At 37.6% G+C, this 144,179-nt stretch overlaps 1 protein-coding gene and 2 long non-coding RNA genes across 7 annotated transcripts; 1 reads left to right on the top strand and 2 right to left on the bottom strand.

Annotated features, from left to right (window-relative positions):
• Window positions 1-6,192: 6,192 nt before the first annotated feature.
• LOC129736286 (uncharacterized) lies at window positions 6,193-14,621 on the bottom strand. Its single transcript, XR_008732654.1, has 3 exons — window positions 14,477-14,621; window positions 11,101-12,899; window positions 6,193-7,524 (listed from the first exon to the last, which is right to left on the bottom strand). It is a non-coding gene; the product is annotated as an uncharacterized LOC129736286 (long non-coding RNA).
• A 25,034-nt stretch (window positions 14,622-39,655) lies between these two features.
• MDFIC (MyoD family inhibitor domain containing) lies at window positions 39,656-91,047 on the bottom strand. 5 transcript variants are annotated; one of them, XM_014282033.3, is made up of 6 exons: window positions 90,908-91,037; window positions 89,147-89,186; window positions 79,284-79,415; window positions 78,422-78,499; window positions 55,898-56,173; window positions 39,656-43,250 (listed from the first exon to the last, which is right to left on the bottom strand). In XM_014282033.3, exons 2-6 carry the CDS (start codon window positions 89,166-89,168, stop codon window positions 43,003-43,005), a joined length of 756 nt encoding a protein of 251 aa, XP_014137508.1. In that variant the 5' UTR covers window positions 89,169-89,186; window positions 90,908-91,037; the 3' UTR covers window positions 39,656-43,002. The 5 variants fall into 5 exon arrangements, with proteins under 5 accessions (XP_014137508.1, XP_055568923.1, XP_014137505.1 ...); XM_055712948.1 differs by lacking the exon at window positions 89,147-89,186 and adding an exon at window positions 81,883-81,996 and having other exon boundaries at window positions 90,908-91,031; XM_014282030.3 differs by lacking the exon at window positions 89,147-89,186 and having other exon boundaries at window positions 90,908-91,047.
• Window positions 91,048-93,768: 2,721 nt separating this feature from the next.
• LOC106631340 (uncharacterized) lies at window positions 93,769-104,406 on the top strand. The gene is made up of 3 exons (XR_001334972.3): window positions 93,769-93,968; window positions 97,196-97,286; window positions 98,433-104,406. It is a non-coding gene; the product is annotated as an uncharacterized LOC106631340 (long non-coding RNA).
• Window positions 104,407-144,179: the final 39,773 nt, after the last annotated feature.

Here is a 144,179-nt window from a genome sequence, read left to right as displayed (position 1 = left end):
AATAAATTCTGGCACAGTTCTGTCAAATTCCCTATCAGTGTAGCCAGTTACAAAATATCTAGGTTTGACAAGAGAAGTGACAAATGAATATTATGTGAAAAGCAAGTATTTTGGTATTTTGGTAGTTTCTTGACACGGCTGCTATGCAACCAGTAAGATCTAGATTCATCCAGATGGCAGTGACTTAACGGTAAGACTGCACCACTTACTTGAAGTGCTACAAAAAGCAGACCTCTGACCCCAGCCAGCAGATCCAGAATGTGTGACCCTGGCACCAACATGCTCTGCAATCAAGACAGAGTGAAGCTACTTTGAAGAGAGATCAAAGAAGCCCAGGGTTGGCTAGAGCTGGCCAGGAACAGGGCTACCTGAACTTCAGCCCCTCGCCAAGGCTCAGGTGTGGCTCTGCCTTCATCCCCAGAGCTGTCTTCTAAGGCCTGATGCATAACTAGGCACAAACTTTTTGTAAAATTTCTCAGTGACCAGACGACTCAGAGAAGAGATACCTGCATGCCAGCTTCTCCTCAGCTTAGCTAGATTCGATCCCCAAAATGCCATACCAAACAAGAATGCCCTACCATCAAACTAGAGCTAACTGCAAGAGTGTAAGAGGCTGGTGAGAAGATGCTCTCTAACTTTTCTTTCCAGGCTAGGCCACTGTGCAGTCAAAAAGGCAATAATCTTGAAGCTAATAAACAATACAGAATAGAGAATTTAGCTTTGAGGTCTGTGGATAGATAGAGATAGCTGGAGTCCACCTGTGAATATATAGGTGGAGTCCACTCCCTAGCTATTTGTAGCATTTTTTAAGATATAGAAACACCTTGGAAGCTTCCTTTTACCCCATTAATGACCATTCTTGTAGCTTTAAATATTCTGTAAGGTGGAAGATGACAGAAGAAAATGTATATGAATAGAAAATTAGCCAAACTGACTTTCTTTTAATAATTTTGAGTAGAAAAGGATGATGAAAAACAACACCTGATATGTTAATGTCCAGAATTTTGCACAAATTCTTCTGAAAAATTAATTGGATTGCATTATAAATTCTGAGCAGTCGAACTAAAAGTATTCAAAGTATATATGATTACATAAAATTGCAGTATGCTATCGGTACAGTATTTTCTTGTTATTATTTTCAATGGATACACAATGGGAAGGCAACAAAAATACTTCGCTCTCAACTCCAGACAAGAATGCCGAGGTAATGAAGAAGAATGGACAGAATAGGAAAATGCTGTGACATCTGAGAGCTGGTTTTGACAGAAAAATTTTCAGCACCAATAGTGGCATTGTAAGTAAAATGTGGAAGACTTAGCACAGCTTCATAGTCAGTACAGCAGTAATAATCCTTGACACACATTATTTTTGAGCCACTACTGCCCCTATGCAATGCGTTAAGACAACGAATTTCCAAACCCGATCAGAAGATGTCACAAACATTACGGCTCCACCCCGCAGCACACGGTAGTGAGCCAGGGCAGGCCTCTGGGAGGCTTGAAACGAGTGCTGGATGCAGCACCAAGGCAAGAAAAGCCCTCGGAGGTTTAAACTCTCCCACTTCTGTCACGGCAACTTGGTCTGACTCAGAACCAGCAAACGCTGCAGCTGCTGCTCTTTCTCACACTACCTGTAGCCAAACATGCCTGGTGTATTGAGCAGGTTCTTGTTGAGAAAAAAACAAATCCAACAAAATCCTCATATTTATTCAGATTAGAAAAAACTATCGGTTTCTTCTGTTCTTTTAAACCACAGATTTTACTTACCAAGCTTGCTTTTTTTTCCCCACTGCCTTACAATATTGTACACCATCTCAGTTGAAAAGTGAAATTTAAATATACACGTGGCATATATGGACCACAAAACTTGTCTGCATGTGTTCTAGACTACTCAGTTTACATGGGCAATACAGATAATAGAATTTCTACAGCTTTTTCACCTTTCATACGCATTCCAGATTCTTTAAGGGTCTCCGAGGGACTGCTTTTAAGCATGCTATTTAACGGCCCATAGAAAATACAAACCCACTAATCTGATTTTTAAAATGCTCACTCCGGTGTGTAAAGTTATTTGAAAAGTATTTTTTTTACCAAAATATATATGATACTATTGGAAATGATCACAGACAATTTGAAAACACAATTTTAAAATGTCTATTGTATGCAGACCCTGCACAGATAGAGCCAGATGTTGCTGCCTGCTCCCTGTTTAAGATTGCCATTAACATAAACAAAAGGTAAATATTTTCAAATTACTCCATATGCCTTCTGTTTTTAGAGAGTCAGTCTCCACGCACCTGATGCAGTCCCAGAGGGATTCAGTCTCCACGGACACACAACTATAGCACCAACTACAAGCACTGTAATACGCTGAATGGTTGAGGGTGTCAAGGGGTGAGATTTGTCTGCAGTGAATCAGAATATGCAGACTGGGTTCATCTGTAACATACGCTTAGGTTCAAATATATATTTATTGTAAAAATGATTCCAGAGTACACATACTCTAGAAACATTTAGGATGCATTGATTTTGCTTTATTTGTCTTCTGAAAACTTTGATCGTGCTTTTCAGCAGACAGGAGCTTGGAGACCATCAGTCACCATTTTGGTTATAGTTGCAAGGCTAGGAAGTGCTGGACTGAGTAAAGTCCTGAATATATTTTACCACTGGGCGTTAGTGGGTATTTATTACACAATATTACTTATCTCTAGCACAGTATTGCCTGTATTTATAGGAAGAAACGCTACAAACATGATGGTTAACAAAATGCTATAAAAGCCTCACTGTACATGGACTTTTCTGTTTGCGTACACAAGGATGCCCTAACAAATTAAATGTTTTATGCTTCATTAAACTTAAGCAACAACAACTAAAACAAATCTTCCAACAAATGTTCTTTTGTGGGCTAAGTTCTGCAATAAAGTCCCATAGTCTTATCAATTACTGTTTCATTTGAGGCTAAAAAGATAATGACCAAATGCCTTGCTCTTCTGCCAGTCTCACCATAACTCAAAGGAACAATAAAGCAGTTCTAGATATTATATACAAAAAACAAACCCTGCTGTCACAGGTCCAAACCCTCCAAGCCAACTCTTCTGACCTGCTGCCTTTAATGACAGTTACAGAGCAGGGCCAAATTGTGGACTTAAATGCAGGCGTTTATAGTTCAGGGCGATGCTGTTCCTGGCTTCTCAGGGTGTGATTTAGTCAGAAATGTTTCTGTTGAAAACAAATCTGATAAAAGGGAGAATGACAGGAGTGAGACGTGGCTCCTCCTCTTTCCACAAAGGACGCTTCCTCACTAGCAGAATCCTCCTCTCCTTCTCCCTCCCTCGGTTTGACAATTGCAGAGTGCCAAGATGTGGAAATCATCCTTCCACTGGTGACATCTGTCTCCCCAAAGAGCTCCGGAGGCAGTTACTGTGATAGCTTTGGAGTCTGTCATATGATTAGGTGAATATCGAACAGTCTGGGAGCTCATTCTCCTAATGCTGGCTCACATCTGATTGGCTGATGTCCCCGTTTAGGCTGAGATAGAGTTAATTTTCCTTCTAGTAGCTGGTACAGTGCTGTGTTTTGAATTTCGGATGAGAATAATGTTGATAACACGTTGATGGTTTAGTTGTTGCTACGCAGTCTTTATACTAAGTCAAGGCCTTTTCAGCTCCTCATCCTGCCCCAGCAGCAAGGGGCTGGGGGGCACAAGGAGCTGGGAGGGGGCACAGCCAGGACAGCTGGACCCACTGGCCAAAGGGACATTCCACACCATATGACATCACGCTTGGAGGGGCTGGGGTGGGGGTGGGAAGAGGCTGTGTGGTGTTCAGCTACCTGCTGGAAAAGCCACAGCAGCTGGAATTCATGCAATGCACCTGTTTATTTTTATATTTTTGTTCAAAGAAAGAGGAAAAAAAAAAGGCTTAAGTAAATTTATGCATAGGGCTTGCAGTTTCAGAGTGCCTTCCCTTTCATTTATTGTATGGTGTATCCATAACGATCAGTCAGCGTCGCCCATTTGTGTATCTACAGGAAATATTGAGTTTTCATTGTGAAAAGGCTGATGCTTATGAATGTGTGAGAAAGCTTTATGTGCCACTTCTTTGCAAACAGAGACTTCAGAACACTCATTAATGAACCATAAAGGAAAAAAGATTTTTTAAAATAACAGCTCTCCTAAGAAATGACATTTAAAAGGAGTACTGATTAATATCAGAAACAAGCCAGAAGAGTTAAAGAAGTTTTAAGTATTATCCTTTCCAGCATGGCTATCAATAGGAAGCTGACAATAGTATTATTGCTATTTACATATTGGTAACACGCTGGTATGAATTTGCATAACGTATTGTGGTTCTATGCTCTAGGGACTTGCATTGTAACATATTGGTGCTTAATGAACTCTGAAAAAATTGATTTTCCACAGAGTAAATTAAGGAATGCATTATGGCTGTTAAAGCAATCTTAAGGGAAATCTGAGGCTTCCACTGCAGCACCGTGCTTAGTAAGTAATAAATTACATGTTATACTTATTTGCCTTAATTCATGCTAATTTTGTCCAATTAATGTATCACAGTAATTCAGAAGCCTGTCACAGGAGAGCTAATTATTTATTGGATTTTTGTGTTCAGCTCCCTAGGAGTCTACTAGCAAACAAACTTGCGACTGTCTTTCTGTTAGGTCCACAATGACATTCTTATGTCTTACTGTGGGAAGAAAAAGAATGTTATTATTTCCTGGTTTCAGTTATGAAAATGGATCATTATTCATGTAAGTTAGTTTTTTGTTTACAAACTACTGTCACGTCATGACAGACTGCCATACTGTTAGGATGAGATCCAATGTTTTTCCTCTTCCTGTAAATGCCTGAACACGACATAATTCTTATTAAAGACCACGGTGGCACTTTTCACAAGCTGAAAGCTTCTGCCGAGTGCGCATAAAGTTCAAGAAAAAAACCCCTTCTCATTCTTTTCACTGAAACCTATGTTTTTCAAAAACCATTGCCTTGAAAAACCAAGCACAATGTGCCCATAGCAATTGATACTCTTTCAGAAAAATAGATTTTTAACTGTGGCAGAATGTTAATTCACAGCAAAAAAATGAATTATTTATGAGATTAATTTGTGCAATTCATACCTATAAATAATATGGCAGTTGCTAAATAATTTGCACAGAGTGATAAGATGCAGACATCACAGTTAAACAATAAGAGAGTCACCAGCTGTGAAATACCCACTATCTGCTAGCATTCTGTCATGCACAAGCATTTACAGAAAATTATTTGTTAGGGGTGGAAAGTATTAGATCTGATACTTGGCTTCTTCTCATGGGTAGCGGGAGAATACTTGTCAGTTGATTACTGTCTTCTACTCTTCCTGAAAAGAAGTGATATTTCTTTAAATGTATAATGCAAAGTGACGTTACCAGCAGGCTACATAAAATCATGTGATGTAACCTGCCATAATATGATGCACATGACCGACTGTGTCACAAATTTAAAGAGACTTATTTTAGAAGAATTGGTAAGGAAAAAAAAAAAAAAAAAATACCCCTACTCATTTTCAGTCAGTTGCCATTGATCTGTGTTTGCCTATAGCCAAATGAGTACCTGGTAGTTCAGTAAACGTCTCTGCGCAATATACCATCTTACACTTACTGTAGCTATTATTATAATTTAAAAAGCATCTGTCAAGTACTTCATAGTTTTCTACCACTGTTTTTCAATCTCTTCATTCCTAGCAAGCACACAAAACCTCAACAAAGAATTAATTATCCAGTCCTTGTTTCTTGAAAAACAGTTGTTTAAAGTGTATGGCATTTAGAATTTGAAAATGTTTTCTTCATTTTCTTCCTTGACTTCCCCACTCTGGAAAATATAAAGCATACACTTAATATTAAGCATGTCTTAAATCCCATCAAAGTTAACAGTGACAATGACTGAATTTTCCACTTAAATAGGAACTTTATTTTCAGACTGCATTATCTGGACATTCTGGACAAGGGGACAGAATATGGGCACCCCTTCCAAGGGTGGGAGCACACGTGTCCAACCATACCATGCAAACATGATGGCTATTTTATGAATGGTTCCGAAGAAGGGATAAACTATGCAAAAGAGCAATAATCAACAAAGAAAACCCAAGAATCAGGAAGAAAGTATCTTATGACAGCGTCAAAAAAGTCTTGGCAGCAAACACATCAGTTTTGAAAGCCCACTTGCCTGGAAATATTACTAACTTTTTCCATCTCTCAGTCCTTTTTTCCTATGAGTAATCTGCATCATTGACTATATGGAGAAGTTTAAATAGCCTCTTCTTGTGAGCCAAAACCTGCACAACCTGACACTGAAAATCATCTCAAACACTAATCATATGGAACAGGTGACAGAGGGTTTGCATTGTAAAGATGTCACACTACAGATACACAGACTAGGAAAAAAACTAAAAAAAGTTTAAGCAAGATTTGGAATCCCTAGTTGGAATTAATGATTTAAAGTGCCCATGTTTACTTTCTTGTTGAGCTAATATGTTTGCTTCTGCTAGACGTAGCAGAAAGCTAACTTTTGTGTTACTTTAACCTGACACAGAAATTTTTAAGAAACGCACAACACCAAAACACCCGTGGAGAGGCAAGGCTGGTAATAAGGAACTAGATATTCATTAGGGACTCAGTTTGTGACAGAGCTTTGACTATGCTTGCTACTTCATTCTCCAAGCCACCCTCCTGTAGAGTCCAGCTGCACAAGGAAGGTAGGGAGGAAGGGTATTGTACTTTCCCTCTGCTCATTTCTGGTTGTGCCATCCAATAAATGCCTCACTTTAAAATCTTTTTCCTTCTATGCAGGCAGCTACTTTTCTGCTAGTTATTTCATTGGGTTCTCTTCTGGTCATTCAGATTATGACAAAAGAAATCAAGTTTCAAACACCTTCTTGTATCACAGAAATGTATGGAAATCTTGAGTCACACAGCAGCAAGTGGCAAGACTGCTACGAACTTCACCAACGCAAGCGTTCATCAGCAGTCTCTTGTTACACTAACCATCTGTAGATGGTAATTTCTGGATCTGTAACTTTCCCAACACCAATGTATTTCGTCATTCCTCCTGTAACCTGACATGTTCTGACACACACAAAGACAACTCCTTTCTCCACACCTGCAATGTCTTTGTCTCACTTCTTTCCCTTCCCATGCCCTCCTGCCACCTCCCTTGGCAAAGATCCATCAGCAAAGGGTTTCACATCTCCCTTTTCGGACTGATGAGATCTTAGTGGTCTTTCATCGCTCAACAAATGAAGGAAGGCTGTTTATGAAACCAGAAATATGTATTTAAGATCACATCCACAACACAGTTTATTTCTGTAATCGGTGCCTATACAGTGTTTCCTGCCATACAAAACCTGTCCTCTTATGTCAATAGGTGGTCTTTGTCAGATTATAAAAGATATTTAAAAAAAAAAAAAAAAGTAGCAGTAGAGCAGGGTGTCATGTTGGAGAAGCTCCCCACTGGAAGCAGCATCTTCCTTCTTCTCTGGAAGGAAACAGAGAAAGGTTTTACAAACTACAGAGATTCCCAGACCAATTCCAGTCTCAGTGGTTTCAGAAAACAGTGCTGCTCAAAATAGCTGCATCCTTCTTAGCCACTGATGGATGCAGAGCCAGCACAAATGTCTTCCTGGCAGTTCATATTATCATGGACAAAATCAGTGCAGGTATCAGTAGAGAGGCAGAAAGATGTGGATACACTCACAAAACTGCAGGTTTATACAAATAGCATTCATTTACTCACCGAGTTCAGAAACAGATTATTTAAAGAAATGGAGGGCAATGACAGCAAGACTTTTAAATGATAACTAAGCAGCACCTTGGCCTCAATCACAAGACTAAATTAAAGCGGAAATCATATAAAGAAAAAGGTGACCCAACTTAGCATTAATTATAGAACGACAAAACCATGTAGGTTGGAAGTGAGCTTCAGGAGTCATCTAGTTCAACCTTCTGCTCAAAGTAGGTCCCTTGGATTCGGCTGCCCTGGTGGTGAATGATTAGCTTGCTGGGGCACAAGGAAATTAGAGATAGCTAGACAAGGAAGGAGGTTAGTAGTTTGTTATAGACTGGATTGTAGCAATGGGGAAGAAAAGGGCAAGGAAACTCAAAAGTGGTTATATAAACGAGGTGGAGTATAGCCACAAATAGAAGCTGGAGGTGAGTCCGCACCCTGCATCTTGCTCCCGTGTTGCCGTACAACACAGGTGACTGAATGAATTGTGCTAGTTGACACCCACTGCAGATCTTTGCTTTCTTGCCTGCCAGTGGTTGATCAAGACTAATACCCACAGCCCTGCTTCCAGGACTCACCCATGACCAGATTCCTCATCCTGAGCACCATGTGCTGCTCATAAGTTCCTGTCATGTGTATGTGACTTACATTCTTGTTTTGTGTCTCCCAAATACTATCAAAATTAATTCTACTTTTCTGTAATTCGAAAGATGATTCTCCAATTTCATCCAGAGTTTGAAAACAAGTTTATTTGTTTCTTTTGATATTATCAAGCTGGTTAGCAGAAATAGCAAGATTCTGCTTGCTCATCAGTATCTCATACAATTGTGGATTTCCTTCTTTTCCATCTAGGGAGTACACATTTTACGTGTTTTTGCAAGACAGAAGAGAGAACACAGTCGTTGCTTCCATGCTCTGCTGCTACACTTGTAGTTGCTGAGATCCTACAAAACTCTGTTTCCTGCTAATGATGGTTGCATATGTAAATGCAGGACCTGCAGTAATCAATTGCAGAGCTGCAGTTCAATAAAATAATTTACAAGGAGACCTGTTACACCAGTGATGCCACCTGATGTGCAATTTACCCCCTAGCCTATTGGAGGGTGCACCTCTCCTGCTGTTCATACAAAACTTTTTTTTTTCCAGCATATTGCTGCAGTTCACAGTTCTATTTTGTAAGTGTTTTATATGGTTCTGCTGGAATGAACACAGGGACCCCTTTGAGATCTTCAGGTGAAATGTATTATAGAAATGCACATAAACTAGCTTCTTATTTGATGCAGAGGCTGCTGTGTAGCTTTGCCTAGCCATTACATTTACTTTCCATGCCTATCAGTATGCACTCAGAGATTGATAGATGATGGTTTTATAATTCTTAAATAGTTTTTTGATATCCTAAACCTATAGAGCCTTCAGACATTTTGTTCGGGAGATTTAGAATACTTTGCTGCTTGAAATAGAAAGAGCTTCAATTGGCAGGGTTTTAAATCCAAACATTTAAGGCATTGATTTTACTTAGTTTTTCTAAAGTAACTCCTTTAGGAAATTGAGTGCTACATTGCTAATTTTAACTTTATTCATTTTAAAGTGCTCCAGGATACTAGCACAAAGGGCACTGTAAAAATTGCACTGTGCTGTATTAGTTTTGAATAGGATGAGTTACAGAACTGTTTGAGACTTTGAATTTCCAGAATTTAGTTATTACAATGCTTATAATACTAAAGGTTTCTTATGTATGCATTTTATGTTTGGGGTTTTTTTCTTAATAATCATAATTTCTAAGAAATATGTACCATACACAGCCTGTCACTAAAGCTTTCTAATATTTTCTATTGCAATACAGCTGTACAAAAAAGATTTTATAGAACAGTTACTCAGCCCTACATAAATATAAATTAAAATGCAAATGTTCATTGCCTAAATTACAGTGGACATTCATTTTCATTCAGTGAATCTTTAAAATAGTTCCAGTGATGATTAACTGGAATTAAATAAATAATAAATAAAGCAATGGGATTTTTTTTTTGCAATATGATAAATATGCTCACTTTGTATAAATCTGAATACAGCACGCAAAAATATCTCTAAATATTACATAGCAAGAGTAAGGGGTTGTGTATTCATAATAACCAATGTAAAATGAAATTATTTGTATGTATTTTGAGTTTTAGAACATTTTACTGTAAGAGATTTGGAGTTTTATGGCCTACTAGAGGACTATTAAATATACAATAACACAACAAAGATTGCACTAATTTTCCTTTGACTATTCTAAAAAATTATTCAGGACTATATAACTGATTTCAGTAAAAATTGGTTCATAATACGTTAACTTTAAAAACGATAATATAGTTTCATAGCTGTATTTTTCCTGTAAGTATTCCTTCAAAAAATAGATGTTGTAGGTAAAAATGTGAAAGATATTGTAAAGATCCTGATTTTTCCTCTCTGTTTTCCAGTGATTTGTCTCAATCTCATGTATAATCTAGCACTCACAGCAAGTGGTAAATACCTAACACAAGCAGGCATTGAATTACTTTAAAAGCAAGAAGTAAAACTTGAAAAATACTATGAGTTAAGAGGGAAAAATAATCAAAAGTATTCAAAAAAGTAAACATTGGCTTTGGAAGAATAAATGGAACATTCCTTAATTGCTTTTTCAAGACCAGTGGAAAATATTCTTCACACACACAGTGATTTTTTCCCCCCCCCCGTGCCTCTCAACAAGGGATAATATGTGAAGGGATAACTCAGTGCAGGAGAAATAAGGTGGATGAACTTAAGCAAAATTTTAATAGCTATACCACCAAACTTCAGCAAGTCATTGGGGAGACAGATCGATGGAATGTATGTTATCACTAACATCAAAAAGAATAGATCTACCACAGAAAAAAAACCACCACCCAAACTATTTAAAAATTTAAAGCATTATCTATAGCATTTTTATTCAAAGGCTTTTTTGAACAATTGTGTTTGCTTGCACATTCTTTGACAATAGAAAGTTCCTACAAACCCTACCCTCATGGTCAAGGTACTACATGGGATTTTTAGATTTCATGTGTAACTAGATTTGATACGTACTTCAGTTCTGTTTAGAAATATATGCATTAGTGATCATGAGTCATCTTAGCTTTAAAGGAAGAGGGCAATACTGCAGTCACCCCAAAGCACAAAAAATTGATGGTAAAGTCAGGCAATGAGACACATTTTTGCTTTTATGTTGTCTATATTAAAACACGTTTATCACAGTAAAACATGTACTATGTAGTATTTATTTTATGTTATCTGCCTGACCCATATCCAAAAGAAACTGAAACCCATGGTTACCTTCTCATTGGTCTCCTTTTCTTGGTCAGTTGTCCACATTTGGTCAATTGTGGTCATTTTTTGAGCAAATGTGGTCAAAAAAAAAAAAAAAAAAAAAAAAAAAAGGTCAATATTTCTTGAAGTATGTCTTCTGAGTACGTCCAGTGTGTCGTTAATTCTTATGCCATAGATCTACCTTTTTCTTCCCTCACTGAGACCTACAAAATTTTTGGTTTTATCCTCACCCACTTGTTCAGTGCCCACATACTGTAGGCATTTTATTGATGACCAGAAAATGCAGTGTTTGTGCTAAAGAGACCCATTGGCTTGAAGAGCACAGGGCCTCAAACGACCTCCAGCCCACAACGCATTTACGCCAAAACACAGCCTGGTGTGGCAGGAGGAACATAGACAAGAGCAGCCAGTAGCAAGGAGGCAACACGAACCAGAAGCATGACCTGAAGTCGTGAGCGTGTGTGTAACATTCACATCCTGCTGCTCTTCCGAGGTGGTAAGATAGAGAGACCAGACTTTCTGAAAGAAATAATAACTGCAAATTTGTTACAAGTCTGTGATAACCAGTAATTAAGATCTGTGATGTTTTCAACAGCTTTAACTGTAAAATAGTCTGAATAATCTAAGTTAACTTAATCTAATAAACTGCTTACTTTTGCCATAGTGAAATCTGCAGTGGCTTAGAAAAGAAGAAAACTGTTTCACACTTCTTAGAAGCTGCACAACAGCTGCTCTTTTTATTTAGAAAATACAAATTTACATAAAAGTGGGAGATGTTTCTCATCCCTAGGGAGAACAATTTTCATTAAAATATTCTGGTTTTCCAATGAAAAGTCAAAACTTTGTCTAGCTAGCAAAAAATACAGTTATTTAAACAGTGCCTTGCTTTTCCATCAAAAGACTTTTGAGTAAGTATATTGGTTTACTTATGTGAGTTGCTTTTCTTGAACAAAACAACTCTACAGAACAATCGATGTTTACCATAAAACCATTTATGTTGGCTGAATTTAGCATTTTTTAAAGTATGAATTAGGCTTGAAATTTCATTCATCATGGTTACTTTGGACTGGATTACAACACAAACTATTTTTCCCCCTGGGACTGGGATACAAGGTAGACTTCTGTAATGTATTCGTTAAAATATATTTTCATGCAAATTTCAAATAAAAAGCAAAATGTAAGAAATGAAAGTATTTTCATTTGGAAATCCTGATATACTTTTTGCCAGGAGTTGTGCTCCAAGCCTCCTTCACTTGGAGGGGTTACCTGGTCAATACATTATGCGTACAATAGTAGCCTTTCTTAGCTAATCTGACAAGAAAAACCCCAGAAATTGTGATGTAGTTGGACAATCCAGCTAACCATTTATTAGTAAAAAGACAGGGAATATGACCTACTGTTCTTCTAATCTCCACACTAAAAGCACCAGAGTGGCAGCATTCCAGCTTTTGGGCACATGGCTCTAACGCTCTTTTTTAATTAAAGAAAACCCCAAACAACCAAATTGTTGTTCTACGAATAAAGAAATGGGCTTAGGTCACAAACCCAGTTGGGCATTGAAAACAAAACCTAATAGTGAAATACAATTTCTTGCACTCCTCTGACCCAAGACACCCTCTTCATAGTTAGTGAGAGCAGCAGTCACCTCTGAGTCACAACTCCTCTAAATCAGGTCAGATAAATTGCACCCAAACCCACCTGTTCCTCTCCATGGAGTCCCAAAAATGTTGGGGTAACTATCCAGAGATAGATCTCCAATACTAGGTGAGATCAGTCCCAAATCTGGTTTTCAGTCACACAGCGTTCTAGCAGAAGGAGAGAAACGAAAGAAAGCCTTCCCTTAGGTTAGGAAGTTACTTTTTCAACCTCTTCTGAGCTCTTTTTGTCCATGCCTTGAAGCTATTTTACAGAGTCATTGTTGGATCTCTGTCAGGAGACTTTCACAGCATTTTCTGAAGAGTAATGAAACCGAAATTTTCAGTCCCATTTCTTCTCTGTATTTTCATGTAGCTCCCACAAAATTTCATCAATCAAAGCCATGTTTATGTTTTGTAAAAGAAAACAACAGTCTTGTTCTGAAGAGAGGTTTTGGTTCAATTTCCATGTTCAGCTCAGTGAAGTAAATAATAAAATTATGTATGTGCTTTTTTAAAAAAATCCTGCAATTCTAATTAATTCAACCAAAATCTTATAAGAGTTTCAAGAAAAGTCAGCCTGCAGTCTGCATTCACATCTCATGTACAACATTCAAAAATTTATATTGACTCCTTTGAAGTCAATGGATTCACTCCAGTGTAAATGACAACAGTCAACTCTGTGACCCTAAAATACTCCTAGTAGGACTCCATCTGTAATGGTATTTTAGGGCACATTAGAGTGTAGGCACACAAATTTGCTACAGAAACCCCCTTTTGAACTTTGCATTCTTTTCTTTAAACTACTATCTTAATGAAAGAACTTAAGGGTATTTTGCCATCAAAATATGTAAAAAAGAGAATGAATCAAACTTCATAAGTCAGCAAGTATAATTTACATCCTTTCAACACCACTAATCAGCCACTTTTTTATCTATACAGTTAAATTTATATAAAATGGCTGCAAAGATCTGGAGAGATCATTCAGTTCATCCTTTACCCCAAAAGAGGTGTCATCACTTTTGAGATTAACTAGGATACACAATATAGCTTTCTTTTTGCATGCCACAATGTGAAGGTGTTCAGAAAGTCCCATTTTCAATGTTTTCATGAGTCCAGTCCAGAAGCCTAGATATATAAAGGCAAATGATATTTTAGTTACCTAAATGTTTGTATGTTCAAGTTCCAGTTGGCAACTACCTATATCTGCACGTGAGGCCTGACGTCACATCCCTGAAATCCATGTGGATTAAATGTGATGGACTTTGAAGTAAGCTCCTATTCAAGTCCCCATGTGGAATAATTGCATGCACAATTGTAAACATACAATGTTTCATTAAAAAATGCCTACAAAACCCCATTTATTTGAAGGTTGATCCGTAAATGAACACAAATCAGCAAAAACATTAGAGGAAAACTTCTCCAGCTAAATTAAAGCATCATTCTCAAGAGCAGAATGTATTAATTAATATCTTCACCAGTGAACATAAGGGCGTTTCCCCCTCTTATCACACACTTTTGCTGTATATAACTTCATACACCTGAATAACTAGCAGTTTCTTCATGCAGCTCTAATAACAGCTCTTACCAAGGCTATGAGGATAACGTGCATAAAAAATTTAGATATCTGCAGAGAACCTTTAGAAAACACTAAAGTTTTATTTTACTTGTTGTTTCTTGAACAACCTTTTACCATTCTGAGCATTTGCTGTACAACGGAGATTTTAATAGTTACCCTCAGCTTGTACCTTATCTTTTACTGTAAACGTCTTCGGCAGTGCATTCACATTTCATGTCCTTTCACAGTGCAGTTCACTTGGAGACAAAAGCCAGAGAAATTTGTTTCAGTTGAGCTATTCCTTTTTAACAGACACTTTCCAGCTCACTTGCAGAGGCTGCCAAAAGGGAAATCAAGGATTGAAATTAGCATTCCCCACCCCCCCCCCGCCCCCCCCCCCCCAAGATCTGAAAGACCAGTAAGGTCATGGGGAGTTTTAAAATTTATTTGTCACTGATTAAAGTGTTATTAAAGTATTTGCTAATTGATGGGCTGTCAATTATGGGACAGTCCTATACCTCTAATCTTCTAATTGTGGTCTTCCAAGATGTCATTAACATCTTAAATTTGTCTGTTGGAAACTGCTTCCAAGTTTCACACTTTTCCAACCACTGCTATTGAATTGGTTTTCCAACAGGAACAATAAAAGGCTAATTATGTTAGCTATACGTTAGTCTCCGGCTGGGCATTCTAGAGATGGTGCTGAACTTTAATTTGTTTACATGCTGCTCAAATCTAATGTTATTATAGATGGACATGACTAGGAAATGTTTTGTCCAAATATTTTTAAATTTAGTACTAAAAATAACAATGGCAAAAAAAAAAATCTAAGCTTTTGTACTTTCATATGTATGTTGCTTATACATCATATAGCATGAAGTCTCATCCAATCAGAATTTAACCAATTTAAAAGAGTACATGGAATTTTTACTATTTATTTTATGTTACACAGAACATGACTATATTATATATTACTGAAAGACCTTAAAAATTATTACCACCTTGCAATACAAAATATTGTTTTAAGCAGAGGTGGACTCAGTCACTGATTCAAAGACTCATAATGAGGAAACCTATTTCATCAGGAACTTGTAATGAGCCTTTTTACTACCTCCTTCCCCTGCAGAAATGCTGGAAAGCATAGAATAATTTTTCTGTGCATCTTTCTACTCTGCTTGCAGCACCTGCCCAAAACCTGTTTCACAGAGGGACTTCAAGTCTCCATGAAGCCCAAGATTCAACTGTCTTGTTTCTAAATGGAGAAGTGAAGGTTCTCTCCAACAGAGGTCTTAGCACTAGGTAAGCACAGAGTAGAAAAACCACTGTTATCAACTCCCATTGCGGTGTCACAGTTTTTTTCACATTATTTTCTCCAAAGCTCCAACAGTGACCTGCCCCCAGGCCCTCTTGGTAGCAAGGGCTGGTTCCCTGGCTAAAAACTGTACCAAGGTCATAACTTAGAAAAGCACCTGAATATTTCCTAGGTTAAAATATACCACGGAAATGTACAAGATTTTCAAATGTATTGAGGAACAACAGAAGCAGAGCTGGAAGATTACTTACAGGTGATAGACACAACCCTGTTGGGCCTCTGTCATGTTTTGTCGGGAGACAGTGTAGCAAACATTCATTCTGCCTGTTGTGTGGTTAGCAAACCTTTCTTCCAAGAGTGAACTATTATGAACTAGCTTTGGATACATTTGATCGTGAATATGTAGAATTTTTTGAAAAAATTGTACATAATATAATGGTGACTACTTGAAAACACAATGCATTCTTTTAAAAATATTGTAAGCAATTAATACAGTATGTTTCCATATTTCTTTTAAGGTTTGGGAACAGATCATACAAGATGAATTTCAGCAGTGGAAAAAAATAATATTTGGCATTTTTGCTATAGCTTCTGAACTGGGATGTTGTTTTTTTCTCTGGCAGAGATCTGCACTGAGCACTACTGTCAACATTCCCACCAAGAAAAATACTACAAAAACTGGTTTGGATCATCTAAGACCTCGACAAGGGACAAGGTTGCCTATGGCGATCTTTACCTTAATGCTGGTATTGGGCCTAAGCCTTGATTTAAGTTCCCAGGCAACAGATCTATTAAAGCTATATTACTAAGGTTCACACTGCCCCTGAAAGCTTTATTAAATGATTATTTCGCAGCATGGTGGGAAATCTGTTGGAAGTTAACATGCAGCATCAGCCAGTCACAGCTCAGAGTTGAGATGTGCTCTTTGTGTCAAGAAACTAGAATTTTCCAAATAAGAACGTGTAAGTGAAATTCCCCTCATTAACTTTACTTGTCTATTCTGATTTCTACGGCTATAGTCAATGGGGGGAAATGGCCATTTCTAGAGTTGATGTCATCTTTCTTCTGTCTTGGGAGACCGTAGGGTAGGATGCATTGCCCGACAGAACTGTCCCTGTGCTTCTGCAGACCTTAGAAGGGGCTCAGCTCCTCACCAGAGCGGCTGAAGTTCAACAACATGAGCCCCAGATGCTGTGAAAGGAGTAAGATTTGATGGAGCCATCCAGCCCGCGGGATTCCAACAGACTCAAAAAAGCATCTTGAAGATACACAGGATTCAGTGGATTAGGTTATCCTTTTGGCAGAAAACAGTCTGAGACAACTGATGCCAAGTAAAATCATGCCCACACATATTTCTTCAGGAGAATTGTTCAGGAACAGTTAATTAACAGCTAAACTTCTACAGTGTTGCCACAGTCAGGATATACATATTTTCTTCTATAAAAACACAATTACATGTTTTATTAAGGTGATTTTTTTAATGAACAGTGAAGACCTCTAAATAATTTAAAGGTATAATTTAATCTTCACAAAATCTGTCATTTTACATTATTACATTGCTAAGAAATGTAGTAATTCGGATTATACCATCCTGAAGTTATGAACAATTAAGTAAATGGGCAAGTTCACTTGCTGGCTTCAATTAATTTGGAAGGTGAGGGCTAGGAAGAGCTCAGGCAGGCAGGGCCTGTCACTGGGAGCACTAGGTAGCAGTCCAGCGCTGACTGACAGGTCTTCATTTTCACCTGCACTCCCCAGACCAAAAGCTCTGCTTGTTACAGTCTGACTACCTCTGTTCTGAAAGCCCTCTATGCTTTTCTATCTGCTAAATAACATACGTTCACCCTGGAGATTTAAGGGCAAAAATACTTCTTGTGGAGATTAAGATTCATGTTTTTCATAAACTCATCCATATCACTTTACTGATGCTGAAATGCCAGGGAATTTCCCTTGCCTGAAGCATATTTTCACAAATTAAGCTCTGAATTTTGCTGGTAGGCAAGACCACACTAACACACCCCAAAAGTTTAAATAACCTACAAAACCTTATTCAGGAAACATAAGGCATATGAATCTTTTATCTGCTAGGTTATCATGTTTTTCACAGCACATGTAACAAAGATCTAATCAAATAGCTCAAAATGAAGAGAGGGAAAAAAAAAAAAAAAAAAAAGAACAACCCCAAAACCTTCACAGCTCCAAATTAACACTGGCAAAAGTACTGGATAGGAGATCAGCGTACATCAGAAAGTTTGTGAGATGGGTTGAACTAGTGTAAAATCACTGTCTTAGAAAACTTGGTGGTCCAAAAGGTCATGTTTTGGCAACGTAAGGTATGTAGAACAGCTTCTAAACTGACAAGCTGAATTTATTTTATATTTTTTCTTGCTAACCTCTAGAAGAAAAAGAAATTTTGTTACATATAAAAGAAAAGAATTATAGTGAGATGTACACCAGATTCTCAAACATCCATGGAAACTATTCTGCTTTATTTGTTACTCATCGCTGTGTCTTTTTAACTAGTCTAGTGGTCCGTTTAATGATAAATTTTGTTAACAAAGGACGTAAACAACAACAAAAGATGTAAGCAAAAATCTTATAACCTACCATATAGTGATAAAATGTATTCTTTTAATAACAGAAAAACAAGTTTTATTAACAAATACAAATGTTTCACTGAAAATGCCTGCTAATTCCTATATATCTAAACATGCAAATCATTCATTGGAGCTTTTCTCCTAAGCCAAGCAGTCACTCTTTTCACCTTGAAAAATTGTGCTCACATATACAGATAGCTCAGGTTTCTAAAAAGGAATAATAATAAATAAAACAATAATAGTAGTAATAATAATGTGGGGTTTATGTGTCCATTTTGGTAAACTGTGATTTGCACTGCATGGTGTTCTCTGTCCTCAGTGTTTATGTAACCTCCAAGGGAATTTCTTCCATCTTTTCCAGAGGATACCTAAAGTATCTCTGAAGCTGTGAAGGCTGCATTTTTGTAAGGAAATTTGTTACTGAATATTGCTAAAAACATTAAAAAAATAAGACTTTAGAACCTGTGACAGTGTAACTAAAAGTAAAGCTAGTAAAAGTTGTGGGGTTTTTTCCTTAAGCAAAATTAACTGGTTTGGAGAGGTGTGACCATGTCTGAACTACTAATTCTGTTTGATTTGAAAAGGTTAAATTCAGTAAGCAACTATTATTTTAATAATTATTCACCAACAAACAGCTCAAGCACTGTTCAAATTACTTGCAATAAAGCAAGAAGCCTGTGTTCATCGTCTTGACTAGAGAACTGAAGCAGTTCACTAGTCTTCTATTGTACGTACACTGATATGATTGCAGTGGATATATCAAGAATTTTAGCCTATGTTCCTTGTACACTTTTCCTAAATTATTCTTTGTATAATACTAGCATTTGTGAAATCTCTTAATTCTTATGAGATTCCACCCACAGTGGGCATACAAAATAATTTATATAAATTACATATATTTAGCCTTACAAAGAAACAAATTGTTTCTTGCAGAGCACTCTCATGTGGCTATACTCTCTTCAGTGATGTTTAAAAATTATAGACCGAGGACAATTTTACTCACAATTAGCATGCTTTATTCTCTCTTTAAAATACACTTGTGGAATTTTCAATCTTCACAGACTATTCTCATCTCGTTATGCTCTTGTGACGGCACGGAAGAGCTTTATAGCCTTAGATAAGCCTACAAGGGAAAGCGCATGATGCAGACTGTGCAAGATGAACACTGCTGTGGCATACAAACGTCTATGGAGGACCCAAAGGTAGAGGCAGAGCGGCCTCTAATGAAGGGGCAGGAACAAAATCCAGAAGGGATTTCAGCGATACTAATTACTCAAAGGGAAGTAGGGACAGTCTTTAAAGGTTATACCTGCTCTGAAAACCACATACAAAAGAGTATGTGATCAAAAGTAATAGACTTAAGGCTAAGTGTTTTTCAGTTTTAGCTGGGGTGGGATGAAGATCATACACGTGGCCCATGACCGCTGCTTAGCTGAGCGGCAACACCCTGCCATGCTGCAGTAACTCCGATGCTTTCCGTTTCTGCGTCCGTACTCTTAAGAGCAGTAGAGCACAGTGTGGGTGTGAAGGTTTTTTCTCACACTGGTTTGAAAGCGGCACCTTAATAAAAGCACAGTACAAAATTTCCCCTTAGTTATCAGCAAATTGTTTAAAGCAGAAGTCTTCAACCAGGCCCTCATCCACAGTTTCTTTCACAACTTTTATAGTAAACAGTCCATTACACAGTATTTTAAAAACTAAAATAGACATACATAAACTACTGACACTTGCATTTTTAGGAGTGTTTGGGACAGTTAAACTCCTAGGGTGCTGCAATAACGTGACAAAGTTGTAGCTCTAGTATCACTAGCTGTGCCCTGTAAGGGCATAGGCTGCATAGGTTTTGCCTTCCCTGTTTTGAGAAAAATAAATATAAATAAAATAATTTAAAAACAAAACAGAACAAAACCAAACCAACCACAAAAATCTTTACCAGAGTTGTGAAATGGCTCTCTATACACATTTTAGTGTCATGTTCCACCTATCTATTTTCAAGTATTTAGAGCTTTTACTAGAGTGATTATAGTTTATCATCTTTAAAGTATAAATATCTGAGAAGGAGGTATCATGAAAAAGTCTGTTATTTGGTATCAACGTATTCAAACACTATTTTATAAAGTTCAAATAAATTTAAAAAAAAGGAAATATCTGCACAAAGAAAAGAAATTAAAGCCAAATATTCTAGAAAAGATCACGAGTGATGACCAAACAAATAGGAATTTGTCAGACTACACTAGCTAACACCAAGGAGCCACAGGTAAAATAAGAGTAGTCCTGCACTTCTCAAAAGTCTTTACCCTCCCCCACCCCCCACCCCCCCCACATTGTCTGACTAACAATAGCTCAGGTTTGTTCCAGAGCTGTCCTTTTGAGCATTCAGAGCAGTATCTGCTGACTTCAGTAAGGAGAGCTGGGGGTGGGGGTGGGGCGAGAGTTTTAAAGCTTTTTATTGTGGCTAGACCTGCAAAACCAGCACAGTTGAGAAAGATGGATTCTGTTCCTTCTTGCTCATCTTCAATAGAATTCTTTAAAATGCCAATGCAGAAAATGTCTAGTTGCCAAAGGTCATTAAATGTAGAACTTCCCAGGCATGAACTGTGCTACAGAAGCAGGGTTCTGTGCCTGCATATCGCCTTGCAGGACAGGTGCCTCATAAATGACTTAGAAGCAATACATATCTTCTCTGAGTCAAATGTAGAAGGGGGCACACATCATGCTCCAAAGAACAGCTCACTTTCTCAAAGTCACTGAAGCACAATCACTGGCCTTTTCCAGTGGCCAAGTTAAATTTGCAAAGGTTAAAAATTAAAAAAATTAAAAATAAATAAATAAATAAAAATCCAGAATCCTGGCGGCCCTGAAGCAGCTGAGGCAACCCCATAATTACATCTCCCATGCACAACTCTAGACCAGGCTTCGGTGTCCAGGCTGCCTTACACCATCGCCGTACCATCCCGTGGCCGTATCATCCCCACTGCTGAACAGACCCCTTAGTACCGAAGAGAAGGAACTGCTGGCAGAATGCTTTCTCCAAAGACATGTTGACACAAGTATTGTTTTTTCCTTTGTCTTTTTCTTTTCTGCCACAGCCTTGACTTCCTAGTCTTCACTATGGAACAAAGCCTGTTCTCCTCCTGGATCATCTTTAGCGCAACACTGAGCCTTTGAATTTTTATCCATAGTACAAATTGAGGTGATGACTGTTAATGTTAATATGGCTATGGAGCAAGCAGTGCATGGAATGGGCACCTATTGAGACTTTTTCAACAATCAAAAATAAGTATTTTTTTAAACCACATGTGCAACACGTCATGTGCTGTGTCTTTTATAATGTGAGCTACTTGCTTGTCATTTTAAAAAATATTTTTAATTGATTTTCAGATGTCAAGCATCATTACAATGACCTATTTTTATTTTATTGCACTGGCTTTTCCTTTATTATTTCATTATATGTTATTCTATTGAGATCTCTTTATATAAGGTATTTTCTTCTTAGCCATATTTTATTGAAATGTCAACTAGTACTAGGGATCTTTCCATGGTTTTTTGAAACTTAGGAATAGCTTGGCTCTTACATGATACTTTAATAATGTTGCCAATCCTCTGATAAGTTGTTCACATCAGATATTTAGCCCCAATACCTAATGCTTGAGAATCTACATTGATTCTCTTCACGTTCTGTTTCTGCATTCCAAGATTTATGAATATTAAGTTGTGCTTGCCCCAAAGCAAAAGTATACTCACCAAGATATTTGCTGAGATCAGGAGTCTCTCTGCCCCATTTTTAAAACAAAGGCATTAATAAGGAAGCACTATAAAATGAACGACACTGAAAAAATAAGGAAAATTCAGTATTTTTAATAAAGTGAGAAAAAAAATCTTCCAGTTCAAAGCACCCTATCTGATCTACCCTAAATAATGCGAAAGAGTAACAATTTATGATACTTGTACAGAATTATGTCTGCTGAGAAGTGTGAATAATCCCTGATTTCTAAAACTATGACCATTATTTATAAAAACAGTGGTCACCTAAGGTAAAAAGATATTTTTCTTTATAATTTTAACCCTTACAAATACATGGGCAGATACTATGTACAAAATCTAGGGAGGTCGGTTAGACCCAGCAGCAATGGTTGCATCGTTACGAAGCACACAGATATTTTGTGCACCAAGAACAAAAGTCATAGCCCTATGCAGAGGGCACACATGTACATCTTTCACTGCTGAAACAACTTTCATAAGGACTAACTGAGCTTTATAATTTGAAATGCATACACATTTACTTTTATAATTCCTGCATTGTTCTCTTTTTTTAAAAAAAATAATTACATTTCTTAAATCCTGTTCCAAATGTTCTCAGCTTCCTTTGTGATTTGACCCATTTTTATGTGTGCATGAAAATAAGAAACTTATTTAAACAAGTTAAAACTGGTACAAATGAGAAAGAAAAAAAAAAATCACAGAAGAAATGTGAATGAGGAGGTTTACTGGTTTACCAACAAGTGGAATAAACACACTACTGCAAAAACATCCCATTGAGATAAGGGCTGAAGCAAACTAATACTAATCATTTATGCAGGCATATATTAAGATACTCAAGGCTCAGTTTCTAAACTGTGACTACACAATATTACTTCTGCGCCTCTGTTTGTAATTACATTGCTTTCAGTTTTATATATTAAACAGTTCCCCAGCTGCTCTTTAGAAAATAATGTATTGGTTAATTTTAAGATCAACCACATATGGTTAAGCCAATTCAAGAGATACAACTGAGTAATGTAATTTATCTTTTTTTTTTTCTTACACAAATCTTTATATTAAACTAAAAATAGAGCTCTACTGTGTTTATTACAGTAAATATTCTTACTGAAATCAACAGTATGTGAGGTATTCTTGGCAGATTCTGTACAAGGCATTACTGAAACATCTCTTTGCAATTATTTTTCAGAAATTTCCTCCCACTGTTATTCTACATATTACAATATATTGAGCAGAAAATAACATGTTGGTATCTCTCAGTATAGCTTCTACTGGATTACAAATTAAGATGGATATAAATTGGATTGTAAATTAAGAAACACGAAAAGTCAAGGCACCCCTTGGATAGCTCACTCTGTGTGGCAGAGACCTCACCTCCCCACCAGCATCAGGGCTGCCACTCAAGACACTTCAGGATAACGCTCTTATTCGTCACACCAGCAGAAATAAGAAATTCCCTGGCTTCAAGAAGAAGTGCTGGAGAAATTTATTCTTCTCTTTACTAGCAATTGCTATGTAGGACATTATACGGATTCCCGGATAGCGTTAATGGTTCTGTTTTCTGCATGCCTAGGGCCACAGGGCTGTGATTACTTTTAATCAGTTTCAAGTCTCCCCAACCTCCACTGTGCTTTGGTTATCTTCAGACTGGATCAGTACATCATAGCCTACCTCCCGTAACACTCGGAAGTTTCCCTGAGGCTTTCAGGCTATGTAGAATGCAGCCAAAATGAAACTTTAGGTCCTTTTCCTTCCTCTTCCTCTCCCTACAGGAACTCTGCTGGCTGTTCCCTGTTCACCGTTGTCCTAAGTATTACACAGCGACAGAAATCCTGCCCTTGCTTTCGTAAGGCAATACCATAGAACAAAAAAAAGAAAGGGAAATAAAAATCGACTAGAATAGATACATAAAATAAAACAAACCCCAAACCATTTCCCTGGAAGCTTGCAGGGCTGTTTCTTTATTTATATTGCTCGTTACGTTGCCATGAAAATACACGTAAATTCACTTTACACATATTCTTCATAAAAAACAAAGTCTCGAAATCATCAGTCTGTGTGATCAGCAATAAACTTTACCAGTCTTCACCTCTCAAAATTCAGTTTAATGGGTGCAATGAGAAGACAACCTTCGGTATTTGCCCATAAACACAATGAAACAGATTCTGCCACTCACACTTGTTCCTCACTTGTTAGCCTTCTTCATCTCAGTGAAACTTATAACTTAAGTGTAATCGGCCTCTGCCAATATAACTATCACACTTTCTGTTTCAAAACTGTATCTACAAGATAACAGTCATTGCACAGGGATGCCAAAACTTAACCCAAGGGCTTAAAAAGAGTGAATATTGTTGACTAAAGTAATTTTCACTGCCATATGCTAACCCTTAGCAGCATAACGAACACCAATTTTTCTATCATTGAGGTAAAATCACACCAGTGTAGGGGGTGGGGAGTGACTGGGAAGATGTAATGACGGAACCCTGTGCACATGCAATTTTTATTGAGAAAAATAAAGAAGAGAAAGTTGGAGAAAATGTATTTATAAAACCCCCTGGTGAATAATATATTAATTATCAAAAAGGGCTCAGCCAAACACTCAGTCAATTTATATAGCACATCAGACAAAATACGCCAGCTAATCAAAAAAACGAGGCAGATGAGATTAGGCTTGTGCAGGTTGTCTCACTGACATGCAACATTCTAGACAACCAAGTGAACATGCTACCAGACAAGCAAGTGAACATATTACACAAGGAACTACGCAAACTACAAAATGATCAAAGACTGCTTCAATATCATAATGTAAAATTGTAATGGGAAGGAAGACAGGCTGATAAAAAGAACCAGATCTCTTTGAAATGTGAGTCAAGAGAAAAAAAAGTGACAGGCTCATAACATTTTCAGGTGAGGATTTAAGATGATGGCATCTTCTGCAAGAGCGACGTAGGAAGTGAACAACAAAACATGCAGCTGTTAAGACAACAAGATTAGCATAAGTTTTTACAAGCTGTATAACTACGCTATTAGAGAACTCGGCTAATTCCAGAAGGGAAGATATCCAGGGACAGAGGGATGGAAGGTCTAATTAAATGGAGAATAATGCTGTTAAATAAAGTCTAGAGTGGGTTTTTGCTTTCAGTACAGAAACTGCAGCCTCCTATAAAATAACAGGACTGGACTCCACTACTTGACCAGCAGCAGCAACTCCAGAAGCAAGAAGCTGCAAAAGCTCTTTGTCTTTTGGTAGTTTGCTGATGAGCAGCAATAAACTCAAGTTTAACTAAAAGGAGAGTTTTGCAATTGCAAATCCAAGAGCTGCAGTACCACCAGCTTTTAAAAGCTGCCCCTTGCTGCACTGGCTGTGGGAAGCCTAACTCCAGCTGCAGGAAACCAGGTGTTTTTATTTAGTGTTGACTACAAAACTTACCTTCACCCATTATTGAAATACAGGTTGCAGGAAGAAGAGTTTTGTCCATCAGCTGGAAAAGTACCCGAATTACAGTTAACTCCTGCACCAAGACTGACTGATAGCCATGCTGTGATGGAAAGAATAAGGGCAGAAGCTTTGTACAAATGGACAAAAAACCTGTCATGAACAGCCACGAAAAAGACAGGCCAAAACACTTAACAGTGTGGTAAATGGGAAAGAAAAATAGATAAATATAGACAAATAAGATTAAGAGACACAGCCAAGTTACACTGAAAAAAGCAAAACCAAAATCACTGTTAAACCATGTGGGCAAACATGCTTTTCATTTGATGGGGAAAGGTGTACATGGCTGCCCAGTTATTGCAATTTCTCTGTTTTCAAAACAGCACCAATATCCCTGTTAAAGTCATGTATGTCACATATAAAGTCATAAATAAAATCAAAGGAGAATTGGGACAATTTCCCAGGTTTTGACAGATCTTGAGTCTGGCTACCTCTTACAGTACTTCTGTAATGTAAATCACCATCTTGAGACATAACAAAAAAACAGGCTGCAGGTTAAAAATGCTTCTAGGAGTATCAGCCAATTTGGTCCTGCCAAGGTAAGACAGTCTAATATATAAATACAATGCTATAGAACATAAACAGCAAAACAAAGCAGCAGGTTCACTCTTAGGATCTACAGATTTCATGGTAACTAACAAACGGTATTAAACAGAAAACAAATTGAATGATCACTTTAAGATCAAGCTTATGGAGACAGACATAGTATAAGCTGCTTTGCATTCAGTCTTTCGTGTCCACAAGCACATTATTCAAATACTTCAGGATGAGCATTGGTTACTTTTCAAGATGAAATATTTTCTCTTTGATAATCTCTTTGACTATCTTTCTTGCCTTGCTGGTGAACACTGGCTCAAGCACAGAGTAGCTACAACAAAAAATCAACACAACATAAAAAAGTAAATATTTACAAGCACGTGTACCAAGGAAGCCAAAGTGGAAGAAGAAGATAAGCAGCAGGTTTTCTCTCAGTGCCAGCTGGTAGGATGCATGCTGTAACCCCCACGAGGAGGCAGGTAGCCTGGCCCACAGGAGCTCCAGCATCCACAGCTGTGATTTGAGGTAGGGAGCCACATGCCAAATTAGTTTAAACAAGACATTCAAATTTAGCGATTCATATAGTACCAGTAACTGAAAAACAGAGCAAAACCCCCAATCAATCAGGTGTTTATTGAAAAACAAAGTATCTTTTGTTCCAGGGAGAACTCCTGCCCTGTATTTGCTGGGTATGAAGGGTGGTGATTTGCTGGTGCATGCAGGGAGGGGGAGGAAGGGAAAGGTGTTCAAGGTTTTAAAATACATGTTTATCAACAAATGCCTGGCTTTGGTTCAATAGTCTTTTTGGTTACTCATTACGACCTTAATACAGTCCTAAGCAAAGCAGTTCCTGCAGAAGGATGTTGCATTTATAATGGGTAAAACTTTTGTGTTTATGTGTTGGTTTGGCAGGTCAAGGTGGAAGGCTTTATGGAGGCTCATGGGATCTTCGTTTTTCCTCTTTTTGAGCTTAGAAAAGACAAATGCTCATAATTTGTCATTTCTGTGGAATCCTTAGAAACGTTTTTTTCTGCAGTTTAGCTAGTATTGTGAATGATTCCCTTGCATAGCTCCACAAGCTACCCCTGTACAAGGAACAGAAGAACAAGTTAAGAAAATGATAAGAGAAGTGCCTAGGGAAGACAGCACTGCACTGTACGTTACAAAGATCAGAGGGAGCCCAGAAGCAGAAGTAGAAAAACCCCCTCTGTTCACAACATGCATTGTAGTGCAGAAATTCCCAGAAAACTCAAATATCATCGTTGTCATTTTTGAAATCAAGAAAGCCGGGCAAAAAAATGGCAGAAGAGACCTGATAAAAGTACAAGCTAATGAGTCACTTCTACAGAAAGATTTTATTGAGATATTTGAACTTAAACAACAGATATGGTAGATTTTTAAGTCCAATCAAAACCCAAATCACCTTCATATCTGGTGGAGAAAACTATTAAAAATGCATATTTTATTTCCTTTTCTGGAAGGAATTCACTGAACAAACCAACCAACCAGAAACACTTCCAACCTAAGCAAACAATCATCATGTTAGGAAGGGTTTGGAGCGGCATATTTTTCCCAAAATATTTATCACGACCAAGGTGTAAGCATTAGGTAAGAGAAGTGAAGGACGTGTCCCAAACAGAATGTGACAGGAAACAACCCTTTAGTTTGTACATACACAACAGTATGAATCCCTCAGTTTCATTTGCTGTCACCTCTCTTTGACTGCAACCTCAGTAGAAGATGCGATAGAAGATGTTTTCTTGGTATGTTTACCCGGTCTGTGACGGTAAGAAGGAACACCAAGAGTAGAAACCAAGTGACTGGTTTCTTAGAAATAGAAATGAAATTGAGAAAAATATCATCAGTGTTTTTAATAACTAACCAGAAGAAAAGATCGAACCAATAAGAAATCTACCTGGCAGGAGAAAGAAATTAGAAATCTTCAGCCTATTTTAGTAGACTAAATAGCTTGGAAGACGATTCAGAAAAGCTGAAACACAGACATCTGTGCTGAACCTGATCCTACGCTACATAAATTACTGATCAATAAACGGAGATCTGGTATACAGAGGCTTATTTAAATTCTTTTAGTAAGACTTACAACACTCCCAGAAGCATGCTGTGAGTTGGTGCAAAATTTGCTTATCAGCATAACAAGGAGAAGGAGGAGGCCAGAGCTAGTGCAAGCATTGCTAAAGAAAAAAGGACAAGACTGTGCTGATGCCTGGCATATAACTGTAAGTCATACAGTATTCTGTATTGCCTTTTAAATGTCAGCTATTGGAACAGACAGTTCGTATCAGAATTTTTGTTTACTTGACTTCTCCTTTTAAGTTATTTTTGCTACTGCTTTTTAAGGAAGCATTTAGCCTCTTCTAGTTCCAAAGAAAAGCTTGAAAATAAATGTTTTGTTTTCGGGCATCCCACTACTGGTCTGTCATCCAAACGTTAGATAGTTGCAGATCATACAGTGGTAGATCAGTGTTCTCCGTGGTTAAAGATATCCTAATATATAGCAGTTCATAAACATTATGACATATGGATTTGTATTTCTATATAAAACAAATCTAGACATCACTCTAATTTGTGATATACTGACATTTTGTTTATTTGAAGAAGGAAATAGAAGCCCAAACCAAACACAAATTAGGCAATGGCCAAGTTGGGAATCACAAGGTGTGCAGAAGGGATGATGATGTCTATGTCTGTGTCATTTGGCAAGCACACATTAACATAAATTTTGCTCTTTCCTGGATGGCTAGGTTTGCAATGTTACTACCATCCGGAGAAGTCCAACTTCTACATGCTTACATGTGATATTCCCTTGATGCAGTCTCTTCCACTAATCTTCTAAGTGGTGTATGTGATTACTTCTCTGTGCAAAAGCTACAGGGCAAACTGCGATCAATGTGTAATTTGACTTGATGCCCTTTGAGTTTCCCAGTACTCTGAAACAGGCAAAATCACTTAGAGCAGCTGATTCAATTTGTCAGGCAGCATTGTGTGTCATGTGGATCGGCCCTAACTCAGCTGTAGCAGCACTGGGTGTCCTGTCAGTCCGTCAGCATGTTGGGTTATTCACAGGAGCAGGGCAGAGTAGGATGTCAGCCATAAGCAAGAATATTTAGAGAGGAACTCACATGCATGTACAAATATGAACACTTACAGTCACAGAGCAATATATTTTACAGATATAAATTCAGTGATTGTAGATATGGAAAGTTCACAGGACACAGGCTTTCCCACATACCTCACCAAACCTCTCCGAAGGAACAACAAAACTCTCCCTGACTGTTTTCAAACATGGTTTCCAGTTTTTCAGGCTACCACCTTTCGGGAGGTTTTGAGCATTTTCTTTCGGGTTTGGTTTCATTTTGGTTTGGGTTTGGATTTTTTTTTTATTTTTTTTTTTTTCTCTCAAACTGCCTGGCACCATCTGTACCAGCACCACGGCACATTTCTGAGAAGGGAAAGGAAGAGGGAGATGGAGGTCCCTCCATTTAATATTGGTTTTAACTGTGAAGTTTTTTTACACAAATCAGCAAAGACCAAAGTTCCCGTGCCACAGCAGACTGCTACTCTGCTGTCTGACCCTTACACACAGCGTTTGAAATCAGCTTAATAGAAAATTATAATAGAACAAACAATGCATGTCTGCCGTTTAATATACTAATGTCAGGAAATAATAATTTACACTAATTGTATCTACGTGTGAGCAATCAGTTCTGTTGTTTATGGTTTAAAAGTCCATTAAAGAAGGCTATGTATTGATACAATCTCCTTAATTCCAGGATTTACCTGAAGGCTATGGTAATATTCATACAGGTACAGAGACAGCAGGCAGATGCAGATGCACATTTGTAATTCCCTTTCATAAATAACAGTTTTATGAAACATACCAATGTGGTGTTTGAGTTACTTCCCAGGATCATACCTTATCTTCTATTTGAAATATACTAGAACACTTTTGGCCTCTATTGAAAATACAAAAAGATCTAACCTCAGAAAAAAGTGAGATATCCTACATTTATTTAAACCACATACGACACTGAAGAATCTTTTATCAAAGATGCAGGAGTACTTACCTTTCCTGATACACTATTCCTTTAAATGTCAGGATCCGAGAGAATTACCATGAAGCCTCCAGACGGCATGTGCTTTCCCCGACTGTCTCTTCTATTGTTTATCTGAGCTCAGAATCGGGCCCACAGAATTCAACAAAAGGCTTCAACAAGCATATTAACCCAAGCACCCCAGCGCGGTGTTTCATACATAACGGGTAAAAAAATCAAGCATTTGAAATACAGTCAGCACAGAAGACGTCACAAACAAACGGTGTGCTTCCCATTTTAATTTGAACCAAAGGCTTCGAAAAGTCTTTACACTTCTGTGCAAATTGCCTGCCCTGTGTGCGCCGGCGTCCTTGCTGGGGTGCTGATAGCCTACGCGGGGCACCTACAGTCAACAGGATCTTTATTTTCACTACCCTGATGAATTCCCGGGAATCCCCCACGGAACAGCAGCATTCCTACGTGCCGGGCCGTAACACCAGTAATGACTGGATTCTGAGCGAATTCGAAAACTTTCCTCAACACACTTATTTCTGTTTTTCAGGCTATATTCAAAGCGATACTTTGGCATTGTTATGTGATTTTTGACAGGGTTACAGTAAATTCATCATGCTAAACTGAAATGTTTCTGGCAGATGTCTGCTCTGCAACAATCAAGCTATGTGTACAGTAAAACGTGACAACCACTGTGCTACTTCTGGTTGTAAAATTATAATACTTTATTAATGCTAACTGGGAGCACCACTACACAGTATATTATTTATTTTTCCATTAGAAAATTTTTATTGCTAACAGTAGCTTTGGTACGTTACATGGAATTAAAAAGTTACAAATTTCATCTTGAGTCAAATGTTGTTATTGGTAAAAAGAAAATAAGTGTATCGGCTAATAAGAAAAAGTTTCTTTTTCAGCCCTTCAAATTTTTTTTCTTAGCCACTATCAAATTATTTTTTCAGACATTTCTAGTTTTCTTCCTGAAGGCTGCCTTGGAACAACAGATTTAGAATGCTATTTGGTGGGGAAAAAGTCCTAAATCATTAAAGGGGAATACCGTAACTTTTCTGAAACTAAACATTACAAAACAGGACACAAAGAAGTAGGATTTATTTTGAAAGCAATGTAAACTATTCATATTTATGGAAGTCAAGCTTAAATCAGGAAATGGCTTGTTCCATGAGTAGTGGAATTAATTTTCATTTGTGGGATTTCAGTCTCTCAGCTTGATTCCCTTGCATTTAATAAAACGTGAACTTCAGCTGTAGTTTTTTTCACAATTAAACATTTTTAGTAAGCCTCCCTTCTGTGGATCCTCTGACAGTTTATAACAGCCAAGCAAACTCTGCAATTGCCCCCTCAGTAGGGTAAAAAGAGGCCCGTTCCCCTTCGTTTGTTTGCGTTTTTTTGAATTGCTCTCTTTTTCAGTTGCTTTAAATTTTTTGCTTTTATAAATTTTAATATTTTTAATAAAACCATTTTATTATTATAAAATATATTTTCTTTATAAAATTTATAATAATAAAAAATTAATTAAATAAACAGGTTTAAAAGTTACTAGCAGGGAACAAGAAAATGGCCAAACACACATGCAAGCATATACATCACAGTGGATTATTAAGCCCTCTTCTCTCTGGAAACAAGGCTAAGAAAAAGGAAAATTCACTTTGCCATTGGAGAATTCCCCATATGTCTCACAATACATTCTAACACACTACTCATGATTTCCATAGGGGTCAATTTTCATTTTATCATTTGACTCCCCAAGAACCTACAGAACTGGAGAAGCAGCCTGAGGGAAATAAATAAATAAATAAACCTAACGGCAGAGTTTGTGAGTTACAATTTCTCCTGGAGTAGGGGAATGCAAAACTATTGCTGAATCAATGTAACGCAGCATTTGTATTAACCTCTAACTAAGGAGCAGGGAAGTGAAATATGCAGTAAAGTCTCTACACACACCTGACCTTTCCACCTGCTCTGTAATTTCCTGCATTGCAACATGTGGAAGGATAGCATTAAAAAACAAACAAACAAACAAAAAACCAAAAAAAATCCAAACCCACAAGTCATTACCCACTTCTGGCTCTGTATTTTTGCTTTTTTAACATTTCAGAGTAGATTCGTAATGGTTATGATGAGCCTGCTGACAGCTCACAGCACACAAATCCCAGTGGTCTTTTGTTTAATACACTGGAATGCATTTTATCTTGTAAATTTTCCATAAACTTCTATATCATAGATGAACTTTCATGCTTTATTTCAGTGTGAGTGGACTATTCATCTTAACATTGCTGCTAATCCTCCTTTCACAGCCCATTTTATGAACTTTTTTATATTAAGTAAATTCGCTTTTTATCTGTGATGTTTGTTTTACAGGTAATTCATCTAATTTAAAGTATTTTCTTAGGGACTTCAATTTAGCTCTGCCCTTGGAATTAACATTTAATGTGTTTTACATTTTTGCAATAGAAATTAATCTTTATTTGAATTACTAGTCCAGAACTATAACCTACATTCACCATATTTGAATGTCAGTATGGGAAACATCTGTGACCACCACATTATCCCAGGCAGCTGCTGTGAGAGAGGACGTACATCTTTGTGTTGTGGAGATCCTGCCCTAGCAATAAAAGCCCCACTTCAGCCCATTCAGTAGATTAGACATATATACCGGTACTTCTCATCCTCATGCTCCTACCAGTAAGGGTAAGGAAAGAAAAAAACCCAAACAAAACACCCTCCACCTAATAAAACACCAACCCACAGATATGTTGTAGAACCTTTTACAGGAAGACAGTCAAGAAACGACCCACCTTGCAGACCCAGAAGATGTGCCCCTGCTTTATCTGATGTATGTTACTTGCAAAGCGTGGGTCAGAAAACGTTACTTCCTCATTAAACAATGAAATCTCTGAACACAGGTGATAAACAGTACACAACAGTGCTACTTTTCTTCTACATTAGAATATATAGAAACCTTATGCCAATAGAAGTTTTATGGAAAAAATTTCCTTCCATTCTTTTTAATGTTTGACAAAAGTAAGAATTCTACAAACCTCATTCAAGTGATTAAAATAATTACTGCCTATAGACAACAAAGGCATGGGGTATTATTGCACCACCTCATCTAACCTCGCTAATATTAAAGGTAATAAAATTCCATCCAGTTCAACATTTATTAATACTGTATATATATTTTCTCTATATATGCTATATATATTTGCATGTACGCAGATATACACACCGTCTTTTTAAGGGTAAGCGTATCTTTCAGAAACACATTCAGTTGTGAACTAAGGCTATAGGGAGGTGAGTAAACAAATGCTGGGTTTGGTACTTCTGCTCATTACTATCTTCACAATTACATTCAGGTAAGAAATTGGACATCAATTTTTGTTTGGCTTGAGATTTTCGCTCTTTCTGCATCTCTCCGGTAGAATAAGGAAAGCTTCAGAACACCGTAATTTGTGCCCAGTACAGTGTGAAGAAGTCACATCTCAGTCTTCTGCTGGATAAACTTGAGTAGAACACCTGTGAAATTCTCTCTTTTTAAAGTGATTTTATGTCTCTAAGTCATTTCAGTGTCTCTGGTTTGGACTATTTCTGTTTATCAAAGCACGAAGGTCAGGAAGCAGTGTTCTGAAACCGATTTCCGAAGGACACACTCTTCCCTGCTTCCACTCACTGCATTACCCGTTTAAAATTCAAATGTCACCATGAAAAGCCACAGCATTTCAACTGAAAACCATTGTTCAGTACCTTCTTCATCATGAGCCTCAAGTCTTTTCAAAGTATTTTAAATTAATCCTTTTTCTAAAAAGCCTATTTCCTTTCATTTTCATAGGCTAGAAAAACATTTTCTCAGAAGAGGTCCACCCTACCACATCCAGATTGCTCTAAATAAGCACCTGGTAATAAGGTACGTATTTAATTTACTGTTTCATCAACTATTCATTCATCTACAAATTCTACTAGAAGTGCTTCCAGATCATTGATGAAAATGTTGAACAGTGGCAGGCACAGCACCAATTGCTGCAGAACCTCTATAAAATCACCCTTTTAACAATGATTTCATTTGACAACTACTGTTTGAGACCTAACAGTTACTCCGTTTCAGTCTACATCATCTGCACATATTAAAGTATAATCCTGCAAATCAGGATGTCATATAAGGCCTAAGTCAAATCTGTTAAGAACTCAAGAACTCAAGTATATTATGGCTACACAATCATTTTTTATCAGCCAAACTTTTATTCTCATCAGTGAGTAATAATTGATAAGTATTTCCTGTAAAACTATATTGACATGCATTAGTATTTTTTCCGTAATTCAATTTGTCATTATTTCCAGATCAAGCTTCCAATGATCTTCCCTGAGAATAAAATGAGCTTTCCCCAAATTCCAATTAACATTTTTGAACATGGAAAAGTACTAAGGTAGCATCAACCCTTTGAAATGCAATTTGTTTATGTTAAAATCCACTCTTGCCTAAGGTCTTAAAATCATATTCTAAGGCTACCACAAAGTTGCAGCTAAGTTTAATAAGCAAAACACCACTCTTCAGTAGCAGGGTTTTTTTCATAGATAAATATGTACTTAATTATTTTTGCAAAATTATTATTATAATCAGAGAGCAATGAGAACCAATAGAACTGGACAAAAAGTTTTAGAGAAAACAGAGTATGCTGGCTAGTGAACAGTGGTGAAATGCTGAGAAGGTAAAAATGAGAGGGAGCAAAAATACAGAAGTAACAAATAGAGATAATTTTCTCTGTTTGTTTGCTAAGACATTACTTGCAGGCCTCCACCCTGGAAATTTTAGAAAATGCGCAACAAATCCCATGAAAATCTTTTAGGTGTTTATGTAGAAGATCATGATTTTGATTCTTTGGACCGTTTCCTTTACAGAAGTTAAGGTGCAACTGAAATACTGCCAACTTTCACGTCATAGAAATTCATGCACGTTATAGTCATTAATACATTTCTTACCTCAATATACCATCCACCACCTATGTTTCTCACCAGCAATGTCTCTTCACAAATCATTCCCTCAGTCTTGTGATACTTTGATACGGGAAGCACAGCTCACACAGTCTGTCATGCCTGAAACGAATGTCGTCCTGAACAGGTTGAAGAGACTGGACTGGATTTCTTTGGACTACGTAAAAGAAAATGGGGCAGGAGTACCCAAACTATATGAAAGGTTAATATATGAAAGGTTATAACACAAGAATGGTGATTGTTCTACACATCCACTGGGAACAGAACATGGATACATCAGTCTTACTTGCGGAAACAAAAATAAGATTAAATTGGAAGTTAGAAAAGCTTTCTATCTGTAAGACTACTGTAGCACTAGTGTCGACTGTCTCTAGAGTGTCCAAATTTCCCATCCTCAGAGGTTTTCAAGAACATGTTTTTAGACACTCTTTCGGTTTAGACTGATGAACTAGAAGTTCTCCAGAAGTTCCTTCCAACCATTTACTTCTACATGTTTCCACAGTATTTATGTGTATATTTTGGTATTAGTATCTTTTAGTATTAAGCTTCATTTATACAAATGATTCTGCAAAGTAATTTCCAGCAACAGTTTAAGATTACTCAGAAACACAGTGTATTTTTGTGCTTTCCAAACAATGTGAGTTTCTAAACAATGTGTGAGATAGAAATTCAGTATGATACGGTCTTTTTTCATTTACATGTACTTACACTACAAAAATATTACACTTCTGCTTTTAGATGCTATAAAAATTACTATCAGCTTTAAAAGGATGTGAAACATGTAAAGTATCATTTTAACACCAAAAAGTACATTTTCACCACAGGTTTTTGTAACAAGACTTGCATATGCGATACACGGAACAATTTAAAAATCATTTTGATGCATTATGAATCACCTGTAAAAAAATAAATAAGTGAAGACATTCTCAATTTTGGTAAATATTTATAGAGCCAAACAATATGAAGTATATGTAACAATCAAATTTCTAGTGAAAATGTGTGCAAGTAGGTTTATTTTGAAAGGAAAATTCCTACTCTCAGTGTCATACCCAATTAAATTCTCCAGGTAATGACCCCATTTGCATAGAAAGCTGAACCCACAAGTGGGAATTTTAATGGGCACACCACCTGAGTACATTAATTGAGAGTGACACTACTTGAACTAGTTTTGTGCTTACCCCACTGAAAATTCTACTCATATTATTTTTAATGTCAAGCTACAAGTCAAATTTCAAGATGATGGATTTGTTCTTTTTTAAGCACTGAATTTGAATAAAAGAAAGCTTTAATTCTTTTATGCATTGCATAGCTTTAACTAATCTGTAGTTCTGATTCTCACCATTGCTTCAATTTTTCAGTGATTGGAATTTAATTTTATTCATTAATTTGTGAATAATTAGAAGAAAATAATGCCTTCAGCAGCTAAATTGCTTTTGGATTGCTGTTTAATGTACTTTTGCCAGAATATGTGTTGCACTTAAGCAAAATAGTTTACTAAAATGTAATTGTGTAAATAAGTCTGATGATTTTTTCTGAAGAAACAAGACTGAATATAAAACTTCAGTCACGGATACCTTAATTTTCTTAAAATTAACCCCACGAAAGCTTGGTAGTTGCAACGCAACTGATTACTGATGCAGAGACAGCAGCTGTCAACAGTTGTGGAACCCTTGCACTGTGTTTCCCCTTCATCCTTCACACGATACTTGTAATGACCTTGAAGTTATTGTGGATTCTAAACCACTGCTGTTAGCCTACATTAAATATGTAATCAAGGTGTCTCCTCCTCCCATGAAGAAACAGACAAACGGAGTTGCATTTCCTAGGGAGCAAAGCAAACCATGTTGTTTAATACTTTTTTTTCCCCAGCTTGTTCTTATTAGTCTTCGGTAACTGAAAGTAGCACAGCATCTAAAAATTAGCACAGATATGCTGCTGTAAAATGTATTAATTTTAAACTAATGTACTAGTCTTATTCTTGTGAGTAGAACTATTTTGAAGATTGCCAGTTTGCAAGACGGCAGAGTTCAGCTCGACAGAACTTTCAGTTCTTTATTTCAACAAGCAAGACAGAATCAATAAATTTTGAACTGCATGTATTTAAATATAGAACACTGTGGAGCTACAATTACTTAGATATATTCCAAAGTTCCAAAGATATCAGTTTCACAAGTCTGTCTGACTAGGAGCTGCGTGTAGCAGTGAACACAGAAAAGATGAAGAAATAACTTACAATGTAACATACGTCCTGGTTATTGTCCTAGATCTACATAATAAAAACCCTTTCTGTTCTCTTTGAACAACAACAACAAAAAATATTAAAAAAAACCCCACCCACCCAACAAAACAAATCACCTTGTGATAAATCTAAAGAAATAAAGGTAGGTGCTGTGGAAAAGGATTGTAATGTGAAACACATACAAGCTGGACTACAGCACATTCACAGTGTGGTCACTTTGGGCAACTTGGAGATGAGACAAATTGCAGAAGCCTGCACCACTGATTGAAGAGGAATTGTACAGTGCTTGGGCACCAATTACATACCCTACTGAGACGGTATAAAGAGCCTCAATTACAGTGGAGTATTTTGTCAGTTAAAACAGCATATGCATATAAGACTAAAAATTAGTAAGATACTATTCGAGGTAAAAAAAGTATTACACAATCTTTCATCTAATATCCCATTTTTATGAGTATTGAATGGTAACATACTAACAATTGCTGTAATACACATACATAAAGGAGACAAACAGGATTGTATGCAGTGTTTCACTAAATTAAGTTTTAAGTGAGGTGAACTGATATGCTAAAAAACACAGAGATTAAGATCACCTAATCAAACTCAACATCTGCTTGTTTTGCAGAACGGGAATTCAGAGAAATTTCTCTCTTTCCAACTACAATAGAAATAGCCCATCATATCAAAGACTTCTAAAGAAGAGAAAGGCCACCCTTTTTGTCACTAGCACCAAATCACTGGTAAATAGCATAAGCAAGTGCTCATGAGAAGGTTTAATCCTGTACAATCAATCAACTTCACATTCGAGTATACTGAGCACAGGGAACAAGTGCATCATGGAAGTGGGCGCAGGGTATAGATGCCAAAACCGAGTTAAGGTCCTCGTACTCTCTTTGGAAGTGCTAAGAACTGTCAGAAGACTTAGAAGGTAGGAAACCATGTATGATTAGTGCCTGTAGGATTCTAGAGCTACTACTCTCACCTTCAAAACTATCAGATGTCTTCCAACACATGGTGTAGGTACTCACATGTAAGACAAAGAGAGGGACAGAGAGAAGATAGCATGAGATATTTCTCTAACCTTTCATCTAATTTGGGGGCCAAGAGTAAGATTTCACGTATATGGTTCATTCTGTGATTCATTCTATGATAACATCTGCTGCCTTTCAGAAAGTTACAAGACTGCTGACAAAAGAGGCGTTACTGTGGAAATACATCAGTTGGCATTGCTTTCTGAGAACATACATCAAATATTGCGATTGTTAAGACAATTATTTTTTTTTTTTAAAAAGTGTGAAAAGTTCAGAAATAGTTCATTTAGGAGATTGTGAAAACAATGATTCACCAAACTCAACAAACAGTTCTTAACATGAGTACCATGGCTGAAACAGTCATTATTCAATCCAAAATCTCCCAAATGTTCCTGATTCTTCTTCACAGAAGTAATTTCTTTCTAGAAATATGTTATGCATATTGACTAGAACATCCATAATAAGTCTCAAATGGTGCTATTTGTCTATGAATTTATCAGTTATCTTATAGAAAGTATTATTTTGGCACACAATCTCAATGGCAAGACTTCATGGTACACACTCAAGCACGATTACTGTCAGTTTTAACATCTTACCTCTGTAACATCCAGAGAAGACAAATCAGAATCTTTTTTTAGACTCTCTAAAGGCCCATGTATACACAGATATGGTAGAATGTTCAATAAATTTAAAACAGACATAGAAACATTAGTGCACAAGACTGTAGACATGCCGTTTCTGCAGTTCTGAAGCAGCCTATACATGTTCACACTCAGCTTAAGCCAACAAGAAAAAAATCTTTTCTTAAATCACAGTTGAAACAGTCTGTGTTTAAACTGTTTTTAAAAACATAGCTTACTTTAAAATCGTGGTACTGTGTCTAAGCCTTCATTTCATAGGCCACATAAGCCATTAGACCTTAATATGTCTACTGCAATACTATGAACCAACTACACCCTTGTTCAACTTGTTTTCAGTAAACTGAATACTATTGCTGCAGATGTATTAAAATACTTTTCATTTTGATCAAATTTAATCATCACTGCAATTTCACCTTATTAACACAACTTCACTAAGGAATGAATTTGCCCTCTTAATGATGAACGCTTGTACTGTTGGAGATTCATACTAGCACAGCTTCCAGTGCCTGAGCTGGTTTAGCTCCACCTGTAAAACAACTCAGGTAACTGGCTCACCCTCCGTGCAACTCACCTGAAGGGCAAACCCTTCAGGAAGCATTATAACAGGGAAAAAAAAATCACAAATAAGATATGAAATTATCATATGGAAGAGTAACAGGGCAAGACTAGAAGAAGAAGATATCCCAAAATTTCAAAATAAAGATCTTTATTTCAAAATAGTGTTTGAGAATAGCACATCCAGTTGATATAAAATACAAACAGCAAGTTACCATTTTTTCAAATGGGCCAGTTTGCAGAACTATATAGTGAAACACTGTACAAGTTCACAAGAACTATTATAAAACAGACGGTTAAGTTCTCATGTTTTAATTCTATTTAAACTATATTTTCACATTTGACTCCTAATTCTGCTTGTTTTAATTACACAAGGTGCTTACAAGATTGCCTATAGAGTGAAAATTATAAAACAGAATTTAAGACTATAAATATAGAAAGGAATTCCTTAAACTACATAATATTCTCTGCCACAAAGATACATTTTACAGAAGTGCTAATATGTCTATGACAAACAGTAGCAGATTACATTTAAATGTCAAACAAATCACACAGTTTATATTTTTTTTTCAATTTTCTGTCATACTTCTAATCACTGTGAGGTTTAATAAACACTGTTTTCACTTCCTAGTATTTCACAAATGAAGTGGGAAAAGAAATAATATATCTGCATATGTGTGTGAAAGAGAGTCTGTACACATACGCATATATGCATGAACAAAGTTCTTGTAATTATCGTTTGGATTTTAACAGTACTGGAAGTAAACAATAGTAAATACGTTTCCCAGGTTTTCATAATTTCAATACATCAAAAAAACCTCTGAGTTCCTGTAACTAGAAACAAGGTTTTGTGTAGAGCAAACTGTAAAGATAAACTCTTACACAGAAAAAGGACTCCCTAGATTAGTATTTTCCGTTTTAAAAAATTATACCATCCTGTGGCACAAGTGATTTTTACTAACATCCAGTACTCACTAAAAGCTTGTTATGCAAATGTGCAGTTTTCCAAGCACACAACTGGAACAGCTCCGGCAGGGCACGGATATTGGGGCAGGACAGTAGACTGAAGTCCTCTTCCCCACCCCCAAAACCACAATCAGACAAGACACAGCCATAATTCACCTCTCCATGACCACAAGGACATGAGGAAGGACAGTTCATGGTGCTGCCTAGCCCCAGAGAGCACGTCCCCACCACCACAGTGTCAACCATAGACCTGCAATGGGCAAAGCACCGTCTAGACTTTTTCCAAGGTGCAGAGTCCCAGTGCTCACAGTGATGCCCCCAATTTCCCCAGAGGCATTATGCCTTACAAAGGCAAAATGCCTCCAGGCACTGCCACTCAACCAAGGCACCTCTTCCCCCTTCCCAATGTGGTTCAGACTTTTAGGAGTCATAATTGAGCCCCATGGGCCTGATTCTGAGCTCAGGGAATTTATCAGTTTAACTATATGATTCCTTATTAGCCTGCCTATTACCATAATATCTTTGTGCTCTCTAGCTGGAGCTAAACCAATGGAAAATTCTGACATTAATGGAAACGCACTTAGATTATGCAACACAGATCTGAATCTGGCCCAATATATAGAAAAAAAATAATCCCATGATAAGAATCTATTATTGTAGTAACTATCAGAAAACAGGTAAGAAACCCTCTGAGTAAATCTGCATTGCATCAGAATACACCACAATACTGCAGATGTTAAGGCAAAACATAACACCTCCCAGCTCCCTAGTATAGTTGAGGATTCAGCTATATTACCTTCAGTGATAACTTGCAGTAGTAGGCACTACTAGTCAGTGTTCACAGGGAGAAGCTTTGGTTAATATCAGACCATTTGTTGACTTAGCTTCACACTCCTATGATCTTTAGCTTGTCACATTTGCATAAACTGAATTCACTACAGCGGAAAGAGACATTTATGGCCAATTCATGCAACAGAAATATGCTATTGGCTATTGATGACTCTTGTAACAAGGTCTAAATTTACAAGATCCAACAATCTACAGTTGGGAAATCTGGAGTGTAGATAGGAAAGTTTAAGTATGTGAGATCAAGATGTGTAGGCGGTTTACACAGAAAAAGCTAGAGACACAGAGGGGAGAAACTAGCAGATGGTAAAGAAAATGGGTACCATTATTCCCTAAATCTGGGAATGCCATAAACCTCTTGATGTGTTAGACCAAATTCATTTAACAATTACAATGACAAAGAGAGATATTTCTCAGAAAACCTTTATGGGATTTTGGGGAGAAGTTGCTCACCAGATCCTAACTCTATTTTTCAAACATTTTAAATCCCAATCCTTTTATTTTTAAAGGATATAATACTTTTTAAATGTCCTTTTTTTACACAGTTATTTAAAAATAACACTTCAACAGTATTAGAGAACAAACATTTTAGCGTTTGCTTTTTACATTCATGACAGAATTCCCTGATTGAGTCAGTTTTAATTTGGACTTTATGCCCTGTTTAAATTCTGCCATCCTCTGTGGATCTTTCTCACACAGTGAAGAAATAAATACTAAGTTATGTGACACTGGCCCTAAAGCCACAAAAACTGACATGGCCACTTAATGTTCAGGTTCAGATTATTGAGTTAACTCCTGATAATTTCCTTTTTATAGCCAAATTTTGAAGATTAGCCTATTAGTTAATCTGTTAGTCTAAGGATATATTTCACGTCTACAGGTATTTCCAAAGTCTCTTTCTAAGAAGAAGCATTTCAAGTAATATTAGTACTGAAGTAAAATATGAGTTCTCCATTCTGTCTTGACTGGTAACAATGCAATCTTGGTATTCTAGTCCACAGAAAAAGTTGCATTGACTATAGTTTGCCAGGTCTTCCCATAGTATCAATAATGACAAGGGAAAATACCAGGAATCTCTCTCAAACCAATGAGATATTCAGAACAAAAGAAATATTCCCAACGCGACCACTGTAGGAAAACCAACAGTAGATTCCTGATGCTGACTTTTGAATTAAGTTTAAAATAACAGAGCAAAGTTGCTTTTAACCCAAAGAGATTGAAATAAAGCCATTTTGCTCTTCAGAACACCTGTAAAGACATGGTATGCATTGAGGCATTTGAGCATTTAAACACTGAAGTAGGTAAAGGCAAAATACTTAAGTCTTTGCTCTGCAGTCTCTCCTCTGACCCAAACCTGTCATTCAATTCAAATGGCAATTTTGCTCTCGTACAGCCTGTGGTACAAGGCCTGTAATTTGGTTTCAATAAAATCTTCCATTTGCAACGCCAAAAGGAAGCAGGAATGTAGCTTGAGTTTCACATACAAAACTATACAATTTGTGTTAGAATACAGATTTGAGGATTGCTTTAAAAAAAAATATTTATATATAGGGAATTAACAGTGCAATACCATTTGGTTGTGTGAAAATCTTACCTTTTCTTTCTTCAAATGTACTTAAAGAAAAGCTCTCCAGTTTTAAAGAGAATAAAATAAAAAGGGATAAATATTTCATGATGGGAAGCAGATCCCACAGCATTCCATGCAGATCTCCAAGCAATCTGAAGATTCACAACATGCGTCCATTATGCCACAGTCCATGTCACATGGGCAGTTACAGTCATCCCCCATCTCGTCCCCACAGCAACAGCAACAGGCCTCCGATGTGCAGATGCCACAGGATGCTTGTCCCAGAACAATGTTACAGAGGGTGAGAAACTCACAAAACAAGCAAGCCAGGATACAGTGAACACAGCAATCTTCATACATACCCGTTCAGTAGCATGTCGTGTATGAACAAACAAAACAAGCAAAAAAAAAAAAAAAAAAAAGAAAAGAAAAAAGGACTAATTAATACGTTATTCTAAATCCAGATATATCACAATGCCAAATAAGTAGCTGAAAGACTGATTCAGTATAAACATAATCTAACACCACAAAGAACATGTTTTTCATCTTCAAGGTCACTTTTGCAGCCTAACTTGTCTCCAATTTTGTATTGGTTTTGATGCAAGTTTCCTTTCACAACTTCATGCAAATCTCAAGTACTAAACATCCACTTAGATCCATTTCTCCAACCATTTATTATGCAAAACATCCATATCTATCATCTTCAGTCATAACTTCTTCCAGCAGGCTCAGAAAGTTTTTAAAGAAAATAAAAATAAAATAAATCAGCTTATAAAGGAAACTACCTAAAATTATTTCCAGCCCCTCCCAATGCATCTTGCCCTTCTGAATCTGTTTTGTTGGCTTGTTACTTATGAAGAAAAATAAGGGAGTTGCCGAATTTTTGCTTTCTTTATACTTTTAAGCAGACCTTAAAACCAGCATAACAGCATGTTATATGTATTTCTGTATTTTCAACAGTATATAAAACATTCAGTCAAAACATGGATTTTTCTATTGCTTCTCCATAGAAGTATCTTGGCAATCCTTTTAATGTGCTACTTTAATCTTCAACAGAGTTCATAACTACACCTGAACATCAATACCCATCTCTCATAAATATTGCTTAATTACACCTAGATAATTGAAGTGTCCCTCAAACTGTCTGCAAAAAACACGGCATCTAAAGAGGAAATACATGGAATAACTTCAAACAATTAATGCATCCACAAGACGAAACAGGAAAACACAGGCTGGAACTAAGTATGTGCCAGTGAAAAAGAGACTGCAGTAGTGAAGGATATAATCATGTGTTTTCACCCTCCTCCCACAGTAAGCACATAACATGTAGAGCCTTATATGTATAAACATCCTTAATTTGTACCTGGCAGTGAACAGTCATCCAGAAAGAAAATGAGAACTTAGAAATATAGGGAATGTTCAGCGCAGAGAATTATTTTTCTTTCCTAGCCTCAGCTTTCATTCTTCTTTTTATTGCTTGCAAGCCTTGAACTTTAGGCACAGACAGTTGAAGACTGGGAAAATTTTCTGGGGAAAATATCCCGCACCATCTCATCCTTTCCCTGTCCCTACAATCTAACACCGGTATCTGCTATGAGAAGCCGGTAGGAGAGACAGGATATTGAGCTATACAGGCACATATAGGCAATTGGTCTGATCATTTACAGACATTATGTTCTTACAGTTCACAGGCTGCAGACTTGTTATCACAGGGGAAAGCTTGCAATTACTTGCAACAGTAATACGATTACCAGCCCTCCTAAACATAGTTATAAATGTAAAAAATGATGCAGCAACCATGGCAAGTATCTGGATTGATGCAAAATACTTCTAACATCGCAGGAACTTTGACTGCAGGATAGTTTAGCGATGGCTTCACATGGGCAAGCATGGATACCTTCAGCAATGCAGCGACAGAGGCTCAGACCTGCAAAATGTGTCCCAAGCAGCAAAGTAACCACCTGAGCTCTTGGCCCACCCTAAACATCACTCTGCTGGGGACTGTCTTCTCCTACTTACTACTCAGTTCCAAACTTAGCCTGGGAATGTCTGTACTGCAACGTGGTCACAGTCACAATATACATAATGAACACTTATGCCCAAAGGAAAAAATGGAAATATCAGGAAAAGCAAGAAGGAAAAAAGCACCCCAACCTCAAAAACTCCCTGCTACTGTGCAGGAAGCGAAACTGAAAGGAAACCACAGGTAAGGCTGAGCTGGGTTTAAAGAAAGTTGTTACTTGTATAAAAAGGCTCCTTTTCCCAAAGAAGTGCTGTCGCTAAATAAATGACCTTCATAGAAAATGCAGAAGGGATGTGAAATAAAGCTGGGGAGTATCAGTTCACTGAAGAGGACCAAAGCCAGACCGATAGCGATTAATTAGCTAGTTGTCATGGAGATGGTGTTAAATTTGTTCAGGTACAATCTCCTTTCAGATTTTCTTTTAATATGAAGGAAAAAGATAAAGAAGCCAAGAGTTCTATCTAAGAAGCCTTCACATTTAAGAAACTGAGGGTTTTACTGTTTTGTATCTTTAAAACACAGCTGAAAGAAGCTAATACCATAACAATTTTTGTTCTACAAATGTTTTTTTTTAAACATAATACCATAATAAAACTTTATGTGTATCAGTATTGAAAATAAGATGCCAAACAAATCTTGCCTGCTTCATGCAGGGTTATGTAAAATTGCAGGGAGAGAAATAAACGTTATCAGAAATTAGAATATACATATTTATTGATGGGCAAGAGACAGAGTTCATAGGTTAAACAAAAGGGACTGCACTCAGAAAGCACCTTCTGGACGCACAAAAGAACTTGTCCCTCCTAATCTAAAAACCATGCAAAATCAATACTTACAAGAGTCTGTGTTGATTTAAATAAAGGTATTTCAAAGGTTAAAGCTACCAAAAATCGTCCGAGACAGAAATTTCGGCCATTAGTGCTACGATGGAAACACTGTGGAGGGTCTGTCTTTCTCTTCTTCAGCGACTGGAACACTAAAAGGATTTACTTACCTACTGTCTATTTTTATTTTCTTCTCCCCAGATTGCAAAACTAATTTTCCATTCAGAAAATCTTCCTATAACAATTGTACTTCACCTATGCAAACACTTAACATAAAGCAGAGATACCCTTTACTGGTCTCTTTATTCTTGCAAGAACTCATTTGTACAATGAACATAAACTTTGATCCACATTTCAAGGACAAACCTGAAATAACCATGCTTTTATATTCTTCATGTTATTGACTTTTAATAGCTATCCAGGTAGCAATTATTTAACACATGACAAAGCATGCTGTTACCTAGTCCTGCCTAACTTGCTGAATTCAGAATCATGACTCTAAAGGTCTGTAATACAATGATAAAATGAGTGGAAGAATAATTTCTTCCATGTATGACTCCTACTTCTTAGTGTCTTATCAACAGATATCAATAAGATAATTATAAGGAAAAGATACAGTCACAGTAGTTTTTTTGTAATAATAACAAACCTACAGACTACAGGAAACTCACATATTCGTCTCTAGTACCCATATTCCTACAGCAACCTGCCAGTTCCATAGAAAAAATTCTACAGCTAAGCCCCACTTCCTTTGGCTGCTGTTGCAGGGTGTCATCACCAGTGGAATCCAGCCAGGAAGAAGACACTATATAAAGCTCACTCCAAATGAGATGACCTCAGGTTTTTCATTACCATGTTGGAGACCACTAAAATATATTTCACTGCTTGCACAAGACCCTCTAATAATTCTTTCCTGCTTCCAAGACCAAAGAGACTATTTTAAATTACAGATTATTTAATAATTTCAAAACTATTTAAGCATGTTAAGAATAAAGACTATACTTAACTTCCACTCTTTGACCTTACCACTTCACAATCCTAATAGTTTTTGCAGATGAGTGAGCAGTGGAACACATTAATCCAGCTGGAACTAAAAATTTATATATCTGGGAAGAATTTGGGAAAAAAAAGTAAATTTTATGATCTTAATGTCTGACAGCATGTTTTCTGGAAACTCTGAATGTATTTTTGTTTTTCTGATAAAAAAATGATATAGTAATATCAGTTATGACATTGTATTACTGTAAAGAGGTGCTAGCTTAAAATGCTCTATTTCTTTATACTCTTTTTTTAAAATTTGAGAATTGGAGGTTTTCTCATTCTTCTTTTCCCATTAGATACGCTAACGCAACTAAGAATTAGTAGTGTGCCTTTACCAAGGACCAAACTCCACCTGCCTTGATGTCCATGATGCAGTACTGTTGATAAATGGTTAACTCCCAGGCTTCTTGGCGTTTAAGTTTTCATTAAATACTTTCACTGAAGAAGAAGAAATTCGTCTATGTCTCATTATGTAAGTCCACCATTAATGAAGATAAGCTTTTCCTTAGGACTTACACACCATACCACACAGATCTCCAATTTTCACGGGCTTTCAATTCTTCTATTACACCTTCCTCTAATCAATGGAGAAATGCTGCACTACAGCACTATATAAAAATAAGGATGTGGGGTGTCAAAACATACAGAGGTATACTTCATACACACATACACCCCGCCCCCCCAAACAGTAGATCTGCCTTAGTTCCTTTATCAAATGCGTTTGATTTCATCAAAGCACAGTATCACATTTATTGACTAGGACCCAAGCTGCCGAAAGCTGTAAGTTAATGGCATAAATTACAATAGGCTTGGTCTGTAGGCAGTGATAGTATATTTTATTAGACCAACTCGCAGCTGGGTAAAAAAATATAGTAAAATCTTTCAGACATTCAAGCTTATCTTCAATTATCCTTTCATTTTGCCTGGGATGAAAGTTAGAAAGGGCCATCCCATGCAGCATTTTTAAATAATGATGTAAGTAAAGCTGTTTCCTTAGTTCTTTGGCACATCCCCAAAAGTTACAGTTTTGTTAGGTAACTTCATCAAAAATGTTAAACAATGCCAAGGCAAACAGAAACCCAAGCAACTCGTCCAAGTTTTTGCTGCTTATATCATACACACACACCAAGCTACTTTGTGCTGAATTAACTAAACAGTGTATACCGTACATGTAACATCTAATATTCCTGGGTTATAAACGTTACCACAGACAACATCCAGACAAGAAATAGTCTAAAATCCCTTAAAACTGTTTACACACTGTTCTTCAAAGCCCAGAGAGCCCCACTCTATACCTTATAGAGGTATACAGTTATGTTCCTTTAAGGAAAAGAAACAGTATCAACAATAAAACAACTTTAATTTTTGTTCATGTCTTTCAATGTCTGCATGTGCACACCATTTTTTATTTCTAAAATCTCTGCATATAGATGTTACACTGATATCCAATTCCTTTTAAGTACTGAAATATGTATTTTTTTTAAATTTATTTCAATTTCCCTTTTATCATCTCTTCATTTTTACGAAAAGGTGCGGCTGCACTTAACAAACACTTTTAAGAGAACTATCGACCATCTACACTGTACAAGAGATGCAGAAGTCAAACTGAAAAATGTACAGAGGAACACATGTGCATGCTGATCTGTGCTGCTTTTGTAACGTCTGACACTAACCTGTCACCAACTGACCCATTAAGCTCTCATACCAAGCAGGCAGGTCACATATGATAAAAGGTTTTCACGTCTGCAATGGGAAATAAGCTCACTTACAGGATGGTGACCTTGGTCAGCCTCTTCATAACTATATTCACCGAGTTCAGACAACTCAAACCAAATCTCTAGGCACTCTGCTGTCTCGCAGAGAGAATTAAAAAGGGCAAAACTGCAATCAAAGTGGCAGCTGAGGTCCTCAGCGGGGGTTTACTCCAGGCCCCTGCAGAGACCTGAACAGAAGCCCCAGCAGGAGCTACAGGCGTCCCGCAGTCCGGCAGCGTGGGGCCAGCCCTGGCAGGGATGAACACGCCGATGGCAGAGAAAGCCCCCAGCCAGAGTGGCACAGCCAGCCAGCAGCAAAACACCCTGGCACAAGTTTCTTAAAGGTGTGCATTGCACAGAGGTGGGGCATCAGCCTACCGAGCAGCGGCATGCATGCCATCACACCACCGCTCCTGCAATGTATGGGGCTCGTGTGCAGACTCTGCTACCCACCCCCTTCTAGAAAACTCACCGCACCCAGGAAAATGCTAAAAGATAAATAAGAAATGCAGAAAGAACCAAATGACACACTGCATGTAGTATAGTTATCTCTAGATAATAGAGCTACATTCATTTAGACTGGGAAAATATAGTTACAAAGCACAGTATACATAGTATTTCAGATTATTTTTTTTTAAATAGAATACTTTTATTTTTTTTTTTTAATTTTAAAATAGAAAACTATCACCTGTATTGATCAAGAAAATAAAAATGTTGACTGAACAGACACATTGCACTGCAAAACACATGGAAACTTTCATCAAAGCTTATTTTCTAAACTCTCAATACAGGTATAACCTCAGGAGTAAAATGATCCAGTTCAAACATACAGATGTACTAAAAAATGTGCCAATATCTAAGGCTTTCTCAGACTATTAAGCTTTCATTGCCATTGCTCATCACTGCAAATACTGAGACTACTTAGGTGCTAGCTAGACCATGGCCTTATAAAATGGATTTTGCAGGAAGACTTTTTTTTTCATTGGCCCTGTGTTCCACTCAATTCTCTTACACAACATGCAAACCACCTCCCAAGACTTCTATGCAAACAAAAATATAAACCATGCTTAAACACAGCACTCTTCAAAATGCCTTCTTCAAAATCACAGGTTTGACCACATGACTGTTATTTGCCTACTGCCTGAGTAACAACTGTGCTCTGATACAACCTTGTCTAACAAAAAAACACTTTGTGTTCAGACACAAATCCACTTTGCATCAATTTCTAAAAGGTAACAGTGGAAATTTAGACCTGAGTAGAGGGATTTGCAAGACACCAAGTAGCTGCCTAGATGTTATTTGATGCTTTGGGATAGATTTCAGAAGTGCACGTCTGTTTAAAAAAAAAACACAAAGAAAGAGAGAGAAGAGATGGCCAGTAGATATTTCTACAATGACTATTCATGGTGTAACGCACGCTCATACCAAATCTCAATCCAATGACAGAACAGTATATAAAAGAAAGCTTATTGCTGCTCTTGTGGCACTCAAGAGGGAAAAAAACCCCAAGGCCCCTCCCCCCCCCAATCCTATTCAAAATAATATGCCCAAACAGAAAGTTGACTGAAAGCTGTTTTTCAGTTTATACAAAATTATATAAACCAAAGTAAGATGCTCCTACTTCAGAGGTCTGTGACTCTGCTAAGAGAACCACTCACTACCTTCCACATATACGCACCTAGCGGTTCTTAAGACCCTTGCTTAACACAAAGGTTATTCAGTGGACTTCCTTTGTCTTCAGTTAAGCCATCAATATCACTTAGGATACTCTAATAAACTAACGTAGCCAGCAGCATGAGTTAAATAGTGCCCACCAACCTGATGCTTGGATTCAACAACTTGAACAGATGAAGTTGCACTATACTACAAAGGAGGAAAAAAGTTTCTTTCAAATACACCCTGAAATGTTGAACTTTAAACACTGGATGTTAAAAACCGCCACACACTGGGTGAGATTGTTCACTGCATCTCTAAGCTCAGTAGCAGAAGATACACAGTCCAGAACGCTGAGGAAGGTTGCTTCAGGTCTTGCTCCTGGAAGAGCACGTAACTTTACATCTGGCAGCGAGCCTGCACTGCCTGTCCTTCCCCAAAGCCTCGCCCCCATGCTGCAGGCTTTCTTTACCTACCTCACTCCTGCATCTAGCCTCACTCACTTCCTAAGACCTATCTCGAAAAAAATCTTTGGAAAGAAGATGCTTTCCAGTGCCTCTCTGGTTTCAAGACCCTGGGATGGAATAATGTAGAGATTGCACCGTATATACGGGAGGCAGGCTCATGATCACCACAGTTTAACATGCTACAATTTCCAGGTGAATACAGCAATTGTGTATGCTCTCAGCCTTTCGTGAATATGTGAAGTACCGCCCTAAACTCAAATTCTCACAAGTTACTGGAGCTGTGGGAACTATCCTGACAAACACGACAACTTGTGCAGTCACAGAAGCTTGACCAGAAGTGAGCACTCAGTTTCAAAACTGAACTGAAACCTGCATTCCCTCTCTCCATCATTAACTTTTTATAAATTATTGCTTTGATTAAAAAAAATACTAATATCAAGCTTCATAATTTTGGTAGGAAAACTTGGTTTGGTTTTTACAAAGTAATTAGTGCCTACTTCATTTTGCCCTATCTGCCCCCTTAATTAAATTCCTCTTCCAGCCCTCCCAGTGCCCAGTTTCCTCGTCCCCTTCCTCCTCAAACCTTGCATATGTCATTACCTTCCACTGCTCTGGTACACCTATGTACCCATTCAGGTACCCGTTTTTCTTCATTTGCTACCATCTAGATTTACTGTTCAGCAGCCTCACTGCTGCCCCCCTTAGACCTCCCCCCCCTCTTTAAGTTGCTCTGGACAGGTACCACTGCTTCCAAACCCAGCAGTTACTGCCCTCCTTTTACTCACTTCCAATTGCCTCTTCAGGTTTCTAAGGTGTTTCTCTGTACTACACATAACAGGTGCAAGAGAGTGACAATTCTCTTTGCTAGCGGTCTACTGACCAGAGTTTTGGAAGAATCGTGACACCTTTGACATCAATAATTTAAAATATTATAATTTATTTGAAGAATAATAATAATAAAAAAATATTATTCCCAATATGCACTGAAACCCATCCAGTCCTGTTGAAAAATATTTAGAACTTTAACAGTTTTTAAAAACTGCTTTTTAAAGGAGGCACTCCTACTATTTCTTATCTCCTTTGGTTTTTTGTAGTGTAAGTTATGGAGCTGAGTAAGATTTCTTCAGGGACAATATGGATTAATAATAGATGCAGAGGAAGAGCGGAGCTGGTGAGTGCGCTCACACCCTCCTAAGCCTCACTGGATGTGAAAGTGTTTCTAAACAGCATATTCTGGAATGCTGACATGACTCCATACACTACAGGCTCATTTAAAAAGCCAGTTTTTAAAGCTTTTATACTACTGCTACCAAAATGTCTGTTACATTTAAAGCACTTCCTATGTAACTTCAGTTCCAAAAGCTTACAAGATGTGATTGACAGCGCAAGAGCAGCTTGCAGCTGGAACAATTAATAAAAGAGTTAACTAAGATGGGGGGATTTTGGTGGGGTGGGACACTGCGAGGCTTTACAGCTTGCATTAGAGCTGTTTAGTCAGGAGCAGTACTGAGCTTCATGGGAAGATGTGCTGTCCTGGGTAATATAATACTGAACTTCATTTGGCTTACTGGTATAGACAATGAAGTTTGCAGTATCTGAAGCAGCACGCTGCATTTGCTAACCTTTTGAATAAGCATGATCCCATGACACCACCATTAAGTGGTAAGCCCGTATGTCCCTTGATTCTCTCCTGCTTCAAGGTCTACCAAGCTTTCTGTTCTGTCAATAAAGATGTTCTAGAGCAAAATAACTACCAGACCTGGACTTATTTTGCATTACAAGTATGTGTGGTGCTCCAGAAATATTTACATCTTGTCTTTTAAGAAGAAACAAGAATACATCTTTTGGGAGGGAATAAGAAAAGGTGAAAAATATTTGCTCTTTCTTTTCTATAGTCTACACTCAGCTTGATGACTGGAATTTTCACTTTTGTTCCTTCTGAGGACATAATCTATTTCTTTTCTCTGGCCACTTCAATTAAAATGAGTTATTCTCCCGACGGGCAATAGAGCACACCACTCATGGTAGGAGACAAGGCAGATGAAGTAAGAATACACAGCATGTATTTTCAGGTTAGAAAAAAAAAAGAAGCAGCTATAAATTAGATTACAAAATCCAATGTCATATATAAAGAATAGGAAAATGAAAGTGAATTGGAATATCTGAAAGCATACAAGTTTACTTGTATTTCTTTCTACTAAAACTATCTTGATATTCTAGTAAATTGAAGTAGCTGAGTTAATTTGGGTGATTGTATATTCAATAGTCACAGCACAAGACTTAATATGTCTCTTTCTGCACAAGGTTATATAAGAAACTGCATACAACTTACATTATTATACAGTACAGATGTGCACAGACACAATTGCACACCTTCAAGTAAACTCAAACCCAGCAGCTCTTCAGCAGTAATCAATGGCTTAGTATGTTAACATGGCACAAGTTAAAGCAAAGCCAAGTAGTTACACAATGTTGCAAATAATTTCCAATAGTTTCCTATCTTTTCCATCTTCCTGTAAGCCTTTTCAATAGTTTCTACAGAAATGTCATTGGATCAGAAGAGACAACTGCTCACAAAAAATGCCACTTCGCCCACAGAAGTATGATTCATAATACAAAGAAGCTGTATAGGTTAGGTTCAAATCAATTTGTGCATACCATTTTGCAAGAGTGTCTACACAATCCTCAGTCAAAGGGCTTTCTAGTGTACTCTTCTGGCTTTGTACTGTTAAACATATTCGTCAAGTACACACATTGCTGATTTAAATGTAATTAAACTCCTTTGAACAAATAACTTGGCTAATGCATCAAGTTTTTAAAGTATAGCCTTCCTGAAGTAGTCACGAGGGGCTAACATTTCTTAAATTAATACAAAGAATTATATTAAAGTTATGGGTAGATCATTTTTTCCTTAAATACTATCTAATATTTGTGTTATTTCTGACCATTGCCAGTCTTCGTGCATCTCATAAAAAACCTAAGGGATGGTAGAACAAATGAAGTATATATGGATACTTCCTGCAAGGCAGCAACTTAGTAAGAACATTACTTTTAGCCTACAGTTCCCCCATGCAACTCCAGAGGGTAAATTACTGAAAAGCTGAAGAAACTGTCAGAAGGCTTGTACTTGTGTGCATGCAGATGTGTAGATACAAATGTAAAATAAGTCTGCCAGAGAACTGTAAAGCAAACTAAAATTTCAAAACTAGAAAACTATTTTTAAAAACAAATATTCCCTTACAGGCACATCACAATACCCTAGATACACTTTAATCATTGCACAATAGAATTTTTGTTTCAACCACATTGTAATGTTTGGGGCTCTAAGTTTTCTTAGCAGTGTGGGTCATGCTATTCAGACCACATATCTATGTTCCCACATTCAAAATGAGAACGTTACAAGGTTAGATGTATAACGTCGAATATATTTGATTTAAGCTATTAGGTGACTCAAAAAATGACATGTGACAGTAAGGATTACACTGTATTTCTGTACTTTGAAAGTATGTTAGTTAGAAAGTGTGACCACACAATGTAATTATCTGTATTCTAATCAGAGATGCCTTTAAAAATATCAACATTTCTGACTGTATATATAAAAAATGCATATTGGCAGTTTCAGGCAACTAACATAATCATGTGTTGGATACCAAAATCAGACATCAGAATTCAGAGCTAAATCTGAAAGTATCTTATTAATTTTCCCTCAATCATTCGGTAATTTGACATGATTGCCAAGGTTATTAAAAACAAACAAAAAACCCCCACGGACTGTATTCATTCCAATAAAATTTTAGAAGAAGAAAGGAAGTGTTTGCCATAAATAACTGTATAAGGGCATGAACAGGGCAGGCACTCTCTTTAGAACTCTCTACATTTTTTTCAGAGGTCGAATTTCTTAAATTCAGAGGCTTGCACCTTGTACCAGTCACGTGAACAGATCTAGGTCCCTTGAGTTACAGGTTTTTGATACTTGATGAAGGAACAAGATACATAAGAAAAATATCAGGCTGGACAGTGAACTAGATTTCATATAACAGAAAAAGATAAGGAGAAAGTATGAAGTTGTGATTTTGGAAAGAAATGTTAGAGGACTGAACGTGCAACAGAAAACTAACAGTAGATTTTTGAAGACAAATATGAAAATAAACCACAGGAAGGAGGACTAGCCGATGGCACAGTCTGAGTGAAGCTGTTCTTGATACTGCTACACAGATTGACTGAGTGAGTAGGTTTGAGTGAAGGAGTTGAAGTCAAGAGAACTCACTCCACTGGTATCAGCAGGCTCCATTCAGGCCACTATGGCAGTCCTCATCCCTCTTCCTTTCATCCTGGCTGAGAATCCTCCTCATTTCACTGAACAGTACCATTTCCCATTTCTCTAAGAATCTGTGTCTGTATCCACCCCCCACACACACCCCTCCCCCCCCCCCCCCCCCCCCGAGTTTTATTTAACCAGTCACATCTATGCCTGCCTTAAAACAATAAAATATATAGAGCCTCTGCACCCTTCTTGTAACTGGCAGGAGCAAAGCCCATCAAGTGTATTAGTGCTAATGGGAAGGCAGTGGATTGAGGAGAGGCTCAGGAACTCTGGGACCATTAGAGTAATTGCAAGCAGTGAAAATGCATGCACACACACAGCTAAAACATAAGGGAAACTATTTACTTTTGCTTATTTAAGCTGTGCACAGGGAGTACGCAGCTTTTTAATGCAAATTAGTTACAGCCCAAATACAGCGTAAGGCATGTTAAACATTGAAGCACAAGTCCAAATTTTATTATCTAGTGTTCAGACCTCATGGCTAGTCAGAATATATGCTAACAGAACATTTTCAAAAGCAAACTCTACCCTCATGGAGGCTGTCATTACTGGATTTAAGTATTTACTATACTTTGAACTAGTGCTTCAAGATTTTTTTTTGGTGTACGTGTGACCATGTTGACAGGAGTTTCTATCAGTTCAGGGTACTAACTAGAGGGACTAAAACATTATCACACTATGGTGGTCAAATGTTTGAAAGCAAGAAATCTCCCATTGCTTCAATTTCCTTCAAATACTTAATATTTTCCTTTGGGGAAGTAACTTGTGTTTTATCATAATGATTTCTATTTGCTTCTGGAGCATGTGTCATGCTCTTCAATTATTTTCAGATGATTGTGTAATTATTAGTGAGAATGGGGTTTGGCTAGTCTTTATTCAGTTTGGGGTTTTTAATAAGAATTTCTGCTTACCTTCAGGTGAAGTACCTGGCTTTTGAGAAAACGCAGAGCTTATTTTACTCTTCTTACTGCTGTTGCTGTTGACAGACAAGGTGGACTGAATTTTTCTGTGCATTTTTTCTGAAACAGGAGCTGAAAGTTTTCTGTTGTCTGCAGGTGTGTGCTTGACCCCATTGTGAATTCCACTTCCATTACTCAGACCCACGTGGCCGTTTTGGATTTTGCCACTTTCTTCCTCACACCTTTCCAGTACTGAAGTATTTGGCTGAGGCAAACGTTGAGGTTGTGCTTAAAATGAAAGAAAGAAAGGGTTAATTTAAATTGGAAATTTATAACTGAACACCTTAGGCTACACTGGGAATGCAACTTTAGCTGCTTTTACTGATCAAAGATCAGGCTGAAAAGTTAACCTTTCCCCATGAAAACAAGAAAGCAAAAAATCTCTATATTAAAAAGAATTACTAGGTATTCAAAAAACACCTCATGTCTGCATGAGGCCTAGATTCCCCATTCGGCACTGCACGGAAGGTTTGCAAGGCTCTGTGAATTGCACAGAGAGAATAAGGCAAGCAATTTGAAGGAGATAATCAGAATAGGAGAAAAAGTGAGATAAACTTGGGTTAAGGGAGCCAGATGAAGAATGGGGGAAATGCAACAGAATGAGAGAAAAAGGTATGGGAGGGAAGATACAGACTGCAGCAACAGAAGTGAAGGGGCAGCTTGGCCAACCTGCCAGTCTTCAGAAAATAACCTGAGTGACATGTTAGGGGCCCCCCAACACCCAGCCACAACAGAGCAGTATATTAGAGAAGATTAGAAGTATCCAGGTAACTAACCAGACTTTGAAATTAAATTCATAAAGATTGGGGATTGCAGGGAAGAACAAAACTAATCAAAATCTGATTTTGTGGAGGAGGAGATCCAGTAACCAGAAGGAACATGTATTCACACACTCACACAGCTGTGGCAAGCCAGAGTCCCCCCCTCCATATTCCTCAATTCAGAATCACAATTTTAAAAATGCCTGTAATGGGCCAGTTAGAGCTTTAATGGCAACAAACTGAAATGGTCAAAGGAAAAAAAATACAAAACCTGTCAAGGCAGGCATCTGTAGTGGCCTGGTTAAGACTCCAAGAGCATGTCTTATAAACATCCTAATGAGAGCGCATGAACTTGACCTCTCATAGTAGCTGAGCTACTATATTATAAAGGAGCATATTTTTAATAACATGGAAAGTATATTGTCTATGTATTTAAAGTCTGTATCTAAAGAAAAGAAAAGCCGCAGGATTTTTTTTTCATGCAAAGCTTGTTAATAAAAAAGTGGTTTCCAATTAAATATTCTTATTTAGAAAAAAACGCAGACTTCGTTCAAAAACTAATTAAACTATACACATAGTAACACAACAAGATTTCATAATCAAAAAGTATCAGCCCAATCACTTCTCCTAATCAAAACAATACTGTATCATGCTTGGATACATGCAAAGAGGATTTCAGACAGTCCAATCTTCAAGTATTTATAAATCTAATAACAAGGAAAAAGCCCAGATTGCCATGAACACTCAGCTGAAGAGAGATTAGACAGTGCTAGCAGTAAAGAAAAACAGTGCTGCAGTTCATACTCTTTTCAGATCATTCACATCCATTTTCAGGTGATTTCACAGTAAAGCTCTGTATGTAGATTACACTGTGTCCAAGATTACGATACCTATAGAAAATTACAGTTAGCTTCCCCTAAAAGAACAGTCTTCACTGATCACTCCAGGTACAAGTTACCAAACTTTTAGATAAATACTACTGGGACACACCGACCAACATGGTCTCTAAAAACACTCTCGGTTCTGAATTTGCCTAACAAAGCCTCAATGCTTCCCTTTTATCAAGGACACTGATACCATTCTCAGATTGCTTCCTCCAACCATCATAAACTTGTCCAGATTAAATTTCAGATAAATCTTAAACTCTAAGTCCTGGTCACATTCACAGGCAAAAAGAGATACTTTCCATAATATTTTAAGATAAACTGGTTCATTTTTTCTTGCCATTTGATTGTTTTAATCACAACAATTGAAGATACCTAGACTGCTGATATCTCTTATGAAGAGAGGCCGAGAGGCTTGGAGTTGTTCAGCCTGGAGAAGGCTTCAGAGAGACCTTATTGCGGCCTTCCAGTACCTTAACGGGGGCCTGCAAGAAAGCTGGAGAAGGACCTTTGACAAGGCCATGTACTGATAGGACAAAGGGTAATGGTTTTAAACTGAAAGAGGGTAGATTTAGATCAGATATTAGGAAGAAATTCTTTACTGTGAGGGTGGTGAGGCACTGGAACTGGTTTCCCAGAGAAGCTGTGGATGCCCCATCCCCAGAAGTGTTCAAGGCCAGGTTGGACGAGGCTTTGACCAGTGGAAGGTGTCCCTGCCCATGGCAGGGGGGTTGGAACTAGATGATCTTTAACAGGGGTCCTCCCAACCCAAACCATTCTGTGATCTATCTAGGTTAGAGTAACCCTGATTGAATCTACTTTACTAAGTGGTAATTTTGTGTTGCAGGAAAGAAAGGGGGGGCTGGGGGAATATTCATGCTTCAGTGTCTCCAAAAGTGTTGCAGGAGAGACAAAGAACATTGCCTTCCATTACCAGTAGTAGCCATGAACCACCAAGCCCACAGAGCAGAAGCACAATGCTATCTGACACCTAAACAACTAACTGTTGCCCAAAAAGTTTTTCACTGCCAATGTTAAAAAGTGCTTCTCCTTGCAATTTTGCATTACTGTTTGCAAAAACCTATAAACAGAAGCATAAGCAAGGCACTTTCCTCACTCTGGAATTCAATTTGTAGTATATATTCTGTTAACATTTCCAGACTTTCGTAAAGGCCCCCAAATAAATTATTATGGAGTTTTCCTTTACATGAATCGGATTCACTAAAAGTACACTACCAGGAACCATTTGCATAGGTCATCTTTCTAGATACATGCAAAATTCTTTTTTTTACAAATCAAAAGGTATCCCTTCTATTTTAAAAAACAGTCAATGTAGACTTAACCACAGTCAAGAATAAAATCTTTGGCAACATCAGAAATCAAAATTATACTCTCTAAAATTCAGTGTTCGTAGCCATAGTTCCCCATAGATTTATTTTCATTATCTCACTCAAAGGTAAATTGTAGTATTAAGGAACAGCCTTTTTCACATTCCATGTAACAATGTGTCCTCAAACTGTGCTGCCTATGATTCCCAACTGTGCCATGGTGCATTGCAATTAGAATTACCTAGAATTACTGGGGAGGGTTAACCTTCCTCAATAAACAAAAGCAATAAGACTACACAAAAAATTCTGTATGTCTGGATGCAAGTTTCTAAAACTGACAGTTATGACCTTTTCCAAGCCAGCTAAATTGGTGGTGGCAGCTTATAATTGTTTGTATTTTTTTAGTGCTTTGCTACCATACAGTAACTTGACAAATTATCCAAAATTCAGTCTTTAAAATCAGGGCTATTTCTGTCAAACTGTGGGTGAATGGGAAGTCTTGGGGAATCTAAACAGTTACATGTTTTTACTTTTACTATGATTTTTGCTAAGGATTTTGGGAGGGTGGGTTTTTTTGTTTGTTTGTTTGTTTTTGTTTTGTTTCAATTTTCTATTAAATAATCCTGTTCCCAAAGTACTCTTACTTCAGTCTTTTAGCATTAACATACAACTTTTTAGCTGACTGGCTTTACAGTATTCACATGTGATATGCAGGTCAAATCAAAATGGAATAAAACCCCAAATGGATTAGTTATCTCAATTTAAATTTATTTTAACTTTATTGATAATTTTGCACTAGGGAGACTTGAATCTTATGGTTAAAACACACTTGAAACCAATTAGGAACCATATGACCGCATTCTAGCATAAAGAACAAAAGCAATTGACAGTTCCAAGATTAAGCCACAACCACTCAGTTTAAAACAGAAATATTTTTACCTTATTTTTTAAAGGTTGTGTATATCTAAAAAAAAAAAAAAAAGGTGTAATATGGGGAACGACACAATGCTTCTTAAAACACAGTGATACCCAGGGACTCTCACTCTCTCTTTAATGATCCACTGCTCTCATTCAGCTGTCTTTCTTTTTTCAAATCTTTACATATGTGACAGCTCTCAAAAGTAGACCATAGACCATCTGGCATTTTCCGAGGTGTAACTTGTGCAAATTCAGCTCTACTGGGAACACAATGCTATCTTCTGCCTGCGTTATAAAAGATACAATAGAATGTAGAACTTATGAGTTGTTTTGAATTATTCATTTTTTGCCTGTATATTCAAGAAATTTTACAAACTCTGCATTTTGTACTACATAATCACATGCGTTAAAGGTACAAAGAAACTTTTTGACACCTCTTTTCTACAGAAAGATGGCATTTTGTTTGATATGTGAACATTCAGCGCCTGTTATATCATTCTAAACAGGCCATGTGCTGCTACAAAAGATCCCATTTTACACTCTATGTATGAGCAAAAATTTTATTCTTGATATTCAGTAACTAATGCAATACACATCAAAATTTCAAATATGAGTTGGATGAACATTCAGCATCTTCAAATCAGGATGGCACTGGTCACTTACTATATGTTAAAGATTTTTTTTTTTTTTAAATCATTTCTTACACAACATAGAAAAATTGTCATTTCAAACATCCACAATGAATAGTTTCAAATGTCCTAAGAAATACTGTGCTTTTTAGGTTAATATGTTTTTAATCTTTGGCAAAACCAGTAGATTTAAGTCAGTATTTTATACAGTGCTAACACTAGTGGATTTTCAATAAGAATGATAAATATTGGATTAATGATTCAATAGACTGAATCTTTTTTGATAGAAAACTAGCAGATAATGTAGCTAGTAATAACTGTACATGAATCTGCTGCCTGTGGAAAAGCAATAAAAAGGCAATATATTGCTATAGCATATAATCTATTAGCATGTTTCACTGCTTCCTTGTCACTGGTTTCCTCGCAAAGTGGGCCTTATTACAATAACTTCTGCTGTTATTTAACTGACTTTACATAATGATTTAATTGTGAGGTTACTATCTGGTGAATAAATATTTGAGTACTAAACATTTACTATGGTTTTGATGGTTTTGAAGTAACTATGTACATTCTCATTCAGACTGTAAAATCCTTAGCACAGTTTAAATGAATATGCATGTATAAATGCAAGCTTACAACACATTGTTTACACCTTGCAAAGTAACAGCCATTCTTAGGATAAAAATCCTGATGCATTGAACAGAAAAATGTATGTCAACACAGGGAAATTCTCAACCAAAAGAGGACAGTCTAAGCTATCATTAGGGATTCTGGAGAAAACACAAAAACAAACATACACGGAATACAGGCTCCTCAGAGTCAAAGTGAATCAAAAGAAAACATCAGGAGGGAGAGAAGAATTGAGACAGCTAATTAGTAGCCTAATCACATCAAAAGCGATTCCAAGGCAGCTGATACAGATGCCTGTGTAGTTTGGTAGGCTGGCCAATGCCACCAGTGGAAAAAATACCGTCCGGTTTACAGCCTGGGACATCCAACTGCATACCCGGAGAGGCAAGAACGCTGTTTTCTTTGTTTATGACACAGCAGCTTATGACATCAGATCAGGCCACAGAAGCAGTATTTTTGCAGGTGGACTAGGGAGGCATAAAATGCGTAACTCCTGGGTGTGAAAAAATGTAACCTTTAGTATTTTCAAACACTGAGAAAACACAAAGCATTACTTGGTTTGAAAACACCCTCAGCACTTCTCTGCCTCCCCAAAATGCTTGCAGCCACAATAACAGTATGAGCTCTTTTTAGGAAATACAGAGGTCCTGCTTGGGTCCGTTAATGTAGAAAGCCAAGATCTACATGCTAATTTGAGCTGGGCAAATTGTCTGATCTCAGTGGTAGCTGCTCCTACTCCCTCTGCATGGATCACACGGAAGAGACCACATGCAAGGGAGGTAAGAGTCAGGCCTCTTTTTTATCAGTGCTTCTCCGTAACACAGACCTAAGCTTGAGGGGTAAAATAAAGCAGATGACAGATAGTCATGGATTGCACAGTAAAACTAGGGGCTGCCTGGATTCTAGAGTAAAATTAAGGTGATTCCAAATTGCTTCTGGAAAAAGACATAAATTCGGAGATATAAAAGGCAACATTTCCAACTGACTAGCAAAAACTCCCACCTTTTCAAAAATATTACAAATTGTATGCATTCATACGCTCAATAAGCATAAAATTTCAGTGAAGCTTGGAGAATTCAAATATCTCAATCTCTATCCCTCCCCACTTTTCTAACTAAAATCCTGACTAGTCTCTACATGATCTTCAAACTACATCAATAGTTTGCTCTGCCTAGCTATCCAGAATATTAACATTCAGATTACAAGATGTACCTCTGAGTCAACCTGTGAAGTGGCTTTTGTCAGCAATTATTTTTGAATATTTACTAGGACATAAATAGCATATACTGCAGCTTCCATATCACAGAAGGCATACATTAACTAAATAACAAGGTACCATCAAGGTACAATCTATCTTTTAAAATCAATTTTTTACACTGAATTTTTTATACCATGCTGACTTTACAAGGAAAACAAAGTACCAACTAACAGCATCAACCACCTTTTTAGAAATGCTTCTTGTAAGACATGAGGACATCTTCAAAATGAATACAATATATTATTATGAAACAGGATGTCCTTTGTAATGAAAATACTGTAGTAAAATTGCTGGTACGAGTTTTACAGGACCCACACTGAGAACACTTTGTTGAAATACATTTGAGAACACATCCAGGGAACACCAGGTATAACAGAAATGGGGCTGGCAGGGGACAAAGGGAAAAGACATTTTATCCCGTCAGCTCTCAGTCGATGAAGGGCTGAGAGAATGGCAAATGCATGTATGTATGTGTGTTTATGGTTGAGAAGGCGACACAAGTGCATGAGAAGGTGCCACAAGTACTCTTACATCTGTGCAAAGACACCTGCAGTGCTTCCAAAGGAAGGCACTGCAGGACCTTACACACTGCTTGAAGGGTTGCATGAATTGTATAAAGATGTCTTTGACATAGCCAGAAAGAAGCAGTTACTACAGGTAAGCATGAAAAGGGTTGGTAGCCAGAGGTTTACAAAGTTGATAGGCATTCCCACTGAAAATGTAGAGTGAATTTCTCTATTTACAAATCCTCTTTCCTGATGTGTTTTTGCAATCAAGAAATGCCTAGTGCTTTTTTTTTAATGATAGCAACAGCAAATTTTTTATCACTGCTGAACTGAATAAATCCTTAACGTTTTTAATTACCTATCTTTTAACAATTATCTCAAAATCCAAATACTCTTTTTTCTAATTACCATTAGATTATCAGGAAATTCTCCTTGTTTATCATACAAAAATTTTGCCATCATTAGCAATGTTTTTGTGAGACTGCAAATATTACCAGCTGTGCTAAACTTTGCCCATGATCTGGAAAATCCTGCTAGATCACAATATAGTTAGAAATAAACACGATTCATATAATCCAATTATTGTTAAGCCACATCTAAATAAAGTAGAATACATTCTTACTGTAGCTTACAGTTTTTCACTTCTTAAGAACAAACAACAGTAACTTGCCATGACAAATCCAAGAAAAGAGCCTAACACAAAACAGGACATTATAGGTAACAGGCACCCAGACACCAGGTGAATAAATTTCTACATGAAGCTGTGCTCAAAAGTAAGATATTTTACTGCAAGCTTTCCGCTTGCAACATTTATCTATCCATTCTTCTCCTCACACATTCTGCTAGAGGACTGGAAAAGAATTTCAGTGATTTGCTCTTATATTTCACAGCATTACAACTACTAACAGCAGGAGTAATCAAAGCACAGACGTGTGCAATGGCAGGTTAACCCACTGTCACCATTCCAACGTTCCATGGGCATATTTATGGTGTTTTATACATTCATTAATTACTACTGAAGTTATTTATTTTTTTATTTAGGGAGAAAAGCCTAGTTATTTTGTCCTATGTTTTCTACATAGGTAACTTATTAGAGTTAATAGAAGGCATCTTAATCTACTTGATATTTTTTTTTTGTTGTTAAATCCTGCTTTATAATGCACAGTGGCTTGCAGAAATTGGATTTGAGAACAAAATAATAAACGCATTAAGAATCAGAGAATTAGGCTTTTTGTTAATTTCTAAAGTGCTGAAAGTGATCTATTTCTCCAACACAAATAATCAGTAATTTAATAAATGTGAAGACAGTCTCCTGAACTATAAAAGATACAAAGGGGTGCAAACCCAATACAATCCCATCTCACTGAGGAACAGAATGCTTTGCTTCTGGAGCTCTAATTATAAAAGGAAGGTTAATTAACCATTAGACGCAAAAAAAGGTAATCCAAGCTGTTGGCATGACAATTACAGCAGTTATACAATTAATACATATTACAACATATGGTTATACCACTGCATAAAGACACACTGTTGTCCCATGGAATTCAAGACATTAAGTCAAATATTTGGAACAGCTTTGGTGCCCCTCAGCATTGTGTTACTTGTTCCCAAATCAAATAATAAACATCAAAGAGAAGCTACAAACAACAGGATATCACTTGCTGGATATTGCCTCATAAGCGGCACAGCAGGATGTACCAGACAGAAGAGATAACCTCAGTGCCATTAACAGCCGTAACCTGGGCGAGTGCACAAACAGGTCCTCCTGGCTCCAGCATCGCCTGCTCCCTTCCTCAAAACCCCAGCGACCACTGACAAACTAGACACTGTAATTGCAGGAAAGAACGTGGGATGGTGAGGCAAATAGTTTCTCTGCCTAGCCCATTCACTATTCACCTCTTAGTCAGAAAAAACTCAACCTTAAGTTTATTCTCCACTGACCATATACACACTGAGTTTTCAGATGATGAGATTACAGTGCTCAGTTAAGTTGATGTAAATATGCATAAAAACTGGCTGTACTTGGTTTTAAAAAGAACATGAAGGCAAACGCCTGGAATAAGCAATTCCCTTCATGTTCACTGCTCCCTTGATTTCGAGCCCTCCACTCGGATAAGTGACAGAATTTCAGAAGACTTCAAAAAGTGCTCCACCTCAAGTGTGAACCTGACCACCTGCTCTCAAGCGCTCTGTCTATTGTCATCTCTGTAACTCTAAGTAATACCCAATGCTACTATTAACAAAACTAACAAGATGCAGAAATAGAAAATATGAGTAAAAACAGAACAACAGCCACAAAGAGAGGGTAATGTAAAAAGGTAGCAAGAAAACACAGAGTATCAGTACAAAAAGAGTAGTGCATACATTGATAACTGAGTTTCTGATCCTGTTGCTACACTTGTTTTCTCTCTGCTATTCTTTCTTGCAACCTAGAGCTGAGTATCAAGTACCAGAAAACCAAAGGAAGAAAGAGAGAAAGCACAGCTGCAAGGAAAATGGAACAGGAGAAACAAATGGAAAGTAACCACAAGGAACAGGCTAAAACTTGGGATTTTACATTATTAAAACAATAGTACGGCAAAAACATCAAAAGAAAAAACAGCGGACAGCAGCCACCCAGAAGAAGACAGCACTGGAGGGGAAGGAGCCAGAAAGGGAAAAAATAACATAGTGAGCTGGGCCACTTCAGTCTGTGAGGGCAGAGAAGTGTAGGGAAGAAGAAACAAAACAACTCAGAAGTAGAACCCCACTAGAGCTAAAGTATTTGCTACAAATCTTGTAAGTAAGAAAATAATTAAACGATAAATCATTAGCTGATAAGCAATGAAATAAAATGAAGATAAACACATTGTACTTATACAGCCATTTAGCACTAAAGCAACGGTTCTCTTCTGCTGGAGGGGGAGCAGAATGCTCCTGAGAGGCTCCTGGAGCCCAGACCAAAAAAAATGACATTCAGCAATAGGGGCACGATGGAAAATGGAAATTTTGTGTCAAAAAGCAGGCCAAGGACTTGAGGGCCACAACAATAACTCTTCATGACCCTGCTTTTTGTTACTACAGGCTGGATAATTAATGAAGTGACTGTCAGCAGGAGAAAAAAAGATGTGGAAATGTAGCAGGGAGTGCAGCAAAAGTCCATCTGTTTCCCGATCCTGAAAAAGCAAAGTGTGAGGAGAAAGAGAAGCACCATGTATCTGCATGGCCAATACTAAACACACTGAGAAGCGTTAGTCTTTGTTACGGTTGTCCTTCAGCTACAGGAATTCCCTCATGACAAGCAGGGTCTAGAAGATGGGCACAGGACCCTCGTCACTGATCTACCTGGCTGCTATGCCCGTGGGCTGGATGAGTGGGGCTTCCCCATCCCAAAGCACTCCAGGGACCCCAGGTCACCAAAGGATTTTGAGTCCAGGCAGAGCTACCATAACCAAAGCTGGCTCTTGGGCTGCTTTATGCCACTAACACACCAGCCTGGCATCAGGATGAACAAGAAATGAGAGCTCTTTTTCCTTTTTTGACCTGTTTTGGTATGTCTTGAAAAGATATGGCAAAATCCCACCCAAAATGTTTTTTGTGCAAGCTGACAAATCAGATTCTTGAGAATATGCCTTGAAAAGTCTTATAAGAGTCCTCAAAAAACCTACACTTTTTTTCCTTCCCTAGATTTAAAACTGCAAGCAACCATGGACTAAAGGCTGCATCTCTGCAACAGAGCTCGCTGCCCTTTCCCTTCCACACTCCACAGGCAGTTTAACTCTTGTTTTACACTACGCAAGTAGTTCCATACGCTGAAGGGAAAGTAAATTATATTTCATGTTATATTTCAGAATGTAAAAACTTATGAACTAAGAGATTTGTGTGTTTAATTCAAAGCTTAATGTGCTTAATATGTAATCATTACCACCAATACTCAGCATAGAGGAAAATGTTTTTTACTTACCTCTTATTTACTGTATTTACCAAAATTATCGAGGAAGTATTTTTTTTTGACTCAGCTGGACAAACCCACCCATCCTGGCCAAGCTTTCATACATGACCTCCATTACATGAATTCAATATGGAAAAAAAAAGAATAATGCTAAGTGAGTTTTTGCCTGCTGCTCACGCACACATCCCTTAAAGCAGTGCAGAAGTCTGATCGCTGACTGTGCCTGGTGAAGACCAAACTTCCTGTAAAAATGATGCACTTAGTTTCCTGAAAGGAAGCAAAGCATAAACCGCTCAAACAATTCACAAGAAAGCTCTGATATCTGAGCCATGCAGTTACAAATCTGTCCTGCCAGAAAAATACAGTGTCACATCAGTGACCAACAGCTATAAGCACAGAAAATCAGAGAAACAAATGCTTTAACACAAAGAAGAAAGCACCAGATTATCTGAAGAAATGGCTAAATGGTCTTAATGGGATCAAATTACCTGTAAAACTTTTTTCTTTCATCCCACAACTGAATTAAATTCTGATTCTCCACCCTGTTCATGAAACAAGGTATAAAGCTCTATGAAATTATTGTGCCCAAATTATTTCAGTATAGCAGAGGCCAGCAGCACCTGCAAGTCCTTATACTGCAGAACTGACTGAATAGCAGAAAACTGGGGTTTATCTTTACCATACAGAAAAGGAGTATTCTTATTTCAACATGTTTAAAAGCATTCAGCATTACATATGGAATAATTTTCAATCTCTATCAAAATAAAAAAAATATTTCTTTCAATTTACAGAACTATGTATTTTGGCCCACTGAAGTCTATTTAGTTCACCTTCTGTTTAAAAATACTTCTAAGTAGCATTTAAATTTGGATGAGGCCCATGCTTTGAATCAGCTCACCTTGCAACAAGGATCTGTTTTCTGAAAACCTTTTGTATTGTCTTATTTAGGACATATACTTCCCTTTATTTGCACTAACATACAATGCTTACTTATGTACTCTAATAACAATAACAGTCACTGTTTTTTTCCACTGAATGCACACACAGCAGTGAAATCTGTGCTATGCCAACATTATTCACAATACTGAACAGTGTCCATTTTTACATTTAAAAATACTTTGTTACAAGATTTTGTAAACAACCTGAAGGATTTCTCCCAGAAGAAACAGCATTTTACATGAAAGCACTGGAATTTATAGTTACATTGTTATTTTTTTTTTTTTGTCCTTTTACAATCCAAGAGCTTCAGAAAGTCACAGCTGAGGCAGCAACCTCCTGTTACCCAGAAAGTACAGCGGCAACTCTTGTCTCATAGAAAAAAGACAGCCACTACATCACACGCAAACAATGTTCCTCTGCGACTTACACAAACCTTCAGCCCCACAAAAACATTTGTGTTGTTGTCAGTGCCAGCAGCTTGACCAGGCTGGTGATGGGCAAGCCAAACTGCTGCCTCCATCCCTTTGTCCTGTGCAGCTGCTTCGCGCTTGGGAAACGTCTCGGCCTCAACTTCTTGCATTTCTTGGCCCCAAACAAAAAAAAAACTCTCAGGAAACCATTCAAACAACTGCCAAAATGACAGAACTGCACTTTTTTTGATACATCCTTATCCACTTTACTAAAGACTCTTCCCATCTGCCATTTTATTTGCACCGCTGCCATAGCCCTGTCACTTGGAGTTAATTGCAGCACCCCTTTCTTTACCGTTCCTTCAGCATAACTAGCTACATTTCATTGTGCCATATCGTTTTCTTTGGCTGCTGGAATTAACAACTCACAATGGGAACATCTCCCTACTACCTTATATTTAATTAGTGTTATGCTAATTGAGACAAAATTCCTTGTTTCTGTACAGTACAGTACTGCCAAGACAAACTACTCAAGAATCATCAATATTTTATTTGTAAATACATCCTTTTAATTGGCATTCTCAATTTTGAGTCTTTAACTTTCAGCTTTTGTCAGGAGCTACAGACTAGGTAATTTTTTTTGTTTATTCTATGAAAATTTAAATCTTGCATAATCACATGACTCCAGAATCTCACATTTCCATAGTGTGTTTTAATATTGAACAGGTGTTTTTGGGTTTTTTCCTGAATGCACTGTATTTTTTCATGTTTAATTTACTGTTAATTCTCCAACAGTCAAAATACTCATTCTAAAAAGAAGGTTCATTGCTACTTAAAAAATAGCTTAAATGTTGGTGTTAAGATGCAGAAGCTGAAGTGAACAGGCCTTTATACTGAAGCACTTCAAAAAAATCTTGTCAGCCTCTAAGCACAACATTCTAGTCATTGCTTACAGATATGTAATTGTAATAGAGAAAAAAAAGGGGAAATGGGCAAAAGGACTCTTCAAAAGAACAACCAACAAAAAGAGAAAAAGGAGGGACTAGAGAAAATTATGGAAACAAAGAAGTGGCTTAGAGACAGTAACTACAATGGGGATGTGTCAGTGTTTTCGCTCTCTTCTTGCTCTATAAAGTAAATATGGTAAAAAGGATGCAGAACAATTATTAAGAATGAGAACAAACCTTCAGCACTTTTCCAACTTTGACTCCGCCATGATAGCCATGACTTCTCTTTCTACCATATCATCAACCCATATCCTTTATTTTCTTCCAAAACCACCAAAATTTCTAAAGGATTCTCTTTTTTTAATGATTAAAACTCTGAAGTTTGATTCTGTTATAGTCATTGTGAAATGGATTTCTATCTCTGAGTTTAAGTTTTGAGGGTAAAGTGGATTATTCTACAGGAACCTTCCCTGTGCTATCAAACAAGTCTTCTCTCCTTTTCCATAAGGACCTGCTCCACAAATATCTAACAAAATATTGATAGTAAGACCTAAACATCTTGCCCTATTCCAGCTATCTCAGCAGAATCCCTGGTATGGATGCAGACACGGTAATGAAAAAACCCTCTGTGTAGTTGTTGGGTTTTTTTTCCCTGTTGTCCACGGAGGGAACATAGCACAGCAAATGAGGTCCCTCCATTAGGCTGTTCTCACAAAGCTAGACTAGCAGATGCTCCGTCATACACAAACGCTCAAAACCAAACAGTGATTCATTTAAAACTGAGTTTATCAATTAAACTGTAGGGAAAATGTTCCTCAGGCGTAACACCACCCTACAGATGGGAATCAGATAATCAAGTGGACAAAGAAGTAGACGAAGCAACAGTCAAAGGAAAGGGATAAAGAGAGGAATGGAGGAAAAAAAAGTTAGCTTTTATTACAATTCCTCCTTTAAAATGGTGTTGTGTGTTGGTTTTTTCCCCTCCATATCTTTCCAAAATCAAACACTCTCTTATTTGTTGTAAATACATAAAACTCACACTAGTTTCAAGTTTCCAGGTCTTGATCCAGCACAGAGCAGTTTACGGAATGGCTGTGATGAAGACTGTTACAGAACATACAGATCATTACAACTACTTCAGATGCATGAATGTACACTTTATAGCAACTTTATAGAGCGATTAGTGTATAATCCCACTGAGAGATCTATTCCCATATAAAAGTATTTCTCAATACTGATTTTACATTATAAATATGACAGTGACTATTATCACTAAAAAGTCAGCACACAGTAAAAAAATTTATATATATATTGAGGTAGGGAAATAGTTTATAAAGTCATAGTTACAAAGTCAGCTAGGAAATACTAAATTATTAAATGAACTGGTGTAATTTAATGAAATTACATGTATGAGAATTGTATGCGTGCTACCAAACTTAGCTCTGTATCCTGCCTCACTACCCAAATATTTTTTTTATATCACCTCTGTGGAAAAACTTGGTTTGATCACTCAGACAAACCTTTCCAGGCAGGCTTATCCCAAATCTCACCAAAACTTAACATTTCCTTAATTTTGAAATTCAAGCAAAAAGAGCATTGTTCACTAATCTCCTCTATTTCTGAAATGTAAAGACCTAAAAGATGTTCACCCTGGTTTGACACTGCTCTTATGGCCAATTTTGGTCAGCATAAGTCTTCCATTGCTTTTCTGTTAAAATGTGAATTTTATTTTAGCTTGCAACTTAGAGAATGCAGTTAAAATACGCATCTGTCTTAATAAAGAAAGAAGATGGGGAAAAGGTACATACCTTCTAAATGGCTAAGAGGTTTTATTTTTGAAGAAAAACGTAATTTCAGAGCTATCCATACCTGAAGGCAGGCTTGCTCCTGCTCTGCTGAGGAACAGGCAAATGGCTTATACTGTCTCCCAGGGGCAAAAACTTGCCCTGAAGGTCAAATCTGACTCATAGGCCACATATTTTATAGGCTTACCTAACAGTTTGCTCTACTTGACTTGTCTCAAAAGCAAACTTCATAACATTTTATGCAAACATTATACAACCTAAAGTCTGAGCTGTAAATCAATAAAACTCACTGTTTTGAAGGTTGAAGAACCTCTGCAACAGGAAAGTCTCTTCATTGAAATTCTGCTGTAATTAACATTAGCATTGCTAAATCCTACAATTTTCTCTAAACAAGTTTCGTAATATTTACAGCTTCAGTTTGAAGTAAAAACATGATAATTGGGATACTGCATAGAAGAAGGGAAGTAGGTTTAAAAGTAATGTTTAAGTCTCTGATTTTCATGGGTCCAAACATAAAACTCAGATTTTGAAAGTTCCTGTGTTAGAATGCCATGGGTTTGCATTTCATGATCACAAACTTCAAGAGCAGTCTCCATACAAAAACATGTTTGTCACACACCGGAACACTACAGTTCATTTAAAAATAGTTAAGTCTCAGGTGGCAAACAATTCATCATCCTCTTAAATCAAGCCTCAATACTTCTGGAGGCCTACCTCACCAGTATAATGAGTTAAAAAAAACAGTATTAGAAATAGCCTGAGTGACCACAACTGTTTGACATCTGAATGTTTTTCAAAGGGATCCTTTGGCTTTGGATCATGAAGAATTTTTATTTTGTTTTTAAAGAGAAAACAAAAAACCACCACTACCACCACAACAACATACGAATAGGTCACAGGCTCCTATTTTTCCTTGTCTTTTATAAAAATACCTTTAAGGAAAGGTACTTGTGGGTACTTTTGCACTGCAGATATTATTACCAGAACGCAGAACAACTATGTAGTATTCAGACCTTTCTTTCCTCTGGACAGCTATTTAAAGAAGAAAAACATTTAACCATAATTACTTAGCTACGTTCTGTGTTGTGACCATGACCCCCTCTTCATCTTTTACTTTTTTTTATTAGTAAATACAAAATTCAGAAGATTAAAACTGTTCTGGCTCTCTAAATTTTGAAGATTTCATTATTTTGATGTACACACAATATACAGTACTAGTTTTCAGCTGTATAAATTTACTCCAAGCATACTACACACATGACAGCAGCTATAAATTAAAATTTTAAAAAAGAAAGACTAAGAGAATTTTTGCCACGGTGTAAGTTCAAGGCATTTTTGACAGAAAATAGGCTCCTAAAAGTACAGCTTCCATGACGATACTTTCATGCACTTTGTAGGTGTTTCCTTTGTTAAAATTGGCTAACTGAACACCGTTAGTACTGAAAATAGCAGACTGAAACCACATTGACTCATTGGCTTTGTAGTATATTATTTCACGTAGAATGTAGTTGGTTTTATTACTCTTCCTCTTTAAGGAACCACTACAAATAAATTGTACTCTTCCCCCTATATGAGGAACTAATCAGGAAAAGAATATAAATATTCTTTCCCATCTAGGCATAACAGCACATTATTTCTGAGACAGTACCAGTACAACAAAGGAAAATATTCTGAAATTAAGATACAATTTACTTCAGTCTCAAACACAGCAAGCATAGTAGTCTTCACATTACTTGAAGAATTTCACCTTTGGCTGATACTGATGGTTCCTGACATTCAAACTTTCCCAGCCTCAGACCATAAATTCAGATGTTGCTCTGAGAGTCAGAAGTAAGGTAAAACAGAAAATGAAAGGTTCCAGGTAATTCTGGCTACTAGTGATATACAGAATGCACGCATGCATCTGTCTTATGGTCATCTGGTGCAGTCTGAAGTTCTCACTGAGGTTTCACTACTGTTCTGTGAATGGATCAACAACATCAAGTTTATTTCTGCACATGGAGTCACCGCAGAGGATACAAATTCCTCACCCTATTGCAGTCCATCATTAACTGCATTGCTTCAAAACATTCAACCTAGAGTTTAAGGGAAAAGGCTACACAGAAAACATCACATCTCACAGCAGCTCTGCTTACAAGCAAGACTCAGGTCATTCCACAGGTGACTTCTGTGAACACTGAAGACCCAGTCTTAAACTCTGAAGACTGTAACTGTAAAGATACAGCTATCTGTGAAAATGCCTCTCTACCCAGGAGAGGGTGAAATGAAAATTAAATGACAATGCTATGGTTGTGCAACAACGAGGTGTGACATGCCCTGGATGGAAAATTGTCTCAGCTGAGAGGTTTGATCCCAGAAATTCCTAGGGGAAATCAAAATGATGAGTAGATACACTTTCAGCAAGAAAAGGTCTAACTTACTGCAGAAGCCTTCCAGGTAAAGACTGGGAAGAGTGCATCATCTTTATCTGTTAAAAAAAGGACCTGGGAAATCTAAAGAACCCCAGCTGAACCATCAAAACTCAAGTGAACAGTAGCAAACAGGAGCTCCAGCAAACTCTCATTAGTTCTTTGGAATACTGAAGATATTTGGTCTCTTGGTATCCTGACAGCACTGATTTCTCATTTTTATTTCTCAGCCTGCTGCAAGACCACTATTACTCATTCTTCTCCTCAGCTTCAACTGGAACATTGTCAGTAGGAGTAAATTATGGGTCCTTCACAGACCCTCGTACTTCTGATGCACAACACCCTGGCCTGCCTGTAAGCTAAATGAATTCCAAAATTTTGTTAAATAGCATAATTTTCACTACCACCTTTAATAGATGCTTTATCTTGACTGGCATGAACATTCTGAATGTGCTGTACAACATACTTAGTTAGCTTTCTTCCAGTTTATATAAGTCTTATTTCACTATTTAGTGGCTGAAAACTTGCTCCAGCGTGACCCCAGTAGACAGCTATGAAGAAAATTAACTCTTTCCCAACCATAACCAGGACAAAATTATTACAATAAATCACATTTTACCTCCTGGGTTCTGCTAAGGGAACTAGTTGATGCACAGTAATTTCAAAGAACATTTTCAAAAATGCATGTGCTGTCAGCCATCTTACAGCTGGTTGGGAAGAAGTCAAAACACCACTAGGCTCCTCAGAAGGTGTGAGAGGAGTTTTTTGAGAACTTTTGGAACAGAAGTAAGAGATCTGCCAGGTCAGGGGAGAAACAGAAGTAGTACAAGCTAGTTCTCTTCTGGGGAAAGGAGTAGAAAATCTCTCTGGGAGAGGAGTTCTCAGGGAGGACCTTCACACCTTCATTACTTCTACTGGCCAGATTCCTCAAAGATTCATCCTGTTTGAAGAAGGATCTAAATATCAAATAGTGCATTTCTGTATTTAGGTGTTTCACTGATGAAGGTTTTGTTCATTCATAGGCTTAAACTTTTCTATACCTGGGTATATTCGTAACATTATACATAAATCACTTCTTTAACTAAAAGAACACACTCTCAGACTCAACAATAGATTTTGAATAATTTCCATTAATCTGCACGATTTCTGTACTCACACAGTTACGCTGCAAGAAGACTGTATCTGTCATACTTTCTAGCTTTGAAGAGAAGCACTGAAGTTATCTCAACCACTCTGTACTATTTTTCAGACAAAACAAACACAGTCATCTGAAATCACAATAATTTTAAAATGAGTGTGTACCACAAATTAGCCAAGAAAAGACATTTGGATTAATATCAAACAAAAAGAACAGTTCTAACAGCAGATTATCTTCTTCTTGTTGGGAAAAAAGTCCCAAACCCAAACTGCATAATTTAAACTACGGAAATCACTCACTCACTTAGCCAGAAGGAAAAGGGAATCTCTAGACGTTAACATTAAATAAATAGTCATGTAAAGTAAAAATGTCAACATAAAAATATAGGAAACAAAAAGATAAAAATACCTAGGTTTATAGTTCAATAAAACAAAACACAATAAAGAAGAATGTAGTAAATAAAATCATGGGCACAAGAACATGTAAAATTGTTTAATCCCCGCAGAGCTGAAAGAAGCATCCATTTCTTTAAGAACGACCCTTATCAGGAGGGTGTTTCATGGAGGAGAATGAGGCCATTGAAGCTAGGAAATGATGGATAGCAATGACCTTTCTATCTGTAAAACATGGGCACATTTTAGGTATTTAATCTTGAGAATTGGATTATTATTAATCAATTATTCATGACAATTTGAATCTATGGTAGATGTTTTTTGTTTTCTTAAATATCACATAGCTAAGGTCCTGCTTGAGAACTGGAAAGGAGATTAAATCCTCACAAGCAAATAGTGTTAAAGACTGGCATTTTCTTCCCTCCCAAACATCCCTTCCCCTGCATAACAGCACACACTGATGATAACCTAGTACCCTCTGCAAAAATTCTGCCTAAATGTTCTGAAAACCATCTTTATAGCCTTTTTTTTTTTTTTTTTTTTAAGGGGGAATAAAGAAATCCTCTACCTTTCCCAAAGAACAAAGCAGGGTATTGTGGTAACATGGAGCAGAAAAAATCCTGTGGCTTCATTCCTGTAGACACAGGTTACCCTGCTGCATTTTTTAACATAAATTCTTCCTCACTTGCCCAAAGGTGAATGGTAACAGAAGCCGAACATCTCCATTACAGGCCACCAGATCATACAATGAAAATAGGCAGAAGGTGTTTGCAGATATTTAAAATGCACTGCCACAGAAGAAGGAAAAGTATATGGAGCCATTCTGAGGGTAAGTTCTTTAGAAAAGCAGAACCCCTGCATTCTGAAATAAAATACAAAATGTGTACGTCTGTGAATGGAAAGGATAAAATAAAATACTTGAGCTGAAATATATTGAGGTTATCCCAATTTGGGGGAACCACTATGGAAAAGAGACTCCCCCTTTACTCAGGTTCTAAAATTGAAGGCTATGGATAGCAATGGCCTCATTGTGAAAAAAGCCAATTTAACACACCTACGAACACCAAATATTTGGCATTCTTCCTGTTCTCAAATACTCTGTTAAAAAATGTACACTTTATTTCTAGTCTAACTGAACTTCCAGACATTACATCTAGTTTTCCCTTTGTCTAACACAGTTGAAGAACTGTCTTACCAATTTTCTGTTCATTGTGGTATCATGCTTCTCAGGGACTATGCAAGCCCCTCTGTACCCCTCATGTTAACACTAAACAGATTGAATTCCAGGAGTTTTTCCACAATAAGGCATGTTTTCAACTACTCCAGCCATTCCTGAGGTATTTGTGGTTCTCCCCTGACCGTTGTCCAACTGAATGCAGTATTCCAGTAACAGTTATGCAAGTGCATTAACAATTAATACAGAAAGATAACATAACTGATTTTTTATTTAGCTCTTCCCTGTTCATATGTCAGTATGTAGTCATCTTTTGACTCTCAAGCTCTCTTCAAAAACAATTAATTCCTTGGTTGAAGCTTCCCATAAGATTACCCGTTTACCCAGGATATTATGAACGTTTTCATTCGGGTGGAGAAGGGATGGGGAATGGGCTAATTGGGGGGAAATCTCATCCTTGAGAGATTAAAGAAAAGGGGGCTTGAGAAAAGGACTGCAAGGGCAGGGCAAGGTGAACTGAGAACATCTCACTGTGGAAAACAGGGGTAGCATTTCAGTTTATTGATGTTGCCTGGTAAACTGAGTTCACAAGTGCAAATGAGAAATCATACATAATGAAGTCATTACAGAGCCTCTAACACTGGACTTCGTTGTTGGTGTGCCAATAAAACTGACTGATTAATCTACTTCCATATAACAGCAGGATAAAACAGCTGCAAACAAGGAAAACCCTGGAAATTGAACACTGGAAACATTTATAAAGTGAAAAAAACTAAGGCTAACACAAATGGCGTGTGTATCAACTGTGGGGGTGGAAAACAATCTGTATGAGAAAAAAAGAAACTGAATCATTAGAACAAGTGGTAAAGGGTTGTTAATACCCAAGAAAATTGAAGTACGCCCTGTCTAAAAGCATTCAAAGAAAAAGTTTTAAAATAGACTGTACTGGTCAAAACACTGTTTATTTCTAACCTCAAGCTTCTTTCAACATGCAATATTCTGCAAACTTTAGTCTAGAGGGTTAATAGATCTGGTTGAATCACAGCCAGATCTATAACAGATACTTGTTATTTAAGACGAAATACCTTAGTAATGTTTGCGATAAACAAGTTAATTTGTGCTCTATTTGTTCTATTTTTCAAACTTTAGTTACTAGGTAGATCAGGTTGTAAAACTTCTGCAAACTGCAAGAAGCACTTGTAACTGAGCCAAACACCTTTCCTCCATTTTTTAAGTAGAGCAGACTTCCCTACTCATAGCCACAGCTGATTAAAAAAAAAAAAAAAAAGCTGCTTTAATTTAATATTTTTTGTTTCTTCCACCTATGGGACTTTAACATTAAAGGTTAAAAAAATATATCATTTGAAATAGAGAGAACTGCTTCATAGCAGCTGCTCAAACAGGTCTCATAATAAAGCCACTACTACACAAAACTCAGGTATTAAGACCAGGAGTTTTCAAAACTTCCAGCTTTCACCTAAACCTGTTTTTCACAAAGTTAAAGGTAAAACTACTAGTGACTCCAGGAGGATCACAGTTTGCACACTGGAGCAGTACATTATATCTCTGAATTTTATCCTAGCTTTGCCCTTTTTCCTGTTACTTTTTTAATTCAGCGGCAGATAACCCTCCCATCACAGAGACATATAACTGTCAAGTCACTTTACCAGGGACTTGCACAATCTTCTTTAATTTCTACTACATACTGAAAAACATTATTTTTTCCTTCCCCGTTTCCACAGTCCAGCCGCTACAGCATGTCCTTGTGGTAAACAGATTAGAGAAAGCGCACCACCACCCTACTGTCCTTTGTCCTTTCTTCCACAGTTCAGGCATGCTGCTAACTGCTATGAAATAAATCTGCTTTGCCACTGGTCTGGGAATAAGGAGACCTCTAGGAAGAGAGAATGAGAAAGAGGCCACTTCAAAAGCAGCAGATGCCATATGCATCTTCCCACGTCCTCAACACAGAGCATGAAACAATTACTTTTCCAGGGATGGTTACATCTAAAATAATAATTTTGGGGATTCAGTAAACTCTCAAACTGTGCAGGACAACTGTCCTTCTTTATAGTCCTTTAATAATTATTTTTAACTTGTCAGATAAATATCTGACGTGCTAAATTCAAGTTTCCTGTAAAGGATCTAGATAATTATTCAATACAATAAGGGTATAAGTATTTACCAAGATTCATTACTTAGAAAAAAAGGATTAACTAAAATTTGAAAAGAACTTCAAATACTGACACAAAATTCAGAAGCTGACTGTACAGATAAGATTAAAACAACAACAATAACAATAATAAGAAACAGGTAATTCCAGAGAAGATCACAAGTTATGACAACAGCAGGTTCACAAATATGAATTTACCCCACTGTGTACAACGTAGTACTTGTGCAGTGTAAAGATAGACTGACCCTGAAGTGTGTGGTTGGACGATACCAGAGAGCTGGAGCACCACTCAGCATTTAGTCCATTTGCTTTCTGAATACACCCTATAATCAGAAAACAGTTTCTCATGCTGCCCCCTCCCTTGAGCAACTAACGTTCAATTATTCACAGCATTATAAAGCAGTATTAGCTCTAGCAGTTGACAGAAATATTTTCACCTCAGGAGGGTGTAACTGTGGATGATCCTTTGGACAGCATATGATCTTAAATTCAAGGCAGAAAAATGGGAATAATATTGCATATCCTTTTGTTTTAAAGCATCCAAGACATACTATAGGAATATGGATTTGTGAAAACTAATCAAAAAAACTCATTTTCAAAGCATAGGTCTAAAACCTTGTTTTACAGCATTCTTCTAGCTTTGACAGAAATAATTAATTTAGGATTCAAAACTCTTTATAAACTTACACCTGACTAGTACTCAGTGCATATGGAAGCGACTGCTCTCAGTACAGTTTACTCTGCCACTTAAATGTATAACCTGAGAAACCAAGGCGACGACACCTAGCACAGCTGCACACTGCAGCTCACATGCCTACTAAATATACAGATCCCATTACAAATGGTGAGAGAGATACAGAACATTAAGGCTTTAAAATGTAGATGCTACAGAGGTTTATATTATACTGCGCCACTCAAATCACACCTTTCTTTGAACTTACTTATGCATACTGACAGGTGTCATTCTGGGAAGCAAATTCCACAGACATGCATTATAGTTACAACCCAACTGTATTTGACACACATTTAGCCGAGTCAACAGGCAGTATATCCCATTACACTTCGAAGCAAGCCTAAACGGCAGCAATTTCTTCTAGAAATACTTACTTCTGACGAGGTCACCATCAGTGCGATTTCCCCAGACAGACTGGTCTTGTATCTCTGATTGTATACTTTGGTTACTGGGAGGCTGATTTATGTTTTTATCTCCTGCTGCGGTATTCTCTTGGTCAGTTTTTTCTAAAAGAAATTTTAAGATGTTAGTTTCTATGTCGTTTTTCCTCTATGTGAACAAAATTCATCTTTGAAAATTAAAAACAAAAGCACATGAAATATAACTTGTCTTAGCAACTCATGTAGTTTCCTTACAAATAACTGCTAATAAAGTTGATTTTCAACTTGTTTTCTCATCCAGATAAAAATAATTCCTCTTTAAGAAAGTCTTTTAGTCATATTGTGTTTCATCATGTAAAATAATACTCAGCAACTTTTGTAAAAAGAAGTTATGGTTGAGTTGGTTTATATTTAGTTACCTTCCACAAAATTTTCAGATAAAAATTGGAACAGCTTGTCACACAAAAAAGCATGAATTTTTGCCCACATTTATGTGGCTCTGGCATATAAAAGCTATAATAATTCCACAAAAGTCTGTTCTCTATTAGTTACAACTGAACATATAATTAATGACAAATATTGTTGAAACTTTCAAAACTGATCAGTACAGAAATTCAGAAAATGTGTAATAACACCATTACCTATTTTTCATTGAAAAAATTAGCCTTTTAAAAGCCATTCCTGAATAAAAGTCAATGTTTAGTCTATGATGAAAGGAAAAATTATGTCTTCTCTCCAGGTATATATAAGTTGTAGGGAAATTTCCATGGTAAAGTTATTTGAGGGACTCTTAGAAGATAGCAAATCTTGTGGGTTTGATGATTTCGCCAGTTCGCACACACAGACCTACATTTCCTCAAACCAAGGTGACAGCTTTAATTTCCGCTGCCATTAATGTTTTAATAGTCAAATTCACACACACAAATCTTTCTGTTCTTGATTGCTACAAGTTTCTCCTATTGGCATTCAAGGAAACGTTCCCCAACCTGGAATTACTTGGTTCATCATTCACAGTGACAGATTATCAGTTTGTATCATTTACTCGAGGGATCTGTAAAACACTAAATATTTTCAGTATTGATTATTTTTGGAGTATATGTACAACATTTAATATTTACAGTAAATCTAAACGAGCAGCTGTTGAAAAGTCTGTTAGCTCTATTTATTTGTCTCAAACAAGAATGTTTATAAGCCACTTATCACAACGTAACGATACCATATCCTCTAGTAAAGCAATGATTCCAGTCCTGAGACACAGAAAACTCAGTTATTGCTACTGCAACATATTAAAGGTTAGTTTCTTTATGTAACCAACAGCAGTTTGATTTTAAATCCTAACTTTCTGCCTTTGTTATCCACGCTATTAAACTGAGGCATTGAACATCACTCAAAATAATATATACCATATTGTATGTATAGTAGCATGTGCCTTCAAGCACTGCTGCTCCCCTTCTATTAATTTCCACCTCTGAAATGTCTGACCCAGCTACCTCTTTGGTACTTCTCTCTGAGCCTTCCCTCCCATTGCCACTTCTTCAACAACTTGTCACTACTTCCTCCAGCCCATCCCGAGATGAACCATTTCACTGGGCCTGGTGTAAAGTTACTGAAGCAATTGGGAAGAGATCCATTGACTTCAAGGAGTTTTGCTTCTTGCCCTGATGACTTAAACTCACCTAGATACTCATCCTATATAAAAAAACAGAAAAGGCAGATTTGTCCAACCCCTTTGACAGACCTCAGATACAAATTATTTCTACCTGATACCTATCAAATTCAAATCTGACTGTTTCGAAGTATGATGATTTTGCCTGTGCAGTTAGGTATTAGGTACAAGTGTGTTTCAAAAGTGTTTCAAAAGTGCCCTGAAATAGACTGAAGGAAAATAAGTGGTATCCTGGAGAGACCTAGCGTAAAAGCACTCTGCTTTCCACATAGAGTAAGCTTAAATGAGCTGTTTTAAGAGATTTTGCTCTTCAATGACTTTGCTGCAGTAGCAACACCAAGATTACAACAATATCTACCAGCAATGGTAGTACAAAACTGCAGTTACTGTATACAGTTTTCTTGTACAGGATATGACTTTACAATGCCCTACTAGTTCATGTAGTAAACAAAGAACGGTTCTAAGGAAACCTTAATATTAATATTATGGGGCCCTCAGTGTTCTAGATTACCTTTTTATCTAAGAAATCTAAGTGCAGAATACAATCAGTTATCATTAGTTATAGGGATTTAATTTTCATTCCTTTGCTTGGTTTCAGTTCGGTATCTTTTTCTCTCTTTTTTTTTTTTTTTTTACTAGGTAGAGCTTCTATGTGTATTTTTCACGTTTATTTTTATTATATTAGGTGGATATGGTAAAAGGCCAGTGAAAACCATGGAAATTATATTAACAGTTAAGAAGAAAGAGGAATTATTAAAAAGTAAAAAAAAAAAGTTGCAACTGAACACGAAACAATTTTGAAAGGAGGTTTACAATTAACGTTAATTGAGTATCTGTTGTTTGATCTATTGAATTCACATGAAGACTTCCCCACAAACGTGCGTAACAGAAACCTACACCATTAAACATACATATTTGGTGTCTTACTTTGCACTCCAGAATTATGCATGGATGCAGCTCATCTCCTGGCAGATGCTGCTCTGTGTGTGGTGGGCTGACCCTGGGCAGCAGCTAAGAACCACACAGCTACTCCTTCCCTCCCTGGCCCACCGCGGGACAAGGGGAGAGAACAGAAAGAGCACAAGTCAGGAAACTCGTGGACTGAGATAGTTTAGTAAGTGAAGGAAAGCAAGAAAAGAAAAGCAAGAAAGCAAGAAAAACAAGTGATGCAAAGGCAATTGCCACCTCCTACAAGCAGACCAAAGCCCAAGTCTCCAAGCAACGGCCACCTCCCCCAAAACCTCCTCCCCTCAGTTTTTATCGCTGGGTGTGACATTATATGGCATAGAATATCCCTCTGGTCAGTCTGAGCCCCCTGTCCACGTTGTGTCCCCTCCCAAGCTCTGGCCCAGCCCCAGCCCACTTGCTGCAGGGGCAAAACGGGGAAAGGGGGAAGAGCAAACCTTGATGCTGTGGGAGTGCTGCTCAGCACTGCCAAACCACTGGTGTACTACCAGCCCTGGTTTAGTCACAGATCCCAAACACAGCACCACAGGAGCTGCTATGAAGAAAATTAACTACATCCCAGCCAGCCTTAGCATGATGGGGCTTTAGAAAAAGTAGACCTTAAGCTATGTTTATTTAAGATTGTTTCATGCATCCCTTCTGACGCATCAGAATACTGAAAACAGACAAACAATGGTGTCCTGATTATTTTTTCTTGAATGTGCATCAGGTTTCAGTTTCAGAACACAGGAATTTCTTGATTATTCCTTTATAATAAACAGCTGATGATGGGATCATGACATTATTTTTCTGGTTTGTTCCAGAGGTGCAACTACAGCATACCAATTACAACCAACCACACATGAAGCCAGCCTCAAGAACATTCTTGAGTCTGTGTTTGGTTGATGCCATTATTTTTGTTAGGTGCATAAGAATATTAATAAGAGTAGCTGATGAAAGCTAACACAGTTTTGAGTCCGGTAAGAACTGACACAAAAGACCTTAATCTTCTCTGATGGGCCATGCTTGTGGCAAAGCAGCTTTAAGAAAGCCTATAGCTGTCACAGATACCAACGCTGGATCTGACCATAGACAGGTATTGTTTTTTTCTACTGCATCTGCAAATATATTTTTATACATATATATATATATATATATATAAAAAATACATATCTCTGCAAAACACTCAGTTGTTTTAATCAAGTTTAACCTTAAGAATTTGTATGCAATATGTCCTCAGTATTTCAGATGCTGCTTCCTTTAGTGCACCTTTCCACTTTCGTGTGGCCAACCTCCAAATCTGGGAGCCAAGAAAAAAAAAAAGAAAAAAAAAAAAAAAATCAAAGCTCTTCCTAGCAGTTCAAATAACGGAAAGAAAAGACTCATCGTGTTCGGAGTCTGGCACTGCTGAGGTAAAAATCCAGTATCTCTTCAAAACCACAGTAAGTTACTCTAGATCATGTCATAAAAGCAACGGAGTCTTCTTACCTATCACGGCTCAGCCCCAAGAGCAGCAACCCGGTAACTTGTGGCTATGTACTTCTCCTAAACTAACAGCAGTCCCTGAGGCCAAAAAGCTTCTAGCCAAAAGCCCCCGTGGGAGTGACACCCACACAAAGTACCCTGTGATTTATCCTGAAGGTAAGCATGGGTGCATACTCTACTTGTGTAGAGATTAATGCAAGTTCAAGGTTTAAATAAGGAAGAGACACAACATGCTGGCAAAGTATAGAATTGAGATGGTTAACAGCCCTAATCTTAACTATATTACAGAGAACTGGTAAGCCACTTAGTGAAAAAATTTAAAATTTTAATCACATCTCAAAATTACTGTTTCATGCAATAAGTGAACAAAGCAAACTCCTAATTTTTTTGTCATTTGGAATTATTAAAGCATATACAGATCACTTTTATAGTACATACGTGCATTTCCCATATAACTGTAATATTTATTTTTAAAATTACACAGCAATACATGTATTTCATAGAATCAAACCTTGTTTTCACTGTTAAGACTACTGTAACATTGATTGTTAACTCCTATTTTAGTTTGGAGTACATACCTCTGGATACATACACTTCTCTGCATCATGACATATACACTTTACAAGACTCCACCAACAGAATAGTATCAGCAGTCTGGGTCATCAACAAGGCTACTATTACAACAGCCCTATCAAAACCAAAATTTTACAAATACCCAGAATTGTCAAGAAAGACTTCTGTATTTAGGCAAGAAGGCTATGTGAGGCAATCTCTCTAGATCCCTTCCAGTCCTATCGTCTATGCCTTTATAAAGTTGTGGGGATACAGATCAAACTAATTCCTCAAAATTTCTTAGAACATCCCAGGGAAGTACCCCTCTCTTCAAAGCTATATTTATTCTACTTTTCTTTACGATAATGTAAAGTATATTGAGTGGACATCAAATCAATACACAAAACCGACAGAAAACACAAAAAAGATACGTAATGGACGTACATTTGCAGGACACCACAGAAAGCTCCAGTCTTTGATGAATACCCAGCTTTTCTTCTCTAAGTGCTTGTCCATCTGTATATTCACGTTACGGCTGCCCCCACACGACCCGCTACATCTCATGAGTTTACTCAGAAATGGGTCTCAGTGTGTTCAAATATGGCATCACACATTAATGCATCAGTAACTATAATATTCAGTCTCTGAATATGCAAAAACCTGGGAACAAGTGCCCACATTAAGTGGGTTGCACATCCTCAGAGTGTGATTGACAGCTGATTTCTATTAAATAGATGACACATAAGCCTATATACTGACTCAGCCACCTCTTCCAGGCATGTGAACTGTAAGAGTGCTTGACTAGCAACATGACAAACTGGACTTGAGAAACAGGTTTAGAGTTTGTCTATTGAGACAGGGAGGCTGTGGATGTAAAGCGAGTTAAAAATCCCGTTGCTACAACAATAGAAGGCTTTCTGTTCACCAACAATGTGGTGGACTGAACCAAGTAACCAGTAAAGCAAAAGAAACTGCTGGGAAAGGTTTCTGGAAACCCAAGCACATCATTCTCATCAAGGAGAGAGGGGCAAGCAGAATGGACCAGCACAGTGGAGTCACTCTGACCTCCAAAAACACAGTCAGGAGCAGTCCAACAGTTCTGCTGTTTAAGGACAGAGGAATGATGGAAGCACAGGGCAAAGCTTACTTAGGCACTTAAAATTGACCAGGAGCTGGGAAGTAAACATGATTTCTCAGAAGGCCCGAGTTAGCCCTGAACAAGCAGACACAGTTTTAAACATACCTGTACAAAGCTCAAACCATCCCAAATGCAATTTTGTCCTTCAAAGCAAACAGAAATGACAAAAACAAAGAAACAAACAAACCCAAACAGAGATCTATCAGAAGTAAAAAAGTTGAAGAATGTTTCCGAAAGGAAAGATAACAAAACAGTTCTCTGTCTCAAGGCTACAGCAGTTGGGAGGGATTTTGAAGAGTATGTGGCAAACTGCATTTCTATCACTTCCTTTGTTGATTAATACACTTGCTGGAAAGGAACCGCTGAGGATGCTATTTCCTACTGAAAATTCCACTGTTAGCAACAATAAATCAAAGGAACCATGATAATACCAGCTTTCACAATGCAAAACAGTAACACCCACCAGCTAAGTGCCTAAAACTTTTAGGCATTTCACATAACGAGTAAGTTCAACTGTGCTATTCATGTAACAGAACGCCTATTCCAGTTTATGATTTGCCTGAAATAATTTCATTAATGACTAGTTTTACAATCTAATTAATATTGCTAATCCAGAAATTATGGAGTTGGAAGCCTCCGTTTCGACATTTGAATGTTTTGAAAATAAAATAACAGATTTGGGGTTATTTCATTTTAGTGGCTTTCACTTAAATGCCCTATCACAACTTTCAACAGTCTCAAAAATGCCACTGAAAAAAATCAGTTTCTTAAAATTAGAGTAATTCAGCTGAACTTCTTGGAAGGCTCTTACACAGAATTTTCCAGGTGCAAGCTATGGAACTATGAATGTACTACAAGTTTGACAGCCCCGGACAAATTTCAGTTGTGATAAATTAAAAATTAGTAGCAACATGCAAACAGGTACTCTGCACTATTAAAAGCATTAAACAGTTCAGATTTATAAGTGAAAACTTATTTTCACAAATAATCATTAATTGTCGTGTGGTCAGTTATAAATTGATGTCATTCATGCAACAGTGTTTCACGTGTACAAAAGTCGTGTCACGTTCAGTGCTAAGCAATATTCAGTGGTATGGCTGTACTAGCACCAGCACAGGCCAGTAAAAGGGGACCTGCACAGTGAAAGAGTTGATTTTAAGGACACATTCCATATGTTCCAAAGATTTCTACTTTGGACTAGCTCTCAGATTTAATCTCAAAGACTGGAGGCTTATTAGTGGCTGGACTGCATTAGGCACATTCCTGCAGTGAATTTTGCAGATTATTTTGTCCAAAAGGAATCTAGTCCAGGTCATCCTCCAGGGCCACTCCGTAAGGCAAACCAAAGCAGAGGCAAACAGGAAATTAGCTTCAAAACGGCACTGCTGATCTAAATGAAAACACTAGCATAAAACACTCATAGCTGGATGCCACTTATTAGGAAAAAGCACATGTTTAAAGCAAAAAGAAATCTAACTTCTGAGAGCCTGGAATGGAATTTTAGAACTAGTTCTGATATAAAATTAGCCTATGAAATGGAACAAAAGTATTTCAAATTTGATGCAAGAACTTGCAGTCAACTCTATGAAATACAAGTCTATCACACCCATGTGGAAATGAGTCACTTTACTGGAACGGCATGCACGTGAAACCGAAAGCAGAAGCATATTTTTATGACAACTAGAGTTAGACACTTATGAAAGTTTTAGGTATTTTAGTCAGTAACGTTCAATAAACACCTCAGTACTGACAGACAGCGATGAAACAAATTAACACAGATTCACTCAACTCTTGTCAGATTGCAAGTGGGAGCACAAATGTAGAAGAAGTATTTGGTAAGTTTGAGTAACCTGAGTGCACTGGTTAACCGTTAAAATAAAAAGCCATTACTCATAACACAGAGGCACTGCTGGTAAAGTGCATTAATTATGCTGATAGTAATCGTCGTTGCCTCAAGAATGTCCAAACATTCCCTGCAGTAAGTCTTCTGTCACCCCATCTCATCTAGCCAGCACATTCCTTTAGCGCTCCTCATCATGAAAACACAGAAAGCACAGCAAACATGAAAAGGTTTGAATCACATACTTTAAAAGGAGCACATGTGTTTTGTACTTTTCTGAATGGAAGTACTACTTGCTGAATATGGTTTCTTCAGACACCAGATCAGATCTGCATCTCCATCCAGCAAGTGATGTGACTTGCACCAGAAAGAATGGTCACTTGTAGAACCTGATCCTTAATATTTCCACCAGAATTCTCCACACTCCTCCCCCACCCCATCAAAAAAAACAAGACATTATAGTGGATTTCCATCATCTAAAGTGTTATTAGAAAGTTCTTATAGTTGAAATGCGGTTATCAGTCTCAATTTCATAACAGGGTTCTTTTTGTTATTACTACTTATTTTCTTTCTGAATTGAGAAAGCTAAATATTATTCATTTGTTATTCTAGGTTACATTTAGTTACAAACAAGCAAAGGTAAAAGCATTCCAAATACTTGACAGGCTTACATCTTCTAAAATGTGGGCTGATTCTCTAAATATAGAATGCAAGAAAGAAGTTCAATGAAAATGGAACTATGGTTTATGCAAATGCAGAGGATTTAATGAAAAAAGTCTAGCCATAGCCCAGGCAATAATCACAACAAGACCTTTAACACATGGAACATCTTCCTTAAAGCAGACAGACTAATGGTCACCAATTGTCATATTCCTTCCTTAGAGACACTATTTTGGTACCTTCCAGCAGAGAAAATACTTAATCACAGCCAAGTTGAAGCAGTCTGAGCATAGAGATGACACTATCCACTGACTACATTACAGAGCACACAGGTAGAAGTAGTCATAATTTGATTCTAATGCTGGTGGAGCTACAGGAGAAGAGAGACAGCATGACATCGTCCTGAACAGGGGTGCATGAGTAAAGCTAAGCTTTTGGAAGGATGTGGCAAAAATTAACTAGAAGTTTTCAGAAATTAGGTTACACATTTCATCCTGTAGTCTGCACCTTAAAGCAGCTGACTCCATTGGCACAGATAATAGTTTAAAGACTGAAATTGAGTATTGACATTGCCACAAAAGAAGACGCTATGAGTTTATTTGCTCTCTCTCATAGCACACCAATTGTGGAGGGGCAAAGTCCAATAATCTAATATTTATGCATTAATTCAAAAATGAACAAGGAAGACAGGGGAGATGTTGAGAGACCATGTTGGTTAAAGTAACACACAAACATTAAGTTACAAAAGCCAGAGCATGCCACACCTGTAGGCCACACTATGTCTCAACCCACAGTTTTCACCATGGCCACAACTGATGTATATCCCCACAGCCTGCCTAAGCGTCATTCCTTTTGTCTGTTTTTTAATTATGTTGTGGGATAGCTATTTGTTGAATATTTAAGATTCAATTGAAACTTCTTTTCCTTTGATGGAAAAATACAATTTGCCTTCAGCATCTGAACATATATGAGAGCAAGCAAAAGGAGCACTTTGAAGATCTGGATTTTTTGATGACACCTCACAGAACTACAGTAGCGAAGTTTGTTCTCAGGATATAAGGTAGTTATACCAGTTAAATATAGAAAGCATATTACAGTATGCTGTTACCAATCAAAAAATATTTCTCAGTAGAATGCAGTTAATGTTTTATCATACATGTAACACAAGCCATTTTTTCTGATTAAGGAATCTTTATTTCCAGGTGGATATAGATTTCAGGTATCTCACTGTGAATATATGGAGTCACCACATAAACATGATGAGGTGATTCTATGTGAAGCAGTAATTATTTCAAATTATCGCAGATTTTTCCAGATACATCTAGCCTATTTCCATAAATAATATGAATTTCAACCACAGCTTTTAAAATTATCGCCACATTCTAGAGAAGTAGGTGTACTTTGGGGTGTCTTGGGGGTACTACAGAAAGAGCAGGACGTGTTGAAAGTCCCAGACATACTATCTTAGATCTTCAGTCCTGGAATATCTGGACTACCTTACCCTGTAACCACACGCTGCAAAGCTGACAACAGAAATGCTGGAATATGGACTGGAAATGTTATGAACTCACCTCTTCCTCTTTCCACCCCCATTTCCCCAACAGACTTAGGCTAGAAAAAAAGCAACAAATATCCACAGTTATACTTAAATCTAAGTTCATTAGAACAAAAATTATGTATCTGAATGCTGAATTCTGTAAAAAAAACCAGCCTTGTCTTTCTGTGAGCCATACATATGCTCTAAAATTGAGCATGTGCCTTGAAAAGTGTGGCCAGTGAGCAAACCTGAATCAATCGATACATTACACTTGCTCGTGCCTTACCGATCCCTAAGAAAGTAACTTGAAAATCCTCCACCTCAACAGCTGTGAGCTCTAATTGTATCACTCAGATTTTCTGCATAGAAGTTGTCTGTGGACAGATCAGTATTTGTTGCCTTGCTTTTCATAAAAAGAAGAGCATATATAGAAAACCTTACAAAATAGAATCACATAAGACTTTAATTCTTGAGTCAAAACTCAAATGTAAAGTAGCACTGTCCAAATGACACTACTTTCCAAGCTAGTTAGCTCACCGACTTAGCACTTCAGTAACTTTGATGTATGGCCTACATGCAGAATTTAACCAGTGTGGCCGCTTGATCACATGACAGATAAAAACAACACATTGAAAATAAACACGTATCACAGATACTGATGTTTCTAACAGTTCAGTTATGCATACTTGATCTTCTGTATCAAATCTTTTTTTTATTATTATTTCTAACTGTTTAGAAGCTCTGAGTCATTCTCTGGGATAAAAAAAAAACCAACCCAACAATAAGATAAGTATAAGCCAATCTAATTTGTCTCCCTGCCAGAACATTTTTTTTACTCAGCTGTGGATACTTTCTGGTTTCTCAAAAGAGTCTTCAACTTTGATTTCACATAGCTATTGATTTTCCAAGTTACAAAACCAAGACTGCATCTCCAATCCACAGTTGCACAACTGTGTTACCAGGCTCTGCTCCAATTAACTAGTTATGAATAAAGTTACAGTTTTAGAATCTGCTTATTTGTTTGTTCTTCAGAGACTTTTTAAACTCTTGTCCGAATTCTGGAAAACAAGTACATAGCTGTAAATAATAATAAAAAATTAAGTCTCAACTTCACAGACCAGGACCTGGGAGGCAACCATACTTCTCTATTTTGTGGATAACCTGCAACACACCTTGTCAAACTTCCCTACATGAAAGTGATCAGAATATCAATGGATTTTATAAATAAGACATAACTTAAAAGAATTTCTCTTTAAGATGAATGTGCTTTTCAACAACCTTTTGAACAGCTGATACCAAACAAGTTAATACTCTCAGAAACTGGTTTCAGCTGCAGCATCACAGAGTAATCTCAGAAAAAAAACCCCAGCAACGTGACCTCCAGCCTGAACCACGATCTTGCTCCTAGATTAACCTTTCCCAATCTACTGCAAGACCTGGAAGGCAAGCTTTACAGGAAAGAGCTTCTAAACACAAACACAAAGCTGAGAAACAAGAAAGTGATTTTTTTAAGAAGCAGCTTCTGCCTCTGAATTGCTGCAGTCTTCCACGTACTGAAAACGAGTGCTGACAACAGTGCACCTTTTTTTTTTTTTTTTTTTTTTTTTAATTTCCACAAAGGGATTCCCGGTTAAAACAATGAAGAGGTGGCCCTGAAAGCTTTACAGAGTTACACCAACGAGGGGAGGTCGAGGGGAGGGGAAAGAAGAGGGGTTAAAGCCCACAAAACAAATCAGTAAACGTATCATTCAAATAAAAAGCGCAACAATTACAGAGAAACTTTAAAGCAACTTACCTCGAGGGAGAGAGATCAAAGAGCTGTTTTCAGTCGGAGCTTGCTCTGGCCCTTCAGGCCCCGGAGGAAGAGGTTCTCTCACTTGGGACATCTGCCAGCGCTCTCACCGAGTAATGAAGAGCCGTCACCCCCCTCCGACAAAACTAACACGCGACCCTGAAGGAACAAGCAAATGAAAGGACTCGTTAATGTATTTTATGCAGAAAACTCACGGCTCGGGGGCGAAGGACTGAGGAGGGACAGCAACGAAGCGGCGGCAACTTTGCGGCGCGGCGCCGGGCGCGCCGCCCGCCCGCCCCCCGCGGCGAGCACCCGTGGGGCCGGGGGGCGGCGGCCGCGGGGCGGGGGCGGCCGCGGGCCGAGAGCCGGGCGGCCGCGGGGGGTGCCGGGGGGGCGGGCGGCGCGCCCTACCGCCACATCGCCTCCTGCTCCGCCGCGGCGCTCGGCCCTGCGCCGCGCCCCGGCCGCGGCACCCGCCGCCCCGTCGCCCCCGGCGGCCGCCGCCGCCTTCTCCCGCCGCGGGCCTCCCCCCGGGCCTTCCCTCGGGCCGGGGCGCGCACGCACTGGCACTCGCACCCGCCGTCCCCCCGCCGCCACAGTCACTCGCTCTCCATCATTTCCGGACAATGAAACATCCCACCCCGGCTGGCGGGGCCGCGGCAGGGGCGGCGGTCGTGCGGCTCCTGCGGAGCGCCGGGGCGGGCGGGCTGGGCCGGGCCGGGCTGCGCGGGGCCGGGTGGCCGGCGGGGCGCCTCGCTGCCCGCTGCGCTCAGCCGGGCCTCCCGCCACTGAAATTCCCCCAGGAGGCCGAAAGCCGTCAAGCAGAAATAGGGAGGAAGGAAAAAAAAAAAAAAAAAATCTGAAAGGGAGGCTTTCATGCCTGGCCGGGACTCGCAGCTGCAGCGCTTGGCAGCGGTGCGGGGGCACTGGTAATGGTGCAGCCGCTGGCCCAGAAGTCGTCGGCCACGGCCACTCGCCATAGCCCGGCTGCGCCTCGGGAGCCGCGTGAGGTGGCACGTGCAGCGCCGCAGGCCCCACGCTGCCCCAGTGGGCTCCCACGCCTGCCCCAGCCTGCCCCCCAGCCTGCCCCAGTGGGCTCCCACGCCTGCCCCAGCCTGCCCCCACGCCTGTCCCAGTGGGCTCCCACGCCTGCCCCAGCCTGCCCCCCAGCCTGCCCCAGTGGGCTCCCACGCCTGCCCCAGCCTGCCCCCACGCCTGCCCCAGTGGGCTCCCACGCCTGCCCCAGCCTGCCCCCCAGCCTGCCCCAGTGGGCTCCCACGCCTGCCCCAGCCTGCCCCACACCTGGCCACCTGCCCCAGCCTGCCCCCATGCCTGCCCCAGTGGGCTCCCACGCCTGCCCCAGCCTGCCCCCCAGCCTGCCCCAGTGGGCTCCCACGCCTGCCCCAGCCTGCCCCCACACCTGCCCCAGTGGGCTCCCACCCCTGCCCCCATGCCGGCCCCCCTGGTCCGCTGCCTCGAAGACCTGTTCCAACACAGCCCAGCCCTCACCTGCACCTGAGCTGGTGGCACACAGCGATGCCTACAAAAAGGACTTTAAAGCAAGCATGTATAAAAATACACAAAAGAACACGAAGAACAGAACAAGCATTTTCCAAAAGTAAAACCCAAAAGACCAAACTGCTTCCTCCACCGCCACCTGCCATCTGGCGTTACCCCTCCATTCCACCTATAGGAGATACATTTCTTCCCCATGGCACAGACCGATCTGCACATCAGCCTCATGCTCTGCTCCTGCCCACACCGTGGGGTGCTGCAGTATCGCTCATGTGTGCGCTGGTGCCCACAAGCTGCATGGTTTACCTTGCTGATGCTATCATGGTGTATCACCTTCCTCTGCCAAAGTATGTCCATGTTTAAACTGTAATTTCCTTAAAACTTAGAAGCAGATTTTTAATTATGGTTTAGTAAATGCACTTTACTAGTATGTCATTACAGTGTACAGCCAGTTTTTTGGGGGAAAATAAAAGTAGGAAGACAAAACAGCCAAGTTACAGACTATCTACATCCTAACCTAAGAGGCTATAACTGAAGGATATTTATTTTGGTACCATAAGTGCTAAGGAACATGCTCAGGTATTAAAAGTCCACTTCTTAAAGTTTAGCACTTCCCTGCAATGCTTGCAAACCAACCGGGATAGAGTACAAGTATCTGGGTAGGAGCCAGTTTGTGTGACACTCCACACACTTCAGAGACTACTCTTATTTCAGGCATCATCAATAACTTTGCACCACTGTATAGCTTTATTATTGGTCATTACTGGTTCAGAAGAGAACAGTGTGATGAAAGATGCATATACTTCCCACTGAGAAATACTATCGTTGGTAAGCATTTCAGTAATCTAAGATGTTCTTCGGAACAACATAACCTTCCTTTAAACTCTTTCATGACAAATTGGAAAAAAAAATGTTTATGTGGGGAAGAAGCTACGTAAGAAATGCATTTTGGGCACACAAAATTATTATTGTACTGCATAACAATAATATCGATCTCAATATTTATACTTTTCATCTACGAAAACACTGCATAATTTTCCATAGCTCCTTCTCTCCTTGCTGCCCTGGGGGCAGAGCGATTGAGACATAAGGTAGAAGGACTTACCTCAAACTCCCAAGTGAGTCAGTAGCAGGAGAGTGGTTATGACTCATACTCAACGTACAAGCTTCTGTTTTTCCCTCTGAAACTGGAAACATAGCAGGGAACAGGGAGGAGCGATAATTTAGCCAACCACACCCTGCCTTCAAAATATATCATTGGATAATAAATGCCTATGAAAAGCAGATACCATCCAGGGTCGGTGTTTGGGTTGTTGGTTTTTTTTTAACCTTATCTATGAAACCCACATGGTAAAGTCCATGGTGTTCAGTTTATCTTCTTAAAAAAGTTGTTGGGATGAGCTCACCCTGCCAAGGTTCATCTGTGTCACAGCCCACATAGAAATTAAAGCAACAAAGTGAATGGAAGAGGATCTTCAGCTGATATTGCAACTGGTGCAATGGGAGATAACCCTAAGAAAAATATGATTGGGAAAAAAAAAAAAAGGTAAGCGAATATGATATACAGAAAGCACAGCTCCCTGAAATAGCACATTAAAAATATTGAGCAATACATAATACATTATGTACCAAAGACTATGACTGTAAAAAGATGGGTCCAGATGTGGTCACTGTTAATGAAATACCATAGATAAGCAAAGCTCATCAGCGTAAGCCAACCATGCAGCACTTCCTGACAGTACAGCATAGGTCTAACAAATACACAGCTAATCTAAAATAATTGTTTTTATTACTTCCCTTTAAAATATGTATCATTCTAAAATGTTAGTGAAAATTCTTAGGAAGTGAGCAGTTCAGACGTCAACATCAGCAGCTTTTCAAGTAGGCTACAAATACGAGATATGCTGTCTCTGATTACAGCAATCGAGCTATAGCCTGTTGCACATACATATTCCATATACTCTTCCATTGCTAGATCATAAAATTCAGGTATGGTCTTCTAGACAATTCGTGACAGGTTTTGGGAAAGATGTGAATAGAAGCTAAAAACTCTTGTAAATAGACAATATGTATAGTTTGTAGGCAGGTAAAAATTCCCTGAAAGAAAAAAAATAAATCAAAAAACCCCCAAACTTCAAGGTTTTCTTCCCATTAAAACATCTCTGTAAAACAAATTCCTATTAAAACTGCAGAATATAAATTAAAATTAAAAATGTAGAATATAATCATGTCTTCATGGCAAAATTGGTCATCACCATTTTCTAGTCTGAGCTCCTACACAAGCGGTAGGATAGATATTACCTCCAGCCAAAACAGACTTCTCACTGAACAAAAGGAAGTGTTTTAGAAAGATACAAGTTGTTTATTTAAAGTACAAGTTGTTTATTTAAAGTAAGCTCACAATATCCTGAAATTAACTACTGCAAAGCTTATTTACTTACATTGCTAACAACTTGAGCTATATTTCTAGCTTGAATTTTCCGAGGCAAACTTTTGGTCTTTGAGGTTTTTTGGATACCAGATAGTTTGCTGTGGAGGAGGTTTTGGATAGCATAGTTACTCATCTCACCAATGCTGCAGAAAGTTTGTGCATAACTCTTCACATTAAAAATATTTGATTAGAAATATGGCTGCTTACATAGTGAAGTGACCGATAACTCTTATGGATCAATGCAGGTGTAGGTACCCAAATTTTCTCGTCATCCTAACGCTTACCCTCCTCAAGGCCACTCTGACTGATGCTGACTTCCTTCCATCAGCGGGAACAGAGGAAACCGGAAAATTTTTACACCCTTCTTAACACCCTGGGTCACTTAAATGGTTCTGAAAGATGGGCAATAATATTTATTATATTTTTTGTGATTGATCGCTTCTACCTTCGTACCTTTGTGTTCAAGATATCCTTCTGCTATGTCTAAGAACATGATTTACAACTTTGTAATATGTATCTTTAACATATATGTAGCACTCTAAACTTCATAGCTCTTTTCAGTATTAGGATCATGGCAGGATCTCTGTCCTAAATATATTATAGTGTAACAATGCTGAAATGGGAAGACTCTTACAGTTAAAAGGGCTAAATAAAAGACTTGGAGTTAAACCCAAATTATATTACAAAATAACAGTATTACAAGTGAAGCTTACAGTATTTTTACTTTTTTTTTTTCCCCCGAATTTAGCTCAAAAGCAGAAATACATGCAGTGTATGCATAAAAGCACAGTAAAAGGGAATTTGAAGGTCACTATCATGCTGGTTTCTTTTCATTCCTGGTGTTCACGGCCCAGCTTGTCTATTACCCTTCCCCAAAACATCCTGTTTAAAGCCATGTAAGTTGTCAGGTGCCAGAACAAAGCTGAATGCATCTGTGTTGTAGGTGAGAATTTGTACTCTCTATACCATAACCACTAAAGTGCTGCGGGATTGAGGGTGCCTTAGACACCAGCTGGTCCTAACAGGGCAACCAACCCCTTCTAGTCCAAGGAAATCCACCAACAAGGAGCACCAGCCAAATAAACGGTAGGATGCCTGTAATGGAATTAGAGACATACATTCTCCTTCCGTAACCAGAAATGGAATAAAGAAATGCATTCTCTTTTTGGAGAAGTGATTCATTCCAGTAATGCTGTACATTGTCCTGGCAGCAAGAAGTAGTCTTTCTACCGTAAATGAATGTTCTTCAGGCTTGATGTTTTTCTGCCACGGGATGGACTCCGCAATGGGGAGAAAGGGAATATGAGGCTTAATGACCACTTTGTGCTGGCTTGAGCCAGTAATTGAGAATTAAACTCAGTGTAAACATGAATTTAAAATATGAAAAGGGATTTCCCCATTTTATTTTTCTGTTTATAGTAAGCATAAGAGCACTAGAAATATTTTGTTTCTGTAAAATATTTTCTAACACAGATGGCAAAGATTTCATTAAAACCGATAAATTATAAAGTAAACCAAAATAAAATATTCTGAGATTAATTATTTCTGATCTAGCTCTAGTGAAGTCCAAGGAGTTGCAAGAAGATGAATTGAGCTCAACAAGCTTTATCCTGCTTAGGGCGAAAGACATCACATGGCATGGTTTATGGTAGTTTCAGCTATTTCTTAGCAAGCTCAAGCAAGTAGCTCACTCAAGCAGGTAATAGATCTCACATGAAAAAGTAACAGATCATATATTGAGGCATACAAAATGACGTTTCATCACAACAAAATGTCAACTAGTAATTCATTACATTCCTACAAAAAAGTCAAGAAGAAATATCCAGTGTTCAATTACAAATAAGACTGCTGGATTGCAACAGTTAATTTATTTGCATATATTCTCTTCAGCTATTCAGCTTTTCACTTTGCAGTTAACTTTGCACCTTAATAAAAAACTTATTTAAGACTTCAGAAGAAACTTGAAATTCAGCAAAAATTAATCTTTCAAACTCTTTACTGATTTTTTTAATGCATTCAAGATTATTTGGGTTTTGTCTTAACATTAAAGATCATCTCAACAAAGGCAAACGACGGACAACAGCATCTCTTACTTAACAAGACAGAAAGTTTAAAGGAATATTGATTAAAAACTGTGGCTAACTGAACACAGAATATCGTAATATGAACTATATAGCACTTCATAAATTTAGAATAACTCTAAGAATTTACCTGAACCACTTTGTCATAATAATCCTAGAGTCTGTATCTATAGCAAGAAAAAAAAAAACAAACAACGAAACAAAACAAAAAAACCCAACCACAAACAGAAAACTAAGCCAAATATTCCTCTTGTTTTTCAGGTTAACAAGGCTTCTTTTGCTTCTGCAACCTGAGCAGTATCTGGATCTGGCATTATTCTACATTAGTATTTTATGCACATTCCTTACAATTGTGAGTATTCATGAAATTTACATTACCTTTTCTCAGCAGTATCAAACTAATTGCCAATATCAAATGACTTTTGCAAAAATACCGTATCTAGAATTCCACAAAAATAAAAATTTCCATATGAAAAGTATACCTAGTTAATCCTTCCCCCCCAAAAAATAAAATTAAAAATACTAAAACAAGCATGTCTTACAAACAGAATAAATAATGCAGTGGAACAGAAGACTGTATGCTATATTGCTGTGTGAGATCACGGTATCACATCCGGAGATCTATAAACATTTAGTTAAATTTGTGCATCTTCAATATGAGTTCATAATACACAGTATCGTTGCTCCTTTTGAGCTGCCAGAGAGTACACTGTGAATGAGTATTAAAAATATTGTGCATTCTATGTTATATTTTCATAATATAGAATGCTCTTACTTACATAGTGTGTATTGTTCCTAATACATATTCAGTGCCTATATTGTAACAGCTCCTCTGGAACCACTCACATGTATGCTGTGAATGTGTATTAACAGCAGAATGCATTTGCATATTATGCGTCCATAATACTGAAGGCACAATCAAATCTTTGATAAAAAGTCATTGCTATACCTACAAACAGAAGGGATTTTCTTGTGTTTCTCATTCACAACTGTGCCATCTTGAACAGTCCTTTCTCACCCATATCTTTACAACTCACAAAGAAAAATAAAATCCGGTACTGCAACAGTTCTGTGAATTTTAGTTTTCTTGAAGTAAAATATTTCATGAGGTCTTTTTTTCCTCTCTTTGTTATATCTCATAATGAATATTTTCTTTAATTGCCAGAATGTATCTTCCTGTTTTGTTCATTTTGGCATCCATGTAAATGACTGGACTAAGGTCTTAGTATCCAATGCTTATTTCGATATTACATGTAAAATATAGGTCATGGGGAAAAAATCTATAAAAATAAACCTCAGTCAGTTCTACTAGTATTTTCAACTATCATGATTTGGTTTGTTTGTGTATATTTGCCTAAAATGTGTGGTGTTTGGTTTGTTTTTTTCTTCCAAGCCAGGAACACACAATTCCCTAATTTGAACAGAACTAAAATTACAAAATAATATAATTACAAAACTTCATTTGGATCAAAAAGTTATTTTTTTTCTACATTGACAGATGAGCATCTTGGCAACCCATGCAAGAAGATATGGAAAAAGACACCCTGACTTGTCTAAAACAAGAGTTAAAGAAAAGTAGTCTTCTGACTCAGTTTCTTGCTTAGCTAAATGAAAGTAATACAAATCTTGGGGTCCAGGTCCAATATAATTCTGTGTCTATGCTCCCGGGACGGGGATTTCCCCTAGGAAGCCAAAGAAAAGTTAAGGACAACTTTCCTCATCCGGTAGACTTGCTGGAATAAATAGAGATGAGTGGAAATTATCTGTACCATTTCAAGGACTGCATAGTGACGATACCGACTTAGTTTTAAAATACTTTCAGTTGTATTATTTTAATAAGCAGTACTGAAAGGTATTTTATAGTTCTGATATCACCACAGAGATATTAACTCCAAAAAGTATTCAGATGAGCATTCTGGCAATTAATGGCAAGTATAAACTACCAACCGTACAAGAACCAAATATTTAAGCATGACTAGACTGATACCTCAGCTAAAATATTAATATAATCAGAAAACACAAATTAGATTCAAAGGATCCCCCATATAGCTGGTACTTTTGAATCACATATGGGAATGCAGTCCTGCCCACTGAATGATGGGCAATTACATTCTCCATTAATATGTGTAATACCTGCCACATATCAGAGAGAGAATGTGTGTGTGTATGTGGACATAAAATCACCGGAATTTTAGTGTTTTCCACTTAAAAGAAATGGTTACATTTTAGTTTAGTGAGGAAGCCTATTACAGTGTACAAATTCCTTCATTTCTCTTTTCCTTTTTTCTGTGGTTTATGTCAAACATTTTAAAGTATTAATGAAAATGCTGTAAAAGCCATAATGTTAAAGTATAATTTTATTTAAGATTGTTTTACATTATAAGAACTATAAACAGGCACCTGTAAACTTATACAAGCAGTTATTTTGAGATCTGAGCTGTGTTTTTATTTCTTTTATGATTGTAAATAGAAGATAGGTTGTTTTGGGTTTTTTAGAGTTATTTTATAATTTTAACATACTAGCTGCTCACTCTCAAGGATTGTTTTAAGATATAAATGGCAGCAGTCTGTAAATTACCTTGATCATCAGTGATCAACAAAAACAAGTTAAATCCTTTTCTGTGGGTTTCCAAAGTGACCTTTATGTCTTCTCAATAATTTATTTGAATTTCATTTTAATACGCTTTATTATAATAATTGTAAAGTTCTGATAACCATGATCTACAGCCAAGTGAAATCCAAGCAATTGTGGCATGGGTGCTTTCACTGTAGAACCTCTGGTGTTCCAGTCCTGGATCTCTGACCAGTTCCCTGATTTTTGCCTGATATTGTTATGATGGTAAAAGAAGTTCTAAAAAAAAGTCAGGTTTTTTTAATGTAATAATGGTAAACCAATCCTGAGCTTGATCCAATACTCTCCAGACTAGTTAGACTTTCAAACACACTTTTATTGTGGGCTTCAAGAAGATTTGAGGCTTGTTTTTTAGAGTAAAAGGTATGCTTTTAATTGGTTTATACCACGAGTATAATTGAGGAGCAAATCAAGGGAGTAGCACAAATGTTACTGCCGTTTTTTCTCATGTATTTCTCACCTGCAGCGGGGACAGGAGGCATCCCAGCCCACTCCATTTTTCCCCACCTCAGCATCAGTCTGTCCCGAGGCTGGGAATGGAATAATTCCTCCTGTGGTCACCCCCCCACACACAGACCAAAATAGCAAACGCTTCTCACCAGAACTGTATCTTGCCTCTTCATGTTACCATTTGTGGGTAATTCTGAAAAATAATCGTGTCAAATTTAGAGAAGGGTTACTGAAGTGCTTTCCCAAAACAACGTAGCATCAGTAAGGTCTTATTTTTCTTTAGGAAAAAAGTACAATTTACATCTGGAAATTTATGTGGAGGAGCGCTCAAGGCTCCTCATTCAATAAGTAATTCAAAAGTAAAAAAGTAAAAAAATCAGTAAAGTATTCAAATAAGATTCAATAAGTATCTCCTTCTGCCTGCCATTGTAATAGGATCAAATATTCTAAGAATTTATTTTTTTAAATCTTCAATAATTTGTGAGAATGTGAAAATTATGCAAATCATGCAGTAAAAACTTGGTGCCATATATGAAGAATTAGTACAAAAACCCTAAGTCTTCAGAAACATCTTAGTTATCAGTCATTGATTTTTATTTTTATAAAACTGTAGCTGGAAGAGAGAAAACATGAGGGTAAACAGAAATGCAAAAATATGCTATTTTTTTCCTTTTTAATACCAAAAAAGAACTCTCTCTTACGATATCCACAACTTCTAATTTCTTGTCACACTTTAAATTCTTCTCCGTTATGATGTTTTTTATGGAATGAGAAGAGATAATGGCACCAACAAGAGCCCATGACAAAGGACACGGTGTTATACTTCTTAAAATAAAGCAGGAGACATTTGATCTCATTTTCTCAATGTAAATGAGTGAACTTGAGAACAATGGGGTGACTTTGGCCTCACGTTGATGCAACCAAAACCAGAATCTTGACCCATGGATACAGCAATCTGCAAAATACTGCATTAGTTTGCTCTCTAGTTTGCAAGGTAATACACAGTTCGGGTATTTGGTAAAATAAAGTGAAGCTTTTGGAAAAACGCAACAGATTTCTGTACCTATACATTAATGTTTGTCTAAGTATCTGTCTAGACACCCATAGTTAACTACAATCACAATGTGCATGCGTAAACGATATGGTACAGTAGACCATGAGATTATACATTTATCCTCATTTGTGAAGGTGGATGCCTAGAACCCATGAATGGAGAAAGGTATGTTATAAAGTATTTAATCCTAATCAATACTTATTAAAGGAGACAAAGTTAACAGTAAGTCAAATCTGCAGTACTTTAGGAAAAAAGCAGCAAGCTGGATTTCTTATCTTGCAATAGTTAATGAAGTTTTATGATTTATTTTAACCCTGAACTGGGCTTTAAAAAACCTTAATTGTATTAATGTACTAAAAGAAATACAATTTTCACTTACTTTCATTAAGCATGACAGGTGACAGTTCCAAAGATAAATGCTGAAACTTGTGAAAATTGCAAGTTCAGGTTGAATTGACAATAATATGGTAGTAATGGGATAGAATTGTGCTGCTTACTGCATTAATACCACAATTTATTTTTTAATGTATGAAGAATATTTAATTTAATTAATTTATTACTAGGTTCTTTCTTCTTAAGTCTTCCTTTCAGTCTTTGGATTTTGGTTTCATTTTAAAACATCCTGGCTATTTATAAATCCACAGCTAATCGCATAAAATATCAGTGTTGGGAAGGAATCAGTTTTCTGCATGCCATGTGCAATCTGGGAGACTGATAATATAACTAAATCAATTAAAGGGGACGTGGCTCTATTAAGACTGAAAAAGTTGTACTATTGTCACCTGTGCTAGACTCTCTGCAAAATCAGAAGATTTAAACTTGTTCAGTTTATGATATGTCACTTATCTTTGTAAAACACAGGCTACACCTGCAATGCCCTAGCAAAACCTAGCTTTTTTATTTCCATTTGTAAATATGTACACTACTGTACCAAGTCAGTGTTATATTTAGATTAGCAGAGCCTATATCATGGTGTCAGAGATCTGAAGCTCTTGAACTGGGACTGAGAGGATACTACCATAAAATATTTTCATTGCAACTTTATCATTCAAAATACACACACACACTCCATGCTGCCATGCACAGACAGGGTTTGCTTGTGTTGTACTTTTGTGATAACCCATGTAGTTGAGTTGTAGCACTTTGGGATAAGCAAGCAGTTAAAAAATTTAATTTCTAATGCAGTTAATGAGTAGTTGTAAAGGTGTGTGTACAGTAGACGTTTATGGAGAGCTATCAGCAAGAATGCTTGCAGCACCTAGAATAAGCAAATATTTGGACTTCTTTAGGGATAAAGAACATATAGATGGCAATTGATACATAAGTTTAAACTTCAGAAATTACAATTATGAAACCATTAAAGCAATCTCCTTCACAGTTCTATAAAATCAATATGGGAAGGGTTTCTGCAGCAGACCTTTAGCTGTGGTTTGGGATACAAAACCCTTTTCAAGTAAAAATGCAGGCAGTTTTGAGTATCAGACAGTTCTGAGAACTAACCCTGTCAACAGGGGTTGAGCTTGTCTTTGACACCATTAGGGACAAGAAATAATGTAAACATTTTCGTGTTGAATGTAAATGAATATATTAAGTCAAGTGTAAATGACCATGAACCTGTTGGTAGCTTTCTCTGCTAATATCACATATTTCTGCTCTCTGCATGTTGTATAAGCTTTCAGTTATGGACTTGCAGCTTATAGTGCTCTTTACATTTCCTGTACATCTGGCTCATTATTCTCGTGACCTACCAAAATTCACATATAAATTGGTAATGTCTCTTAAATTTATTAATCCAGTTTGATTAAGAGACAATGTTCATAGTGGAGGAGTATATGAGGCAATTTATGGCTTTTGAGGGTGATTAAATGCTGAAGTGGAGCCAAGGCATCTGATAATCACAAGAGCTATTTATTGCTGGAATATTCCAGCCACAAGAACATTTTTCCCATCAGTCAGTAAAAGAAGCACATTTTAAAAACAACATTAAAAAGGCAGATTTTTTCTAGGTAAAGGAAGGTTTGAAATGCCGTATGTAACTGCAGTTGAGAGCCCCCGCTTGTGTCCTGTGAAGGGCAGTTATAAGTAGGGTGTGTATAGAATTCAGAAGGTATATGTTCCTCTCCCTAAGAGCCGGGCTAAAGGACAAGTAATTGCATGAGGGATTTACCTGTGTAGAAACCGAGGGCTGAGGCTGAAGTGTGAACATGCGTGATTTGCATTAGAATTTATAACTCATTTTCATACTGCTACTGTAAATGAGTAACAATTATCATCTGCCAAACTGGCCTGTTAGCACATGTTGGAAACAAGTCCAGAGTGGCTGCAATTCTCTGGTCTCATGGGAACAGACCTGTTTTATTTATACCTCCAAAAATATAAATGAGTTAAGGAATGACGCCTTAGGAAGAGGCCACTGCAGAATTAAGAGAAGGAGGATTCTGGTGGAAAACCTTTACAAGAGCTTGGATTGGAAGTTGGAGTTGAGGGTTTGGAGCATTTTTTTGATGTTGGCTTATTTGGTTTTGTTTTTATAGGTGATGCCGTGAGTCACCAGTAAAAGGCCTATGCAGAGATACTACTTCATATTTATTTAGATAGCAGATAGCAGGAGAAATCATTCACAGATCCCATACAGTAGCATGCTGTACACAAAATAGCCAGGTTTGGTTATTTTATATTTTTACAGAGAAGGTGTCGCTGGTTCTCATGTGAAAACCAGGTAACATCTTCTGCAGCTGAACTACTAAACACAAAGATGCTAGGCCGTAACCAGATGACTTCCAGAACTGGGGAAACCAATCTGTAGATGCCCAGTGACATTTCTGATCACCATTCTCCTTCAACCTGTTCCTCTGAACTCGTATGCCTCAGTCCAAGGCTGTGTAAAATTCAACCTTCTTTTAATTTACTGGAAATGGAGAAGGAAAGGGAAGGAAGAAGCTGAAGAGTTGGGCAGGCAGGTTTGGGGAGTCTGTCCAAGCAGACTACAGAGGAAGCAGTTTATTTCCACTGGTAAGCTGGCACCTCCTTAACCATTAGTCATAAAAAAAAATGTAGCATTTGTCCTTCTCACTTCACCTACAGAGAAATAGAAAAGGAGGTCTCGTTTGCCCCAACAGTTCTCTGTCTTCAGCTTTCTGACGTTCTCACTTCATAACTACTAGCAAGGATTCACAGAGATAAAAGGGAAGATATCTGAATTACTGAAAATACTCTTTTTAAACAGCACCCTTGCAAGGGCTGGAGATAGACTATTGCTGCACAGTAAAAAACAAAAACAAAAACAACAGTACTTTTATTTACAGCTGTTAGATGTCTAATTTCAATGTCTAGTTTCTTCTCCCTAGGTAGTTTCAGAAGGGAGAGAGGAAGGAGGTGGGAAGACTGGGGAACACGGTGTTGCAGGGGGGCACGGATCTTCACACCCCTTTGCTCGCAGATGCTCTGTAGCTCCTGTTACACCCACGGTCTCACGTGGTGAGAGCACAGAACCGAGGAACCGCTGTGTTGATTCACTCCAGAGACTCTTCTAGAGCAGTCTGTCTCAGAGAGCAGGCAATGCCAGGTATTTCAAGGAAAAGTGCAAGATGTCAGTCATAAAAATGGGGAATAATTCCTTCCCATCTACACTCAATGAGATCTTATACTAATTTGCAAAGACCTACTTTTTCTTTACTTCAGACATCAGATGGTCCATACAAAAGACCATCCCTATGCATAAATGGTTTATCCAGTTCAATCATTATATTCTATTCTTCACAAAGAAATGTACAAAATCTCACTCTAATGTGATGAGGGATTCTATTTTTTTTCTCTAAAAATTGCTCAAGCCTCAAACCGAATACAGTTTCAGTGCATCTAAATTCTGAGTCAGAGCTGCGTTTCTGTAAACATGTACCTTCTTCTGCATGTACCATTGTTTTTTGGGTTTTGTCGTTGTTTTGTGTTGTGGGTTGTTGTGTTTGGGTTTTTTTGTTTGGGTTATTTTTGTTGGGTTTTTTTTGTTTGTTTTTTTGTTTTTGGGTTTGGGGTTTTTTTATGCAGGAAACCTCAACTCTATTGTAAAATCTACCACAAACTTTCACTGTATCTACAAGCAAAACAATCTTTGCATGCCTTCTTTTTATTATCTATGAAATAAGAATGGATGTATATGCTTCCCAGGAAGATTATACTTACCTGAGATCCTGGGATGGCAGGTACCAATGAATTCCAAGCAGGGTGTTGTTGTTTGTTTTGTTTTTTATTTTACAAATTAGCATAATTTTAACAAATTATTTGTTTAAAGTCTCAAGACAAGAATTTGGAAAATCAGGAAATACACCTGTCAGTCGTCTTCCGCAGGAGAACAGGAGAACCTCTGTCAGGAGGTTCTATTAGGAGGCAACATTACCAGATTTTCAGTCTTGCCCAACCATCAGCATTCACGTTTGGCCTGTCTCACCTGTGGTATTATTGACAGTGATGGCTTTACCCGCTTTTGCTTTCCACAGTCAGTCAGAAAGGATGCGATGACAAAATAAGAGCAACCACTGAGATAGCAAGGTAGTTATCTCTGAAAGCATACTGAGCCACAGTTTCAGAACAATCCCACAACACTATTTAGAAGTTGACTGGCTTCTTGTTAAGGACATAACAAATCAGCTTGTTCATTCTTGGGATGATAATGCCGTTTCACTGAAGTACAACTGAGTTCCTTTTACATTTTCTGTGTGCAGCAAAAAACCCCATAACAATACTGTTGAGCCTTCTGAAATGAATACCTCTTGAAGCAATAAATCTGTTAAAGGAAAAAATGGTTTCTGGGCACCAGGGCTATGTGTTTAAGGATTTGAACTTTCTTAATGCCTAAAACCTGGGAAAAAAGTCCAGAAAGGACACCCAATTAGAAGGATATTGACTCATCCTGACAAAGAGGGTTGGGAGGGAGAAAGGGAGGAAGGAGGGAAGAGATCAAGGCTCACAACAAAAGACCTATTCATTTATAACAGCTTGGCTGTGGAACCATTCCAGCATGCTTAAAAATACTTTATCCATTAGTTGGGAACTATTTGCTAAATGACAACTCGCTGCCCACATCTGACCACAACCAGCTCGCTTTGCACATTGAACCTAGCAAGGTTCATCTTGTCAAAAGCAGCTTGCCACCTCTTCTGGACATTGTAGGGGGGTGAGGCAGAGTAAAGCAGAGGTGCCCTATGCGAAACAAAAATCCCTGACCTCCAGCATATAGAGAGGGGAAGTACAATGCCATTCAGTTCCTCCCAGGCTATTTTAAGAAAAGAGGACAAACGAATACAACGTTTAACTAGAGTTCTCCTCACACACACACACACACACAAAAAAAAGAAAACCAACAAAAAAAACCAAACAGGAAGAACAGTTTAGGTTAATCAAGTTATTAAAAATAAGATCACTTAATGCTTCAGTGTATAAACTCAACAACAGTCCTTTGCAATTTTATATGAGGCTACTTTATGTTAAGCTGTGATCAGAGCTTAACATCCTGATCACACATAAAATCAATTGTCAAATATATATCACCAATGTTCCTATGTATTAGCCAACACAAAATTTTTTAATTACAGATACTACATACTTGTTGAAAAGTAGGATTTTTTAAGCAAATTATTCTCTCCTAGGAACACTTCCTCCTCAGTTATAAAGTGGTATAGCTGGAACTATTAATATTTTATGCTAGGGACTGTGGATACAACTTCATATAAAAGCTTTTCTTTATCTGTAATGTGACTGTTGCTGTAAAGTTGGCATTTCTACCTTTTCCCAGTATTTTGTTGCATATGCTTTCAGAGCTTAGTTTGAGGAAAATGGATCTCTAGTTTAATGTGTGTTTATTTCTCTTGACACATACATTGCATCCTTATGTTAGTTTGCATTGAGACTCTGGAGGAGATTCTGGGAGAATATTGTGTAGTTGATCTTCTCATCAAAGTTTCAGCTTTTCTAAACGTGTCAGTCAGCTACCGCAAAAAGTACTCTATATTACAATGTATGCTATCTGATTCACCTTCTTACAGGGATCATCTTTGTAACCTTTTCTCATGTGGATATTCTTAATAACACCAGCTCTATGTAAATGCAAAAAGACTACATCTGTATCTACAGCATCTGTTTAAAGTGAAAATGCAGTGAACAAATGCTTAAGTTCGTAAAACAAAGTATTCAATAATTTATATTTGGGGCTTAGGTTTTAGGTATAGAGCAACAAAGTTTGTAAGAATTCCTTGCTTTCTTTTCTTAGTTTAGTTGATGACTTTCAAACTAGGATGGGAAAGCAGCGGTGAAAGCTGGCATTGTAAAAAATATTCGTATGTCCAGTTGCTCATGAAGCCAGTTGTATTGTGCAGAACAAAATGAGTGTAAAGGAGATGCCTTTTTAGCTCCCTGGGACATGATAGCTCTTAACCTGCATTGGCAGGTACCTTGAAATATTTATGAATAATACAATACAGATTCTAAAATGCATCTCATCTTATGAATGCCGGCACATTGTAACTCAGCTCTGCAGAAGGCCTAAGAAAAACCGCAGGGCAAGATCAAACATTTGTTTATATCTCACCTCCAACAAAATATAATTTTACTTTGGCTGATATTTTAGTAGGTGTAACAATTATGTAACGATGTAAACCACAAGCCAAATTGATAAAGAGAGACCACAGGTCAACAATCCAAAATGTACAAGAAACAAAATCTGGTTACGGTTTTATCACGAGAAGTGCCATCTATGTTTTCCGTGCAAAGCTGAACTTGTAAATGTCTCTAATTGAATGGGGAAATGTATCCAGATTTTAATAGTTCATCTCATTTTCTAGGCTACATCAAAGAGCAAGATGACCTCAACATAATACCAGGAACAAAATGAATTCCTGAATTCTGAGCCCAGCCAGAGGGCAATTTCAGAAATCTCTTCCTGTCTCTGCCTGGCTCCCATCTTCTGACAAGTTGGGTGGCTGGGGTTTCTTATTTAAAAGCAACATTTACCTGCTGCATAGGAGCAGCACTCTGAAGATTAATTCGAGTGCCATGTAAGATATGGAATGTGCTGGAAAACAGATCTCAATCGTGGAAGTGCAAAGGGCAGTTACAGTGCTGCTAGCATGCTGCCCAGGAGAACGTGCCTAGTTGTCTCTGTTGACTTTAAGCTCCTTGCTTTGACACTCCTCAAGAGAACACGTCAGGGCAGAAAGGAAGGGGTCTCAGGGACAGGCTTCTCTTGGCATTTCTCAGTAGAAAATGCTCTGTGGCCCTCAGCCCAAGCTGGTGCAGGCTGCTTCCATGTCTTGACCAGCAAGGTCAGGTGTTGAACCTTGCATAAACTTCTCTCTGATTCACACCTGGGCTTCTCTGCCAAAAGTGCTTTTAGCCGAGGTTGGAGCTTAATGTATATGCAGAGTTGATAATCAGACAAATTTGACCCTTAAGCAAAACAGAGGATGATCAGCTTGGCTGTGCAGGTGTAGCTCATATATCATGTTCCACTTGATTATTGAATTCTAATTTGTGGGGCTAGTGGACTGCTTAAAACAAAGAAATCACTGCCTCCTCAAACATGAGCAGCCTTAAGCAACATCTTAGCACAACAAAAACTAATTATTAATAGCAGTATAATATGTTTACAATGAATACCTCAAAACAAAAATGACACTATTCTTTGTATCTTCAGTCACAATGTCCTGTGGTCCATCCATAGCATGAAAATGGAGGTACATTTGCATATCTTAATAACTTGAATAAACTTGTCAACAAAGAAAACTATACCAAATGCAACATGCAGCAGAATTAAGCACTTGTTAATTCTGTTTATAGGGATATATAAGAAGAGGAATGTTTGTTTAATGAAATATAAAAAAATAAGTAGAGAACATAATAGACCAACCACTCATCTCTGTACCAGGTAAGACCAAGTTCAAAGTAGCTCATTATCTGGTGTCTGACATTAGCCAACAGCAGCCTATGCAAGAACAATTATAATTCCCAAGTCTACTTTTGCATGCCACATATATTTTCAGTTCAGAACTAGATGAACCAGATAATTCTTCTAATTCAATAGCTTAGGTAGTTCATGGATTTTTCTTCCAATTCTTTTTCAAGCATCCATCAACTTTTAACACCACCAATGTCCTGCAGCAACTTAATTACATGAATAGGGTTTTTTTTATTGTTTTTTTGAACTTTCCATATTCTAATTTCATCTGATAACTACCTTTTCTCTCTAGAAGAGACAGTACACAGTCATTCCCTGTTTAACACCTCCATAACCTTGATGACTTTATAAAATGGTGTTACATCTCTTTTCACTTGTTTTTGTTTTGGTGGTTTTTTTGGTTTTTTTTTTTTTCTAGCCTGAGGAATCTTAAGATGTTTAATTAAGAATCATATTGAAACTCTCATACTTTTGATCATCCTTGTTGCCTTCTCTGTGTCTTTCTGAGTTGGGAAGAGAGGGGAGAAAAGTGAACCAGAAGTATATAGTGTTCAAGATGAGGGCACACTGTGGAGTTACAGAGAGGCATAATGACATTTTCTGTTTTGAGCTGACATTTTCATAGAATTGTTTCTCTGCAGTTATCTGCTATTTATAACTTGCAGATCTCATGCCTGAGTGACAGGTTGTGTATGTTAAGTTAGGATACATATATATAAGTAAATCTGAGGTTATTTTCCCCCATGGACATCACTTAACATTTATTTACATTTCATTTCATGTGCTTTGTTATTACCAGGTGTTACGTTCTACAGCTCTTCTCAAATGGTCCTCATCCTTCTTGTCTTCAATAACTTTGTAATACCAGCAAACTTTTCATCCACCTTTCCACCTCATTTTCTCCTATGTTGAATAGCACAGGTCTAGCACACACTTTTTCAGATTTCTACTCTTACTCAACCGAGAAAATTGACTATATAAACTTATTTTTTCTCTACATTTTGAATAATTATTCATCCATTCAAAGACCTTCCCTCTTACTCAATGGCAGCATAGCCTGTTTTCTAGGAACACTGTAAAAATGTCAAGGAACATTGTAAAAAGCCTTTTGGAACTGCAAGATAACTTTGGCAGCTGGATTACTCTTGTCTATTTGATTGCTGACACCTTCAATGAACTGTACTCAAGATTTTAGATGTGACTTTGCTTTACAAAAGCCATGCTGCTTCCCCTCACACAATATTTCATATTTATTCCTATGTCTATAGTTCTGTTCTTCTATTCTGTTCATATTTGCCCAGTTCAAATGGGAACAAGTAGTTTCCTTGATCCTTCTCAGAATCTTTCTTTAAAAATCAGCATCATGTATGCACCTTCCATTTCTTGTTTTCATCTTGATCTTGATTTCATACCTGATGCTATCTTTTAATTTTAATGTTGTAACTTCTCCCCATGAATTCTTTTGTTGAAACAGATGTTCTGATGTCAGAGTCTGTTTTTCAAGGGCTTCAGACGTGGGCCCCAAGTTTCTCCACAGTTAACACAGATACAGAAAAAATGCTTGTGGTTTCAGCTTTATCTTCCCTAAATCTTTTTTGCACATCTTGATTATCTAATGTCTCTACAAACTCTTGTTTCCTTCTTGTAAGCTTCTTATTCTTCAGGTGTTTGAACAAAAATGAATTATTTTTTAATATATTTTCCAAGTTTTTCCTTAATTCTTATTAAGGCTATCCTTTCCAGTTTCTTTTTTAAGAAGTTTCTTCATTCTTCTGTAGTTTCCTTTTTCAAAATTAATGGGATTTTGGCTTTGTTTTTCTGGCAACAATTTTGACATTAAATACATTATGGCCACTCCGTCATTCTAAGCTTCCTGTGTTGATTGCAAACCAAGATTAAAAAATTAAAACCTGCTCTGGCTTTGCTTGCAATAACATTTACATGAACACCTTTTATGTTAATGTAGAGGAAATGAAATCAAATCTCGATGTACCTAGGACAGGACTTGCTCCATAGTAAAGAAATAGTGGTAGATCATGGTACAAGGCTTTTAAGGTAGCATCCTGGAATTTAAAATTTTTCTAGATCATCCCTAAAGTAGAGAATGACAGCAGCCAAAAACCAGCATAACCCAGTGCAACTGACCTTCACGTCAGCTCCAGCCAGCAGCAGCTGGACAATGTCCCATGCGTATTGCTGGGCTGAAGACCATTGTCAGCACAGGCAGAGCCCCCGTACAGGGCTGCTTGCTCAAGTGATGGGTCATAAATGGTGCAGAACCCATGGCTATTAAAAATAAATGAGGGCAGCTGCAACCATTGTACTGGGCCTTCCACGAGCACCTGATGGCAGCCAACCTGCAGTCCAAGTGTCAAGAAAATTCTCCAACCTAGAACAGTCTGTATGTGGTCTCTGACCCCCACAGATTAGATTGCATGCAAAACCCAGAATATTAAACTGAATACAACAGGTAACATGAATAGAAAGAGAAAATTGGGATAACACTGGCAAAAAAATTACATTAAATGGAACAGAGATGATGACCAATTTTTGTACAGAATGGTTAAAGAAAATTAAGGGGTGCTACAGTATGGTCAGTATCTGACAGGATGGTAAATTCGTTTCATTTTAATAGGTAAGACAGAATTTGAACACAGAAGTTTGGATAACATGATAGCATTCGATGCTCACTGCTGCAAAGTCATCCCATATTTAGGAGGACTGTCAAAGAACAGTGCAGAATTTAGTCAGTCCTGGAGCATGTTTAACATTTGGCTTACAATTTGAAGGATCCCAGCCAGACCTGCAACAGTAGGCACTCCATGACTTATCCGTGTGGCTGTTACCTGTAACATTTGTAGTCTCAATCAGCCGTTAATGCTGCTCTTGTAAGATTATAAAATAATTGCAAATAGCTGAGATTAGGAGGTGTGAATGTCACTTAAAGCTCATTTCTGTTTCATATGCTACCCAGCATTCTCTGTAGGCAGCAGATGAGGGTCTACAGAAAAACAGGAGCCTAGAAACAAACAATAATAACAAGCACTAATCAGAGTGTAATAATCTTTGGAGTTGCACTTATGTTAAAAGGTAATCACTGATATTCACATGGCACTGAATAAGTAGCATTTCATATGGACTTCATAGTTACAGAAAGAAAATAAAGAACTTGATTTCCTAAAGGGCATCAGGAAAGAAATATGAAGAAAACACAGCGTTGAAGTTTCAGCACTGGCTTTTAGGGGAGCTGTGTTTTCTCAGCTATGGTCTAAGATCCTGTGCAAGTTAAGCAAATTTTGCATCAGTTCTATATCAACGCTGTGCTTGAACACATTTTTCTATTGCGGTACGGCAGCGGGTGGCTGTCCACTAGGTCAACAGTATAGGGACAACCATGTCTGGACATACTTGAAAACAAATACTAGGTAACTTAGCTGGTGGAAACTTCTGTTAAAGGGTATAAGCACCACCCTGATGAGACGGCAGGTGAGAAAATGGTTTCATGGCAAAGGGTCTCAAGAGATATGCCCAATGTAAAGAGTTGCTGTCCCTACGTCCCCTGTTCTTGTGGCAGCTGGGACAAGCAGGGTTTGCCATACCTAAGAAAGTGTTGTTGCTACAGCCTCCAGACATGAACATGTGAGCTGAGAGGGTTTTCAACATAGAGATGCAGTCAGAGACCTAGATCTGTGGATCTAACCATATAGTCTTCCGATGTCTCACTGTCCACGTTTTTAAAACAGTGTGCGAACATCCATTTCCAGTCTATATGAGGTACCTGAAGAAAGGGTATTGTTGAGTAAGAATTACTTTTTTATTTCTTTATCAAACTCAAGAAAGATGGCATTCTTCTAAGGGCTGTTAAGATTTCTTCACAAAATTGAGATGCCTGAATAACGTAAGAAATATGTAGAAAACTAATTCGAAACATAGATGAGTGTTTTTCACAACATAACTAATACAGAAAGCAAATAAGATTTCAAACCTCTGCTTTATTTTATGCCTTTTTATATGCATATACACTTAACCAATGTATATACATTATACACATGTGTGATTTATATAATACATTTATCCTAGCCACTTAAAAGCTTTTTATCTGCTTGAAAATCAAAATGTATCTGCAATATGATACTGAACACATACATTTCGTACAGGCTTATTTCTTTGTTTGATTCAGATTGAAATAAATGCTTTGGGGTCTAAAATATAACAATAAAATATATGAAAGGGAAAAAATAGCCAGTAAATTATGTTTGTATTTATCATATTCTGTCACATAATCTTTGAATTAATAAATATAGTAATCCAGAACTGTGGACTTTAAAATCAGTGATATAGTAACATGTGAAACATAGTATAGTAGTGTTTCATTATAATAACCTTAGTGATATGAGCTTCTTTATATACACAAATATGATCTTCAAAATGGCCTCTATCAGCCTAAAAAATGGACAACATCATGAAACTTGTTAAAGTCAAGGTGAACTGTGGCACCATATCCAAATGCAGAAAAAGACAATCACATTTTTCGACATTTCTACAGCTGATGGCATTGAAATGTCAGCAAAGCTCAAAGCAAAAGTACACAATAAATTTGATATTACACCACATGTTTGATTAAGCCCAAGGGTGAAATTGTAACCTGCAATTTTATTCTGAGTCAGTAGATTTCTGACACATTTTGATTTTTAACAAAGGGAAACTCATTCCTAAGGCTTCACAGAATTCAGCAGGATTGTCATTGTTTTATTCAGACTCTCCTAGAAACTGGTCTTTACAAGCCCAGTGGACACAAGTACATTAGTAAATTTTATTATTGCAAATACTGTTCCCAAAGAATTGTTTCAAATAGCAAAGCTGTTTGAACACAGGCTATTAATTAATGGCAAGTGTATGGTGAAACAGCAACAATATCATCTAGTGAAAATTATATTGTTTTCTACTTCAGATTTTTTTATACATTAAAAATAGTTTTATACATGTACCTGAAGTTGTTCACATTTAAAATGCAAGAGTGTTGTCTTTGAAAACCTCAAGGAATTTATGACCATACTTGGTTATTTTAAAAAATCCATTTATGTTCATTATAAAGTAAAGGGTAATATAGGGTAATTCCAATAATAGTTAAAAAAAAAAAAAAGAAAAACCCACAAAAAAACCCCAACCCACAACAAAAAAAAAAACCCAACTCTGCCTCGCAACTTAGACACAGGGAAACTGTATCAGTTATTGTGACAGGTCTCAGAGAAGAAATGCTTGACTAAGATGAAAGAAATACAAATGGCAGAATCCACTCTGGTTTATGACCAGAGCATGGTAATTAACTGACACATATTCAACCACTTTTTAAAAAACAGCCTATTCAAAAGCCACACATTGTTTTTGTTGTTTCCTAATTTTTATCGCACTGCTGGATGGCTCAGAAGTGATGCTGTCAAAGCGGTAGTCAAGGACTGAAGTAATTGGAACTGCTGGGTGAAAAGACAAGCTCCATACAGGAATTTCCTGCCACTCCGGTGACTGTGACAGAAAAGCTCTGAAAATGCCGGTAGAGATTTAGAATGATGAATAGCTGCTATGGTTAGTGAAAAATCTTGGAAGTTCAGTTTTGTTTTATTTGCTAGAAATATTACCAAAGAAGGCTCGAAGCCTGTGACTTGTAAAATGTGACTCCAGAATGACCTCTGACAGTTGGGGTTGCTGTGGATGTTATGCTTCTATTTATCTGTGAGTATTGTCAGGTCCTTTGTCTCATTTCTCAAAATAAAAGCACAACCTTTGTCCCACTGTTTGTCATTATTTATACACTACAAGGTCAGTTCCTTTATTTTGAGACGTCCTAATTTTCCTGACATTATTTGTTGGGGCTGTCTTTTCTACCATTGTTGATAATTATCCCTGTATTCCATTCTCCAGTCTTCAGAGATAAACTAACAAGGCTATCTCCACGTAATGGACTTCAAAGTAAATTGTTGCAACGTTCAACCTAATTACCCTGCTGCTTGGTGGAATCTGTAACCCTGCGACAGGCACACGGGCTTCTGCTGCCTTGAAGCTCCCAATGAAATAAGCTTGTGAGAATAATATCCACCAAAGGAGGGAAATGACACACGGTACGAAATGTGAGTAAGGGTATCTATCAGCACTCCCAGGCTGGAGGCCACCTGTCTCCTGGCTGGACACTGATTGACTCTTCCCCCTGCTGAGGTTCTCAGATGTGAACTTTCTTCAGGTTTTAGGCACTTAACACAGTTTAATGCCCATGACGGCAGCAGAGAGCCAGGAGTAGTAAGTTGGAGAGTATAAGTAATGCAGCAGACCCAGCTAGAGAATTCACCTGCAGGAGACCTACACTCAAATCTCTCTGAGCATTTAAACTCTACCGTCTCTCAGGTCTTTGGAGAGCTGCAGCAGTTGGAGCAATGGGGAACAAAACCAATTTCTTTGTAGCTTTTCATGCAAGGAATTATACAGTAAGTACAATTCCAGGGTATCAACATCATTACATGTAAGAGGCAAAAAGATGAGTTTGTGAAATCTTCAGATATTTAGCCACTGGCCTCTTTGACACCACCAGGACTGTGGCTGTGATATCCAGAAATGTATGCAGAGTACTTTATACAGCACCTTGGACACAAACAACAGCAGTAGAGCAATGGCTTTGAAGTTCTACCTGAAAATATTGGGCATCTGCAAGTTATTTGAAGTGAATGGACCTTGACATGATTTCACTCAAGTAGATCTAATTGCAGCAGCAGGGCCTGAAGACATCTGGAGAGCATCTTCAGAAGCATTAAAGGTTAAGACTGATGAAAATAATCCATTGGTACCAAAAGAGTGTCTGCTAGACACTCTTAGATATAAAGCCCATACCCAGAATAAGTGCTAAAACAATTTTATTTTGTATATGATTTTTCAAGATAGCTACAAAACATTGCATGAAGCAGACAAAATGAAAGCAATAATCTTCAAAGCCAAACACCACATCCTTTTCCTTCCTGGCATAAGTACAAAAATGCAAGCTAAAATAAGATAACTTCTTACTGAATGAAACCGCTTTCACAGAGACTGGATCTAAACTGCTTTCCTCACTTCTGCTAAAGACTCTTGAAAAAACAGAAATGAACTAATCTGAAGGAGTGGGGGAGAAGGACTCCAGCAAACCTAATACAAAAATAAAGAAACGTATTACATGGAAAATGTAAACTTACTGGTATAGCTGAACATAAAGTTCTTTCATAACTTATTTCTAGGAGTTACTGTAGTTGAACACTTCCACAAGGAAAAGTGCATGTCAAAGTTATAAATGCAAATATATACAATTGATTTAGTTAATTGTCAAGGATGTAGCTCTCACTTTCTAGCTCAATTGTAAAATACAGAATCCCACAAAATTAAGTTTTCACAAAGCTATAGTGAAATGAATTTGAAGGCCTTTAAAATATTTTGCTTCTAGTTTCTCTCACTTCCCTTGTGCTAGTTTACACAGCATTCTTTTTCCTATATAACTTCTCTTTTCCAATCCTACTTCTAAGTATTATACAGTATTCCTGTTACGTTTTAACAATGAACTTTTATAAAACTACAGTAAGTCTCAAAAATTATCTACCAATAAATCAGAAACAAAAAAACCTATGAAATTATTATCCATTTTTATGTAGTTATTATTATTACTGTGGTTTAATTTACCTAATTGTAATGGGTGCTGTGCTATACAGTCAAACAAAACCCCCTCAGACTGTTTGTTACCCACCATTAATGCCAAAACCAATTCAACTGAAATAAGAAAGAACAGTAACAAGGATCAATGCAATCAACACCTACCATGACCACTGCCACTAAAGAATCCTAAAAAATATGTTAACTAGAAATTACTTTCTAAATTCAGGATGCAATAGATACTGAGAATTGAATTGAAGAGTCAGCATAGCGCTACTTCCAGGACACTTAAGTTCTGGCAGTGCTCAGCTACTTATCAAAACAGCAGATAAACAGAAGAGAACAGAAAACATTTAAATACCGCTTGGTGCTACTCTTTAAGCTGCCAGTCATGCTCTGAGAATAAACTCCCAGCTTTGCTCCATGTCCTCCCTCTCAACTAACGTTCCCAAACTGACTCTTTTCTCCTGTGTGCCGCAATCATACAGAGCAATCCCTGGCCAACCTTGGAAGAGTTACCGATTATAGGAACATGGGTCTCGTTTTGAGCAAGGCTGATATTTTCATTTAGTCTACACATCTGTGTATATTGTGAGCTGTCCCTTAGTTTTTGCCTAGTCTGACAGATGACCTGGGATAAAAACAATAGCATGGTCTTTCTTTCTGCTAAAAGCCTGCTGGAACTGCTTTTTGGACAGAAGGAGTCACAAAACATCCTGGTACTCTTATAAAAGTAAACGCTCCTTGGCCAGTGGAAGAACAATAGACAGTTTTCCATTACATTCATATAATGTCTGTAAGTTATTAAAAATGCTCTAGGGCATGCAAGTCCCAGGAGGAGTGCCAATTGAAGGGAATATAATTTATATCGTGCCTATTTAAAATATCTTCAAAGAACATTAAAGTTGAACAGCCAGTGTTTCAGACAGGATTCACATATCAGGGAATGCTGGACGAAAGGCCATCTACCCCAATTTTATATATATCTGTATGTCCTTGGCTTCTCGATCATGCATTGTTTTCCACTTTACAGAACATTATCTGGACCTTACATGGAGCCTTTAGACCACCAACAAAAAATCACGAGTCTTTAAACAGAGATAACTGCTCTTTGCCAGTTGCAAGGCAGGCTATGAAACAAGAGTGAAAGGCAGGTTGGTTCTCATCCATCTTCCAGCAAGAGGTTGATTTGCTGTCCGTGGCCTCTATTAGCTAATAAAGCCAACACACTGGTTTGGCACATTCATTCTGAAAGTGCATTATGCTTACAATTAAGTCTTGGCTCCTTAATATTAGAAATCAGTATTTTACTCTTTCTGCTAGAACCCAATTAGATCAATTCTAGCTGTCCCAGATCCACGTCGTTTATCAAAGCAAAGTTTATTTCAGGGTTATCTCATCTGCATCTTTGTGATTTTACCTAGACCACGATCAAATGTGAGAAAGGACGTCACTGATGTGATCGGTACATGTGTCTGTTCAGTGCCAGATACTCAGATGTGCTTACTCCTGCCATTTCTTGTCCTCTGACCACCAGGACTCTGGACCACCAAACCCCCTTGTCCTAGTTTTAAAAGAAAGCTAGAGCCCTAAATATTTTTTTTTAAATTGTTTTTCATTTCTCCAAACAGTTTTCTGATTTCATTAATTTTCTCAGAGAAGGGGAAATCCACACCCAGGTAATACCACCCTTTGTGAACTGGTGTAGTCTGAGGGACACAAATTTCAGCAGAGAATGTACATGCACTTTCCAGAGGTTACTGGATAATAATAATAATAAATTTTATTAATAATAAAAATAAAAATAATAAATAATTTTATTAGCTTTTTCTCCAAATTATCCTTGTGCTGAGAACAGACTCAAAGTCAAAAGGGGAATATTTAGAGAGACACAGCTGTCATTAATTTGGTGTTTTTAATTAATGTATATCATCGAGTATGGTTATCACTTAGTAGCTTGATACTGTGGTCCTGTGATTTGTCTCAGTGTCCTGACAAGCCGGTGGCCATCGCTGCACCCATGTCATTTCTGAAAGCAGGCAATCTTAGCAGATACCATAGATCTTTATGTGGCTGTATAGATCACACAGCTGGAAACTGAGAAAAGCCTTTAAAATGTCTTACTGTACATTTTCTCCAGTTAAAGTGAAGGGAAATGAAATATTCATACAATATGAAGCTTCCTAGGCTGGAAATAGGGTTTCCCTTGCCAAAGGAAGCAAGCACCTTCTATAGAATATTTTTCTTGCCAGGAATATGGAATAAGCATTACCTGACTTCTTAAAATCACCCTTCTATTTGATTTCTTACCAGCCTGAAGTGAAATGTGAACTGTAGCTTTAAGGCCTCTCCCAGACTTAATAAGCTCCAGGTGTACTTGAAGCAGTTAATTGCTTCTGAAGGGAGCTAAGAGAATATTGGTCCAAGAGCCTGTTATTTCTGAAAAGACGCTAAGATCAGGGTTTGCTGCCTCAGTGAGTTCCTATGGTGAAAGTTATTCATGGCAGGAACTATCAGGCTTGAAAGAAAGAGCTTTTGTGGAGAACCTCTTTGTGGAAGGATGAATGCACTGAAGATTCTCTACAGAAGGCTATTTGAATGACATGCATCTTAAACAGTGTATGTTGAACTAAACCCCTCTGAATTTTATGGAAATGGGCCCAAAGTGTGAAGCTGGGCTCATGATCCAGGTTTCCTCCTAATAGAGGGGGCTAAATTCAGTTTTAACGTAAGGCTCCTCTCCAATTTTATTAACAATGCATTCTAGATGGCTCTTTTGACAACTCTGGGTTGTAAAAAATCTTTTGTTGTACCAAACTTTCTTTTGAGAAAAATAAAAATTTCCCCAATAGTAATTCTGCAGCTCTATAATGTACTGACACAGTTTCTATTTTTCCAACCCTGCAATTAAAAAATTATTTATATTTTTTATGGTAATTAATAACAATGAGATATACATGAAGAAAAAAATCTTCAGGATCAATTCCCTCCTTTCTAGCTTCCGTATCATCACATCGTGATAACTAGCAGTGTATTGCAGCCAAGAGATGCTATAGCTACATGCTTTTGCGATTTTATGTGACTATCATGTTTAAAGTGTGAAGGGGTTAATATAAAAAAATAACTTTGGCAAATGCTTCTCTCCAGGGACACAGAATTTTAGTAAATCACACTGAGTTATGAAACATATGTATCATGTTGATTTGTAAAGAAGAGCTACCCTGTGACTGAGACACGATGCTACAATTTCTAAGGTGCAGGCTTAGTTCATCTTTTTAAATTTTCCATTGTGGCCCTGGATAAGTCATACATTTTTCAGTCTAATCTTGTTGCTGGAAGAAACTTATCTATTAGGATTGAATTTTTCCAAAAATTCAGGCTGTATGGGACATTTTAGAACAGATGTTTTAAGCTTGGCAAAATTACAAGTAAAGAAAACAGGCTGTTATTTTGGGAAGTGTGGAGCAATTGTATGATTGATGAGCTCTCTCTATTTGAGTGTAAACAGGTCGTACACAAAAATAATGGACTTTGCCTGTTTTACATCCTGTACACTTATCCTTACTCTACTGTCTTTATTTTCTGCACTAAGTTCTTTACTTATAATTTCAAGATCCCTAACACTTTCAAAAGACAGGAAAATGTCATCTTCAAATCTGGCATGACTCAAGTACTATGATGTTTGTGTCATTTTTTTCTTATTTAAACTTCTTAAAGACCTTTTCCAGGCATGAGGTGAAAAATTTCAGCAAGACACTATCTCCATATCTAGTTACACTTCAACTCAATTTCTTCACACTTCTTGTCATGCTAAACATTTCTGTCCTAATAATATAGCTGTGTTTTGGGGTTATTATATATGTGGCCCTTCTACACCTTTCCTTTCCACAACTTTTGACACTACTTGAATTTCCATCCAGTCGGAAATCGGTTCATAATTCCAGGAAGGTATATACAATCTCTTGTTTTTTCTGGCACACTTTCTCAGGGGTTATTCATTGTTTGAAGGTGATTGGTGGCTGAGGCATTATTTCTAAATCCAGGCTGCTCTTGAGCATGATTAGAGTGTCATTAAATATTTTTAATGTACATAAAGTGCTGGCTATAAAACCCAACCATCTGGCATTGCTGTGTCCTGGTGGTTGGTAAGACAGTAAAAGAATACATTCAACCGATTTTGCCCCTAGAACAACAGTAACAGTCCAACAGAAACACAAGATTCATTTGCTAAAGAAGGAGCATTTCAATGCTGCTGATTATTATTTTTAAATCATTATTATTATTATGCAATATAAATACAGGTACATCTTGGAAGCCCTCAGTATCAAGATTTCGGACATGATCTGTAGTATCAGTAGTTTAATAAGGCACATCCTACTCTTACATGATATTACAGTTAAGAATCTGGAACACTTCAGATTACCAGGAAATTCCTAGAAAAGCCTCATTCTTTGTTTTTTTAGTTTTACAGCTAGGGAAGTGTGAATACATTCAAGATGCAGACTGTGTTTGACAAGGAGGTGTGTGTAGATGGAGGGGACACGCTGGGACATCTCAGCAAAGCAGCCATGCCGCTGTACATGTCATACCTAAGAGTATTAGATTTGGGGAGGAAGCCTACAACCCCCTTACTCCCTCCCCTCTTAATGAATTTGCTTTAAATATATCAACTTGAGGGCCTCACCTAACCTGGAAATCTCTTTATCTTTTCTTTTTTTATCTCAAAAGAAAAATTCTTTACATGCTTCCTTCAAAACAGATACAAGGAAGTCAATAAGTGATACTACTAAAAAAAGGTATGAAGAAAAAACCCAAAACAAAACAAAAAAATCCTGCCAGTTTACTATCATGCCTTAAAGTGCTGTTCCACATCATAATTTGTCTTCCTCAGAACCTAAATAAGATCTACCTTTCCTGTGTAACCTGTAAACTGGTCTGTTTGGACTATTTCAGACCAAGGCAACAAGCCAGTCTGAACTACTTGGAGAACACCAAGTACCAGATCTCCTGCTCACATGAAAAAAATTTACTTTAAATATTCTTCCAATTGCAATTTTGGCACTGCATCTCATAGAGAGATAAAATCCTCACAAATAATTTGTTTTCAAACTGTTTAGAGTTGCATAACCTAAAACTTTAAATTCTACCCCAAAACAAATAGGAACCAGAAACCAATTAATCTCCTGCTTTACTTCACAATTTGATTTAAAGTGTTGCACTGCATAAAGACTGTGAAATGCTCCATAGGTGGGTTGATGAAAGTATGGATTTTGGTTACAGCTGAAACAAAACAAAACACGTTGCCATTTCAGGAACTCAACAACATGGACAACCATCCTGGCATTTGTAATTTAATTGACAAGTATTGTGGTATTGTGCCCTTTCTAGAGTCCTTATACCCTCACATTAGGACAGCAGGTTGAAATCTTAGGATGTGGCAGCTCTGTCCTCGTCACAGGATTTCTATAGTATCTCTAAAATTATGCCATCTCAAATTAGTCATGAAGCCATGAATGTGCCACCCAGGAGAATTTTTTTTTTTTTTTTTTAAGATAGTTGTCTTGTTCTACTAGGATATTTTAAGCCCTGCAGCAAATTATTCAAAAATCTCATTGCCTTTCCATTCTGCCTAGGCTGTATTTAAATGCAAGTAACTGAACTGAGGCAAAACGGTGTGCCCAGCGGAGTCAGGCTATGACTTCTAGTAACAGCACTGACCAGATGTGTTACAGGAATTTTACAATATAATGTTTGAAACGTATGTTACTATTCAACCTGCTCTGTCAACGCTCAAATCTCGCTGAACAGTGTCTGGTCCAATCATGAATCTTTTTTTCTACATGTCCTGCAGTGGGGAACAGCAAGAAAATGAACGCTGTCTGTGATGCTAATGCTATCGCACATATAATAAAGGACGGTCTGTTTGCCAAGTTGGTTGTTATAATAGCCTTTGCGTAGCACGAGAGGCAGCCTCAGAAAGTGTTTTACAGTGGTAAGGTAAAATTTGTCATGTTCTCACTTCCATCCCTGACAGTGACTAGTAAAACTTCGGGATTCCCTATAGGTTAGCAGGGCATGCGAGTAACATGGAAATCTTTGGGGTGAGGTGCATTTCTTAGTGTTTGCTAAGGGTCATTCTATACTTCCATTCCAGGGTGCACAAAACTAAAAAAAAAATAGATATTTAACACACAGAGAAACTGAAGAGTTACGCTTTTGAACAAACAACAGGAACTTATTTTTGGGAGTAGAAACTGCATCTTAAAATCCAGTATGAAAAGGCCGATTCAGGGCTAATATTTTTTTACCAGTTTATTGATGTAGAAGGTACAATGAAAATACATTGCTTCCCGTTCCAAATTTGGCTGTTGTCCAGTTTACAGGTCTGACTACTAACTGTCTATTCTAATACCAGTTCTGTAGTTATCCAATTAGGTGGAGCTGGGGAGCACACATCAGACATTCACATCCACATCTGTATGTGACAGACAGAACTTCTGATAGTCAGTGAAGCACACGGGAAGTGGCTGATTAAATTCTTCCATCTGAATTTGTAGGCTGAAAATCTGATCTCAAGTTTTTTCCACTCTTTCTAAAATCTGACAGTTCGACATCCACCTCCCCAACTTCAACTGATTCCTAATGTGATTTAGAATGACACGAGGCTGCATTTTCACTCGATGAAATGTGCACTGTAATTTGTTCTAAATGTTAAAGGAAGAAGATTAGTTAGATTTCTATATTAATAACTACTCAAACTAGGCAAAACAACGGTGACTTTTACCTGTTTAGACTTAGGTAAAATACGGAAGGATTTTTTTCCCATAATAAAAGCATTATAATTAATCTTTCTTTTAACAAAAGTTAAATTAATAAGCATAATTAATAGACATCAGCTTTCATATGTCTTGTTATGAGAATGTACACCCCTATCCTCTTATTGTTTTTGTTGAGGAAAACCAAGGAATCCTTTAAGAGGATTAATACATGCAATGTGCTTTTAAATGATAAAAAACCACAACATTTGAAACATTTCTGAGCAGAAAGCACTTAATAAAATCTATTAGAAGTAGTAGCAAAATATTCAGAAAGTCAATTTGTAAAGCATTTACTTATATTTCCTATGTGCAAATCATTTTGTATGGACTACAAGGATCAGAGAATGAAGTGTCAGCAAATAACTTCTGAAATACAAGATACCCTTGTAGTTAAATATTTCATTTCTGCATGAGTGGTCGTGAACATCTATGGATTTACCAGCCTTTTGTAGCCTATATAGCAGGATAATATGAGAATACCTTCTACAAGTGAAATTGAATTTTAAGATATTCAGATAAAGTGGGTCAGAATAGTATGGAATTATCAACAAACTTAAAACACTTCATGTCAATTCTTATTACATTCAGTAGAACAGAGCTCTCAAAAATGATATAATCTAACCTTTTCAATAATAAAAAAAGAATACTCCTTCTTTAAAAATCTGATCTCACAAGTATTTTTCTTTAGGGAAATACAGCTCATCTCAGAAATATCCCTCTCTTCCTTTCACTGTCATTTATCATTGAGTTCAACTGAATCTCTTTCACTGAGACTTTATAATTTCATCTTTAATACCCCCCACTAATCTCCCTCATGGTGGCCTTCAGCCAACAAATGTTCTTTACATTACAATACCCTCATTTATTCAATTCCCAAGAAACAGATCTGTGAAAGGGTTAACCATTTGATTGTCAAAAGCTTTGGGTTCTGCTGAGCTACTAAATTTTATGTGCACTTATTACCCAGGTTAGGTTCAAGCCATTGCTGGGCTGGCACAGCGTTTGCCTAACAGGGATAGACCCCTGTAGGGAAAACTAGACAATTAGATGATACTCTGCACACCTAGCATTTATTCAGCCTAAGCCACACTGGTATAAACTCAAAGGTAAACCGTCTTTCCCTGATTACTCACTGGGAGTGCCGGTTCTACAATAAAGAGTTGCAGCTTATTCTAAATTAGAGGAACAAAATTAGTTTAACAGCTCACAGCTCCTGCTGCCCCTCCATGCAATACGCAGGATGACATTCTACTTTGTTCCAAAAAGGGGGTGGGGAGAAATCATTTGCAGCTTAAATGGGTAATATGAAAAGACTTATTTTTCACCATTTATTTTATCAAAAGGAAATTACGTACTGAACAAGCAGATGCAATATCACAGGGGATGAAGTGACAACAGCAATGTGTTTGTCTCCTGCTCAGTCTTCCCACTTTTGTTATGTTCCTCTGACAGTTATTAGGTGAAAGTTAGTCCCTCTACCAAGTGACCTGCATTTCATATAAATAATTAAGCATTCTTTGGAAAAAGTACGTGAATATAAGTTTCCTGAGTCCCAGGAGAATGTCCTTGCTGCCTCCCCCCTTAACCTTTCCCCTAATTCACATTTGGTTATTTAATACAGCATTGAATAGCCTTAACAGGAAATATTGAGGAAGCTCTACATCTTTGTCAAGAAGCCTGGTGATTAGGACATTCCTACATTAAATGTGGAGGATTTGGCTTCAGATTCCTGTTTCAAATTACACTAATTGCAGCATCTTAAGGAGGTCCTGCCCTGTGTATGGAGACACAAGTCGATGTCTCTTTCCAGCTATTTTCTGTTACAGTTTCCAATTCTTGTAAGGTCTGAGAACACTTCTGAGTTTTGAACCTGTGTCTTGGACTCAAGCTAGAGAATTTTGTTGGTATTTAGGCAGGTGGTAAGTGTTTGGACTCTGGAGCATCAGCACCCCACCCTGCTCACTGGCTGAAACTTCGGTACTAGCACAACAGATAGCTGGGCTGAGGATCCACAGAGTGCAAAATATTTCTCTACGAAGTGGATTCAAGTAGGCGGGTGCCTCACTCCCTATTTCTTTCATCCAAAGACAGGTCTTAATAATTGGCCACCCACAGCCAAATGAAAAAAATGGGTGTTACTTTTATCTTCCTGAAGAAACAGTCTGAAAAATGTTCTTAACCCCCTTGTAAAGTCTCTTTACTGAGTTTCTGATGATCTTGGCACTTTGAAATGGGGGGGAGTGGGGGGGTGGGGAGCATCCTGTGGTTTATTTGCCATTCTATATCATGGTATTACGAAAACCTGAGTGCAACTGTCCAATTTTACTAGAATGGAGGAAATGATCCAATCACTTGGAAATACAAGGGATGAAGTTCAGGCATTATAACATCTCGTTCTGTGAGAGCAAGGGCATATCCCTCCCATTCACTCAGTGAAAATGAAGCAGAGAAAATGGAGGAAAAGAATAAAATTTCCTTTCTTGTACCAAAAAAGACTGGGTGCGTTCTGGGTATAAAGAAAACTGCTGCTTGTGATACCAAATGGCAGATAAAGGTTGTTTGATTGCACGGAAGAGGGACTAACAGCTTTTCCAATCTTAAAAATGGTCCTATTAGAGACAAATGAAGGAGTTCTAATCATCATTGAAACAAGTCTTTTTGATTAAGTCAGACAGAAGAATCATTTAAGATATAGGAGACAATCAGCCATGTTCGGATTTGAAGAGAGCATCTAACTGACATAGCACAAAACAAAAGAAAGGCATGCAAATAATTTTATTTATGGAATATCCCTTACTTATTAAATTCATATGAAGCCACAGCATAATAATAATTGATATTTAGGCCAAGATGGGTAGGAATTAATATCTTTATAATATAGATGGTGAGTTAATTAAGACAGAGAGGAGGGAAATGATCTATTTAAGGTCAGTGAAAATAGTAGGAAGAAGCACCAGATGTCCTCTTGTTTCTGAAATCTCTGTTACAACCATTAGATCAGTAATTCCAACTCCCAGTCTGGCAGCCTGTAAGGTCTTCTGGTGTTCTTCATGCCAGTATATATTAAGAAGCTAAAAGCAAAGCCAACAGCAAAATATTGCCCGTGGCATGTTACTTGCTTACTATTTGACTGATAAGTGGAGCCAATTAGAGGCCACTGGTGAAACTGCCTAATTCTGCTTTAGATGTCTTATGTGTAGAGCCAGGTTTCATCCAGTCTATAAACCTGTCTTTGTTGACTTGTTAGAGAAAAACAAAAAGCAATAAAGCACTGGCAGCAATGATGCATCAAAGGGAGGCAGCCACCGCCACGAGGAGGGAGCAGCTGCAGTCGCGTGCACAAGCACCACGGTGCTGAGGGATGGCAGCACCCACAGCTCCAGCCTCAGCACTGACCCCAGCAGCTGCTGCACCTGGTCCCACAGCAGAGGGTGACTGCTCTAACCCAGCCACCGCTTGTGTATGACAAGCAAGTTACCCACAGAGACTGTCAAATAAACATGGGCCAAATATAAGGTAAAGTGAAGCAAATACAACTGACCACTGCACGCTAGATACTCTTTCATGCCAACTTACATTTTGCAGCCTGATCCTTCACATGTATTGCAGTGCCACTGCACTAACATAACTAAACAGACATTACAGGCTTTTCCTTAGAACCTTTTTATTCAGATTTGATTGTTTTAGTCACCACAGAAATATTAATCAAAACTCATTGCAAGAGGACATAGCTAAAGAGATCTAAAAGTGCTTCTCAATGAAGCTATTCATTGAAAATCCTCAATGTGGGAAATGAAGTACCATATCACATCATAATAACTTTGTTTTTTAGATTGGTATCTCTCCCAGAAATCATGGGTAATAGAAGTTTTAATGTTCCTTCAGTCACATGAATGCATATTTCTTTAATTTTTGCTATTTAAAATGAATGGGAATTATAAATTTTGAGAGCAGGTTAGAGTAACAAGACATATTAGAAAAATAACTACACTTTTGGCTTTCTGTTGGCCACGAGAAAAAAAGTTAAACTCAGAGAAGACAATTTTTCAATTATGGCTAATACAGAGGAGTTTAAAATACAGGCAACACGTTAACTTTATATAGACAGGTATTTGATTTTTAAAATAATACAGGTTTGAAACAGTACAAATTACCCACAATGTTAATCTCTCAGATTAAGTTTTTTCTTAATAGAGTACCTGATCAGAAACATTCTGAAGGAAAAACAACTTTAATAAGGGTGCTGTATGTCTGGGTTTCCCTGGTCTTGGCGATTTTCCTACTATAAGTTTTGCTTGGGCAAGATTCATCCTGCTTCATCCAAGATTCCAAACGACTGATAACATCAGAAAGGCTGAGAGGTCTTGGCGAATCTTAGTAGCCCAATGCAATCACATAGCTCTACATCCACATTCAGAAGAGAACAAGTCAGACTCACTGCAGGTAAGATAACCTGATCATGGATCTGTATTTCCATAGCAAAAAATTTCCCCCTGAAATATTGCAGTCCTAATATATGCCTAAGTATGCAAATATCATCCCAAATGCTGTTCTGAAACTCAAATCTTCTTGGTTTATTTATTTTTTTTTTTCCTTCATGTGACAGACATACTGCCTATTTGCCCCCGGGAGTTCACCCACATCCCCTTGCCAACATGACTGAAATCTGAACTGGAGACAGACACGTTTAACCCCTAAGTTCATTCATGTTAATCTCTTTCTACTGACACTGCAGATACAGGTGGCAATCAGACAAAAGCAGTAATAGGCTGTCCACATGATGTGGACACTAGCGTAGGAAAAAACTAATAACAAAGATTGATACTTGTTTCATATAGTTACTCAATGCCTCTTTCTTTTAAGATAAACGCAGTGTAAACCGTTCTTGGTTTCTGAATCATCCTTTTCCTTTGTCAATACGTATTTTAGGTGAAGTGAAAGAAAGTAATCATGAAAAACCCTGAGAAAAATGTATTTGCCCCCATCCTGGTTCTGCCTTCCAAATATTAATGGAATTTCAACAATTAATTGAAATTATCTAAATGAAAATATTTTTCCAGTTATCTGAGAATAAGCTTGAGACTACAGTAGGTTTGTTTTCTTCATTTAAATGGAAAATTATACTTGGACATATATATATACTACTACTTTTAAAAAATGCTTATAGCACAGAAATTGTCACTGCAAGGATACCAGCAGGAGGAGGATGAATGCTGTCAATGCTTCCAAAACCAAACAGTCATTAGATTTAATATTAGAGTGTACATTTTTAATATTAGAGGAGGGGAGTAGGGAGATGGCAAATACGGACTTTTCCCACCTTGTTTTACTTGCAAAGACAAAAGGTCGGGTCTGAAAAGAACTGAAAATATGCCAGAAGTGCACAAAAGGTGTCACTATGTGAAAGTCCAAGTTTCAGTTACCTCTCTGTGTATCTAAGTTTAGCACTTTATATACATGTATATACACACATACATATATATACACACACGCGCATACATATACATATACATATACATATACATATATATATATATATATATATATATGTCCAGCCTTTTATATATTAAAAGATGTGTCCTGGTGATTTACTTTCAGGCACCTGAAACATATACATATACATACATACACACATACATGCATACATACATACATACATACATACATATATATATATATATATACTTATATACATACACATATATATATACTTATATACATATATAAGACACATAGGAGTACGCATCGTGGTTTAACCCTGGAGGGTAATTAAGTGCCACTCCCCCCTCACCCAGGCGGACAGGGAAGAGAATTGGAAAGGAATTTCGAACTCAAGGGTTGAGATAAGAGCAATTTAATAATTGAATAAAATAAAAATGAAAGGGCAATAATAATAATTACAGTTATAATGAAAAGGAGGGCGAGGTGGAGAGGAATGAAATCCAAATGAAAGGGAGAAAAGAAAACAAGTGGCACACAGCACAGCTGCTCACCAACCACTGACTAATGCCCAGCCAGTCCCCAAGCAGCCATCGGCCCACCCAGGCCACCCCCCACCACCACCAGTTTGTATACCAAGCATGACATCCCATGGTATGGAATATCCCTTTGGCCAGTTCAGGTCAGCTGTCCCAGCTGTGTCCCTTCCCAATTTCTTGTGCCTCTCTGGCCCTCTCACTGGCAAGGCCCGAGAAACCAAAAAGTCCTTGACTTAGTATAAACATCACCCAGCAACAACCAAAACCATCAGTGTGCTCTCAGCGTTGTTCTTACACTCAAGCCAAAACTGTATCCCAGCCAGAGCCAGGGCAGTACAGAAGGCATAAAGCAGTTCAGAGTAGGATCGGAGCAAGCGTTTCACAAGGAGTGAAACAATGCGGTGAGTGCTGGAGGTAGATGAGGAATTATACCTGGCAAGTCAGACACGGAGAGAAACTGTACAGAAGATCTCCAAAGAACAGTCCATGGCTATCAGAAGCACTGAATCTAGATTTTATTAGGTTAAATATCTTCTACATTCAAAGAAATAAATGTTTCCATATCCTTTCCAAATGAGTCCCAGGTTGACCCAATTTGCATGGAAATGTTTACACTTCCTTCAAGGTAAATCATCTAAACTTACTTTTCACTGCACTGAAATAAAAACTAATTTATCATTTCCCTATTTACAGTACTAAAATATTTACAGCCAGACATGTACCACACGTAGATATAACAAAGACTAAATGATCTTGAGTCTTTTGCACTAACAGCAACGTGTAGACGTAGTCTCTGTTATGAGATTTTTTACTTGCTTTCAACAAACGAAATCAGCTTTTTAAACTGCCACTAGGCACAGGAGAGTTAACAGAGCTTTGGCCCAGCTGTGTGAAGGGGCTGAATCGGGACCAATATTCCCATATTTTGGTGTCAAAGAGCCAGTGTAAGTGGTGGCTCTCACTGCCTCAGGTGTGCAGTCTGTGAGGAACAGCCTTGGTCATAGCTTTGCAATGTCTGCTGCAGGATCCACTGGTAGTTTGATTAGCGCCTGAGAGTGAGTACCAGTGACACTACTCACAGCATCTTTCCAACTGCCTGCAGGGCTCACTAGCAAGTCCAGGCTCAGTGAGACCTCCAGGACCACCTGGTGGTCAGGGGCTGTCTTCTAGGAAGGGGTAGCACTGCCAGTTTGTTTTAAATTGAGACATGGTCAATCATCGCCACAGTTGTCTGGAGCACATTAGTAAAGTCATCGACAGGAATGATGAAGGCATTAAGTAAAAGGCACAAAACACAGCTTAGAGCAAGTGTGGGGATCTGTGGGACATTAATGCAGCGTTATGGTTGTATGGCATCTAACAAGGTTTGGTGCTGTAATAATTTTCGTGCAGTACTAAGCCGTGCAATGGGACATAGCTGGCAATATCAAGGAAAGTGTTGAGGGGAGCGTAATAAAGCTTTCAGGACCTGGCAGCACCATTAGGTTTCCCAACACATATGCCACGGTTCTAATTCTGCCTCTACAAGTTAGCAAGATCTCACTGTCCTCTCAAGCCTCAGATGGAGCCAGGTTAAAGGTTCAGTGGGGCAAGAGGAACATGCACTCAGTGCCGTATCGCCATGCAACAGCTGTACTGTTGTCCCTGCTGGTTTTCATCCCCTGATGCCACAGGGTGGAATGAAGCTGGGGAACCGCAGCAGAGCCAGCATGCAGTGGGACCAGGTGTGCAGCCAGTGATGCTGCCATTGCCCTGTGGTGGAACAGCTTGGCTGCTCCAGCAGTCTGCCTAAGGAGCTGCCTGCTGGGCTCCTGGGTGTGTTTTGTGTCTGCTGGTCCAAAAGACTGCAAGAAGGGGAGGGTTAGGTAGGAGGCACAGCAGTGTGGTGCGGCTTCAAATGTGAGATTTTTGCCTCGGTGCAAGGCTGGCTGTGCATTTGAAAAAAACATAAACTCCTTCCTAACCAGACTGGCACGGAAATATGAATGTGCGTATGTATGTGTAAACACAGATGAATTGGCTTCGACATTCAGAGTTCCTCATTTCAGGGGAGCACTTGCTTGCAGGCATTTTGAGCCCCAAAAGCTTGCCTTGATAACTTTATTTGCTCACCACTTAGTAATTATATATTTCAGTCACCCAAAGATGTTCAAATGCTGGAAACTGGAAAGAAGTATCAGACATTTTTATAAATACAGTGACTGATTCCATGATTTATTCATGAGGTTATAAGGTACTGTTGGGTTTAGCAATCACTCCATAAATAGGGCAATAAAAGCACAGACCAACACCTTTCACTTACCCTAGTAAGTAACTTCATGGTCAGATTTGTATGGTATACTGAGCAGAAAGCCATTTTCTATCAGATAATGAAAATATTTAGAAAACCTCTAGAGCAGCAAGGTCTACAGAACTCCTAAAGCTGTAATTGCTTTATGCCATTATTAGAATTGAAAATATTGGTAAATTATTGACATTTCCCAGTAAATAGGGTGTTACACCAAATAACCCTCAGGCTGCTAAGAAAAGCCTTTTTGAACTGCAGGAAAATGAGTGGTTACTTTTTCATCTATCTTCCTCTACTGTATAACAGTATTTATAATGATATTCTTGTTGTCATAAATCTTTTTTTATCAGCAAAGCAGCTATCATTTGGAATAGAGTGTATTTTATATAATTCAAAATCAGAAAAAAAGTTAAAATAAGTTTTAACAAATGTAATGATGTAAGACCAAATGCAACCGCACATACACTGCAATAACACTTTATTGTTATCTAACATATGTTAACTAACATATCAGCTGAACTATAAAAATGTTATAAAATTTATTATTTAAAAAAGAAACTATTTAAGTTCACTTAAAAGTTGGGCCTGTTCTAAGCTAGTCTTTTTATTCAACGTGTTGGAGAAATATCTTGCCTCTGAGATGTCACCTGGGTCTAAGTCTTTCTCCCCACATGGAAAAGGGAGCAGCATGCATGAGATGTCTGGTTCTGATTTTGAAGAGTTTGTGTGGACGTTGCTCGATCAACAGCTGAGGCATCTCTGAGGAAAACCTGGGGAGGCTCAAGTGACCACAACAGTTACGGTGGGTATTATAATCCCACCAAACTGCTTTAAATCATTTGCATTCACTACGCATTATAAACTTATAAAGAACCAGACTTTATCCTGTAACCAAAAGTACAACAGAAACTCCAGATCACAAAGAACCTGAAAAAGCCTGCAGGAAATCAGAAAAGTACATGAATGTGACCACAATGTTCTCAAATCACCTCAAAAACAAATTCTGAATTTCTATACTGTACTCCAGTCTACTAATAATATATACTCAGAAATTCTGGTAAACCTTTACCAGCTTCAGCTCAATGATTAAAGGTAATATTTATGTCACACAATGGAAACTGTCCAACATTATTAAAAACAAATATACTTTGTAATGATTTCTTTTGCCAGTGCATTAGATCACATAGCTTGTTTTTCATGCAGTATTTCTGTATATTTTTGAAATGTTATCATAAAGTTAAATTGCTTAGAAAGGATTAGCATGTGGCATTAAGATAACTGGTGGATTCACCAGAAAGTGCATTCAGGACGGCACAACCTGTTTAGGTGGTGTGGTTCAGTTAAGCCCAGGCAACAAGGAAGACTTAGGCCTGGGAAGTCCCACCTGGGACATCGTCACAGCTCTCACAAGATTTGGCTTCCCGGGGCCAACTGGACTGGCTTTTGAATACAGGTGGGAATTATTTACTCTGCATTTACTTCAGTTTGGGGTGAATGGAAGCAGTGATCCCACCTGCATTTACCAACACCAGCTACCTCATCCTGTGTGTGCCTGGGGAGCAAAAGGCTTTCTCAGAACGTCAGCTTGGCTAGGCAAAGCCAGGTAGATTTCTAGCTGCAACTAGAAGTTGCAGCCGTTAAAGGTACTTTAATAGGTGTAAAATATTTTCAGTTATGAGGTCGAGCGTGATTCCAGGGGTAAGGGATAATCTTAAAAAAGAACAAAGTGCAGGTAAGTTGGTGGTTTTTGAACTATCACTGAGTGCTAAACTTGTTCTTGGCCATCTTGGGCAGCAGACTTATATGACTAAACTCTGCAAAAAAATTTTTCTTTATAAAATGTGGCACTTCAAGATCTGTGCCTGCTAGAACAGCTCCTTCTCCCAAATAAAGATACCAGCAGTGAAGTTCATGCTCAGCTACTGCCTTCCAAATCTTTCTTCCAGCAATAATAAGATTTTTTTTCATATGCCAAACACCTTCCTAATTCCCAGACAAATCATTAACAATCTGAACTGTTATGCAACAGGTAAAACTAAGGTAAAACTAATACATGATTAGCCTAAAACCACAAATGCAGCCTGGTCTGAGCAGAATATAGAGCTGAGCTAAATAAAATAATTGTGGGTTCTGCTACCGGATTGCCTTCTGAAACCAGTCAGCTTTGTGCTGGGGTGGGAGAAAGTTCCCGTTTACACTGTGTGTTCAAACATATTTATGTACTTTCTATTGTTATGTCAAAAGTAGTTCAGTCAGCTTTTAGGAGCACATTTGGGAATTTTTCCACTATTGTTGGTCTCATCTGTGCTTCCTGTTTTTATGGATGATTCGTTTCAGGAAGTGCTGAGGCCACAAAAAATACACGTATTTATCAAAATAAACCAAACTCAACTGAACCTAATATTTTTTCATGTAAAACCAAAGCACAATCTTATGACTTCACAGAGAAATCTTGAACTCTGTGAAATTTCAAGAATTATTTTCAACATTTTTCAGCACCTTACCATTTGCTTTGTTTCTCAGCTACAAAGTTTGGTGCTGAACTTAGTGTGTTTAAAAAAGCAGATTAAAAGGGGGGAAAGATAAGTTTATAATGCACAGTAAAAAACAAACTCACTGTTCTGCACCAGCTTTTTCCATCAGTCAAAAAAATATAACCACAAACATTTCATTTACAGCAGATTAATTTACACAAGGGCTTTGCAAAGTAAAATGAAGTAGAAAAGTATAGAGAGTTGCACTTTCTATAGCTGCGGTATACTTCATATAAAATAATCTACTCTTATGTTAGTAGCCTGATGCAACTTCCATGAGAATGTCAAAGCTGTGCTTTGTCAATGTAGTTGGATTTTCTTCCTCAAAGAGATTTAGCAAGAGTCAAAGATTTCTTGCCTTGTCTGATCATGTCTGTAATGTTACAATGTCCTCGGTGCGCTCACATCTCAGGAGAAAACTGTTCTGCCAGGTTTTTTTCAAGGCAACCAACAAAAATCATCATTATTTTGGCTACTTACTAACCTTTTAACTGTTGCCCTAACTACATGCTCACCAGCATCTTTCTCATAACACTTCTGTAAGAATCACAGAATTGCTGAAAAAAATTATTTTTACAGTGCAGTAGAACTGCTAAGCTTTTCCCTCGTTTTTGATTAATTTCATGCCTGACTCAGTCAGAGATTAGGCCCTGACACAGGTTATAATTAAATATTGAAATCATGAAGTGCAAGAATGTTTAATTTTTAAAATATGAGTTTTAATTTACCTCATACAGAGAATAGCTCTGGTCACCTGCAGAGATGCATTACACACTACATTGCCTAATGTAGGATGCCTGAATAAGGCTGAGCATACAGTTAAAGTAAACTAATGCAATTTACTGAACAGCAGTCAAATATTTATCCAGTTGATGAAGCAGACTTTATGTGAAACTCAGACAATAATTAAAGAGAAGCCTTGCTTAAAACATGCTTATTCCAGTTTTCACAAATATGTTATACCAAAGCAGCATCTTCCTTTTCTCAAATATTGATGTTCTCCTAACACATTATACAGTAAGCTTGTCCTTGGCATTCTCTTGACTATTTAATGAATACATTTCCTGGCATTTGCCTTATCTTTGTTATGTTGTTCTTTGGAGAGCTAGAGCTATTAGTTAGCCCTTGACAGAAAAACATCAGAGCAAGCTAGTAAAAGGTCTTACAGTATCAGGGTTATTAACATGGTATTTGATTAAACCATAGAAAGATGAGCAATAGATACCACAGAATATGTCCCCTGTACTTAGACTTTCACAGCCTTGGATGTTTTTTCGTAGAACTTTCACATTTGTTTTTGTCATTTTATCTGAGCAAAAGTCTGAATAGTCACAGGCTGAATACTAATCCTATGATTATTTTGTAGCGCTGTATCTCTGTCATTTCAAATAGAAATGAATATGTCAGATATTTCCTGTTCTTCGGAACAAATATTTTTGCTTCAAGTTTCAGTTTTCCTAGAAATATACGTTGAGGAGGTACATTTTCTACAGGATTTAGAACAAAAGGTAAACAGCTTACAGACATGTAATAAAACTGTAAATGGTCTCAATTTTTGATTTATAACATTGAAGTTTGCGTACTGTATAATTTCCAAGCATTATTCGAGCTTCACATTTCGTTAGAATCAGGAAACCTAAATAGTTGTTCATCAGAAACACCTAATACTGACCACAACAAGGAAGGACACAGAGTTTTGATGTAATCTGTATTCCTGAAAGAGGTGGAAGTGTATTTCCATAACAATCTGATGACTAGTAGGTAGTGAAGAATATATACTCGTTGGCTATTAACAGTCATTAGGAAATCCCAAATTTTTCATTAGTACAAAGCTGATGAAATGTTGATGTCCATCACCTTCAAAATGCACCATATTTCAAAATACACCCTACAAATGACAGTTCACTTAATCCAAATGCTACCATTTTTTTCCGCAATATGGATGGATAAATCAGCATAAAGTGACTGTGTGATGTTTCTCCTAAAATAAAGTAACATTTTTGGTTTGATAGCTTTTTTTTACTTTGATAATGTCACACATACAAGCAGCCACTGCATCAGGAAGGCTAATGCTGCATTTTTGAGAAATCGGGATTATTTTGTCTGGATCAGAAGAGCTATAAAGGCAAATGCCAACAACACCAAGTTAGCACAACAGAAAAGCCCTTGAGCAAGAGTCTAACTGGCATAAACTACCCTAATTACTTCCATGCAGCTGTGCCAGTATATGTCAGCTGGGGTTCTGCCCTGGTGTTTGGAAGATGCATTCAGCCACACTTCGTTTTCAGCTGCAGCCTCCAACCCAAACCAGCTGCATCTGCAAGCAGCTGGGAGACTGCCTTGCAGACACTGTGTCTGGACTATTTCTATTCTTGAACGTGCAGCATCACCTCAGCCCTTGCCATGCTTAAAGACAATACACCACAAACAGTTACAGATTTAAGCCCAATGCTGCTGTTCTTACGTGCCCTGGGGGTCAGGAAAAATACAGAGGATTTTTGTATGTGCAAAAATAGATATGTATGCTCTGTAAAGTCACAAAATTAATGCTTATTAGTGATAGGACATCACAGCAACTGGTTTGAGCTGCAGAGGGTTTGGCATTGTATTCTGCCATTCTGTTTGCAGTGTTCATATCATTGCTCAAAGCATGTAGGAAAATGACAGATCACAAAGTTTTAACTACTCATTTCTCATCAGTAAACCGATCTGGGGATTATCAGCCAGTATTTTTTGTAGGGTAAGACAACAATCCCACCTAACTTGTTTCCCCTCTTCTAAATGGGGGAGGTCGCTGTCTACCCATCTTTCTACCTGCCTTTTCATTGATGATTGAGGAAACGAGAAAAGGCATCTGGCTTAATTTTAAATCAGACATCAACAAAGTCAGTCCTATTTGCCAGATATATTACTGTTCATATAATTACATAAAGAACCTCCTTGCTAAGACAGGTACAACACATACAAAGGACTAAAGCACCAGAAGCTCAAGCAAGACCACTAGTGCCGTCATACCGTATCAGATTTTGCGGTGATTTTTACAACCTGCTGTTGTTACGGGACCTTCAGTTGTGTTATACTATGATTTAAGGTTGGATTGGACCATCAGATTTCCAGGATTAATTGGGTGAGTGCCCAATTAAGCAATAAAAGTATTGATTAAGCTAAAAAATATATAAGTCGATTTTAAACTATTTTGACTACAGTATTTTATTAGTAACTGTGTTTGAATAATTTTAAACACTTTTCGTACAGTTGGGTTTGTGCTCTTCTCCCCAAAAGGTTTCAGCAGTAGTAAAAATCTTTGAGTAACTATTGTGCACCACCAGACAAAAACCTGTCCTTTGAGGTGGAAATAAGACAGGGACAGATGACAGGACGTGCCATTTTTTGAGGATCACTTTGGTTTGTCTGCAAACATTGTTCAATGTCTTTAAACTCTAGATCCTATTCACAGCCAGCTCTGTGGTGATTCACATTAGATGACATCACGGATTTTTTTTCTGTTCGGCTATTTCCTTTTACATATCCCATTTTAACATAAATTTTCTTAAAGGGCATAGGAGTTTTAAGGCCCATTTGTGTCTCAAAGATCAGCCCAGTCCCTACCTCTCATCCATAAACACACACAGAAAATCTCAGGAAATCTCATAGCAGCTGATCACCCCATGAAGCTTCCACTCCACATTCCTTTGTGCTACAACTGTTTCCCAAGACCATACAAAAACTCACATTGCTATTCCAAAAATTACTGACGCTGCAAAAGATGCAATATATTCCAGCAGGAAATATCCAGCACATGCAGATGCTTTAGGTGAAAATACCTGAAGATTCTTGTCGCTAAAGCTCACATTTTTACACCTTCATACCTCCTTTGTGTATCTATACTGCTGACCTATTCTCCTTGTGTTTATACCTATTTACTTCACAAATCTGAATGAGTCTCACTTGTGTAAGAGCACCTCATGCTTTACTGGCTTCCACATCATTTTAGCTATAATCCTTGCACTTCATTTATCAAGATCTAAGATTGTATGTCAGGGAAGCTGTCACAAGATTGATTCTGTGTTGTCAAACAGGAAAAAAAAATGCTTGAAGGGTCTAATACCATGGCCCTTAATTGCAAGACTAATTGTACTTAATAGATCCACTCCTGGGGGCTGTGGGAGTGGGTCTGAACAGATTATGTATTGCCCCCTAGACACCTGTACTTGCTTGGCATGCACCCACTAAGAGCAAGGCTGATTCACATGCCAGAGCAGATGCCACTAATACAGAGGGCCGTGAGTTTAGCCTGCCAGAAAGGATTCATTTTCATATTTAACCATTCACTGCAGCAAGATACATGGGTACACGCTGGCTTGTGACTGTTACAGCCCCATGCTATTTTACAGTGCATAGAATCTGTAATGGAAGAAATCATTCCACAATAAAAATTATTTAAGATGGCCTTACTTAGACTGTATGCATCACAGGGCATCAAATTATTTTACATGGTGGATAATGACCAGCTATTGATGTTCTCCACTCAGGCTTACGAAGTGAATAGAAAACTTCACCTATGCAAAAGGAAGGTTCACCGTGCCATCCTGTACAGTCTGGCCTTGATGGCTACTGCTGAAGATTAATTAACAGCTAATAGCTGCTTAGACTAATTTCAATGTTCTCACAAGTATTTCTTCTGTACCTCGAGCCATGTTTACACACATGTATGTGTGTGTGTACATACTAAACTATACAGGTAAGTACTAGTGTTGGGATCCCATTAGCATAGTGTAGATGTTTGTTTTATCTGAAAAGTCACCTCAGTACTGGAATCCTTTTGATAATCGCTATGAACAATCATCTCGCTATTCCAATGAGTAATGCTTTAAAATAAATAAATGAATAAATAATTGAATAAGTAAATAAATAAATAAATAAATAAATAAAGCTTTAGAAGACTTCGTATTTCCTTCAAAGACTGTTTTGGGGTTTTGGGTTTTTTTTTGTTTTGGTGTTGTTTTGTTGTTTTTTTTTTTTTGATGGGAATGTGGCTCCTAAAAGAAGTCCCACTCATATAGTCTAATGCGGAGGCTATCTTCTTGATTCTTTGAAAAAAATACAAAACACACTCCCCTCCCCCAGCCATTCTTAATGCTGATAGATCAATTAGCTAGATTGGTTTTACCATCTTTATATGTATGTGTGTAGACATAGACACCTTCTTTCATTTGAAATGTAAAAATAATGCCAAATTCTTGTTTGAAGTTGTTCAATGACAATTGCTCATAGAACTATAACCTTACTTATGCAAATCACTAGAGTTCATGGTAAGTCTGACATTTACAGAATTAATGAACTAAATAATTAAGTGACCTGGTAAGTGAATTGGTAAACCAGAACTATTAATCTTTTAATGAATTCTTTACTATCACTTAAATAATAATTTTTTTGCATAATTTTAAAGGATTACAGTAAAGAAATATTAGAATAAAAAATCCATTATGTAAAGGAACGTTGCTTTTATAAATCTGTCATTATGTCTCTTTTTATTGAATTCATTTCTATTCAAGGTTTAGAAAAGTGGCAATTCCTGCACTGGTGACTAACAGTCCCCAACATTTTAGTGGTAAGATTTTTTCCTTGCTAAGACAAAAAGTCTAGGATCATTTACTGCTTCAGACAAACCACTGCCTAAAGTGAGTAATTAGCATACAACTGTAATTTAAGAAATCCCCTATTTGATGGTGTGCATCACACATGTTTCAGATTTTCAAAGCACTAGTAAGTTAACTAGGCACAGTAAATGATGTTTCTGAACCAGTTCTTCTTAGAGATTTTTTTTTTCTCTACATGTTGCTGGCTTTCACCTTTCTACCAGCTTTGTATCACATCTCTTACTTTTTCATGTTAGAGTGTCCTGAACTCAAATACATTCTTAAACTCCAATATACCAGTATTCCTCATATGGTATTTTGAGTGGTACATAAATTTATCTTCCCCATCTTCCTCTCTATCAATGTCTACAATGGAATCAGATATATCAGAGTGGGAATCTGGAAGTACCATATGCTTCTATAGGTACCATTTCTCCCGTTTAGGAAACCATTGCTGCACAGACTTATACACATTCTGATTTACTATATCTAGATGTCGATATGTACCAGAGGCAACGTACACTACAATACATGTGCATTTTTTTTTTCTGCATAATCTGATTTGGCATGACTGCCAAAGACTTTAAGGACTTGTAAAAAAGGCTTCAACATCTGTTCCTTTATTATCATTGCAGCCATTGAAAGCAACCAGGTAAACACAATGACATGTATCCAAAACTATTAAAACAACATTTCGAGACATTTTTACAAAATTAATACTTAGACTTAATTTTTCATTTGTCTCCCTTGAAAGATAATACAGTGTCATTTGTCTCAGGGTTACAAAACATTTCAAATTGATACTGAAATGTCATAGGGTGATAAAAATAATAATAGAAATAATGACATTAACATCTGATTAGGATCTTTCTTTTGAAAAATAATCTTCGTGGCATACAAAAAAGCAGAAGAACTACTTGTTGTTAAGATAAATATAACATTTCATGGCTCAAGAAAGAAAGAATGGGGTTCTACACCGTTTCCTTGGCATGTGCCAGATACTCAAGCATCTGTGATTGCAATCCAGAAAGTGGATCATATCCGCACAACTCCCCTGTGAGCTTTCTGAGCAACATAAAACCACCTGAGATATCTGTAACATAATGCAAAGACTTTAAGTTGCTTTTACAAGCATTTCTAATGATGTTTCTTTTGTGAGTTCAAAGGAATGCACAGAAGATGGGCCATGGCTGATGTTTACTTTACCCATGTTTAGTTTTTATGAATAGATGCACTTAAATGACAGTAAGTAAAAAGGGCAAGGCTACCTTAATATACCACTGTTACAGGTGTGCTTGGGGAACACAATCCTAAAAGAACCCCAACAACGCCACAGCTGACAGAGCCTTACTGTTTGACATGAGTTCAACTTACTTTCAGGAAACTGGCGAAACTTCATCAACAGAAAATCTAATTCTGCTGACCTATGCTGCACCCACACAGCAGGGTATTTCCAGTTCATTATGCAAGCACAGCAACTGCAGCAGGCAGTAACACCCACAAAAAAATTTCTGAACTCACAGAGTACTATTCTGTCTTGCAGAACACTCTATCCTTTAGTAAAAATGCTACAAGAAAGCAAGAAGCAAAACACAGGCAGAATGCTATTCTGCAAGTTAATCACTAACTGTAGCTGGTTAAAAATTTGCTACCAGACAATAAAAAGACATTTAAAGAAATCACATAAACTTAAGTTTTTAATATATTTCATTATGAAGAGGGATGGGGAGCATGGAGACAGAACCAGTGGGGCAAGGTAGAATAAGTTCAATTCACATGAGTGTTTGCTATACAGGCGTGCACATTTGTGTCTTTGAATCCTCTGAACTAACACCCATGCAGAACCGTACCTTGTGTTAAACATTAAACAAGCTACTTAGCTTTTCAAGTCAAATAGCATATCTAGAACAAAACATCTATTGTACAGAAAGGGGTTTCTGGTCTGGAGATGATAACATGATATAAAGATACCCAAGGGCTAGAGGATTCAAGGACTAGAGGAAATTTGAAACCAAATGGAAGGAACTAAGGAGTTGTGTGAGCTGTGTGGCTAAGACTGACTGCTTTCAAAAGAAGTTGTGTTGGTTGATGTTTTTTACTTAACCATATTAAAGCTGCAGTGTAAGCCAAGGCTCGATATCAAAGAATCTGTATGAGCGAAAATAGCAAAATGACATAATCATAGCAAAAATTTACATCCAGATATTAACTCCCATAGAAAACAAAAAATACACAGGACAGAAAAATGTAAGTGAAGGTCAGATTATTTTATTTGTAATACTGTGCAAACAAGTTTTATAGAAGTTCTTAATTTTTAGGAAAAGTTATTTCCCTCTTTCCCACAATTTAATGGCTGATTCTCTGATGTCTAATATAAATTAAGTTTAACACTGCAACTGTTTCTGCAGTAGAGGAATTAGCAGGGTCTTTCTTAAGCATTTTGGTGAAGATGGTACGCATTTGCAGATACGCATTGAAACAGTTCATTAGGTTTTAAAGTTCCATACACATCGCATGAGCATGTGCAATTTGAACAGACTCTTTAAAAAAAAAGATGAAAATAAGAACAAAAGAAGCTAGCATAAGCTAGAACAGTGGAAATCAAGACTTGGCAGAGAGATTATGCTTGCAGATTTAAAAATGCATAAGTATGTATCAAAAGGCCAATATTTAAAAATGGGATTTAATTTTGACCCTGAAACCAAGGGAGAAAGTCACCAAAATTTTGTTGACATCCCTTTTAAGCTACAGGTTAAATTACTTCACCAAGTACAAAGAAACTGGGGGAGGTGGTAGTGGAAATGCTGAGTAATTTATTTGAGATATGTTCTAAATGTCATCTAACATAGTTTTTGTTTTTCTTATATTTGGTTGGGGTTTTTTTATGTTATCCAGCTAATGCTGGTAATTGCACTTTACCTCTCTAACAACCTCTGCAGGAGATTCCCACCATGGCAATCACAACGGCCTTTGGCTTATTTGGAAAATAGAGTATCAGGCCATAAAGGGTAAATATGTAACAGAAAATAAAGCGTGTAGGAGTAAAAAGAAATAGCAGAGAGACCAAAGCCAGCATAATAGTTTAGAAAGACAGCGAAATGCTCTTTTTTGAGCTCATTATGTTAAGATCACAGATAAAGTGACTCCAAAATGGTATCAGTTTAATGTGCGCTGGCAGAACGCAGTTGCCAGATCTTTGGATTGGCCACAGACAGTGTATGGGAGGATTCCCCGGGCTGCCGGCGCCTTCAAACAGAAGCTCTTCAGACCAGCAGCATGGGAATACTCCCTTTGAACAGCTGAGTGATATGCAAAAGATATAAAAACAGATATAAATGCTAATAATTAAAACCTAAATGAATAATATCCAACGCAGAATTTTTAAGAAGGCTTTGGCATTCAGAGGCGGTGCCAGCCAGCTGTAATAATCATCTTTAAACACTCTGAGAAAGAAGAAAGACATTATTAGCGTTATGGAAACAAAGCAAGTAGCCCCATGGATAAAACTGTGTTTCCTCAGTAAAAGCTTCTGTAGTAAACTGAAAAGGTTACACAGTGGAATCTCACGGCTCTGAATGAGCAAAGCAACATATTTTACATTTATTGGTCTGAAGAGACCCTGCTAGAAACATATGGCCTTTTATCCCAGCCTACCCAGAGCAATAAACTTTGAAATACTGTAGTTGTGTTTGTTACTTTATGGGCTACAAAGTATTAAGAAATAAACATTTTTAGCACTGTACTTTTATGAAATGGAAAACATTCAATCTTCTCTGGAACCACCCGGTAAAGTTTTGCTTTTGTTCGATGGTGCATGCTCCTCAGACAAAAACCTCGGCTTTAATGAATTTCAAATAACAAACCCGAAATTAAGCAGCTGAGATAATTTATCTTGAAAATTGTGAACTAAGCATGCTTTTTATGAGCTCTGAGATAAGTTTGATTTATGAGTTTGCTGTGCAATTGTGTCAGGGATAGCTACCCTTCAGCTTTTTGGCTGGTGTTCTTCTCCCGCTGGCTCTTCCAGCGTGTGGGAGAACCAACGGCATCCGCAGGCTCTCTGGTCCGTTCCCAGCCACCTGCAGCTCTGCCCGCTGCTACAAACAGCCCAGGTGAATGCCCATTGCCTTGGACATAAATCTCCAAAAAATATTTTCGGACTACAGGTTGCCCCTGCCACACAGTTTCTGTTTCTTTTTTCATATATGACAGTGCATACGTGATACCTCTTCCCTCGAAGTACTGG

The sequence above is a fragment of the Falco cherrug genome, chromosome 5, assembly GCF_023634085.1.
Source record: "Falco cherrug isolate bFalChe1 chromosome 5, bFalChe1.pri, whole genome shotgun sequence".
Lineage (NCBI taxonomy): Eukaryota > Metazoa > Chordata > Aves > Falconiformes > Falconidae > Falco > Falco cherrug.
Note: the sequence above shows the minus strand (reverse complement) of the source record. Positions and strands in the feature narration are given on the sequence as shown.

Excerpts from the sequence above, each read along its gene's own strand:
- MDFIC (XM_014282030.3), bottom strand. The coding sequence starts at position 90,998 with ATGTCCCAAGTGAGAGAACCTCTTCCTCCGGGGCCTGAAGGGCCAGAG. Across the intron at positions 56,174-78,421 it reads GTCCAACCACACACTTCAGG|CACAACCTCAACGTTTGCCT; the intron begins GTCAGTCTATCT and ends TTTCATTTTAAG. Across the intron at positions 43,251-55,897 it reads GCCAGGTACTTCACCTGAAG|ATTGCTGTGTTCACTGTATC; the intron begins GTAAGCAGAAAT and ends GTATGTATGAAG.